Source organism: Lissotriton helveticus, chromosome 1_1 (assembly GCF_964261635.1).
Source record: "Lissotriton helveticus chromosome 1_1, aLisHel1.1, whole genome shotgun sequence".
Lineage (NCBI taxonomy): Eukaryota > Metazoa > Chordata > Amphibia > Caudata > Salamandridae > Lissotriton > Lissotriton helveticus.
In genome coordinates this window covers 865689930-865834108 of record NC_136057.1, presented here as the reverse complement: position 1 = coordinate 865834108, position 144179 = coordinate 865689930, and the positions used below count along the sequence as shown (strand labels likewise).

At 42.4% G+C, this 144179-nt stretch overlaps 1 protein-coding gene and 1 pseudogene across 1 annotated transcript; one reads left to right on the top strand and one right to left on the bottom strand.

The window, feature by feature from the left end:
- Nucleotides 1–49612: 49612 nt before the first annotated feature.
- On the bottom strand, nucleotides 49613–52213 carry LOC144763077 (uncharacterized; annotated as a pseudogene).
- Nucleotides 52214–63495: 11282 nt separating this feature from the next.
- On the top strand, nucleotides 63496–137280 carry LRIG3 (leucine rich repeats and immunoglobulin like domains 3). Its single transcript, XM_078675535.1, has 19 exons — nucleotides 63496–64177; nucleotides 88719–88790; nucleotides 89898–89972; nucleotides 105993–106127; nucleotides 106714–106857; nucleotides 107977–108120; nucleotides 109736–109879; nucleotides 110254–110397; nucleotides 112109–112189; nucleotides 113259–113330; nucleotides 114302–114373; nucleotides 114985–115148; nucleotides 118312–118632; nucleotides 119530–119811; nucleotides 120244–120696; nucleotides 121303–121461; nucleotides 123827–123961; nucleotides 124233–124508; nucleotides 136688–137280. Exons 1-19 carry the CDS (start codon nucleotides 63975–63977, stop codon nucleotides 136924–136926), a joined length of 3315 nt encoding a protein of 1104 aa, XP_078531661.1. The 5' UTR covers nucleotides 63496–63974; the 3' UTR covers nucleotides 136927–137280.
- The last annotated feature ends 6899 nt before the right edge of the window (nucleotides 137281–144179 follow it).

Genomic DNA, 144179 nt, shown 5'->3' with positions numbered 1-144179 from the left:
TGCTGTTAGGCCTTTTTCTTCCAGCACCCTCAGCACCTTGGTTAGTTTAGCGTCGTGGTCTATCCTGTCTCGCCCCATCACCAGGAGATCATCCTGAAAGTACTGGATGCCATCCATGTTCTTAAACAATTGGTGCATCAGTTTTTGAAACACCGCTGCCGCTGATGCCAGTCCGAACGGCATACGACGGAACTGGTAACATCCGAAGGGGGTGATGAAAGACGTCAACCTCCTAATCTCCGGGTGTAACGCGATCTGGTGGTATGCTGAGGTTAAGTCAATGATGGAGTACCACTTTATTCCTCTTGTTTTGGCTAACATCTCTTGGATCCGTGGTAAGGGGAACTTCTCCACTACGATGTTTTTGTTTAGTTCGCGTAGGTCTACGCATAGTCTGACCTTCCCATTGGGTTTCATCACCACCACTAGTGGCGCCAACCATTTGGCGCACGTGATCGGTTCGATTATGCCCTTTTTCTCCAACTCTTGCAGTTCTTCCTGCACCGCCTCTCTCACGGCGAGGGGCACGTTTCTCACCTTGTTGGACACTGGTTCCGCTCCTGCTTTGAGTACAATCTTGTGCGCAAACTTCTCTAATTTCCCTACTGTGCCTCCAAACACCTTGGGGTACTCTCTCTTCCATCTGTCCAGGTCCGGCCATCCTTCTGGTTCAGTGAGTAAGATCTGAACTTTTCCTCCCGGGTCTAGGTTGATGCCCAGGTCGCCCTGGTCCAACCACCCCAGAACCGATGGTCCTTTTTGAGAGACGTACAGTTTGCAGTTGGTACTGCGTCCTCTGAATTCGAACTTCAATGGCCTGAACCCTACCATGGGTATGCGGTCTCCATTGTACGTGACGGGCCTTATGTCCAGCCGCTCTAGCTCTGGGCCCAAGTGTGGTTTAAATGTCTCATTCCACACCGCCCTCTGGACTATTGTGTAGGGCGAACCCGTATCTGCCACTATGCTTATTGGCACTCCACAAATTGTCATGTCCAGCACCGGCTTGGTCGATCTCTTGGTATCCACGCATAGCACTTGGTCATAGATGCACAGTACAGTGTCCTCCTCTTCTTGAATATTCTCCTCTGGATCTTCTTGTCCTTGGTCTACATATCTTACCATACTCCTGGTAGACTTCCTACGGCACACCTTCTCGTAATTCCCTACGATCCCGCAGAACATGCATTTGGCGCGAAACGCCGGACATTTCCTGTCGTATGCCTCGTGTGCCATACTTCCGCATCGGTAACAGGCCTTCTTGCTGCTTCCCATTTGCTTTCCCGGTGGGCCTGAATTTCCCTGCCATATGTTCGGTCCTTTCTGTGCGGTCCCCTTGTTCTTGCTGTCTCTTCGGGGTTCCTCTTCTTCTATTCTGTTCACCGTCGGTCTGGCCAACGTCTCTTTCTTTGCCGCCTCCACACATCGTCGTGCCAATTCCGCTTTCTTGACTATTACCATGACTTCCTTCAACGTGGCATCCCCACTCGCCCATAACTTATCTTGCACGGCCTTACTTGTGGTGTGCATCACTATTTGATCCTTAATGAACTCGTCTTGAAACGTGTCATATCTGCACGTGGATGCCAGCTTCCTCAGTGCCGCCACATATTCTTCTACCGATTCCCCGGCTTCTTGCTTTCTCTGTTGAACATTGTACCTATCAATTGAGACACACACTGCGGGCCTGTAGTGTTCATTTAATTCTTCAATTGCGTGGGCGTAGACGTCATCATCAGTACTCGCTCGTTGTTTGGGTACTAGGTTTTTGAAAACTCTGAGCCCCTCCGGGCCTAGGTTATGTAACAGTATCCGTTTCTTCCTTTTACTTGTGAATTTCTCCTCATTTTCATCCTCTAGTACTTCAATAAAGTTATCAATGTAATCTCTCCAGTCTTCCCACCTCATAAGGGGTTCACCTGGTTTGGGTAGGAATGGTACAGGCGCCGTTGCGGAAGAGCGCCTGTGCGCACATGGTTTCGCGCTTTTCCGGGGTTGGGGTCCCACTTTGGCCTGGTGCGCCGTCTTCCTCCTGCTTCTTAGGCTGCAGCTGGGGACTTTTAGTCTCTACCCCTACACTCTTCCCTGAGGTCGCCAGTGCTCCTGCCCTTGGGGTGTGCTGTGCTGTGGGGTGCCCCATGTAGTCTTACCCCGCTGCGCGCCGTTTTCGTCCTTCTCGAAGCCCTGGGTAGCTCCTATGTGGGGTTGTGGGCTCTGCCGCGCTCTCTGATGTTCCTCCTTCGCTGTGTGGCTGTAGCTCTTTCAGGCACGCCGTGCTGGTCTGGTGGTAGCTCCTGCCTGGGTACGGAGTTCAATGTTTCCTGTGTGTTTCCGTTTTTTTTTTTTCTTTATCCCGACCTCGTCGCCATTGTAAAGAACCCAATGCTTCCCATAACGACAGGACACAGCGTGGAAGTTAAGGAGATGTATTGAATAAATGATATCTGCTCAGAGAGCGCCGAGCCGGTGTGTCCGGGCTCCGGTACTCGCACCTCTCGAATCGTGATGCGCCGTCTTCCTCCTGCTTCTTAGGCTGCAGCTGGGGACTTTTAGTCTCTACCCCTACACTCTTCCCTGAGGTCGCCAGTGCTCCTGCCCTTGGGGTGTGCTGTGCTGTGGGGTGCCCCATGTAGTCTTACCCCGCTGCGCGCCGTTTTCGTCCTTCTCGAAGCCCTGGGTAGCTCCTATGTGGGGTTGTGGGCTCTGCCGCGCTCTCTGATGTTCCTCCTTCGCTGTGTGGCTGTAGCTCTTTCAGGCACGCCGTGCTGGTCTGGTGGTAGCTCCTGCCTGGGTTCGGAGTTCAATGTTTCCTGTGTGTTTCCGTTTATTTTTTTTTCTTTATCCCGACCTCGTCGCCATTGTAAAGAACCCAATGCTTCCCATAACGACAGGACACAGCGTGGAAGTTAAGGAGATGTATTGAATAAATCATATCTGCTTAGAGAGCGCCGAGCCGGTGTGTCCGGGCTCCGGTACTCGCACCTCTCGAATCGTGATGCGCGCGCAACTACAAAATGGCCGGTGGGCGCGTCGCGTTATCACGCGACGTGCGTCAGCTAGAGCGCTGACATTACAAGATTCAACGTTTATTGCTTGAAAGAAGAAGCTGACTGACTGCAAGTGCAGTATATTTTCTTTTTGTACGTAATATTCTCGATTTGGTGGGGAAATTTATGTTGAACCATATGGCATGTCCTTATAGAAAGCAGAGTTGCTTCTCTTTTGCTGCGGTGAATTCTACATAAAGAGTGCTGCTGTCTTGTAACAGAAACATTTTAAAACTAAATAATGGAGCGCGAGCAAAGCGCATGTGTCTCCTCGCCTCGTGTTCTGAGCCAGCAGGCATTTTTAAAATAAATAAATGAGAAAGTGGACCATGTCTTACTTCATACGAGAGGAGCGCACGCGTGCCTCCCCATGACGATCAATGCTGCAGCGGGAGCTTCAGAAGTAAGCAAAGGCACGCCTGGCATGCACTGACCATGTGTTGTTTGAACAACTTTCATCCTTTAGCCTGAAGAAGCAGTATGGAGGATTTGTAATGGAAAGCCTTTGTCATGCATGCTGCAACAATGGAGGAGAAAAAGAGACGAAGGACTTCTCCAAAATATGAATTAGAAGATGGACTACTTAAAGAAATAGGAAAGGCTACTCTTGTTATTTAAAATTTGTATTTTAGCCAATTATTTTAGCTTACTCTATCAGTTAATTTTATTACGATATTGTTTTGGTCTAGTAATTTATTTTGCTGCAAGAATGGCTTAACAAAATATGGCAGCTCCACCAACCTTTTTACCAACACTAGGCGAACCAACAATTCCCTGGAAACAACTGGAAAAACATTTTTTTACATAAATGTAAGCCATAGAAGATGACAAATATGGTCCACTATGAAACAGGCAATTTTGTTACAGCATATTGGGATAAAAGGAAGAAGAATATACGATGATCTCCCTGAAATATCATTAGGAACGGTAGACGGTTAGGCTACAAATGCTTATGAAATGCCACTTGAAATGTTTGAAAGACATTTTACACCTAAGGTTAACATTATCTTTCAAATACATTAATTCTTTTGTCATTTACAAAAAAACTTATGAGGATTTTAATGAGTTCTGTAGCTACGTTAAGAGGCTTAGCAGTTTCCTGTGAGGTTCAAAATTTCTCTAATTTGTGATCAAATGTGAGGTGTACAAATCATAAGAGGGTAAAGGAAAAGTTATTATCAAACGATCCCAATTTGGAGGGGTCCCTTCAAATTGCAAGAAGTATGGAGCATGCTGCTGTTTGGCTTACAGAGATTGACATGAGTAAGGAAAATGTCAAAGGAATACAGAAAGAGGAAATGATATGGGGTAAAAGATTAAATTGAAAAAACTGAGCAAGTATGTGAACTAAAATAGTGACAATACTAGTGATCGTAGAAGTATTGGGTGTTACAAGTGTGGGTGTTCTGGACACATTAGTTCAATAAACACGTGGAGCTAGGAATGTAATTTATAGGAGTTGTGGCAAAAACAAGCAACTAGCTAAAGTTTGCAAATCAAATGAAAAATCTAAAAGTGTAAGTGTAAAAATGGTGGAAGATATATAGTAAGTTATGCTTACAGTCAATTAGGTAGTTGGTACTGAACAGAGAAATTATGACAATAACAGTGAAAAAAGAATAACTAGCAAAGGCAAAGCCAATAGGTTTCGCCTATGCAAAATCTATTGGCTTAGTCAATGTTCTTCACATGTTGCACAAAAGTTCATTTATTACTTTGCTCAAGTAGTGGACAACATAAGATTGTTATTGAAGAAAGGTTGTATGTTTGAGTGGAGAAAGGAATGTGACACTGCATTTAGAAAAGTCAAAAAGATCTTTATTAAACACCAACATTGGGTCATTTTTAAGTGAATCAGAGAACTAATGTCACAACTGATGCTAGCAATATTGGCTTTGGAGCAGTATTAATACAGAAAGTAAATAGGGAAGAGAAAGTAATTGGTTTTACTTTTCCACGGCTTCAATGGGCAGACCAGTCTTATTCTGCCATAGAAAAAGAGGGACTTGAGTGTTGTTGGAGTACTAATCATTTCAAATATTATCTGTGGGTACTATTTTTCTCTCTCAGAACAGCCCATACGCCCGTTTGCATATTTTTAAAAGCAAACTAGGTTTACAGAGCAGTGAAACAAAGAGAACAATACGACTTTTAATTACTGTTATTGATTTTATCTTTATAATGGAATAAGTTAAGAGGAAGATGAATGTTTTGGCTGGTTGTATGTCACGGTTGCCTGTTGAGAATATTTCATATATGCAGGAAGAAGAAAGTCACAAAGTTTATATAGAGGGAGAGTTTGCCCTTAGTCAAGAGGAATGGAAGGAAGCTGTTGAAGGAAATGTGGAGGTGAATGAGAAAGTTAAAAATGCTAAAAAAAATGGTTGGACACAATCAAAGGAATTGAGAGAAGAGGTACAGAAATATGTCATGGTGAAAGATGATCCCGTATCCAGTAAGATATGATTCTAAGGAGTGATCGTATCATTCTGTATAGTCAATTATTGGTGATATTATTAAAGATTGTGCCTGAAGGATACTTAACAAGAATTACAGAACAGGAAGAAATTGTGAGGTATTTTCATACATGCAGAAATAATAGTGACATGACCAATATGATTAGGCAGTGGCCTTTATGATGCGTAGAATTATGCCAAAATACATGAGTAGATGCGTGGGAACACTCACTCTAGTAATTTGCCACAAAAGCAGTCAGGCTTAACTCAGAGGTAATGTGTAAAGTATTTATGAAGCACTTAAACAGTAACAACGTGAAAACACGATACACAAACTAATAGAGGAGAATGTAATAAATTGACACCACAACAAAAAAATCCAATCAATAGAATCAGAGTTATGAATTTTTACAGTTCTTAAGAAAACGTAGCACCAAAAAGATCAAAGTGCCAACCGGAGACATCTAGTACACCAGGGTAAATTTAAAAGGGATGACCGTGATGGTTTTGGATACACGTTGTGGACTGGGCCCGGTCTCCGCTTACCTTTGGGCTTAGAAGAATTTTTGAAGAAAAATGTCAGAGAAGGTAATGTTTAGTGGGGCAACACAGCCACAGCTGAGGTGGAATCGTCGTTGTTGGGCAGCTGCTGGAAAAAGTGGCGATGATGATTTCTACATTTGGACTTTGTCTCTTTTTTGAAAGTAAAAAATCTCCTGCAGGATGAAGCTGCAGGCTGTAGCTAACAAGAGCTCCAGTAGCCCTGATACCCCTTCTGCGAGGAGCCGCTGAACAGAATTTACTGCTGTGGAGAGGAGCGTTGCCGGAGCCAGGGCCGGACTGGGAACCAAACCCGGCCCTGGCAAAGTGCTCGCCCCCCCCCCCCGGAGGGTTGTTGGTGCCGCCGAGCTCTTTGCCACGGCCGGTTTTTGGCCGATTTTGTTACAGGGCCGATTTTGCAGCTATGCTGCAAAAACCGGCCCTGAAATAAAAATGGCCCCCAAGGGCCCCAAACCGGCCCCCCACCCGTGCGGCGCACCGGGGGATTGCCCGGTGCCCGCTACGGCCAGTCCGGCCCTGGTGGGAGCTACCATGTAGTCAGGCCGACCAGCGATACACCTTGGGCAGATCAATAAGCAGGTAGGTCCCAGTCTCCTTTTGGTTCTCACAGCACTTTTTGGCTGAAAATGTTTTAAGTCCTATGTTTTGGATCTAGACTATTTTGGCACGGTTAGCACCATATCTAATGACCCAGCAATGGGTGGGGGCCAGTTGGAAGGTAGGACTCACTTCAAGCAGGGTCCAGGTGCAGAGTTCAAGTTGTTAGAGCTTTTTGTGTTCCTGTAATTCAGAACAGGAAGCCAGCAACTAGCTCTTGGAATAACTCTGGTAGACTGAGCGGCTTCGTGAAACACTGTTATAAACTTCGATCTGCAGACCCAGACACACTGGACTGGCTAAGTTGGGAGGAAATTATAAAATGGGGGAAACCGAAACCCCGAACATCTGGGGACAGTATTTGAAATTCTGTGTGGAAAAATTGAAGCTGGAATCAGCATGGAAACCAGGGACAGATAAGGCAACGCTAAGCAAACTAGCCAACGCGGTAGCAAAAAGAAAATCCTTTCTGGAGGATAAAGAGACACTGGCAAAACGTCGGCACGGCTGGACCATCATGAACTCCTTTACAACCCTAAAACCACTGGCATATCTAGTATCCCACTTTAGCGGTTATCTCAAAAAGGCTACTACCATCCTGGAAACCGTCCCACCAGACGAAACAATGTCGCCTCTGTGGGTATAAAACAGAAACCCTTGTCCACCTTTTCTGTATATGTTCGGCCCTGATAAACCAGAGACGACTCTTATTGAAACCCATCCTCAACGCGCTAAACATTCGTTCTTGCAGACATGCAGTCACATGCTGGCTCGGAGGTTCCTCCATAATCTTGGCATGCCGCGGAGTCAAATTCCTGGAAGAAGCAAGAACATTTTTAGAACAAACTGAACAGGAGGGCAACCCAGGTGGCGGGCCAGCAGGGACTCTCTGATCCTTGGATTTTATACACATTGTCTCCAATAAAAATGGAGGCTGAGAGACAATAACTTCAGCATTTTTAACAAATTTTGCACTGTAATTTTATCATGAGAATTTTTTAACAATTTTAACTAATTATGCAAATAAAATCCTTTGACTTGAACTCTGGTAGACTGGGGTTCTAGCATCAAGACAGTCCTACAGCAGCAGGGCAATCTTCTAATGGCAGGCCTCTCTCAGCAGAGTGGTCCTCTGGAGCACAAAGCAGACCTCAAACAGTAGGACAGTCCTCTGACGTGCAGGGCAGGCCTCCTGAGTGTCCTCCATAGGTCCATTAGTGAACTGAAAAGTGAGTCTGAGGGTCCAGTTTTTATACCTGGTGGTAGTTTTGAAGTGTAAGAAAGTTCTGGTGTTTTCCCCCTAGAGATGGTTATGGAATTCCCTTCCTTCCTGTCCCAGACCTAGGATGTCTGGGGTGACAAAAGGCCATTGTGCAGTCCTTTCTGAGTGGTCCTAAACAGCTCCTTAGAAATGTAAGTGGTGCTGTGCATAGCTTTGTCCCTCCCATTCTGGCAGGATGGCCCATCCTCTCAACATCGATTCTTCCTTTATAGCACTGCCTGAGACAAAACACAAAGGGCAAGTGTCATGCTAATCACAGTCATGTGACATGGGACACAGGCTTCAGACATCATATGAGTAGGACAAGAAAATGCCAATTTTCTAAAAGTGGTATTTTCTGAATTTTGATTGAAAGTATGACTTTACCATTAGAGAGGATTTTAAATTACAGTTATTTAGACACAAAACATGATATTTCTACATGTTCCAAACAAACTTTATCACTTATCATATGTAATAGGTTACCCAATGTTATCCTATGGGAGAGGTAGGCCTCACAGTTGTGAAAATCAAATGTATGAAATGTTTACCATCAGGATACGTAAAACTTAACAGTATATGCCCTCCTTTCTAATTACACTACACCCTACCCTCTGGGCTATTCAGGGACTTCCCTAGGAGTGGTTTATATGTATTAAAAAAGAAGGTTTATGCCTGGGTAAAGGTTTATTTTGCCTGGTCAAAATCCCAGTTTTAAAACTGCACAAACAGACTGCAATGGCAGGCTGTAGACCTGTTTAAGGGGTTACTTAAGTGAATGGCAAAATCAATGCTGCAGGCCCACTCATAGCATGTAATTTTCAGGCCCTGGGTACATGTAGTCCCACTTTACTAGGGACTTACAAGTAAATTAAATCAGACAATTGGGTGTGAGTCACTTGTACCATGTTGTAAGGAGGAAGCACAAGCACTTGAGCACTGGCTAGCAGTGGTAAAGTGGGCATAGTCCTGAAGCCAGCTAAAACAAAGTCAGCAACAGAAGAGGGTTGAAGGCAAAAAGTTCGGGGAGAACCGTGCAAAGGATGCGAGGTCAAACAGAAAGTGTAGGCGTTAATGATTTATCTGAGAATTGTATTTGAAAAGTGGTGTTCCAAACGAGTTGAAAAAGGCGGGGCCGGCATCGGCCATGCCAAAAGTATGGCGGTCGTGCCGGGCCCTGACGACCAGAGAGGCAAGCCTGTCGTGCACGGTGGTGAGCACGACAGGCGCGCCTCGACCGTAATTGGTCCCGGGACCTGGGCGTGACCCGAAAGTGATTGGAATCACTTCCGGGTCACACGATGCCTAACGCCAGGCTGGTTATAACCGACCTGGCATGGAACGTAGTTTAAAAGGTGGGGAGCGCAGGAGTCTGTCTCTTGGCTCCTCGCTTCCCAGCCTGCCGTACCAGCCTCGCTCTGAGGCTGTAATTGGTTTTCTTTTTTCTCTTTCAGATCTGCTCCGTTGCCTTGACGCCAGACTTCGTCGGAGGATTATCGGATCGGCCTTGCGGCAAGGTTACTTTGTTACCCCCTTTTTGTTTCCCCAGAAAAAGCGGGAGGAACCGGCAGGCAAGCAGCGGACCGTTGGAGGCTCAAGCGAGCGCTCCACAGGTGGATCACACAGGTGGCGTGCTTCTCGGTGGGATCAGCTGTCCCCGTAATTGGAAGCGAGAGCAGCGCTTCTGTAAGGTACCCAGGGTAGCTGTGTTTGAAATTAGGGGGCGTTTATTGTGCTGCGGGCTTCAGCGTGTGAGCCGCTGTGTGTCTGTTTAATCAGAGCGTTTCTGTGTGAATATCGCGCTGTGTTTGTTGCAGTAAATGTAAATGTAAATGTAGTATACTTGTAAAGCGCACAGCTGCCCCAGCAACGGGGCGTCCCGGCGCTGTATAACTCTGGGGAACCCGTCCTGGCTTTCCCTGTGGGATGGTCCCTGCTGGGAGTCCCCAAGGTGGAGCCAGGCATCCCCGGAATTGGTGGGGCCGTTGTGGAGATGAGGCAAGCTAATGCCCAGAGTTGCCGAGTGTGATCCCTGATTAGAGTAAGCACCGAAGCGAGAATTATCGAGTCCGCTGACCAAGGTCCACGACTCTGCCGCATCGGGAATCGAACCCTGGTCCCGGGCCGACTTCTGCTCTCGGGTCTGCCGCCTCTAACCAGTGAGCCACACTACTCCACTGTAGCGCGTAAAGATTGGGAGCGCTCACCGCGTGGGATCGGTTTTTGCATCGATTAGCTGTTTTTCGCCCTGTATCCATTTGAATCGCCCGACTAAAGTTTCGGAGCAAAATATTGCGCTGTGTGTGTAACGGTAGCGCGTACAAATTGAGAGCGCTCACCGCGTGCTGGGTTTCTTGTTCCATTGTATTTGCTTCCTTGTTTCCCCATTGAGCAGATTGAAGGGGTCAGCAGCATTTTTAGGCAACTAATTTTCAGCCTGTCTTGCCCGCCAGTGAGCTGGTAGGCCTCATCGGGGGGTCTACGTGATTGTCTTTGGTTTTTCTTAGTTTACATCAAAACAACAGGGACTCCAGGATTAACGTGTTTGCTCAGCCTCATCGGAGGCCTCACTTGATTTGTCTTTAGTCTGTTGCAAGTTAACAAGAAGCTGAGGACTCTGGACGTACGTGAATGCAGGAGGCCCTCAAGGATTGGTGCAGAAGGTTGCAGATGAGGTTTTCTCTCCAGCAAAAAGCTGTGCACACGAGTTAATCAAAGAGAGAAGACCCCACTTTTTCCAGGGAACAGGGTACCAACGACAATCAAAGTCAAAAGGGAATTTCCCTGGACTATCTTTATGCAAAACACTTTAGTGTCCTAAATAACCTTTAATTTGGACACCGACACATCATTCAGAAAGAATTTTAGCCACCAACTAAAATGTAACGTATATATGTTTTCTTTATTAAAAACATTTTTTGGGTTTTTTCCTTTTACCTAGCTTCACCAGGTGCTGTCCTTAACATAAGGAAACCACCAGAGAATTAAATTTCAGAAAAACAAATTTTATCTGAAAGACAGTTAATATACACCTTTCATAATACAGTTAAAAATTTCATAAGACATACATCAATAATGAAAAACCATTGCAGTATAAACAAATATCACAAAATAAATACAAATGACTTAATTAAAAAACAGACTAGAAAAAACCCTTCTTTTCAACGGAACAACAGATGTTGGTCCCAGAGAAACAGATCCAATAGCCTTATTATCATACGTGTGAGCCTTCCACTGTCCAAAATTGGTGTATATATGGAAACCACTTGGCTTTACTTGGATTCTTGCAGATCACAGGATCTTTAGGGGACACAGACAGGCCTGCATGCCAGTGCTTCCGGGAGCCACACAGGTTCGAGTTTACTCACCTGACCCACTGGATTAGCTGGTGGTGGGCTCTGGTTGCGTGGGTGCTTACGGCCGGTTGTGTACCTCCAGAGTGGTACGGTAAGGGCTTGGACTGTGGTCAAGGTCATTGCAGTGCTTGGGTGTGTTTAAGTTAGACTATTATACGGTTGCCTTTTTCTTGTTATAAGAGGGCATTGTATGTACTTGGGGTAATAGCCAGCACATTACCCGTAACTACTGCAGTTTGTTTAAAGTAATGGCCGGGAAAGCAAAGAGGGGTGATTAGCGTTCCCCTATGGAGAGGCTGACGGAAGCAATGATGAAGAAAGTTGATGAGTTAGGGCAGGGTCTCACTGATCTCAGGGAGAGGGTAGATGGGCAGGACGGGACAGGGGAGAGGGCTAGGCGTAGCATTGTGCCCCCCCGGGTGCCATTTCTTCCCCTCCCCAAAAGGGTTAGGGCAAGAAGGGGGGGGGCAGAATGAGCAGGTTATACCAGTGGCCCCTGTCCCTTCAGGGGATGTCCCACCTGTGTTCCCTGTACCAATCCCACCAGTTACACCTGTTGACCCAGTGCCATTTCCCCAGCCCAGGGAGGAACCCGTGCCTGCAGTGGTGGTCCCTGTAGGGGGTGTCCCGCAGGTTATACCAGTGGTCCCTGTGCCGGTCCCCCAGCCCAGGGTGGAGCCTGGGCCTTCAGGGGGGGGCCCTTTAGGGGGTAGCTCCCAACTCCCGGTGGTCCCTCCAGCGGGAGGCAATGTAGTTCCCCAGGATTTAGTGTCCCATTTGGCAGCAATCCTTCCATGGTTGGGGAAGGCTGGAATCCTGTCACCAACAGTGGGGGCTAAAGACATCGGTAATGATGCATTCGCCGAGGCAAGGCGAATAGTTGCTCAGTTTGATGGGGCACCAGCAGAAAAGACGGTTGAGGGGCTGGGTGCACCTTCCTCTGTCGTTCCAGCGGGTGGGGTCAACCCACTGAAAACCAACAAGGGACTACCAGTGAGCAGCCTGCCAAAAGAGAAGCTGACTGAGCCAACTGGGGCCGCTCCAGTAGTTAAGCAGCAGACATTGCCTGTGTTGGATGTGGGGAAGTCCCGCACCGAGCGGGAACACTTGGCGAGACATGTCACACAAGAAGTGAAAGAAAGGATATGGTCTGGGGCTTATATTTGTATGTTTTCCTTGCTTCTTGATAAAAGGGAAAGGGAGGATGCTAGGAAGAACAAAGATTGGATGCTCCCAAGGGAATGGGCAAATGAACTCCGGAAATACAGGGTTGAAGAGAACTTGATTAATTGGATCAGAGGTTTTTCCATATTCATGGCAGTGATGGCTGAGAGTTTCCCCAATATGCAGGCAGAGATGGCATGTTACCAGAGCAAGATCACTCGGGCGCATGACAAATATGGGAGGATGGGATGGGATGGAAGGAATATGACAAGAGTTTTAGGAGAACTAAAGCGTCTGACCCATCACTCTCTTGGGACCGCATTGACACGATTGCATGGTTAGACCAATTTAGCGGGGTGTCCCAGGACAATGCCAAAAACCAGGTCCCTCAGTCCTTTCGGTCACAGTCAACCACAGGCTCATCCAATAGTGCAGGTGGCGGGGGAGGAAGAAAAGGGACATGTTGGGATTTTAATAGATGCACTTGCACTAGACCTCAAGGCACGTGCAAGTTTAAACACGCGTGTTTCATCTGTGCCAACCCACCACACCCCGAGTCCAAATGTATCAGGAAATCAAGGGATAAGGGTAGGAAGAAGCAGGAGTGAGGCAAGTGCACAACTTAAGGCATGATAACCTATTGATGTAACGGCTCTGACACCCTGGCTAAACAAATACCCTTGTCATTCCACCGCTAAAACTTTGATAGACGGTTTTAGGTACGGTTTCAGGATACCGGCACCTGATTATGTGGGGACACCGGAGTGCAAGAATCAACTCTCTGTGAGGGCCAACCCCGGTGTAGCGGCAACAAAAAATTGAAAAAGAATTGCGCCTGGGCAGAATAGCTGGCCCATTTAATTCCATCGCTGTGGAGAATTTTGTCTGCTCCCCTTTGGGTGTGGTCCCCAAGAAGGAGGGTGGTGCATTCAGACTCATACATAATCTATCAGCTCCCAAGGGAAATTCATTGAATGACACGATTAGTGATGAGATTTGCAATGTGAAATATGATTTCTTTGATCAAGCTGTAGAAATGCTCAGGGGGTTGGGCCCTGGAGCCCTGTTGGCCAAATCTGACATAGAGTCCGATTTTCGTTTGTTGCCAGTTCACCCATCTGATTTTCATCTACGTGGCTTTCAGTTTCAAGGGAAGTTCTACATGGACATGTGTATGCCTATGTCCAGCAAGGCATCTGACAATAAAACCCCAAAATCCACACTTTGGCATCACTAACCATACAACTGATTCATTTACATCATAGGTTCAGCATCTCATAGACACTCTTCCCACTTTGGCAAAATGTACTGAAAGGGCACCTCTAAACATAGCATGAAGCACAATGTTATCAGTTGACTGACATCAGAAATGGAATCCCCCATAGCCTGAATAACTCTAGATTAGTAACATCTCCAAAACGTAAGCAACTGGGATTATTTGCATTAATTTGGAATCGTTGCTACAGGTCTCTCATCTGCAGGCGTAAATTCATGGCTTATGGGCTAATTCACTGACTCAGTCCATTGACTCTCTCTCATTTGGCACTTATGAATAAGCTTATCAATTATAGTCCTTGCATTCTAAGGCTTCATCACAAGTTGTCTATTTTGTAGCAACACTCACCCACCTTCTGGGTCTCTTCTGGGTCTTACCAGAGCTGATGTGGCAAATTCACATGCCTCATGGACACTACTTAACAGCTACAAGGTAGAAACCCATGCACCTCCCATAACTTATGAGGCATGCTGGCATTAGAAAAGTGTCCACTGTTCTCTCATCGATATCATGTCAAGTGGAAAATACTCATCTCTGCACCAAAAAATGTGCAGCACATACATATATCTAGCCTTTGCTGGGTCCCTCTAATGGGCAAAATATGCCCTCGTGTACAGAATCACTCTCCATCCAGGTGCATAAATGTAGCCAGGTCTGTCAAATATGGTATGACTTGAAATGAAGAAGGCATGCTCAATCAATCAATCAATCAATTTGCTCATGTGCAATGCCTGCTCAATTTAATTCTCCTCCATTCCCATGCCTAGTGAAGTTCAGAGTCCAGTTTGACAGGGTACCTCAAGCAGGAGTCAGCTTTGGTGTAACAAAACATTTGTCACACTTCATTCACGAAGATTCACATCCATTGCCAGATGACCAATTTGCCATGAACAGAGGGTACCAAACTAGCAGAATCAGACTCCATGCTCACCTTTCCTATAAAAGCTGTACAGAAAGGTAAGTATAGTATTGGCAACCACAGGGTATAACAAATGATGGGCCTGATTTAGATTTTGGCAGACAAGTAGTCCACCAGAAACATGACGGATAGCTTGCTGCCATATTACAAGAAGCATTACCATACAATGCACTTGTAATAAGGCAGACAGGATATCGTTCTCATTTTTGACAAGAGTACTTGTATACCAAGTTCTAAATCTGGCCTTAAGTCTGAAAGTCTGAAAGTCCTAGTGTTCCAAGATGTAATATACAATCAATATTGTTGAGAAAGTGTAAATCAGCGGGTTCCCTCCACAAGTATATTTCCTACCAAAGAAATATTTACAATCAGTTTTAAATATTCTAGAAGATCCATACAAAACATCATAGCACACAGAGGAAGAAGGTACTAGCAAGGAACATATGGGCTGCAATAGAAATCTGTCATACAAGGTGACAGAACAGGGCAAAGACAGGTACTAAAAGGCCATACATCTATCTCTAGTAAGTAGGCAATGGGGTTCAGAAAATAAATAATTATACCAGGGTGCAGGGCAACGGTGCTGCAATCTGGAAATCAAGGGCAGGATTGAGTCATTCACCACATCACTGAATGGAAAAGATTGAGGGGTGAAAAGAGGTAAATCCTAAACTGCAGCCAGCACACACATGTCATAACACAAGACATGCAAACAGATGCCCAACCAACTGGTCAAAGTAGAGGATCTAGTTCAGTGCATAGGAAATCAATGATAATTCCAGGAACAGGAGGTCTAGAGGGTGCCGGAAGAGGAAAGCATTTGAAATGCACCATTCTCAGTGAGTGCTCCAAATTTACATGCTATAGAATGTCATCCTCGCCTGTGTAAAATAATTTTTGACCTCACTTAAAGCTTGGCGGAGATACCCTGTCTGTCAACCATGAAGGTTAGCTCACTCTATTTGGAGCCAGGTGGTTTCTAACTTTTCCCCCAGTTGTTCCCTTACTGGCTTTGTTTGTGGTAGCCTTGCACCAATGGCCTGAGGGGCTTAGGACCGTCATATAACTACCTCAGAACCTGTGATCTATTTAAGGTAGATGGTCTGAGGAATGTTTTACCTTTTGTAGGCCCACTCCAATGAGCCTGGCACTCCCTAACAGCGAAACAAATTAACCTCACCCCCTGGAAGAAAACTATCAGTTTGTCAGGATTATTCGTTTTTTTAATTTACAAAAAAAATCTCTGACTTCGGAAATGTGTTTTGTTAGGCAAAAACGTTTGCTGAATGGCTTTTTGAAACATGATGGCAGCTCACAAACTTTCAGGGCTTTCAGAGTAGCCGCCTTTGTGGTGGCTCCTCTAAAGGCATGAACATCACCGCCAGGCAGATGGAGCTTTCTAAATATGACAAGTAGTAATCTGCCAGGGTGGTGGAGATTCTGACATTCGGCCAACTGGGAGACAGTGGGCCACCAAACACAACCCTAAATGAAAATGTAAGTGTTTCTCAATTCAGCATGGCACAACTGGTTTGTGCATGGATGTCTATGAGCATGCACTGTGTTTGTCCAGGACCTCAGTTGTATCCAAGATAGAATGTTTCATGTCAATTTTCATGGTGGTACATGTAAGCACCTCACTGCAAAACAGTCATCGCACTTTGCAGCAACTCGTTTAGATGTCTACATAATGTTTGGCTGACCATGACCACTACCCAAAGTATCCTTGCACCATAAACCATGAGTTGCTTTGGGGCAGGTGCATTTGGTGGCTCAAATACATAAATTAAAGAGATACTCAGATTCTCATTGGCATGAATACAGCCACCTTAGACAGCAGACAATAAGTAAGCCCACAGGATAATACCGAGACTTGGTGTCAGAAAATAAGCACAGATAATTACTTATAGTTGTTTTACTTTAAGGAGTTCAATAGATGTTATGATTTAGGGAAGTGTAGAGCTGCCTGGCTCATAGATGTCTAGCTGGGTTTCTGGATTAAGAGATACAAATAGTTTAGTTCAGGGGTGTGCTGTGATGATTTTTGCTAACAGTATTTTTAGGGTGAGTTTTTAATATACATAATTTCCTCAGGAGCCAGAGAGTGATTGAGTCTTAGTAGCATTTTAAGACTTTCATGACGGAGGAAGTGCTTGGCATTATCCACAGTAATCAGTAGATTCTGATCAGCAAGAAAAGACTCTTATGATGGAGCAAACGTTTGTCGTTTTATCTACTGTAATCTACCAGACTCTCAGAATGCCTGTGTCAGTACAAGGTCCTCACTGAAATGTATCCTTCTCGTCTCTTCTCTGGTATACATTAACTCCTGTGTGCCACGTGAGTACAGGGACATGTGCCAATTGGGGGCTAGGTAATGGGTCCCTATTCAGCTGTCTCTGGCTAAGTAGATGAGTTCTTCATTTTTGATCCCCTTTGGAATGAAGGCAGATTACGCTTGAACAAGGGACAAAGCTATGGCCAGTTGCATGATGCCAGGGGGTCCTCCAGCTAATGCCAGTGGCATGGCCACTAAGGGTCACATTTGAATGGTCCTAGCCTCACCTTTAGGGGAGCTGGTTATGCAAAATACTGGTGCAGTTTTCAGTTGGCACCCAAGTTGGTTCAGAGGTGTAAGGAACATCTGGAAAGGAGTAAGACCATGAGCTCACAAAAACAATGGAGATGGGTGGTGGTTAGTAATGCCACATGTCTAGCTGTCTCTGAATGATACATTGAAAAATGTAATATGATTGTTAAAGATGTTATGACATTTTATTTATTTATTGAAGTTTTGTATAGCGCTGGCTGGACCCGAGGGTATCAGAGCGCTTCACAGCAAATAGGGAAATGCAACAGGAGAGATAAACATAGAAAACAGGAATCAGGAACAACAGGTAGGAGTTAGAGTCTGTAAAACAACAGCTTGGGCGCAAAATGGGACGGAGATCAAGAGCGAAACAATCGGTTCTCGATCAAGAGAAATATCGGAATTCACCAACAGGCGGAGTTCTCGTTAAACAGAGGAGCGTTCCAGGAAGAGGGCTTTGAGTAGCGATTTGAATTGCGTGAAGGAGGCGGTCATTCTGATGGGGGGGGGGTGGCGTTCCAGATCCTGGGAGCATTCCCCGCAAAGGATTTATTTGAGGTATTGCGTTTCTGTGATTTCAGAGGGATGAGTAGTAGTGTGTTGGAGCTTCTGAGGTTCCTGGATTGACCCGCCCTTTTGAGTTTGGAGGCCAGGTATTCTGGTTTGCCTGTATGTAGGGCTTTATGTGTGAGGCAGGCTGTGCGGAAGTTGGCTCGTTGGTCGATTGGGAGCCATTTCAGTTCTTTGAGTGCCGGAGAGATGTGGTCATATTTCTTTGTTCCTGTGACCATTCTTGCTGCTGCGTTGAGGGTGGAGGAGAGAGGGCCCAAGTGCGACTTGGCTGTTCCGGTCAGTACAGCGATGCCATAGTCAATTCTGGAGAGCACAAGTGCCTGCGTGGCCTGTTTCAGATCTTTAGGGGGGAGGAAGGGTTTAATTTTATAGAGAAGTTTCAGGTTCATGAACGCGCTTTTGGCAGTTTTAGAGATGTGTTTAATCAAGACCAGTTTCGGGTCGAGAGTAATTCCTAGGGATTTTGCGGAGTCCGTTGGCGTTATAGAGACATTGAGGGCATTTAAGGCTTTGAGCCATTCCACTATTTGTGGGTTTTCATCCTTGTTCGAGATTAGGAGTACTTCCGTTTTCTCTTCGTTCAGTTTGAGGTGGTTGGCTGAGAGCCAGTGTTGGACCTCCAGGAGTATAGCATTTAATCTGTGGATGTCTGTGATGGAAGTGGTTTCTAAATAGAGTTGAGTGTCATCCGCGTAGAGGTGGAAGGGGATGTTTGATTTCCTGAGAAGTGAGGTGAGGGATTCCATGTAAATGTTGAAGAGTTGTGGGGAGAGTACTGATCCTTGAGGGACTCCTCTGCTGAGGGGGAGAGGGTCTGATTCGAAGCTGTTGATCTTTATTGACATGTTTGATGGATGTGTTTCTATTGCCCTCCATAATGCAGAGTACGGCCTGAGAACTTAATCTCGAACCAAAATTTTGTTGTCTTTGGCTGGTTCTGTTGGTTGTCCTTGCTCTAAGTTACCTCCATGGATGACGGGTACATTCCTATGAGAAGTACATCAAGTGTAAATGTCATTGCATCCCTCTTTGAATGGAGATTGCACTTGAATCTATACTGGTATCACCGACTGCAGATTTCTCTATTTTGTGCATGTGCAAATTCTCTTGAAAAATTTGCACATGAACACCAGTGTAGATTGAGAAAAACTATTTGTGAAGTGGGTCTTATTTGCTTATTTTATTGTTCAGTGATTTGAGCCAGTCCTACATGGAACAAGCTGGCTAGGCCAGAGTAAAATATGCTTTTTTCATAGAAACCTCAAAAGACTAACAATATTAAACACATCTGACCCAGGGTTTACTGAAAAAACACGAGTTTGTTTTCACAATAAATTCAGCAGAAAGGTTCTTTTTTTTCAAAACAATAGATTATTGTGATTCACTTTTTTGGGATATTTGCAGCCAACATAGAACTGAAATCCCCAGATCCTACTTGGTGCCAGATGCTAAGTTTATTGTACCAGTTCGTGGTGAAATCGGCAAAATGCGACCAATTCCATCCTACTGAAATGTCATGCTTTTAAGAGATTCTTGCAGGTTAAGATATACCGAATTCTCAGTTGGACCAAAGCCCGATGAACACATTTTAAAAGATTTGTCATTAGTGGCTGGTGCAATGCCCTTTACATCCAGGGTGATTGTGATAAGTCCTTTTGAGATACTCTAACTTTGTGCTCCAGGGCCCCCTACTCATGATGCAAAAATGGGTTCTAAAACCCTTTCCTTACGTTTTTAAAAATGGCCAATAAAAATACCAATAACTACTTATATTACAGCCGTTTGCTTTTTTTGCTTTTTATTACTGCTTTTATTATTGTTATACTTCTTGCTGATCGTAACTAAAGCATATTTTTGTAATTATTAATGATAACAAATATATTAAAAATTAATATCACTTAATACTATTATAGCAAGACTAACAATGCAATTTTTATGTTCAAAATAAATGCAATTCACCCACACTCCCAGTCTTTATAACAAAATTATATTATTTCTTCAAAAGAGTATCTATCCTTCCCGGTGTGCACTTGTTGACAAATGTTTTGTACAATCAGAGAGCAATATTAAATAAATCCCGCCTGTGAGAGGATGTTACCCAGTAAAAGAGGACGTGCTCCACGGCTAGGGTTTACAGGTGCACAAACATCTCCCATTGTGGCTTCGAAAGTAAATGAACGGCACAGCTCACACAAAGGGCGCCATTTTCCGGATTGACCGGGTCTTTCGGTCTTCTCTGAGCAACACCAACCCTTCCCCCCTGCTAACGCCTGGACAATGGGTGCACTGGGGCTTGCTGATGGATGTTGAATTGGATGAGGGCAGAGCTCACGCAGATTCAGCCACCTTTTGTTCCGAGTACTAATTCATCGGCTCTCCAGGTTCACTAACCCTTCCCCTCTGTCACCCGCCTCTCACCCACCCCGCCCCCAAATAAAAGAATAAAACTAGATAGAAAGCCGGCCTCTGCAAATACTACTCTGCTCTCACGTAAATCACATGGGGTGTCAAGAGCACACACACAGGGAATCCCTGAGCCTCTGTGCACACATCCCCTCTTTGTAATGCAAGGTGGTTCAATGAGGAGTGGCAAGAAAGGGAAAGTCAGCATGACCCCTCAGCAACTGCAGATGTACCCGGAGCTGAGCATTTTGAGATGTAGATTTCAGAGCAGCGTTTATATCTGACCTGTTAACCATGCCGACCTTTTGCATGGGTGGCCTATCCGAATTAGCAAACCAGTGGACCAGCGGTAGAGACTCCTTGGCACAGAGAAGGAATAGATAGAGGACAGGATGAACGAAGAAAGAGGATTTTAGTGCATAGATTAGGAGGAAGAAACACAATTAACAACTGAGAGGAAGAAAATGGGAATTAAGGGAGGTGAGAGAAAAGATTAGACCTGGTAAGGAACCGTTTCAGGGACATTTCAAGGATTGTGGGGGCCCTGGGCCAAACGCATTTTGGGTGACCCTGTTTGGATCAGGTTTGAATTTATGATCCAATCTGAGCTCTTTCATACCTTCTTTGGCCAGGTCAGTGACAATGCACAGGCTCACTCAACCAATTTCTAAGGACCTGATTCACAAGGGTAAACTTACCCTTTTGTGTAAGTTTATGATTTTTTTCAGTTCACAAAGGAATTTTACAAGTAATATCTTTAAGAATGCGGATTCTCCGAATTCATGGCGGGGACTCCGCAAATAAAAGATAAACAGGCGTCAAGATACTACTCGTAAAATTGCGTTACGAATTGCAAAAAACAATAAGCTTACACAAAAGTGCAAGTTTACCTTTGTGAATCAGGCCCTCAGTGTCTTCACAGATAATGACCTGTGTTTTAAATATTGTAACACAGAAGCAGCTCACTAATATTACTGCAAATATTCTCTGTGACACACTCCCATTTCTCATAAAGAGAAACTTTTTTATGGATGTTGCATGAAACATAAATACATTTCTCTGAAAAATGGCTGTAATAGACTCTCACACATCACCCACATTAAACATATATTAGAAGAAAACGGTATTTAAAACAATCTGTGTAAGAATTATTCAAGATCATCAGGGTTAGGCTCTCTGCAGACCAGAGCTGGCTTTATTACCCCCCGACCCCCTGAAAGGCTAGGGCCCTGGGCCAGAGCCCACTTGGCCCATGCCTTAAAATGTCTCCTAACCATTTGACGGAGAAGATCAGAGAACAGTAGAAATGCATCCTGCTTGAGAAAGGCTGGGATTAGTATTGTTGTTATACATTGATACCAACAAACATGTGACCGAATCCCGGCCTTCCCGTTTACCCAAATTTTGTGATCTTGAACAAAACGCCGTTTCTCAGTTCCCTTACCCACCAATGCTGAGGATAGTTGTGTACAAAATAAAATCACTTGCACTATTTTGTGTGATGCTTGTTGATAGACACTTTTAACACTGGTGACAAATTAAGACTTTGAAGGTAAACAGAATAAAGACATATGTAGGGAGAAACAACGAGGGAGAACATGAATGAAAACTGACGTGGTTTTACATTTATTATTGATTTAACTTTAGTTTTGATAAGGTGGTTGTACTGCCTTTATTCTCCACATTCCAATCATTCCTTTACTTTACAATAAAACAGCTGAAAAGTTGAGTAAAGAGGTGTAACTCCTACTCCTGTATTTCCTACCTTGAGCTCCACCCTCACCATTACTAAGGTGTTTTCACAGAATATCAGAAACAAAAATATTGAGAAACAAAATATTGTGTCAAGAATATAGAGGACAAAAATATTGTGAAGATAAGTTTCGATAGTTAAAGTAGAGGTAAGCAAAGTTTTGCTAAATAAAACTTCACATACAGGCCCATGTGCAAGACAGCGTTTGAGCGCAGAGAAATTATAAACATGCACTTTATGATGTCCTTATATATCAATTTTGCACATTTCTGTTCTTGAATCATTCGGCCCGATTGTGCTCGACCAGGCAATCTTCGGTGTGCAAAACAGGGAATTTGCTAATAGAAATCGCAAATTTTAGTTCACAAATCAATGTTTTTGACTGTTTCTCATTCCAAATTCCATTTACAGCTGGAGAAAATCTGCAATGTTGGTAGATTTAATGTAGTATTAAGTCTAGGGTTAATGATTCTGGGTGGGTGAATTGTGTCCCAAAGGAGACGTATTTGGTGGGTCCTGAGGAGGCAGGGACCCACTCAGAAAGGCATTGTGGTTATTCAAATACCTATATGTGACCCATAGTGTTCATTATTGGATGTCTGTTTTTCTATAGGTGCCATGGTGTCTGTTGGGTGTAGTTGGATTAGACTGCCTGTTTGCAGTGCCACTGGAGTTATGGAGGAACAGTGGTTCCTGTGGACAGTCAAATATAATAAACAATGATAAACAGCACAATGGCAATAATCAAGGGCAAGGAAACGTCAGAGAGAGAAAAGAACATGTATCACGAAATACTTATAAATTCAGGTTGTTTATGTAAATGCATATTCCCATTATTCAAAGTCAAGTGCATGGTGTACCAAGTGAACGTAGAACCTACATATCAAAGTTGTGACATTTTGTGACATAAGGTTTCAGGAGTACAAAAACAACCATAACAGAAATGTGCTATAATTGATCACAGCCTTCTATTACAATTGTAGGGGCTGGCAAATGGTTCGCTTTGGTTTTTCGATGATGTTTCAACCCCACCTTCAATAAGGGGTCTCTTCAGGACCTATCTATGGAGGGACATCTGAAAAAATGGTAACCGAGGAATCAATACAGGGATCATGGAGAAAATCATGCAAAAAGGTCAAAAAACGCTCATTTAGGACAGGTGTCCCTACCTGAGATTTATTTATTTTATTTATTAATTTATGCATTTTATAAAGCGCACAAATACCCGTAGGTGTCTTGGCGCTGAGGACTGACGGCAATCAGGGTATATAGGCAAGTTATTGATTAAAAAGCCATGTCTTTAACTGCTTCCTAAAGGTAAGCAGGGTAGGACTGGCTTTGATTTGGGGGGAAGGATATTCCAAAGTTTGGTAGTGGCGCACAGAAAAGATCTGTCACCCCAGGAAACTTTTTTTGTACGGGAAACAATAAGAAGATTAGCAGAGGAAGAGCGTAGTTGTCTGGGCTGAGTGTAGGGGCGGAGGGATTGCCTAAGAAAGTCGTGACCGATGGAATGAATGGCCTTATAAGCAATGCAAAGCACTTTAAACTTGGATCTACTTCTGACAGGTAGCTAGTGAAGTTGGCGGACAAATTTGGAGATGGTTCGGATTTGGGAGTGCCTGTCAGCAGCCTGGCTGCTGCATTTTGTATTAGTTGTAGTTTGTTGAGATCTCTTTCTTGCGCATTGATAGATAGACAATTGCAATAATCTACTTTGGACATGACCAAAGTACTGATCAATGTTTTGGCGGCTGCAAAAGGGAGGTATGGGAGAAGTTTCTTTATGATCTTGATGATATAAAAAGCTGATGAAACTATTGAGTTGGCATAGTGCATGAATGATAACTTAGTGTCAACAATTACTCCAAGGTTTCTGACTTTTTTGACTGGTGATGGGGGTGGTCCTAATTCTGCTGGCCACCAGAGGGAGGACCAAGAAGGTGTAAGATCACCGAAGATCATTACCCCCTCATGGGTCCTCCCCGTCCCAGTCCTAACAACATGAGGCAGTCCTGCCTCCACCCAGCCAATCACAACGCCAGTATTTCCTTAGTACATAAGCCCCGCCATGCCTGTTTTTATTCTGCTCCGACGGCTGTCGGAACGCTGGTGCTCCCGGTTCCGGTCCCTGGATCCTGTTTCCTTTGGTGGCGGTTCCGTGAGTTTTTCTTGTGTATTTCCTGATTATGTTGTGTTTCTTGTAAATGCTCGGCTCGGCCGCTCCGGTTTCCGGTTGGCCGGGCTCCTGTTCTGGGGTCAGGTATGCTCCCCGCTCATGTGCTGGGCTGGGGCGGGGAGTTTTGGTGGTGTCCTGGCCTCGGGTCGTTCCGGCGCTGCTGCACTATCGCAGCGTCTGGCCCCCGCGGCCATTCTCTTTTGACCTGTGGCTGTGGGTGGAGACGTCAGGGCTGCCCTCTTTTATTTTCATTCTTCAAACTCACCCTTGCGTGATTGGTTGATTGGGGGCAGTATTTATTGGAGGTTGCTGGGCACTTCCTTTTGTTGTGGTGATTTCCTGTTTGGTTGCTTCTGGGTTTTTTCACCATGAGTGAGGGGGCTTCTTCTCCTGTGCCGGCTAAGGCTGTTTCCAAGCAGCATAATGTTCAGGATCTACAGGAGGACGACGTCTTGCAGATTTCTAGAGCTGATTTGCGTGACTTGATTGATTCTGCGGTCCTGTCTGCGCTGCTTGAGCCTGCGGCTAAGCGGGCTAAAGATGAACTGGACAATTCCCCTAAGGGAAAGTACATCCAGGGCACGGTTTTTTCGGACATGCTGGTGCATATTCGAGAGGTGCTTGGGTTTGACCCTAAAACCCTGTCTGAAGATGGGTTTTACGCACAGTATAGTTCCTCTGTGGTGGATGACCTCCCCTTCCATGATGTCCTGAAGAATATCCTCACAAAAGAGTGGCTGGAGGTGGATAAGCAGGGTATTCCGCGATTTCTGGGGAAGCGATATCGCCTGGCGGACTTTGATTCCCAGTTTCCTGCGATTCCTTAGGTTAATTCTCTTTTGTCTTCTATGGCTTCCTCCTCTTCCTCTTTATCTTCGGAGGAGGCTTCCCTGTCTGATCCGGTGGAGCGTAAGGTGGAATCTGCACTCAAGCGTTCTTACGCCGCTTCTCACTTTGGGGTGCGTGCTAGCACTTATGCGTCCTATGCGTCACAGGTCCTGCTCAAGGATTTAGAGAGGCTGTTTGACTGTCTTCAGGATCATGGGGACCCTACTCCTGTGTTGGCTCAAATGAAGGTTTTGGCGCAATTCCTGTCAGATGTCACTTTTGATTCCTTGTGGGCTTTCTCCTCGGCTGCTGGGGTGTCGGTGGCTGGGAGGAGGTCTCTGTGGACAAAGCCATGGTGTCTTGATGCTGCTCAGAAGTCTTTGGTCCATAAACTGCCTTTTGAGGGTCCTCGTCTCTTTGGGGATGCCTTGAATTCGATGGTGCAGCGCTCTGCGGAGGAGAAGAAGTTGTTGAAGCCTTTTCAGCCTGCTCCTAAGAAAAGGTATTTTTTTCCAGAAGCAGGGGTTTCAGGGGGTTTTGTCCTCTCAGCCCTTTCGTGGTCTGGCCCGTGGTCGGGGGGCCGCGTTCCATTATAAATCCCGGCCTCAGCAGCAACAGCAGCAGCAGCTTCCACAGCCTCCCTCTGGTGCTGGACAAAAGTCACTATGCCGCCGTGGGGACTCGTCTCCATTTGTTTCTGGACCGTTGGTCAGCTCTGATCTCCGATCAATGGGTCTTGGATATCATCAGGTGGGGTTACCGGATTCCCTTCCGAGGCCCTCCCCCTCTGGATTGTCTTCTGGTTACCCCGTTGTCAAGAGACCCCGTGCGGCAGTCTGCCATGTTGTCCGGCGTCACCATGTTGTTCCAGAAAGGGGCGGTGGTGCCGGTTCCAGTGGAGGAAGTGGGCCTGGGGTTCTATTCCCGTCTGTTTCTGGTTCCAAAGCCCGATGGTTCCTTCCGCCCCATTTTGAATCTCCGTTCCCTGAACAAGTTGGTGCGGTTGGATCATTTTCGAATGGTCACGTTGCAGTCCGTCATTCCCCTCATCCAGGAGGGAGATTTTTTGGCTTCCCTGGACTTGGAGGACGCCTATTTTCACATTCCGGTCCATCCTGCCAGTCAGCGGTTCCTGAGGTTTGTGGTCCAGGGGATGCATTACCAGTTTCGGGTTCTGCCGTTCGGCCTCTCCACTGCTCCCAGGACTTTTACCAAGGTATTGGCTCCTGCTGTGGGGGTTTTGCAACATCAGGGTTTCTCCGTGTTTCCCTATATTGATGATTGTTTGGTCTCTGCTTCCTCTTTCCCTCAGGCTCTTCTGGTGGTGGAGGCTACGTTGTCCCTGTTCCGGGAGCTGGGGTTCAAGGTGAATTTGGCCAAGTCTCATCTGGATCCTGTTCAGAGACTTCCGTTCATCGGGGGTCTGTTCGACACCTCTCTGGGGGCGGTGTTTCTCCCTCCTGTTTGGATCCTTTCCTTACAGACTCTGCTGCGGGATCTGTTGAGTCGTCCCTCTGCCCCTGCTCGTGTTTGGTTGCGGGTCCAGGGGTTGATGGCTGCGACCACTGCTCTGGTTCCTTGGGCTCGCCTCCATCTCAATCCCTTGGTGACTCATCTGTTGGCTCGGCGGGACCCCTCCCAGGCGGATTACGAGACTCTGATTCCTCTCTCTCCTGCTCTGGTTCAGGACTTGGACTGGTGGCTTTGCACTCCCAACCTGGAGAAGGGGGTGCGGTTTTGTCTTCCTCCTCCCCTTTTGTTGACGACGGATGCCAGTCTCTGGGGTTGGGGGGCCACTTTGGGGTCCTTGGAAGCCAAGGGTCGGTGGTCTCAGGGGGACAGCACCCGTTCCTCGAACTGGCGGGAGTTGGCGGCTGTCTGGGAGGCGGTGCAGTTCTTTCAGGTTCCTCTCCTGGGGGCGAATCTGTTGGTTCGTACCGACAACCAGGTGGCTCGTTGTTACTTGAACCGTCAGGGGGGGACCAGGTGCGCGTCTCTGAACATGTTGGCCTCCATGACTTGTGCTTGGGCGGAATCTCATCTGTTGGCCTTGACGGCGGTGTATATTCCGGGACGGTTGAATTTTCATGCGGACGCTTTGAGCCGCGACCTTCCATCTTCTGTTCTGTACCATCTCTCTCTTCCTCTGTTCCTGTCCCTTTGCCTTCGGTTCGGGACTCCTTGGATCAATCTTTTTGCGTCCCCTCACAACTCTCTCCTTCCCCGGTTTTGTTCGGAGGTGCTGTGTCCTCAGGCTTGGGCGGTGGATGCTCTTTCCATTCCCTGGCCTTCGGTCCCTCTGTATGCATTCCCTCCCATTCCCCTCCTCCTGAGGGTGCTGCAGGAGATTCGGAGGGAGAAGGTTTCGGTCCTGTTGATTGCTCCTTTCTGGCCTCGCCGCATTTTGTTTCCTCTCCTGCTGAAGCTGGCGAAGGGTCGGTTTGTCCGGCTTCCTTTGTGTCCATCTCCTCTTCAGTTTCCTCTCCTGTCTCTGCCTTGTCTTCGTCGTTTGCAGCTGACGGCTTGGCTCTTGAGCGGTTGACTTTGGAGTCTTTGGGTTGTTCATCGGTGGTGGCTCGTGACATCCAGTTGTCTCGCCGCCCTTCGACCCTTAAGTGCTATGGCCGCCATTGGGGTTCTTTTGTTTCTTGGTGTTCTTCTCATGGGGTGGATCCTGTACTGGGGGTTCCTACTTCTGTGTTGGAGTTTCTCCGGGATGGTTTTTTGAAAGGCCTTTCCCCTTCGACGTTGTCTGCTCAGTGGGCGGCGGTTCGTGCTTGTCGGGGTCCTGGGGCCTCCTTGGAGGGTGTTGCTCCTTTGGTTAGTCGGCTTCTTCGGAGCTTTCGGCTTCGTCGGCCGGTTTCTCCTGTTCTCATTCCTTCTTGGGATTTGCCTACTGTTTTGCGTGGTCTGCAGTTGCCCCCTTTTGAGCCTTTGATGGAGGCGGATTTGTTGTGGCTGCCCGCTAAGGTGGCTTTCCTGTTGGCCATTACCTCCGCTCGCAGGTTGGGTGAGTTGGGTGCCTTGCTCGTTTCGTTTCCCTATTTGCAGTTCCTCCCGGATCGGGTCGTTTTGCGGCTTGATCCGGCTTTTCTGCCTAAGGTTTCTTCGAGTTTTCATTTGCAGCAGGAGGTGATTCTTCCTGATTTGCCTGCTGAGGGGGATTCCCTTGTTCCCCCTTCTTTGGATGTTCGCAGGGCTTTCCAGATTTACGTCCAACGTTCTCTGGGGTTCCGGAGTTCTCCTGCCCTGTTTGTCTCCTGTGGGGGTGTGGCTAAAGGGAGGAAGTTTTCCACTTCCACGATCAGTCGGTGGGTCCGTTTGGCAGTCTGTCAATCTTACAAATCTTTGGATTTGCCTCCTCCGTCTCATGTACAGGGTCGGTCGACGCGTTCTGTGTCTGCTTCCTGGGCTGAGGCGGCGGGGGTCTCTATCCAGGAGATTTGTAGGGCGGCCACCTGGCAGTCTCATCACACATTTGTGCGACATTATCGGCTTGATGTTTTACATGCCTCTGCTGACAGTTTTTCTGTTGGCGTATTGAACGCTGTTGTTCATTGATCTTTTATTGATTAAAGTTTTGTACTCTGCATGGATGCCTGGTGTCCTGCGTGTTTTCTTTATTGGTTCTCTGCTTGTGAGTTCCTCACGTTGTTAGGACTGGGACGGGGAGGACCCATGAGGGGGTAATGTCTTATTACTTACCGGTAATCCTCATTACCCCGATTAGGGTCCTCCCCGTCCCAGTCCTCTTCTCTCTCACCCTCCCGCTGTGTTTGTGTCGGAGTCTTGTTGATAACAGGCATGGCGGGAGGTGGGCGGGGCTTATGTACTAAGGAAATACTGGCGTTGTGATTGGCTGGGTGGAGGCAGGACTGCCTCACGTTGTTAGGACTGGGACGGGGAGGGCCCTAATCGGGGTAATGAGGATTACCGGTAAGTAATAAGACATTACTTCCTTCTTGCTAGAGTTCAGTCTGAGTGAGTTGTTTGCCATCCAGGCACTTATGGCCAACATTCCTTTCTGAAAGTTGGCTGCAACCCTAGTCCTGTCATTGTGTATTGCCAACACTAATTGGGTATCGTCCGCATAGGAGGTTAGGCCCAGATTGTAAGATTTAATGACCCTCGCCAAGTCCGACACATAGATATTAAACAGTGTCGGGCTTAACGCGGATCCCTGAGGGACACCGCATGGGAAGGAAAAAGGAGGGGAGGTGAAGCTACCCAGTGTGACTGTGAGTGGTTAGACAGAAATTATGCAAGAAGGGCTCTGGCCATGTGACTGACACCCAAAGCAGTGACACAGTCGATCAAGATGGTGGGATCGACCGTGTCAAATGCTGCCGAACGGTCAAGCAAGACGAGAACCGTTGCTCCTCCTGCATCCAGGATTTTTAAAATTTCATCAGAAGCTTTAATGAGGGCGGTTTCCGTGCCGTGTCCCTTTCTAAACCCAAATTGGGTGTCGTCCAATAAATGGTGCTGCTCTATGAAATATGCCAAATGGGTGTTCATGCCTTTCGCTGCAATTTTTGCTGGTAATGGCAGAGATGCAATAGGTCTGTAACTAGCGGTGTACGTTGGATCAAGATTTTTCTTTTTGATGAGGGGCTTAATGACCGTCTTTTTCCAGCTGGAAGGGTATATACCAGTTTTAAACATAGAGTTAATTATATTGGCCAGGTTGGATCCTATGATAGCAGGGTTACGTTTAAGAGTACCCAGAGGGCATGGATCTTCTGGGGATCCTGAATTTATGGCGGAAAGAAGATGAATAATGAAATCTGGGGTAACTTGATTGAATTCTTTGAAAATTGGGGGGTGAACTGTGTTAGTGAGAGTAGAATCTAAAGGGAAAAAGGAGCCTGTGGGGAGATTAAGAATCACTGTCAGAGTGTCAAGTGTACACCATAAGGAAGTGAGTTAAAAGGAGGGTACTCACATGGGGCCCAGCCGGGCACTGTTTGGAAGGGAATGAAAAATAAAGATAATTTACATTTGAGCCATATTAGGATGCTCAATCTGTGAGGTGTTCTTAGAACCCAGATAATTCCCCCACTTCCTTAGTCTGGTCTACATTTTTCCCCAGGTGCCCGACACAGTATACAATGTTTTGCTGGCTAGTCGGATCTTGGTGAGACTGTGAGTCATGCAGAGTTTTGTCTTGTATACATTTCTTGTTAGTCTCATGACACTATGCTACAGGAGCGCCACGATCTGTCAATTGTGGATTCAGTTTCTTCTATCAGATTTACCTTGCCGGTTTCATTTTAGAACTTCAGTTCCAAAACAAGGGAAAACATTTCTTGCTCTATAACTTGGAATATCACACTGTATAGCTCTTCAGTCTACAGCTGAGTCTTTTGGAAACTTCTGCAGTATTTCTTTTTCTCTCACTTGCTGTCCAGGTGCAACAGGTGGAAAAAAATAACCTCGAACCAACCATGTTCCGAATGCACTATAATACATCATTGTTAGGTTGGGCGGGTGCCCCCATGTCCTGGCAAAGTCTGAAATAGGAGCTCTGTTGGGGGCTATGTTTAGGGTTTGAAGTGGCGTCCTAGCGGGGGTGGTCATTATCACGTAGCACAAAATTAAGTGCAGCAGAAGAGATGATGAGGGATTTGAGACCTACAGCCAATGTCCAGAGATAAAAAAATTCCCCCTTAATGTTAAAGGTTTAAACTCTTGCCCATAAAAAGCACAGTTACAATTGGAACTTCAGCATTTAAAACCTGTCATTGCCTCTCAGCAAGAAACCATTATTCTATATAAAGATTGTGACCTCTCAGAACACTTGCTTAAAAGGAGTTGCTATTCTATTATTATTATTCTATTATTAGGAGTGTGTCCCTGTCTGCATGCACCCCGTTTTCTACACAGTATGTACTGCACAGTCCATGCCGTGCAGAAATGGGCTCTGGCGTTCCCGTTGCGGTACCTTCTTAATAGGCACTGCTGCGGGAACGCCAAAAGACCACCCTGCAGACCACGAGAAAACTCGTAATCTGGAAGGCGGCCGGTGGTGAGGTTTGGTGGTGTGGGAGTAGGGCGGTGGCGTGCCACTCAGTTACCCCACCACCAAACTCATAATTAGGCCCTACATTCTGTTCCCTAACTGGCTGATATTCTGGAGCACCTTAAAATCGTCTCTACAACGCTTCACCTTATAATTTGGGTCCTAGTGGTTAAACCAAGATGACATTAAAGACGCTTAATGAGCAGGAGACTGTTAGACCTGGAAAGACAGTATAGAACACTATTTGAACTAGGCGGCCTGCACAGAACAAGGTCTGCTTTGTCATGGCAGTGGTTAGATAATTACTTCTATATTATGGATGTGAACTGCTCAACAAAGATGTTAATTGTAGTTGTTGTTTAGTATGTCCTAGACTTTCAATGTGGTGGAAGTGGGTGTGCTAATGTAAGTGTTAGTAGGTATGTCGAGCTTTGGCTTCCATAAAAGATTCCAGAGGGTAGGCACCACTAGTGCCCCACCTATATCTGCCCGTACCTTACTCAACTTTTGAGCTCCACTCAAGAACTGCTCTTAGCTGGGAAGCCATGTAATATATACATAATTCTGGTTAGGCTACCTCCCTTTTCTCTGGGCTAGCACACAATTTTATATGAAACCATCAAGGGACCACCTCTTCACATGTATTTCAAAGCATATGTTTAAGGTTGACAAAAACTTTTTCAGGTGTCATTATTGGTAGAGCTTGAAAGAGATGGAGGGCTCTCTGTAAAATATTAGTTTTGATGTTGTTTACCCTGCTGAGCAACAAGATTGGAAGAGTCATCCAGGTCTTCTTTCCATGTGAAGACTAATAAAAATTATGTTAAACCTGTAGGTATTTAATATTGTTTGTGATCCAGGGGAGGTTGTGAATTTTGTTATCTTCTTTATTTCAACTTGTGGGACTGTAAGATGTAATATTTCAGATTTCCATGCACTTATTTTGAAGTATGATACTTTTTCTTACTCCTTAATCAAAGTCTGGATCCTCAGGACAGAGGTTCTGGTGATGTCAGTGCCAAAAACACATCATGTGTGACAAGATTGATTTTATGTGTGTCCAGGAGGAATTGTAACTTCCTTATCTCATTATCCCCTCAGACTCATCTCGTGAATGGCTTAATGCTAAGACCAAATATGAGAGAGAATGTCAACCCCCTGAATGCTCTTCTGGAGGATGTTTATGATATAATGTCAAGAACAAAAATATTATGATACACAAACATAATAAAAAAATATTGAGAACCAAAATATTGTGTTCACATACTTCATATTTATTTTAGAAAGATATGGAGAGAAAAATATTGTAGACCAAAATATCAATAAAAACCGGCCAATATATACATTTTACCATCTATAGCATTATATTCACTTCATCAATTAAAGTTTAAAATATGGATATAATTAGAAATAATACATTATTATACTTAAAAATAGATCATACATTTTTAAAACCTTTTTTTGACCTACTCAAAATGCAGCATCATGCACAGACTGGATATAAGATATGTAGTTACATGATATATTTTTATAGCAATGTAAATCCGGATAGAAGGTTGTGTTGGGGTGGTCCCGAGATCACAGGATAGAAATGGGGTTTGCTCTCATTGGGATGTCATTTTATTGCTTATAGCCTGTTATCAATCCGCAAAAATAGTGGGAGAAAAGTGAAGGAAACTAAAGCATGCCCCTCCCCCGAAGACTCACAACAGTAGGGGTTTCTAGTAGGGCAGACTAAAGTGTTCAGATCAATATCCAAAGTCTTGGTGTCAGACGTGGAATGATATTGTGAAATGACTGGGTAGGGGACACAGGTTGCCAGGGGGGATTAGATATGTGGTGGGGTAGTCGCAGGTTCACACATAAAATGTATTGGGCTTTGGGAGAGTTACATTTAGTACTCCTACTCCAACGTAAGCAGGAGCAAGGAAAGTGCTGGACTCTAATCTAAGAAACAATAGGGAAAGAGTAGGACTTTGGAGCAGTACCATTTACTATTCCCACCCCTAAATAGAACATTGAAATATAGACCACAAAATAAAGATGTAACACATACTGAAAATAATACATTTACTCAATAAATATAAAACATCAATGATTAATACAAAAAGAAAAACTTTACATGACAAATTAAAAAATATAGTTAAAAAAAAATTGAAATATTTTGAATTAAAATGTTTCTCTCCCTATATCCCCAAAACCAAATGCTAACAATTAAAATTAATAAAAATATAGCTAATAAAAAACAATCATTCTTATAATTAAATTACATATTAAATAAACCAAATAATAACACAATTACTAAACATAAAATTACCTAACACATTTTATTAATTAAATATAATGACTAGCATATTAACGATCAATTAAAATTAATAAATAAAGTAATAATTAATGTATTCATTTACCTAATTATCAATGTTAAAAAAATCTGTTACACAAAACCATCATTATACACTTAAAACATTATTTTACATTAATAAAAACTTCCCACTGTTTGCTTAAAACCTAACAACTGACTAGTAGATTAACAATTTGTGATTGCCTTTTTAAAAAATTACATAGAGATAAAAAAATGTACTAAGAATGCTATAAAAAATAACTTATAACACTACAATAACTAAGATTTACCAAACAAATTAAAAAAACTGTATTTTATACTATATTAGATAAAATGATATTATGCACAACTATATTTAAAAAAAAATCCTACAAAAAATATTTTTACATTCAAATATTAAGTCCCACAATATTGTTAATATAACTGTATTGTTGCCATGGTACTTTTGACCCACAATATTTTTGCATAAATAATTTGGTCAGACACCTTCCGAGGTGAGTGCCCTGTAGTATGCAATAGTCCTCAATATAACATTCGGTCCAAACTCCCCTCTTAAATACATTGGTTAGAAAATGCCAATCCATGTGGTCAAAGTCTTTTTATTCATCAAGAATAATCATAAATGCCAGGTCTGTGTTCTTTTTTGTGCCTTTTTGTCCAGGTGGATCACCCCCCTTATGTTATGGGTTTGTCAAAGTTTAATGAAACCTGATTGGTACAGTTGAACCAGATGAGGGAGGATATCCTCCAGTCTAGCAGCTAAGATCTTTGTGTAGATTTTAGTGTCCACAGTTAGCTTAGCAGAGCATGGAACATAGTTTAGGGTCTTTAACCTGTATGTATCAAGGAGATGGTGTTTCAGCCATCACGTGTGTTCCTCTATCTTTGTGCAAAAGTAATGTATATTCTGGTTAGGTTTGGAACTAAAAGTCCCAAGAATGTTTGTAAAACCCTCCAGTGTACCCATCTAGCCCTAGAGTTTTGTTTTTCATTTGTTAATGGATGCCTTGACCTATACTCACTGTTTAAGAGTTAACCTGGGAATTTGATAATTATCTAAGCCTAAGCCACCAATGATAAAAGGTTTGGGGTGTATGAATGAGAATAGAAGTCATAAAATGCTTTCATTTTATCCTCTTTCCTTTGTCACCTTTTCACCAGAGTTTACTAACATTTCTTTAATAAAGACACTCCTCTTTAATACAAAGTTGCCTTGCCAAATTAGATCTCACTTTGCTACCTTGCATATTGAATATGTTTGAAGCATAATAATGTAAATTCAGCTTTGTTTGTGTCGATAACGCTTATCTGTTCTCTGGTTGACGTGACTGTTCTGAAACTGCAGTGTGAAGGTGGGTTTCTATAGTCCCTTTCTGCTTTTTGTGAGTCTTCCTTCAATTGGTTACTCTGAAGTCATCTGACTTTTCAAATTTTAGACATTATTCCAACACAGATGCTCCACAATACCACTGCTTGCAATACAGCTGCATGTCATTATTTTGACAATTGTCAGTAATGTGTTTCCATAGCTTGCTTCCAAGGAAGGATTCAATGTCTTTCACCCTTCTCCTTTGGGTTTGCAATTCCAATTCACCTCAGTTCTTACAGTGGCATGGTCTGAAATTGTCAATGGCTGGAGTTCTGATTGAGTGTTTATAGAGGTAAAAGTGTTGCCTACTGGTATGTAATCAGTTTTCAAGCACGTTCTGTTAACCTGCAAGATGAAAGTATATTCTTACTAGGTCCCTCATTATGTGTTTTAGTTTCGTTGAAAATGCCTCTGAGTGTGGCATCCCTCTGCTCCTTCTATTCTTTTCTGAGCTCCATACAGCATTGAAATCCCCCAGAAGGAAAATGCCTCCTTCACCATATCCTGTTGTGTTGTCTACGAGGTTATTTAGAAGAGTATGGTGGTTGACTTGGAGGACATAGTCTGTGGTTATGGTTAATTTTTCCATTTGATCCAACCTTTAATTATTGGAAATCTATCTGTGTCTGCTCTGGTGCAGATCTGCATAAATGGTATGTTGTATAGCAAAGAAAGGCTACCCCATTGTGTCTATTGTGGTTCAATGAAAAATATTCCTGAGGATAATGCTTACATCGTAACCTTGTCTCTTCTGTTCTCTTTAGATACATTTCCCCAATGGCCATTATAACGAATTTTTCCCCAAAATATATCTCCTTTTTTTAACCCTCTTGTTAGGGTAATTTACTCCCCAAATATTCAGTGGCATTACTTTAACCATCCATTGTAGGTTTCCCACTTATTTGGGCCGTCTATAGCTTGTTCATGTATTGATCATCTACTTTGGTGCAGAAGCAAAAGTATAGTCAGAGAGGTGGTGTCTCATAAGGCATTTGACTTGATCAGTGATGATGGGAGGGGGTACTCCCTCACACGAACACCTCCGATTCCAACTTCAGGTCTGATGGACAACTCCCTCTGGTCCCCAGCATCAGAGTCAGCTTAGGACCTTATTATGACCTCGGTGGTGTGGGAGCAGGCACCCACGCCACTGCCCCCCTCCCACACCACCAAAGCCATTATAAAACTGCACACCAGATTCTGACTGCACTGGCCCACAGCAGTTCCTGTTTAAAGGCTCATAGGAGAGCCGTAACTGGCACCACAATGGGTAGGCAGGTTCCTGCAGGGCATGGACTGGCAAGTAAATGCCCTGCAGGAACTGGTGGTGTATGCAGACAGGGAGGCACATCACGTTCCACTCTGAATTTATTCCCTGGTGCGGATTCAACAGGGGGCCCTGCAGGCTCCCCTTTGTTTCCTCTCCACCACACTTTTTATGGCGGGCTCACCGAGGAGGAGAGGAAACTTGTAATATGCTTGGCAGCCAAGTATATTGCATCCTCAAGACCACCGTGACAGTGCCAGGGATCTCTGATCCCAGGCGGATGTAGTGACGCCTGTGCAGTCTGACTGCCCAAGTCGGAATTGGGAAGTGTGACTGCCGGTGCCCGCACATCCACCATGGCTATGGTGGTCCGATGGACCGCCGCAGTCTTAATAAAGCCCTCAGTCTTGAGTTTCTAGTTGCCCATCTTTTTTTTGTGGCTTGATTCCTTGTCCCACAGTTGTATTGCATTCTGGGAGTTGTTCACACACCCCTATCATACTGGTTCTGTCCTTTATTTCCAGTTCTGTATCATCAGTGGGTTGGTCCTCTAGTTATACTCCTAGTAACTTTGTGGTAACAGATCTATTTGATCTTTGTTTTGAAATTTGAATGAAATACCAAAGGGAACAGCTTGCAGTAGCAGATCTTGTCTTGTATTTAGTCTGCAATGGGGCTTGAAGTAGGATGAGAGTTATTTGAGCAAAATCATGCAGCTTATTTGGTCTCTGTCTCGCATCATCTTGAATACTTTCTCTTTGGTTTGGTAGTTATGAAACTTCACCACAAGGTCAATCAGCCCCCAGCCTCTCCTATGCACCCTTGACCTACCCCGTTACTCTGTGCAACTGATCATCAACTCAGAGAAGTGCTTTTTTGCTGAAGAGCTCTAGATCTGTCCATCCTGCACATTCTTAGGTTCCCAGCACACTAATATTCTTTCTTTAGTTTTGTTTTTCAAGGTTTCCATTTTAGGAGCTACCATGTTTGTTTGCATTTGTAACGTGGTTAGATGCTCTGAGGGTACACTGTTCCTTTACTCCAGTTGCTGGGTTTTGGCTGCTGCTTTCATTATCCTAGTGTCTGCTTAGTCTACATCATTTCTCAATGTCACAATTATTTTCTCTCTAAGGTGTGAGCATTGTTCTGCAAGTCTCTTTGCCAGATAAGTTCTAATCTCTTCTCACAACTCATTTTTGAAAGCTTGCAGAGTAGTTATCAGGTCCACTTTAGTCAATGACATTGTTTCTGGTGTGCTTGGGCTCACTTGAATTTTATTTTCTGACAATTTAGAGGCCTTTTCTTGTTGGCTAGAGGCCTCGTAGAAACCCAAGGATTTTTCTGTGTTTGTTTCTTTGGAGTCATGGGCTATGGTATGTATTGGATATTGTCTAGCTGGTGGCATCTTTCCAGCATGATAGAAACAGTTCTACATTCCCCTAGGTAATGTTGTTGTCTTGGTGAAGCTTGTCCCATCCCTCTCAGTCCAATATAATCGTTACTTGGTAGTTTTTGGGGTGGGTTTCTGCTCCTAGAATACCTATATAGTTGTTTCTCTGCTTATTTAATCATCTCAGAGTTGCTCTCATCCTTACTCTGGCAGATGGAGTTCCTTTCTTTCTTATTAGGACTTTATCTACACCCTCCAGAGCTCAGCACTCTAGTTGCTTACTTCGTTCGCTGGTACACTGCCTCAGGTGGGGGAGAACTCTGAATGATGATTTGCTTCTTTTCAGTTATCCAAAGAGCTATCATGAGCGCACCTCAGACTGGACATGCACCATCTTGTGTTGGGAGATAGGAGCAACTGCTCATGGTTTCATCTGTCATTTCTTTTCTTTGGCGAGTGCATCTTCGTGACTGGAATTCTCAAGTGCTCTTCTTCCTTCTCAAACAGTGCTGTTGTTGCCTCTGCTCCATTGAATTTTGGCTTTTACTGGAGCCTCAACTCAATACGACTATTTTGCTCTGCATCATAGCCACACCACCCCACAATCCTTTTTTATGCGGATATATGCTGTCATTCAAACTTTTTTGGGGTCCCACTAAAAAAACACAAGACATGGCATTTGTTTTCTCCTATTGCTCTTGGCCCAGGGAGGATGGACATTAACTAATGTTCAGGTTTATTACTGGGTGATCATACCTGTGCTTATTCAGGAGATTTCTACACTTTATGGATTTTGATCACTTCTTCCTTCTTCACTTGGCAACCCCAGTCAACACACCAGACATGTAAACTTCAAGATGTAGCAAGAGCTTGTCAATTTAGAATCTTGGAAATACCTGTTTTTACTCCTTTATGGCAAAATCCTACGTTTCCTGATTTTTTGGGGGAAGCCAAAAGTTCACCTTGGTTACATTCTTGACTATTATTTGTGCACCAATTATTATATCTTAGGACATTTAAGTCCTATTCTGATCTCCATATTGAATTGAAAAATACTTGTTTTGAAATTTAAAAATATTTGTTGCTTCAAGTCTGTTTTTTCTTGACAAACTGCACCATTCAAACACATTAATGCCAGTTATCTTTACGAGGCTATATAATTTACAAAGTGCTCCATATTAATTATTCTATCACCTTTCTCTTTTTCTTTTTTCACCTTTTTCCTCCACCTAAATGACTGTATTCCACAGTGGGTTATGAAGTAGTTATATTGGCAATCCAGGACTTATAACAAGCACTCTTTTTAGATTCTTCAGTATGTATGTCTGGTCGTCTATGTTTCAGCCATCTCAAGGTAAAAATGTATGTTACATCAGCAAGATCTGAAGATGAAATCCTCACGTCTTGCCTCACGTTCTGTCCTTTAACCATTTTGACAGTTAGCATTAAGCATTCCTGAAAGCATACATGCATGTCTCTGCACCTTTTTCTAGTCGTATCAGATGTAAAAGGAACATACAAATATACATATACCTCTGTTTTATACATCTAGCATCTTCAGATGCATAACACGTATAAGAATACATGTGTAAGTAGACACATACCTCAATCACAACACCATGCACACCTTAAAACCTCAGAGACTGCACTGCCACAGTTGGAAGATATGTTGGTTATAATCCAATACTGACTATGATCTCCAGAAAGACTTCCTTTTTCTTGCTATATTAATATAATGGGATGTGCGAAGCCCCACCATCAGTAAGCTGGCTGCAATCAAGCTATTTATAACGGCACATTGGCACCAAGTACAGGTGTTTTGCTTTAACTGCACCAGCCATACTCATTAATTTGAACTAGTAGGGGATGGATTTAATAAGCCTGCTGTGGGGTTTCTCTACTCAATATCACCTAATTGTTTACAGAAACAATAGTAGTGATGCCAATTTTTTACATCTTGTACTGAAAAATACTGTAAGAAGTATATACAGTAGGGAAATTCTGGATTCTTCTACAAATTAACTGGCTGTAAAGACAATAATAACCCTGCATCTGTGTGTTGGGATGCATTTATGACCTCAGTGGTGTTGGATAACAGATTGTTCAGAATTGCTAATCATTTTCAGTGGTTCCTCTCCTACCTTTCCACCTCATACCCGATTATCTAAATGTCCACTTCCAGAATCCAAAAGATCAATTTCACCTCGCAGTTCCTCAGTGTACTATAGGGTCTCCTTTCATCTTCAGCCACTGCATGGAGCCTCTGAAGGCTCAACTCACAGATAATGGGATCAATATTTACCAATATTCCTATGATACACAGCTCTAGTTGAAAATCTCTCCTGCTTCAGACATCCAATGCCTCAAACACTGCCTACACATCATCCAGACCCGAATGTCCAATGCTTCCCTAAAGCTCAAACCAACTAAGACTGAATTTCTATTATTTGCCAAGACCAGCAAACAATAAACAGTATAAAGCTGGCTCAATTACATGAATCTTGATGGCTTTGAACCACAACTTTCACTGAGTGCCAAGCCACTTATATTCACCCTGCACAACTTTCTTTCCGATAAGGAACATATTGTCTAAAAAACGAAGGCCTGGTCCCATCTCTCTATTCTAAAGAAGAAAGTGAAACCGGCATCACAACTGCTCTTCATGCCCTTGTAGTCCTGTATTTAGATAGTGGTAACATCCTGCTTCATGGCCTCGCAGACACCACACTGGCACCCCTTAAGAGCATACTATACACTGCAGGGCATCTCATTTAGAGCCTGAAGAAATAGGATCACATCACCCCCATTCTAATAGCACTCTATTGGCTCCGCTTGCTGGCCCACAAAATCTTCAAAACCAGCTGCATCATTTATACACAGCCAACATGACCAGCACCCCCACTTATATTGCAAACAGCAGCATACCCACATCAATGTCACAATCAGACTGCAGAATAAGAAGAGATGAAATAAAAAACAAGGCAGCAGACCTTTACCTTTTATGCACCCAGGATGATTTGAATACCATACCCACACAGGATAGCCTCAATTCTGCTGCACTTTAGAAAAGAGTTGAAAAGACACTTCTTTAAGGAACACCTCATCACAATGCATAAACAGACCATAAACAAGCCACCTCTACTATAACTCTTTGACATTATGCTTGTCTTTGACCCTGTACAAAATTTGGATGCATTTAGGCTAGGTTTGCGTTATAGAAATACCGCATACATATATTATATTTTTGAATTTTATCTTCTATTACTGTAAAACTCTAAATTAAGAGATTCTTCGTGTTTGGGGATTTCCTATGAATTGTATAAATCTGTGTGAAAAGCTTTGGACACGTCTTGAAAGTACAATCCACTATCCAAAGCTCACAGTTGTTCAGTACATGAATAGTTGTAGGCTTGAACTAGATTAGGATTCTACTTTCAAATGTATCTTTAATGTAAAGCATAAACTGCTCTTTGCTACAAATCAGTTTTAGCCAATCTGGAATATTAATCAGCTCTATGTGGAATGGAGGGCCGGTAGGTAATTACCTATTTGTTGTTCACAGCCAATGGTTTTTTTTAAATGTTGTCGATGTGGCATATGGGCTGCATTATGCTCTGTACATAAACAGTGAATTCTTTTAACATCTCTCTTGCAGACTGTCATGATATACAGCCACTGTCCTTAAGTTCCTTGTATTCCTGAGACTCTCTACCTTGGAAACTACTCACATTTTATTTAGTTAATTACATATAGCAATCCCAGGTTTGAACAGCATCCATGACCCAAAGCAGCCTTCATCCACTGACTATACGTAAGGACAAGAGATACCATACCACTACAAGTGTTCTTTCCTTCATTGGGGAACCCTGGTCAGAGGACAATAAACACTGTTTGATATATACACTACACACTTTTTCTGCATAAATAAGAACCCAAAACAAATTTAAAAACCCAACAATGGTCAACATAAACAAGGAGCAAACACAAATAAAGCCCACACACAACACAATGCACCAGTCGAAGAAACAAAGTGGAGTACCTCATACAAATACACCGAATGAACGGAAAACAAAACCTACATGCATGCTGTACTCAAAGTGGGATATTTATCACAGGAGTTGCGTCCCTCCTACACCATGCAGTGTGTTCCAAGCGCGATGCAATTCCAAAATTAGATTTATGAAGCCACGCAAGACCAACTTGTGTGGTCCTGAGAGGCTTGATAAATCTTGAGTAATGCAACATAGCGCAAATCGCCATGTTGCATTACTCTGCCCTGGGAAGGTGTTCCATGGGAGCTGCATGGCTGTTCCTATGCAACACCCATGGTTTTTGATGCATACCAATATTTACCAGAACTAGTAAACCTGAGAATGTGACAAAAAGATACGCCTTCCCTGGGGAAGCGTAACGAGGAGAAATATCTTTAGTTCTCCCCGTTACATCCTCCTTCTATGTGTGCTGCACTCTGTAGCACTCATGGAAAGAGAAATTTGCCTCCCAGCGTTGTTATTGTGCAGGAAGGTGCCCCTTCCCGCACAAAACCATCTTGCATGCAACACAGGCACGCTTGCACCATGGTGCGAGGGTACCTGGGTTGGCGCTAGGCAACCAAAATGGCACAAGTGCAGGGACAAAGACAAGAATACTTTGTATTATTTTAAATAAGGTGCATTCCTACCCTTTCCCTGTCATGTAGCGCAGCAAGGTGACTTGTTGCACTGCATGAGTTTTTGCAAATATGACCCAAAATCCTTAATGTAAAATTGCACAAGGAAGCCTTGTTAAGAACAATCATAATCTGAGACCTTGCTCTGGCATTTGATCTTTTTACCATAATTACTAAACCTTGTGTGGCACAGTAAATCATGATAATCAGGAGATACAGTTAGAGAAACAGGAAGCATCATTTCAGATTCCTCATTTGCCTCATGGCCTACTCAAACTCTCTCCAACACTCGTTCTAGTTCCACTATTTTTGCGGACTTGGTGCAACCATGCATTTAAACTTTCACTTCCAGACACATCTCTAACCTACTCTTTCCTCAGTGCCTCCCCTATCATCTTTCGCCTCGCTCCCTCATGCAGAACATCAGCTTTTTTTAACTTCTACTAGCTCTCAGTAATTTGTTTGAAAAGTTCTCTTCTCACGTATTGATTTTCGAATAGCTCTAACCCACTCAAATGCCAGATTTTCTCATCAGCCTCTTGAGTGCTGAAATAAAGTTTTCTCCCTGTCAATCTTGTGCACCTGAATTACAAAAACCCATTGTACAACCGAAATATCATTTTCTTTCACTACATTTTTGATGTCATCACTTTTGTGTTTCTCCTGCGACAGTTTATCGTGTTTTTTCACCCTGTGTCCACTGGGCTGAACAGACCCTTCCCACCCAACCTGGATTACCTGAATTAAGCGTGCAGGACCTGCCTTCTAGTTAATTTGTCAAAACCACAATTATTATAGTGGGCGCCATCTTCTGAAATCCAGGATGGCTTTACAGGAGTCAATCTATTTTACCTTCAACCACTCAGCTAGTTGGATGGTAATGTGGAGACCCAGATATCAGATCAAGAAGATGACAAACAAAAAGGAGGCCTGCACTTTTAGGGAGAAGAGGTCCATCAAGTGTACTTGTGGGTTAAGGGCATAGGATTCGCCTTTGTTGATTTTGAAGACTGGCAGTAATTCAAATTGGTAAACTACAGGAACTAGTGCTGATAAGGATTTTGAGGGAATCGTTAATGTGCGAATGATCCAATCTCCAAATAGTTACATTTTATGCTCCCATCCAATGAATGGAATGTCCATAATTGTTTGTGTTTGCCAGATTTTCATGGCTAGTGTTTTCATCACTAGGGCAATTAGAAATTGGGAGAGTGGACACTCCTGTCTCATATCCGAAGCAAATTTAATTGGAGCAGTACATTGTCCATTAATCCTTATCACCACAGGAGGAGTGGCATAAGTAGCGATAATTTTGTCCATCATTAGGGAGCCGAGCTGTATGTTACTTATTACTCCCTCGAGAAAAGCGCAGCTCAACAAGTCGAATGCTTTTTCAGCAACTAAAGAGACAAGTAGCTCCAAAATATTGCTTTTATGCACTTTTTCACCCAGGTGAGTGAGGCATTTAATCTTGTCAGTTCCTGTCTATTGTGAATACATTCTACCTGATCAGCATCCATCAACCCAAGGAGGGCAGTCTCCAGTTGCATCACTAATATTATGGTATACAGGTTAACGTCTGTATTTAGGAGGGTGACCAGGCAGTAGGAATCCCAATTCAAGGGGCTTTCTATCTTTCCCGAGTTTGGGAATGAGCGTACTCACTGCTTCACATATCATGGACATATGGTCATTGTTCTTAGAAGAATAACTGAGTCGAGAGAGTATACAGTTTTGCAAAGTATAGAGAAAAAGTTTATAGAATTTAGATGTGAAGCCATCGGGCCTGAAGATTTCCCAGTAGGCATCAGTTTGAGTGCTTGTCAGATTTCTGAGATGTCAATAGCTGCAGCAAAGTGCCCCTTTTTGGCATGGTCACCCCGACTTTTTGCCTGGTATCTGCTGCAATTTTGGCAGAAGTGCACTGGGTTCCTGCTATCCAGGTCCCCAGTGCCAAATCTCTTTCCATAAAACTGCACAATTGTTATCCCACTTGGCAATACATTTATTACCCCTTGTAAGTCCCTAGTAAATTGTACCCATGGAAACTAGGCAAGGAGGTTAAAGAGGGTCTCTAAAGGGCTACATCATGTATTGTGCCATCCTAAGAGCCCCCTCCACTCCAACAGGCAGACTGCCATTGCAGACTGCATGCCACAGTGCAGAGAAAAGTGAAGACATGACATGGCACACATCCTGTGTGCCACGCCTACAGACACTGCATGCAGTATAGGTAAGCCAAACCTACAGCAGGCCTTACATCCCTAAGGCAAGGTGGACTATACTACATGTGTAGCCATATCTGCATGTGCAGGTATGCCCCAGTGATGTCCATGTTGATTCTTAGATATAGCAACTGGACAGGTAAGTCATTTGGAATTCATATTCTGAACGCTGGTGTTCACCTGTTCCCAGCTACATGCTGGCTTCACTGAAACTAGAGATATTTGGTATCAAACATCTTGTATTAATAAACCCACACTGATTCCAGTGATGAGTTTATTAATACAAGTACCTAGAGGGCACCTTAGAGGTGCCCCCTGAAAACCTACTGACTACCTGTGTACTGGTTGACAGGTGCAGATCAGCCTGCCACCCCAGATAGGTTTCTGAACCCCTGCAGGTTAGAGCCTGCACTATCTGACGGAGGAAATAATATCACCTCCTACAAGCAAGATGGCTAAGTAATCAACATATCAAGGCAGGAGGCTTCAAATGCCTCTGTCACCTTTTATATGTGATCCAAGGCTTCCCAAGACAGGGGAAATGCCACCCCTTTGCCCCAACCCCATTTGGCACCAAAACAAGTGGGAAAATTAGTTAGTCATAGAGCGTGTACTCCTCTCATGCTAGTACCACCCCTATGGTGGGCTGCCTGAAGTGAACATGACTTTAAGAATTCCACCATCTTACTTTTTGGCGGAATCATGCTCTCTGGGTCAGGGTATGCCCACTTCACACAGGAAGTGGTCATACAGAGGGTGTAGACACTCTAAAGGTAAGCAGCCCATTGGCTCCTATCCGTTACTCCCCGTATTGCCCCTAAACTGAGTATTTATGTGACACCCCTGACACCAGGAAATTCGATTTGATGGATCAAGAAGAGAGGACAAAGAAGAGCCATGAGAAAAGTGAGAACTGAAGACTGCTGTTGACCCTTGGTGCCAAAGACTGCTTGCCTGCACCAAGTCTCGACAGTCGTAATCAGTGAATCGTCCTGCTGCTGACCAGCTTCCAAGAACCCCGGGAGACTGCCAACCCTTTGCAAATTGCACTCTCCCTTGGAGTAGAGGAGCTGCTTCACTGCAGTCTGCGGGCACTAAAATGCAAAGTCCGGTCGACCGAGTTGCCACTCCCCTGCCAGCCCAATGCAGCAGCCCACCGGGAAGATGACCCTGTTCTTCTAGAGGTCAGATTTGTTCCCCACCAAGTGAGAGGACATCAGGACCAACCATAGCTGCACAGGACCAATACCCAGTGTTCCAGACCCCGCCGTATCCCCCAATCATTCTCTTCTCACCTCTAACTTTTTCTTTTCCACCTCCCTCTCAAACCTTTATTTCTCTAATGCACTCGAATTTTCTTTTTTCTCCCCTTTGTTATCGTCCCTTCTCCTTTCACCCTTCTCTATTGATAGTCTTTTCTCTCTTCCCTTGGGCCAGATTCCCCTCTCTTACATGTGCTTTAATTCTCTTATCCTCACTCTATGCTAACATACTCAGTGACATTGGAGTCACAAGGAAACAGTATGTAGTGGGCCCCACTTGTAGAATAAATTAATTTATTTCACATTTTTTAACTTTGTCATCGAGGTCGGTACGATTTTTTTAGCTTGCAACATTGCTGGCAGCCAAACATGGGCTTCGGGAAATTCCTGAAGTGAAGTTTATGAATTTTCTTTAAATTTATCATCATGCAGAGTTGCATGACTTTTTAAGCGAGTGCCCCCACGGCTAATGTTTTGTGAGATACCAGAGAAAGGGTGACTGTTTTGCACAGGAAATATCTCACTGAGAGATATTTTCTCCTCGAATCAACCTGCTGCCAGCATTTTGTGATACCTTTTTACACAAAGTGCAAACTTGCTTAAACAAGCATTGGCAAAGTCAGTAGGTCTCACCTATACGTGATCTATTGGCTTTGTCAATTTGTTTTGCCATATTGTACAGCAGCACTGTCTTTAGAACAGCATGGCTGAAAATAAAGACAGAAGAAAACAAAGCACTATGCTGGCTGTGTCATACAGCTTTTTTATTTTACATTCAGCCATGTCGCAACTTGGCTAAGAAACATTGGCAAAGCCAATAGGTCTCACAAAGGCGAGACATATTGGTTTTGCCAATGCTTGTTAAGGGGGGCTGCTTGATCCTGAAAGCCACCGAGGTGCAGAATGTGCAGCGAAACAAAGAACATGGATTATTCTTACGGCCTCAGGGAGTAATATAAATAGAAAAATATGAGGTGCCTCATACATAATAGCAGTTCTGTTCATAATTGATGCACAGTCTTTGACTGCACTACAGGATTGTGGGTTCAGCACTATTTCAATCTATTGGATCCATGCTGAAGGGTGCTAACATTGTCCTTGGTATAGGTAGGCATGGGGAATATGACTGCGTTATGGACGGTTTCTGCTTGTGAACTCACTGTTGTAAGAAACACCCTCACATTCTTCAAAGGGATCCTTGTGTTCTTCTAACCCTCCCCTTAGACTGCAAAAATAACACACTGCCTGTATCACGATGGACTGCGTGCCAGATACAGGGTCCCACTTGGGCTCACTGAACCAAAGTAACTTGATCTGGGATGCACCATCGTCGACAAGGATGTGAGGTATCAGAGCGCTTAACATCACATGGCATAGTTTAAAACAACAATGTATATGAAAGGCAATAAGATTGTAAAATTAGTTAGTTATACTTCCACACCTAGTCTATAGGTAGATAATATAACGAAAACGATAAAGGTCTGGTACATGGTTAAACACGAATAAAAAATGTTCTGAGGTAGTAACTGATTGTTTTAGAGGCTTTTCATTAGGACTCTATCTACTCCAGTCCCATGATTTGTCTCGTGCCGAACGCCGGTGTCATCTTACCGTAGGTGATTTTCTATATATTTCCTATGTTGTTATCTAATAATCACCTCAATGATAAGTCTTAGATGGTGAATTGCCTTACCTATGGGAGGAACTTACTCATAAGAAAGATCTTAGTTTCCCTCTTAAATGTTGCAGTGTTTGTAATTTTTCTGATGTTCGCAGGAAGAGAGTTCCAGATTCTGGGGGCCGCACCTGAGAACACCCTCTCAGAGGTTTTTTTCTTCCTGAAGATAGGTGGTCTCAGCAGCAGATAATTGGCACTCCGGGCAGGTCTGTTTCCTCCTGAAATTTCTATTTTCTGGGCGAGATGTCTAGGTGTGTTGTAATGAATCGCTTTATGGGTGATACCTGCCATTTTTAGCTGTATTCTAGTTTCGTAAGGTAGCCAGTTTAAAGCTTTCAGGTGAGGGGAGATATGGTCACATTTCCTTGTTCCTGTAATAAGTCTTGCCGCTGTATTGAGGCATGCTTTTAGGGGTGCTGTGGAAATTTTTGGTAGTCCTGCTAGCGTTGTACACCCATATTCAATCCCCGAGATAACCAGTGATTGCACAGCTAGTTTTAAGTCAGTCTCCGTTAAAAATGATTTCATTTTTCTTAAGTAGTTCAGATGAAAACGGGCGTTTTTTGCAATTACTTTAATGTGGGTTTTCGTATCAAGGTTCTCATCCAGTGTGATTCCGAGTGATTTCGCAAAGTCAACTAGAAGGGGGTAGCAATTTAACGCTGTGATCATTTTGGACCATTCCTTCACTTCTGATTGATTCTTTTGTGGCGTGATAAGTAAGAATTCTGTTTTATTTGCGTTTAGCTTGAGAGAATTGCTAGTTAGCCATTTTAGCGACATTTTGAGGGCCTCATTCATTGTGGTTATGTATTCCAGGGATGCAATCTTGATGTATAGTTGCGTGTCGTCCGCATACATGTGGTAAGATATTTTGGAATTTCGCAGAATTTCTGTAAGAGGTTCGATGTATAAGTTAAACAGTGATGGAGATAAAGTAGATCTTTGGGGTACTCCAATTGTGTTTGGGCACGAAGGAGAAAGTGATTGGTTTACTAGGAATCTCTGAGTTCTATTCTGTAAGAATGATTCGAACCATTTCAGTACAGTGCCAGAAATTCCCATCCTGTCATGAAGTCTGTTCAGTAGTTTTTCGTGGTTAACTGTATCAAATGCTGAGGACAGGTCTAGGAGTATGAGTAGAGTTTCCGTGCTATGACCTGTTCTGAATCCTGATTGACAGTCACCTAACAGTGAGAAGTTGTCGATGTGCCGGCTCAACTGATTCTGTACACATTTCTCTATTAATTTATCAAGAAGAGGGATGTTGGTCACTGGGCGATAGTTATTTGGATCTTCTGGGTCCACTGTGGGTTTTTTGATGATCGGGACTACTTGTCCTGTCTTAAGGCATTCTGGGAGGACCCCCTGGGAAAGTGAGGCGTTATAATTTCTGTACAAATTGGAATCATAATATGGCTGATTTCTTTTAGGCATTTTGATAGTAGTGGGTTGTTATAGTGATTGTTGGGTTTAGTGACCGCTAGCGTTTTAGCAATCTCATTCTGGTCCAATAATTTGAAAGTGTCCCAGTGTGCTTTGTTTTTTGTCGCATTATTCGCTTATTTCGATGCAGATTGTGATGATGGTGTATTGTAGTCAGGGTTATCTGCAGCGATCCTAAGTTCTTTTTCCAGCTTGTTGGCTTTGTTAGTGAAAAAGGTAGAGAATTCTTCGTAACTTAGTTGCGTTTTAGTGACTTCTTGGGTAGATTTTGCCAGCTTGTTTGATTGTTGTTTTATAATCTCAAACATTTTCCGTGGTCTGTTTTTGGCGTTATCCAATTCTGTTCTGATAAATTCCTTTTTAGAGTTGATGATCTTTTTGTTATATTCATTTCTGATTTTTCTGAGGGATTTCAGCTCAGGGGATGATGGGTGATGTCTCCTTTTTCTTTCTGCGTGTCTCAGTTTTCTAAGCCTTAGGCACATCACCTGCCTCTTGCTGTATAGTTTGAACAGGAATGGAACCCCCCGAGGTGAGGTCATCTGCCATCTCAACATTCCTGGAACATTTTAGCATGGGTGCGGGGAAAAGGTCAGCTCGAGTGCAGTTCGACCTGTACGTGGTCAGTGGGACAGAGGTGAAATGGATGCTGTAGTTACAAAGATGGTGGGGCACATGGCAACTTAGCAGATTCAGGTTTCACAGTCCCTCCTTTTGCCATGGGCAACACCTCAGTCAATATCGATCCGCATAAGCTTATCTATAGCTTGTTGATACAGTATTTTACTATCTTTGGTCCATTAAGGTAGTGTTGTAGGTGGTGTACATCCGATAGCACAGATAGAACAGAGTGCGGGCCACAGTAGATGCACAGACAGCAGAAGAACAGGAGAGCTAGCGGAATCAGTAAGATTGTTATCATTTTCCAACCCCAGGAGACGGGCAGTTGCCAGAATCCAGAGCTCCAAGAAGAGGGAGTTTCAGTTTCTTTGATGGATTTCGGAGGCAATTCGGTGAAGCTTGGAGATAGCATCATATACTGACGGTGACGAATCAGGAATATACACACAACAGCTTGCGCCGATGATGCAGCAGGCTCCTCCCCTATCCGCTAAGATTATGTCTAGCACCATACGATTTTGGAGGGCAACCATGCGGGTGGCATCAAGTTCGTCAGAGTAGTTGTTCAGTACTCCTGCAGTCACATTAATTGTTGCTTCAAGGACTCTGGTTATTCTTCTGATTTGGAGGCTGTTGGACATAGGACCCCAGTACAGCAACAGACCTTTCATAGCATCATAGAACTGTTGAACTGTGGTGTCTGTCTGGTCCACATCTGGCAATTGTCTTCTTTGGCGGTGGTTCATTTTGTCTTTGTTGAAAGCAGTTGGTAAGAGGAAAGCAATGTAGCATGTACCACTCCAGTCGGGAGGTAACCACGTGTAAGCTTTGTTTCCACACACAAAATGCAATCCTGTGGGAAGGCGGAGATATGGGGTGAAATTGTCATAAGTCATTGTAGTATTGCATAGACTGACTCCTACAGGTGTTTTGTCCTCTGCCCTGTAGACATAATGTACCAGGCGTGACAGAAATGGCAATTGTTTTAGCTCGAATGGTAACAAAAGTGTAACCCCATGTACCTTGCATAGGGGTGGACATGATGGTACGCATTGGTGCTGAGTCAGAGGCATTACAGATGGTATCGTTGTGGGCATGGAATGTCCAAAGTACGGGCTGGAATGTGGTAAGGTTGCCAGCGTCGCCACGTGAGGGAAAAATGTTTGTCAGGTTGTACATCAGAGTGCAAGTAGAGGCAGACGAGGCAGGGAATACTAGGAACTGTACAGTGTGTTGAGTTGCATGAGGTAGAAGTCCACAAACATAACAGTCAGTTGCACCCGCAACTTGATTAAACTGGTGCAGCATTTGGATGAAAGTATTATTACTGAATTCAAAATGTCTGTTGAAGTGGGAATCAGGCCACAGAACATACGAATGTTCAGGAACTTCAGATGGTTGTGGGGTGTGAGGCAGGACAGTGTGATGGGCTGGAGCTGTTTCTTCAATAATCCAGAACACTAATCTGAACAGAACAGCTAACGTAGTCAGGACAATCAGTACTATTGTCCGGGTACTGTAAACTCTCATTCTAGCTTTCTTCAGCGTGGGGGTAGTACCACGGGTGCATGTGGCATCTGGATTCATACAGTTCCCGTGTTGTTGATTGTTTTCTTCATCGGGGGGAACATTGGCAGACCTGGATGATGGCCCTTGTTGGTAATCATTGTTCAAGGGGGTGTGTAGTCTTTTGTACTCATGAATAGGTCGGATTGTGACATATCCGGGTTTTGGGGATAATAGCCGCCGATAGTTAATGCTTCACTGACCAATATTTGCCCCGGTAACCCACTACTAGGGGTACCCAGGACCCTCAGTCAGGTTTTACTACAGCCCTGCACCAATGGACAACTGAGTCCTAACGGCCCTTGGAGCTGGGCTGGTTCTTCAGCTTAGCCTTGGATCAGAGGTAGTATCTGTCTGTTCCCTCATCACAAAGTTCTAGTTCTGGTTCAAAATCTGAGTCACAGTCTATTGGTCTGTTGTGGGTCAGAACTTCTTTGTGTACTTTCAAGTTGTCTTCAGTTATGGGATCCACTTTTCAGCAGTGGGAGGCAATCACCCAGGATTTCTTTCCCTCTACTCGCAAGGCCGTTCTGGTCCCCAGCAGCACCTGCAAGGAACCTTTCCAGCGGGGCTGTAGAGACTGGGTGCTTGCAAAGTTCTTCACCAGGACAAAGTCTCCGGGTTTGATATCATGGCCAGGGCCCTGAGAGATCTGTCTGTGACAGAGGCCCGGACCTGTTCATGGAGTAAAGACATTGTTTTAGTGACTTCATACAGATAATCAGTCAATACTTCCTGGGGAAGGTCAGTCAGGGATTTCGGAGATGGGGCATTCCAAATATTCATAGGTCTACCAAAAACTGTCTCGTAGGGCGTAAGGTATGACTTAGAATGTGGGACTGATCGTATAGACAGCAGAGCTAGAGGTAGAGCATTTACCCAATTCAATCCTGTCTCAGTTGCTATCTTAGCTAATTTCTCCTTCAGGATTCCATTATAACGTTCCACTAATCCTGCTGCCTGGGGGTGAAATGCAGCGTGGAATTTGTGTTTGTCCCCAGTCCCTCTAAGATATGTTTGACTGTCTGGCTGATAAAATGTGATCCTCGATCACTTTGCATCAATCTACAAAGACCATACCGGGGAAAGAATTCCTTCAGGAGTACTTTAGCTGTAGTAATGGCAGTATTATGCTTGGTGGAGTATGCTTCCACCCATTTACTGAATGCACATACCACCACCAAGACATACTTGTAGTTGTTAACTCTGTTCATTTGGGTATAATCCATCTGAAGTACTTCAAAAGGAGCAGAGGGCAGTGCAAATCCTGCTGTCGGAACCTTTGTTCCCTTTCCCACGTTGTATCTTAAACAGGTCAGACAGTGCTTGACAAATCGCTCAGCCAGGGGTCTCAATTTGGGATGGTCCCCTACTTCCTTGAGCATAGTATACATGGCTTGGGACCCAATGTGTGCAGGTAAGTGTGTCATTGAAAGTAAGGGAATAGCATATGCTGTTGGTAGTTTCCACCTAAGAGTATCCTGAGATCTCCAACATCCCTACTCATCATACCATCTGTTTTCCACTGTTCTTTTTCTTCTATGGCAGTGGATTCTTGTATGTCAATAATCCGTTGTCTGGCATCATGCCATTTCTCAGCTTGTGATTTTAGGACGTACATTGGTGCAGGTATTACTCCTAAGGCTGTGTTCCTGGCTGTGCTGTCGGCCAGAGCATTCCCCTGTCCTACTTCGTCAATAACTTTCTTGTGTGACGCGCATTTGATCACCACTAACTTAGCAAGGAGAGTGATGGCTTCCAAAAGGGTATTAACCAATTCACCATGTTGTATAGGCGTCCCATGAGAAGTGAGAAACCCTCTTTCTTTCCTTAGTAGTGCAAAATTGTGTACTACCCCAAAGGCATACTGACTGTCGGTGTAGAAGTTTACAGTCATGCCTGTACTGAGGATGCAAGCGCGCGTAAGTGCTGTTATCTCTGCCGCTTGGACTGATTTCTGTAATATTCTGGCAGTCTCAACTACTGTGAGTGCTGTTGTGACAGAATAGGATGCAGATGTGGTGCCATTCGGGAGTTTCAGGCAAGAAACATCTACCCACAGGTGGCCTTCTGCATCTGGTAAGGCCGTGTCTTTAAGGTCCACCCTTCCCTTGGTTTCTGCTTCTGTTTGGATTACGCAATCATGATGGGGTGGCTGAGTGAGGGGGTCGGTATCAGGTAGGGGTAAGAGTGTAGCGGGATTCAGAGTGGTACAGCGTTGAATAGTTATGTGCGCATTTCACAGGGTGAGTTCATATCCATACAGTCGGGCACTAGTACGGTGTTGGGTTTGGTTTTATTCAACGGCATGTGGTACCAGAACTGTTAATGGGGACCCTAGAACTATACCCTCTGTCTGGCGCACTGCCACAGCAGCCACTGCTACAGCACGCAGACATGTAGGCAAAGCTCGGGCAACTGGATCCAAAACAGCAGAAAAATAGGCACAGGGTCGTTTGTGTGTACCATGCATTTGACAGAGAAGTGAGAGGGCACAACCTGACCGTTCGTGTAAAAAGAGAAAAAAATGCTTTTTATAATCAGGTGTACCTAAGACTGGGGCTAAACACAGAGCCGTCGCAGGGTCATGAATGCTTCCGCATGCTGTGATGTCCAGGGAATAAGATCAGAAACATCTTTAGTCATCAGGGAAAGAAGTGGCTTGATAATGAGTGAAAAATTCTCGGGACCCACTGTCTACAGAAGGAGGTGAGACCTATTAGTGCTCTCACGTCTCTTTGGGTGGTTGAAGTAGGGAAGTTCAAAATAGTCTGAATCCTGTCTGGTGTAAGGGTGCGTCCCTCCTTAGACAACAGGTGACCTAAGTAAGTCACCTGTTTTCTACAATACTGCAATTTGTCTTTGGATACCTTGTAGCCATGTTCAGCAAGGAACTTGAGGATCAGTAATGATGACTGCCGAGCCAATTGGGTAGTATCTGCTGCTAACAAAATGTCATCTACATATTGAATAAGAGCCACTCCCTCTGGGAGATGGACCTGGTGAAGTTGTTTTTTCAATGCTTGGCTGTTAATGCTCGGTCTTTCTGTATAGCCCTGAGCGGCGTGACAGAATCTAGACGATCTGTTCATTAAGGTGAAGCCAAAAAGAAAACGTGAGTCTTCATGAATGGGGATGGAAAAGAATGCATTTTTTAAATTGATTACTGTAAAGGCTTTATCTGTAGGTAGAATCATGGTGAGGATAGTAGTTATGTCTGAAACTACCGGAAATTGTCGTACTACTATCTTATTAATGGCCCGTAAGTCAATCACAAATCTGTACACCTTTTGGTGTGTAGCCGATTGTTTTAAAACCGGCAAAATGGGGCTGTTGCAGACGTTGGAAGGAACCTGTTCCACCACGCCAGCCTGAATGAGGTCTGTTACAATTTTTTGTAGTGTGAGCTCTCCCTCTTTAGATATTTTATACTGTGGTAATCTAGACAAGTGTGCACCTTCCCTGACAGTGATGTGAACTGGTGGCATCTGGATAGTACCAACATCAGTATAAGAAGTTGCCCATAAGGTGTTTGGGAGGGTAGCTAAATCTTCCTGAATGTCGGGAAGTTGGAATAGCTGTACAGACAGTTGGCACGGGGAAACATTGTCATACAGAATGACTCTAACATTATCCGGGGAACATCTGATAGTGGCACGGTAACGTTTTAACAGATCCAATCCCATGAGATTCTCAGGACAATATGGTGATAGCAAGAATGTTACAGAAGTGTTAGCACCGTTGATAGAGAATGGCGTAGGTTTGGAAAGGGGGTTCACGGAGGGCTTACCATCGAACCCAGTCGATGTAATTAGTTTGCCGGATGGAGGAGCCCTCGGAATCAGTGGGTGGTCAAGGTGCTGCTGGAAGCTCCTTTATCCACAAGGAAACATCCTTTAGCGCCAGCCACCGATGCTATAACATAGGCTCCCTGTTGATCTACAGGTACCTCCACTGATTCCTTCCCCCATCCTTGACCTCCCTAGGCTGACCAATATACTGAGCTCATCTCAGTATCGTCATCGGCATAATCCTGAAGGGTAGCCTGGCGTTCTGAATTATTAGCAAACCTGTTGCCTCTATATTGATATTGGAGTCGGGAGGGGGTGTTGAACTGTTGCGGTTGCGTTTTGCCTGTGGCAATGTTATCAGCTAATATCGGGCAATCCTTCTTCCCATGTCCCGGTTTCTTGCAATAGGCACAAATATCAGTAGACTGGGGACCAGATCGATATGATTGCTGGTTCTGTACTGGAGTGTTTTGTGTTTTCGGGGTGAACCTGGCATTTTGCTGACGGACATTATTTGTGCTGCGAGGGTCATTACAGGTACTGGCTTAGCAACACTTGTTCTTTTAATTTCTTCTTTTTAGTCTCCTTTTCCTTCTTTTTAGTCTCCTTTTCTTCTTTGCGTTTTTATACTAAGCCTCGTAATATTTTGCCATTGTCAATATAGTGGCGGGCATTGCCGCTGGCCAGCTACTTTCACTGGCCATAAGCCTGTTCCCCACTGCTGGTAAGAGCCCTTTAACAAAAGTCTGAATAAGCAGGTGGCGACCAGTTTCAGTCGCGACATCCTGGCCACTGAAATCGGTATATGCCTTTCCTAGTCTAGTAAAATAATCAGAGACTGATTCACCAGTACACTGTTTGCAAGCATTGAGAAGGGTCCAATCTACCTTTCTCTCTGGAGCGAGAGTTTTTAGTTTGGCTAACAGTCTTTTCGGCAGTGCTAATATATCTTCATGTGGTTTTTCACCAGGTTTTCTCTCTTTTTCCATTGTTTCCAGGTCTTCCTATGTACCTTGGAAAGCTGCCTGATCGTTAACATATCTGAGCGGTTTCCAAAGCTCAGCTGGCAATATAAGGCCAAAAAATTGAGTGATGTCAATTAGGGTCAAGGTATAAGTGTTCAGTATCTGCTGGACACTCTCATAGAATCCCATAGGATTCTTTCTGATGTCAGGTATATCTTTTTGTAACTGTAACATCTCAGCCTTTGCCCAAGGAGTATATACAAAGCTAAACATTAATCTGGAACAGGCATTCGGGTCATCTGATTTATTCAGAACTGTCCCAGTACCCCGCGGAGGGACATAGATGGAGGCAGCCTCTTTGACTGGCATATGAACAATACTCTCTGTATGACTATTGTAATGCAGAGTATTTTTTATCATTGCTAGTAATGCATCTCTGTCATTTTCTGTAGATTCACCATTGTACAAGCGCCTATATATTTTCCAGAAATCAAACGGTACTTCCACCCTTTGGTCCTCCTGTTTGGCCATAAGGTGGTAAGCCATTCTATCTAAAAAAAAAATAGCTATTTCTTGTTGAATGTACCTGGCCCTCTGCTGCGGAGTGGATGTCTGAAGGGGAGGCACAGTCTGCAATTAGTTTGTAAGCTATGCGATCTATTTTTTTTTTTCCTCGTCCCTGAGTCTAGGAGAATGTGACATTTTATACTCGCCCGGGTCGGAATCATAACTGCTGTCTGAATCTCTAACCTCCTTAGCATGGGTGCAGGGAAAAGGTCAGCTCGAGTGCAGGTCGACCTGTAAGTGGTCAGTGGGACAGAGGTGAAATGGACGCTGTAGTTACAAAAATGGCAGGGCACAAGGCAACTTAGCAGATTCAGGTTTCACAGAACATAATGACAAAACATGAAATATCATGGACCATTTGGTCCTGTGAGTCAGCAATATTGACTGCAGGTGCTCCTACTCCAGTAAAAAGTTTTGATATTGCTGGGAGGGTATGGGGTTTCGATCTCCGATGGTACCTTGATGCAACTCCCTGTTGGGTAAGCAGTGAGGAATTCGAGTGACGGTCCAGGGACCTGGTTTGAAAAGCAGCCAAAATATACCAACAGGATGGCTGGCTTTTACTAACACGTGGTCATCCACTAGTAACCCCCTGTGTCTGACGTGTCTTTATCTGCTGGCAGGGGCATTTTGGCGGGTAATGTGAGATTGTTTCGCCCACTACCCAGCCAACACAGAGTTGACTCTGGGCTTGCTCGGTGGTCACATGAGGGGTCAGACAGTATTCTCTCAGAAACAAATAGATGGCTCCCTCTGTGTTTTGTGGGGATGCTTCGGCTGTTAGGATTATCATTGATAGGGTCCTCAGGAAATGTCCAGTCTCACCGTAGGCTTGGGGCCATCAAGGAATCTGTGGTATCTGGTTCTTCCTCATGGGCCCAGTGCTGGTGGCTTAGTGGAATGTAGGCACTGGAACCTTACTATGTAAACAAGGGGTTTAGAATGTATGGGGATGAAATACTGACAGTTTGTACAGGACGTGGCTGGGCTGTGGATGGGATCTTCTCCAGAGAATAAACTACAACCTGCACCTCTAACTACTTGAAATCCTGCTTGTTTCTTGCTGCGATTACTACAGAAGCCTTTTATGATGTTTTGTGCAATGGAACCGGAATAAGTCTGACACTTCCTTCCCATTGAAAATAGGCCCATTGACATTGTGTAGCTTTTGGATGAGGCCATGAGTTGCCATTATCTTCTCGAACATCAGTATGACTTCTGTGGTTGCTGTTGATGATACAGTTTCTACCGCCGGATATTTTGAGTAGTTAATTATGAGGATCTGCCCTCACCTGGTGCCATGGGGCACTGGGATATCTTCAGTAACGATGAGAGCTGGCAGCTCTGGGCTACCTGTCATTTGGCACAACTCATAGGCCCTTCTTCTAGTTACTTCAATATGTTCATCTAGTCTTGGGAATCATACCCCGCAGCAGGTTCTTTGTTTTTACCATCCCTTGATGTGAGCTGTGGGCCAATTGCACTACTCACTAAGTCAAACTTCTTCTTGGGATTACTAGGAGTGCACCTTGCTTCAGGCATCCATCCTCTGTGACGGGGAGTTTGTGACGAACACGATACAATGATTTTAGCACTTGCCGGGCTTCTTCCGTTCTCTGGGTCCCAAAGCCATGAGGACTTTCCGAGTCCCTGGATGTGACCACTGCTGCGGTGAGCTGAAGACAGTCACCGATTTTTAAGGCCTCGATAATATCTGACAGGGACAATAATAGTGGCTGATATAGGCCCAGGACTATTTGCACATATTCCTCAGTCTCCTGTGTAGCCTCCTCCTCTTCGCATGTGATTTTTTAAGCACATTTCAACAGGTAGTCCACAGGGTTTTTGTTACTTGCTTATATTCTATTGTGAAATAGTACTCTTGGAGGTACAATATCCATTTTTGTATCCATGGGTGTGGTTTGGAGATCGACCATCGAAACAGTGGAATGAGGGCATATGGTTGGTGGGTACAGTAAAATGGTGTCCAGACAAAGAGGTGGCAAAGTATGAACCCCCAGTAAATAGCTGTAGCCTATTTTCCAATGTGTGAATACCTCTGTTCAGTAAGCCTGAGTGCACAGCTTGCATAATCCATGAGACTCATTACCCACAAGCTTGTCTTTGTAATAGTAATACACCGATTCCTCTGGGGCTGGCGTCTAGGGAGAGTTCTGAGACCTTCTTTAGGTGAAAGTACACCAGTGTGGTGTCCTGGGATAAAGCTTGCTTGGTTTGTTGAAGTGCTTTCTCCTGTTTGAGTCCCCAAATCCATGGTGTGGACGTTTTTGTGAATTGTTGTAGTGGCGCTTGTTGGAAATGGCCTTTTTGCAGGGTTATTCCCAAGTTTTTTTTGCTTCTTCCTCCTATTTTTCCTTACCTTTATTTGTTGACTTTAGGACTCTGGGCACTTTACCACCTCTGATCAGTGCTAAAGTGCCTAAAGTGCTCTCTGAGGAAATTGTAATTATGATTGTCAGCCATGATTGGCATTTTCATTTACTGGTAAGTCCCTTGTGAAGTGCACTGAGTGTGCCAGGGCTTGTAACTCAAATGCTACTAGTGGGATTGCGAGGACCTGGCGTGGCAGTTCGGGCTGGACTGTTCCCATGAGGCACAAGGTCAAGACTGATTTGCATATGGCTGGGTTCAAACTGGTATGGCATGGTGAGCAAAAAAACGATGGATTTAGGCCCAGATTTCTGTACTGAGGTGAGTGTATGACATTGTTCTGCATTCTGTCCATCACCTGTTGTTATTGCACTAGTGGGATTGCAGCACTGTGTGTGCCACTTACATGAGTAGTCCTGTAAATCTGTCTCAGGCCTACAACTTTAATGTCTGCGCACGCTGTTTGGAACTGTCATGTTGACCTGGCAAGTGCACCCACTTGCTTGACCCTGACCTTCCCTTTTCTTACATAAAAAAACACCCCTTAGGCAGGCCCATGGTACCACCATAATCAGGGTGCAGTGCATGGAAAAGGTAGGACATATACTGGTGTGTTTTACATGTCCTAATAGTGAAATGCCGCCCGTTTCATTTTTCACCATTGAAAGGCTATCTGTCCCATAGGCTAACATGGGAATTGCTTTGTAACATCTTACAAGTATAACTTTCCATTGGGACAAGATAGAGAAATAAAGTGTAGGCTCTCTGAATTTAGAATTTACAAACACATATTTTGGTAAAGATGGTTTTCACACAGTGTGTTTAAAAGTGTGATTTTTAGAAAGGAGGCATTTTCTTGTTTAACCATTCTGCGTGCCTCTAATGGTTTGTGTATTGACTGTCAAATTTTTGACTGACAGGAGCTGGGGATGTGCATTCACTGTAGACAGCCACAAGGGGGTGTTGAGGTGTGTCCTCCCTTTCCTGTGTGACTTGTAGCTGGGCTGAATAGACCTTGGCTGCATTTAGAGTAGTGGAAGGAGTTTTCACTAGCACCTGAATCTGCAGTGTCTCCTCCGCACAATGCTGTCTCCATCTTCTGTAGTGAAGCTGGGCAAGAGAGGGCAGAACTGGTTTGGACTGGGCTCAGAGACTTTTTCCACAAAGAAAGCAGAGAGAGAATGGGGAATAAGTAATCGACCTTTAACCCCAGCAAATTAGATCACTTCTGGACACAAAGGAGAAGTGCTGGTGAGATGTAAGGAGGAGTACTGCCCCTTTGCTCTGTTGGTTTTCTGGGTTGGCCTTCAGTTGATGCTTCTGCCAAAGAGAGGACAAAGACTGGAACTTTGCTGCGAACCTGCTTGAAGAAGAATCTCAAAGGGCTTTTGTGTGCTGGCCTCCTATTATGAAGTCTCAGGGACACAAAGACGACACCTGCAACCCACTGACCAGCACCTGCACTCCGCTGTGGACTCCTGTGTTCAAAAGTGTACCAATTCCATTTCTTGGGCTCTGAGAATTGTGTGGTTGGTGCTGCAAATCAAGAAAAACAACTCTGATGCTGTCATCGATGCCACCAGTGACTCCAGGACTTGCACCGAGGCTGGGGCCACTGCTCATAAAGTGCATACTCCACTGCCAGGGTGCACCGCAGCTCTGACGCCTGTAGTTATCAGCCTTTCCAACGCCAGTGCTTGTACCGACGCCTTCACAGCCAGCACCTTCATCCTGTTATCGTTTAGCTGATAACCAATTAGGGTGAATTCATGAACTCTTCGACATCACATTGCCACACCGGAACTGATGATTCTCTGCTGACTCAGCCTATCTTCCTCTGTCCTGGATTCGATGCCTTGCCTCCTCACAGATTCGATTCCTCATCTACCCTTTGGCAACCGGGAACTGACCTCGCCTCTGCACCAACGCCTCATCTCCTTTACGCCGTGCATCTACTGACTTTGTTTCCATGGTACTATTGTTTGGAGGTCCGTGTGACTCCGTGCCCGATGCCGCACACATCACGGTAGGCGGTGTACTTTGGATTTTGGACTGTCACAACATCTTAATAGCCCCAGGTGGAGCTATGGTTTCTAAAAATGCTATTTTTGAAGTAACTGTTCGAAAAGTGATATTTTGATACATATGTTGGATTTTTGTCGTTTTGGTCTTGTTTGGTCCACATAAAAAAAAAACGTGTTTTTCTAAACTTGTCTGGTGTCCATTTGAGGTGTTTTCACTCTGTTTCTGTGTGCTTGGGTACAAATACTGTACACATTGCCTTTGGGATAAGCCTGTCTGCTCGTGCCAAGCTACCAAGGGGGTGAGCAAGGGTTATCTAAAGTGTGTGATCCCCTTACCCTGACTAGAAGCAAGGGTCCCTACTTGGACAAAGGTGCATACCTCTGTCAATTAGATACCCCTATTTCTAAAAGTGCATTCATGGAGGTCAGCCTCTGAATGAATCTTCTCCAGTTAGTAACCATTTCTAGGAAGGTTTTGACTGCTGATGTCGTGCTGTGGTGGATCATATGCCCCTAACCAATGTTGGGTTGTGCATGGCTCCTAGTGCAGAGAACCTGTATCTGAAGAATCTGATGTCTAGTTTCATGAAATCACACATCCCTCTGTGGAGCATTAGACCACTGCCTAGAAGATGGCCCTTAACTGTGTTGGATGTTCTGTCAGAGCGGTAGCATGTTCTAAGATATTGTCACTGAGGTTTAGGACTCAACTTAGGCCAGTCGGCACTTCATGGATGATATCCCGGAAGACTTTGATGGAGCTGACGATGCTGAAGTTGAGGCATTTGTACTACCGGAGCCTTACATGGGTCGGGAAGATAGTGTCATTGCGTGACTCAGGTTAGTGGTATCTGGTGGTACTCAGACCGCAGGTCCTTCTTGGAGAACCAGCCTGGCCCAGTGACTTCATTCATGATCTTGTCCACTCTAGGGCTCAAATGTCGCTATCTCTTTATTGCTAGGTTTGGTATGCACATGTAAATGCAAATTCAGATCACCCTGGTTGTTTTGACTTCTGGGCTATTGCAATGGGGGACGTCCAGGGCATGGGTCTGTTAACCTTTTCAAGGATGTTGGAGTCTTCCAAATGTTTTTGTTCTTGCCCCGCTTTTGTGTTGAGATGGAAAGCAATGTGGTGGTGGCGTAGAACAAGTGGTTGTATTGATTGGTTGATATGGAGGCACACCATTTTCCCTCTGAGACACTTTATGCCTGGAAACAGCCATGCAAACTCTTTTTCCATGTGCTTCTTCCCCTGTTGTGTGAATGCTGATGGCAAAACACACTAGGGAGAGTTCTTCTGCTGTGTGGGCGCTTAACAGCAGGCTGCTTCCTGCTTTCATGATTGATATTTTGGTACAAGTGGACTCTTCTTGGTGGCTGATGTCCGTCATCAAAACTTGTGCCAGGGGAAGAGGTTTTGAGCATCCTAGCATCAAGATGTCTTACAGACAGGGACTTTCCTGGGTCTTGCAGGATCTGTTCTCTCAGTTTCGCGGAGGCACAGCATTGTATGAATTGTGCTCAAATGCCATCCTCTTCATCTGGGAGGGTGCACGTGATGGCCAGCTCACAGAGGTGAGTGTAGCACAAATCCACTGACTTGTCAATGTTTTGGAGGGCCTGTCATATGTGGAAACTCCTGTCTTCAGGGGTGGCAAGCAGCTGAAATGGGCTATGAGGGCTGTTTTCAAGGTGAATGGTGGGTCTGCTGCTGTGATGTTCTTGGGCAGTTTTTACATCAAAATAATTCTCCAGTCTCTACACCCACGTTTTCCATCTGGCTGCTTGTCTGGGTGGTTGCCCAGTGAGATCAAAGGGGTCAATTGCGGATAAGGAGGCCTTGACACAGAGGTGTCTTGCAGATGCACATCAAAATATGATGCTATAGTTACTGAGATATAAGGATCAGCACTGTTCAGTATGAGCATCGTGAAACAAAACAGCACCCTTGCACAGGAACAGTGATGTGCCGCAGGGAGAGCAGCTAAACTTGCAGCTTGTCCATGGTCAGTATTAGAGCACAGTCATGGTCTGTGGTTGTTTATAGCAAGGACTTCAAGTCCTTCTTACCAGCTCTTCCCATACGAGAGGCAGGTTTACTCACTACAATAAAAATACTTTTCTCTTCATTTTTTGTAGGTTTTTTATATAGCACTCCTTTCAAATCGCTATTTCCATGAGTTTAGAATTTCTCCTGCCTCTAATTAATATATTAAGCCAATATGCAACTATTATTCTCAGTCTATGTTTGCTCCAACCTCCATCAACCCTCCTCCACTTCATTTATGGTTGTTGCAACAACAACAAAAATCCCATGGTTTCCTTAGAGAGTATGCAAGGGCTGTGTGCCATCGGATACTAACCCAGAACTCTGAGGTTCCGCAGCACCCTAAGTCTCACCTCCTTGGAAATAAATAGTACTGTTCAACGACATACACCAGGGTTGACTGAACTTTATATATTCGTGAATTTGTATACAGCGTGGACATGGCCCAAAGCTATCAGATCGCTTAAAAATAATACAGATTTCATGTCGAGAGACACAAAGTTACAAACAGTTGTTAGTTACGATCTTTAGAACTATCTTTTTAGTAACTTCGGCTGGCGAATAGTTTCAATAAACAACCGCTCAAGAGGCTCTCAAGACTCGTCTGATTTTGCCCTGAGACTCTGGACAGGGGGTGGGGACTCCATAGACGGAACTGGGTGCATAATCAAGGGGTGCTTAGAAGTGAGTGAAATCCTGTTAAGAAAGCAGTAGGGAGGCCAGCTCTGCGTGTGAGAAAGGGGCGGGCGGCACTCCCCAGGCTGAGGCGACGAAGTTGGAAAGAGGATGGGCCACTGAATAGACTGCACAGGCTGGGGAGCTGAGGAAATCACGGCAGAGAGAGCAGGGGGCGGGTGGAAGGCTAGGGCGGGCCTGAAGGAAAGGGGCGGAGAGAGGGAAAGTTGGAGGAGCGCGGAGGCCCCTGCACATTGTTCTTAGTCCGAAGTTTTCTGACTGCAGGGTTTGGGCCGTATTCTCCAAGAAGTGACTTTTTTTTGCATTACGATTCAATTCGGGCTTTAAGCGGCCCTTGTGCCTGAGCCCCCTTATCGGAATCGGAGATCGGGGCTGCCTAGGGCGTGCTCCGCTCTCACTCGGGCTGAGGAGGGACTCGCAGCCCGGGTCCGTCCCTGGAGTGGAGCCTAGTGCCTGCACAGCTTGGATCGGAGCAGGGACCTTGTCATCAGCCGGGGCCGTGGTCGTCTTGGAGGAGCTCGGAGAATTCTCCCCTTCGGGACCTCTCGGAGGGGCTGCGAGGGTCGGCCCGCTCGGAGCGGAGCTCCCTCTGCCTTGTCCCGTGGGAGGGACCCGTACGTGCAGGAGGCTCGGGAGCACAGGAGCCCCCGGGATCTCACCCGCCGGCAGCGATGTGGCTCTGTCCAGAGGGGCAGCGGCGGCTGCTGGGAGTCCCGTGGCCCGGCCTGCACCTCTGGCTGTTGGCGGTGCTGCTGTGCGGGACACGCGGTCGCGCCTGCCCGGCCTCATGCCGCTGCTTCGGGGACCTGGTGGACTGCAGTCGGAGGAGGTTAGCCCAAGTACCCGACGGACTGCCTGGATGGACCGTGCAGCTGTGAGTATCTTGGGGCTGTCATTGCACTGTCTTTTAGTATTTCGAGAATGACCCGGGACCGCTGTACCCGATGTTGGTGCGTACCTAGGAGTACAACTTTAACTGCATTGATGGGCTAGCGGGCAGCTGTGAGTATGGCGGGACCATTGCGTGAGGTGTTGTCTTATGGGGCGAGGGCTCCTGTCGTCAAGGTCCGGGGATGTTCGTTTTGAGTATCGAAGGTGTGTGGACTGGACAGGTACGTCTTTTCGATGGCAGTTGCATGAAAGAGGCAGGCTTACGGCCTTGTGAGTATCCGAGGTGAGACTGGGGCTGTTGGAAGTATGTGAGAACCAGATGCGAGTCTCGGAGTAGCCTAGGGAGCTGCGAGGCGGCATGGTTTGGGAAAGTCCAGGGGTTCGGACGCGCCCTAGGAAAGGCCTTGTTGGAGTCTTGAGTATGCCTGTGGGTTTATATGTGGTACATGGACGGAAAAGTGAGGGGGTACCACCCACCTGTATCTTATGTATGGGTGGCATAACCCAAGTGTCAGACGTGTGTTGCATACTTCAACTGCCCTCTCGGGTCAGTTGACACACATCTCCGTGTGTTAGCGCCATAACCCCCTTGTCACTTTTGTGTGTGTAGAAGTGACATGGTACTGCGGCTCATACCATTCTATATTATTAGATGGGTATAGTGGAGCTCAAATGGTAGTTTATTTCTGACCTTATTTGACATTATTGTGATTATTTGCACCTTTAATTGCTTGCAGCTACATCTTATTTGGTGGCTTGGTTGGAAGGAACTCTGCAGCTTGCTATTATGGAGTATGTTGTAACCACGAGATGATTGAAATTATGTTTTTTTCCAGAGAGGCGGTTTTAATATCGGGGAAATTGGTCCCCCATAAAAAAGTAAAACTTTTGTGATGGGACTGGCTGGCAGCAGCAGAGCCATCCATGATTGTGTTAGGACTGGGCTGCTGCAACACCCCCAACGCGGTCATATAGTTACAAAGACGTGCGTGCAGACCGAAAAACTCAAACTTGGGCCCATACCTGGCGCAGAGACAGGACAGAATAGTAAAAGCAAAGTTAACGCTAAGAAGGCGTAGCAGACCCCTGCCACGGGGGAGAGTGCGGGTGGGATGATCATACCAAGGCAGTGAGCACATTCCGGAGGCAGAGCGCCAGGCCCACCTGTTCCACTCGCAGCCCATTGCTCAGACAGGATATGACGTGGCCCTTAAGTATGTCCACTGGGTGGGCATAAGTGGATCCTCCACTCCTGATGTGAATCCACCAAGGTGGCCTCGGACTTGCTCCATAACATTGAATTGAGTCCAGTGGGCATGCGTGGGGCAAGCTTTGCACTCAGTTGTGCAGCACAGAAGCCCTGAACCCAGGATAGACTCGGGAAAAGGCAGAGTTGCACAACAGGTGTGCCCTCTATTGTGCTCCCACTTTGTAGCCATCAGAAGTAACCACAGGTATTCTATCTGCAGTGTAAGGTGCACTCTGACACACAGTGTCATTGCTCCTTACACCTTAAAATCATCCCCCAAAACCGTCCACGTTCGGCCTTATGCTTGCACAAGAAAGTTATACAGAGTTAGAATTCTGGCAACAAGCACACATGGAGAGCAATACACAAATTCTTGTTGTGTTTATTGGTGTAGATGCCCACACGGTGAAGTGGAGTGCTTCCGGCTGTGCCCATCGTAGCCCCGCCCCCTGACTGCACCACAGCCCGTGGTGTGCATCATTGTCTTGCGGTGCGAGTTCCTGAAACTGAGTGATTCTGGGGAACGGCCCTTCTATCCCAGTGAGATGGGGCCGGTGTCGGATTGTGTTGGGCGTCGGGGAGATAATCTCCTCTTTTCACCGTCTAAGGGTTCCTATTGTTCCACTAGAGATCCCAATCTGCAAAGCAACGACACCTTTCATGGTTGGCGCAGATATTAACACTTCCCGGCCGGGAAGATCATGACGACGATAACTGCCTCGCCTGGCCCCATACTTCCAAGACTAAACTCCATTCTCAAGGGAGTTTATGCCGGCTTTAAAATTACATCTTTCAAGGCCCTCCTCTCGCTGGCTCCGCAACTGCACATTTGTGGCTTGCAGTGAACTAGCACCGCCAATCTTAAAACAAATTGCATTTAAACCGGCATTGTGCCATGTGATGGGATGTGCCTAGCACCAGCGCGGCCAAATGTGTGTGAGAAATAAATGTAATAAAAAGTGCAGGTCGAGAGAAACCACCCAGAGTGACCGGAAACTCTTGGAATGTTAGGATTTTGTTTTTACAAGTTGTTTTGATCTCGAGAGGGAGTGCAGCTGTTGGTGAGCCGAGCACAACTCCACTTTGCAACTTAATTGCACGTTTCTACTCAAGTTTTATTTATGTTTTACGAGGTTTTTTTTAAGCCATGTTCACCGAGAGCCGAATAGGGCCTCGTATGCAACTGGTTTTGTGAAGAAAGTGGCGTGGGAATCGTGAAAGTGAAAATACAAGATTCCAACTCCGATTTCTTTTCTAGTAAAATAAAATCTATCACATAGCAGATTCTTCCCAGATAAGCACTACTCTTAACGGTGTTTTCTGCCATTTTAATTCACAGCAGTGGTAGAAAGACTTGTAATAACTGGAGAACATAGGAAATGCGAATGCCTAACTTAAAACTATTGAAAGAAACTGTCATTGTTTTCCCATGCTTTCTGTTGTACCTTTCTACCTGCGGCCAAGTACCCATGTACTTCCCCGTTGTTCTCTTTGGTTTAGGCGTAGCAATAAAAACAAACTTGTTAAACTCCAGCGCTTTATACACGACGGGCATCGTTGCAATGATTTTGGACAAGATGAAAAAAACAGCGGCTTGACACTTTTTCTATGTAAAATCCGTTGCTTTCCAAACTCTTGGCTTTTGATATTGTCAATCACCGTCTCATTCACAGCCACTTGGATTGCACGTTTATTTTCCAGTAAGGCGAGTAGTGTGCGTATATTTTTCATTATGCCGAGGCAGGGGGATAGTGCGTGACCTTTCAGCAGTTTCTTCGGCCTGGCACAACATTTCTTGCTCTGACACTGCTACACCATTTAATTCCGCTAGACAATTATATAAAGTTTTAAAACAGATCTGAGGATTCATCTGTGGCTTTTGCGGCGCATTGAGTGAAAAGCTTGCATGGGGCACAGGATAGGTTTTCGATACGGTGTTATTGACTATTTCATTCACCTGTTGCTAATTGTTACTAGACTGCAAACGTCGTTGCATATTTCTTTCCATCAGAGGAGGGTCATGGTTTGCAAGTCGGCTTAGTCAGGAAGGTTTTCAGTTTTCAATTAGAGGTGGCTAATTGCCCCAGCCCCCCGCCGGGCCCCCACGCAGCCTTGTTCACGGAATGGAATGTGCCTCGCTGACTGAGCCGCCACATGTGGAGTGAGAGATCCCGAGTGCGGGGTGGAGGTAGCGGGAGGGCGCCTGCACCCAACCTGGCAAGCCGGGGCCGAATCTTCCCTTCTCCCTCAGCCTAATCCTGCCCAGCCCCCGCCCCCACGTGTCCGGCAGCTGCTTTGTCATTCACTTCACACGTCTATTGTCCCCTCGAGCACCTCCCGGCAGCCAAGGCCTCTTCCTTAAAGGCCTCCGTGAATGGTGTAAACAGGGCATGTGGGTCATTTAGATGATTTGATTAATCAGTGATGGACTTTGATGCATCACGTGACGCTGCCGTCCTGATGGGCTTTGTCAATAGTGCTCATCTGGCACTTGCAGTTGGTTGGCGATTAGGTGTATTTATTGTTGAAAGGAGTACGTATTTCTTAATTGCTGGTTTTTTTGCCCAATGAACACATTTATTCATTCTCTTTATACATTTTTTTGTTGTTTGGAGGTCATGCGGCCCAGTTTGCTAGGGCCCATATGGATTGTAGAACTGAAGCTGCTGAAACGGAATTTTAAAGTGACATGTAAAATAGTTTGAGCTGGAAGTCTTTGTGCCCGTCTGTGTGCTGTGCCTTGACTACATGTGCAACCCGGGGTGCGTGGGGCGCCGTGTGTGTGTGTTGGGGCGTGGATTGTTTCCAGTTGGGAATCGCCGCCTACTGCAGTCCTCCACTAAATGCCTGAACTCGTGTCCACCTGTGTCAATATGCTCATGGCCCGTTGTCAACAAGCCCGGCGTGATGGCTGATTGTACAGCTGCGTCTCTCTTTATCCACGCTGGGTGGGGAGCTGGCCATTCAAACATTCATCTGTGTAGGTGTGAGAAGCGCATGTGGTGATCCGGGCTGAGTAAACATGGGCAGTTTGTTTGTTAAACATCCAAGGAATCCCGCCCTTTCATTGCTACCCAATCCTGACGAATGATTGAACTTCTAAATATTTCCAATTCCCATAATTTAATAAGTTACCAGAAAGTGTAACTGGTCCAACAGAGCACAGCTTCTTTGAAGAGCGCGCTTTTAACCTGACTGGTTCACAGGTCTAATCCCCCATACAGTAAATCCCATACACATCGCAGATACAATACATAGTCTGTGAGTGAGTCTAGTCCTGAACCCCCATCTCGATGAACCAGACTCCAACCATGGAGCCCCATTCTTTTGGACTTGCAAAACACTTATGTATAATGCTGACATCAGCATTTCACAAAACATAGCTACCAAGTGGCATCAGGTCACATAGCACACCCTCAACCAGTCCCAGCTTTTTAGCCCAAATCATATTACATGCTGGATATTATCAGTGCATAAAATGTTAAAAGTGAAACTACAAGTACCAGAATGAAGTGTGTTGGTCAGTTTAAGCCAGGACAGACTGAATGTGTCCTACTTGAAGTGGCCCCACATGCAGCTATGAAAATAGAACAGTGATACACTTTTTGGCAACTTTACCGTTGGCTCACACAGGAGCAAATGATAATTATGGCTCAAAAATTAACATTGAGATGAGCCATTCCTCAGACTATTTATTTGCATTGAATGAAACTGCTCTTAAGAGAACTTGTTATGGGTTGATTTAAGGACAACAGCTAAAAAAAAAATCACCAGCCTACACCTCTTTAACCACAATGGTCAACCACAGTAGAGCAGAGGTAAGAAACTCTTGCCCCACCTTAAAGCAAAAAAAGAAACATGGCACAACTCCATACTTGGAGGAAAGTAATGTAAATTTAATTGCTAAATTCATGATTTTCAACAATCAAAATCAGAGAAAGAGAGCAATCGTACATTGACCCTTCCCTGCAGTGATTGACCAGAATGAAAACACTATTCCAGTACCTTACCTTTAGTTTCAAACCTAATTGGATTGCCTTGCAGTGCTACTTGTCATATATTATAGAGTAATGTTCCAGAGAGCTGTCAAGAACACAGTTGGCCTATCACTGAGAGTGCAAGATATACCCTTTGCTTCCGTTATTATCCTTTTCTATAGGTTGACATATGTTGCAGACTTTTTCCATACGACTACCCCCTTTTTCCAATGTTGGTAATCAGAGGCAGGATCATTCTTACACTTTAACGTACCTTCTGAATGCCTGTACCAATTATTCTTCTGCTAGCGAGCTCTCGTCCCTTGTACCCTTTATTTGACTAGGAATCAAATTCCCCATCAACTGCTTTACTGCTATATCCAGAGTAGTCTAAACTTGTACTAAAGCTGTTAATATAAACCAGTTTGTTTCACTAACTCCTATCTACCCTTTTAAGATGCACCACCAAAAATAGTATGTGCTATTCAAAATTATAGGTGGGTGCACTGCTCAAAGTAATATTGGGCAATAACACTACCAGCAATTCTTGGATCCTCAACTTGAAGCGAGTCCTGGACATCTGGTGTCAGATTTGGCCTCACCAAGGAGACATTCAGTAGGCACTGAATTTCCCTCTTTTCTGCTGCGGCCGACTTCTCCTTGGTGTGAGACTAGTTTTCTTGGTCCATCTGTGATCTTGTTGAATTGGTCAACCTTTGTCTGTACTTTCAAAACATGGACCTCAAGAACCCCTTTCGGTTGGATTAATCGTAGGCACTCTCATCCTACCTCACATAGGCTTCTCAGCATATTTACACCTCTTTTGTCCCGAGTGGCACTGAATTCTCTACAGAAGCTGGTGTAGGTGCTTATATCATGTTAACTGGTTTATCCTATTCAAAGTCTTTGGGGTTGACCGTCCTTTTCACTGGATTAATGTAGCCCCCACACTCAAAGCTTCTTCCTTGTTTTACCTTTTTCATTGCTTTCCTTTTAAGTGGAGCAAACCAATGGAAAGTGCAGAAAGCACATGTAGCGAAAGATTTCTCTTGCAAATGCATTTGCACACAACCACTTGAATGCATCTTCAGGTTGGGAGTTGACTGGGGACTAAAGCATTCCCTGTAATCAAAGATTAACAAAATTATACAGTCCGAAATGAGCTTTTCTTTTTTGAGTCTTTGGGACAGGATCAATATATATTTCATGGAATATAGTCCTCTGGGAATCAGAAAAAATAATTCTATTTACTATTGTTTCCTGAAGATGTTTCGGTTTGTCTACACATTGGTATAACAATAATTGTCTCTGAAAATCTGATGCGTTTTCAATTATTATGTCATTACTTGTAGGTGTAGTTTATTAACAGGTTTTTCTGGCACAATATCCAGCCTTTCGCTTGAAAAGGTAAAGAAAGGGGTCATGGCCTAACTTTGACTGTGCCAATCGACAACTTAATGCAACTCACAATGACTGTCAAGTAGTCACTATTGGTCATGTAGCACCTACATGGACCAACAGGGACTAGCATAGACATTGGCAGCTCCCTCTGTGGAGCCCAGTTTGTCCTGCGCCCTAACACAACCCAAACAAGGCACCTACAGAACTCCCATAGATCGTGAACTTGGTGAAACAGTTTTTTACAGCCATGCCAAAACATACTGTTTAAAAACACATTCTTGTAAGGAACACACTTGGGCCAAATAATTGCCAACACATCATTAAGAATTAGACACTTGTGATAAAAAAACACCCACAATAAACAGTGCAATATATGGATTTATGAACACCAACAACACCAGAGACCTTCCACAATCCCAAACGCCATTGCACTATACAGGAGTAACCACCTGCATCAGTGGGGGGCAGTCCTGCCTCACTGTAACCATGTTCTCATACCAGGGCCCCACCCCCCAAACACCAAGCTATCTGGGGGGCTGCAATGAGGTGAGCAGGAGCTGCAGCCCCATGCCCACCTTGGTGATCTGTGCACCCTAGCCCCCAAGCTGGTGTGTACATCCTTTGGTTGGCTCAGGACTGCTGGACCATACCCGTGGTGCTGTTCTGGGGAGTCAGCTTTGGAGAACCCCTCTGTTGACTAGGGGTGAATTTAGGATTCAAGATCCCGTCACCTAAACATAGGGATGGGTGTGTGGGAACATTTTTGTCATTCCAGCCGCCGCAATGTTCTGCTCCCGGAAAAAGTTAGGGGCCCTTGTGAATGGACACCTATATACCCTTGGCCCTTACGGAGGCAATGGGTGGAAGTGATGCCCGTCCAGCGCGACTCTGCATTCACCCCCCCCCACACATTTTGTAAGGTGAGGGGATGGGAAGTAGTCATCGGCTGGCACATCGCCGGATTGAGGCAGACCCGAGCCACGTCGGTCCCTAGTCCTAAATGCTGTGCCACTCTACAGGGGGGTGCTCTGTCCAAATTTGCTGAGATGAATGGAGTACACTGATGGCCACTTCTCCAAGCTAATAACCACTTCTCCAAGCTAATAACCTAAAGTAGCGTATCATTGAAGTGACCATATTTTCATTTAGCAAAGTAAGTTGAACAGTGTTGGAACCCAACCGCCTCCTCTTGTAACTTGAAGGTGCTAGTCATGCCTTTTGCTTGATTAATTGGGTATCCCCATCACAAACCTCTGCTCACTCCAGTAGGACTTAGCCCTCATTATGAGGAGCCCTCCTGCATAGCATTTATTTTATCACAGTATTCTCTATAGTAACTCATTAAAGTACAGTGTTGTCATGGAATGAAGAATAGCTGTGAAGTTATGGTAAACATGAAAATGTATTGAGAGTTCCAAACAGTGGCAACTGCTACTCCTGGCTTGCCCTCTGCTACTCCTGGCACTGCCTTTGCTACCCTGAGCAAAAAGATTCAGTGGGCCATTCAAGGATCTCCAACAGCCATGGTTACATCCATATTTTTGCACTTATTCCCAGTCAGCTGGCCCTACGGGAGCTAATGAAAGCTTTTAGAGGCACTATATTTTATTGGACGGGGCCATCCTATTAATGTCATCAATGGTCAATGGGTGAGTGATATCAGCTTAGCTACCACCCAACATTTTGTTGAATCAATCCCCATGATTGTAAGGTGTGACTGGTTCTTTTTATTTCTTATTATCCAAGGTTAGTGGTGTTAAGAGCTGTTATTTTTTGGCCTGGTTGAGGCAGCTGTAGGTACGCACTGTGTCCTTGGCAGCGAAGGTAGAAGCAAGAATGTATCAGCTTGGTACAGTGGATTGTAATGTCAGTTGAAAATAAAGACAACAATCCTGGATTGTGCTTTTATCACTCGCCCTCTTTACAGCAAGAGTGTAAAGAACTGATCCTTATCAAATGTTTCATAACAAGGATGTGATTGTTTAAAGAGGTGTGTGTTGCCACAGGCTGCTGCACACTCAATTTCAATTCATAAACTTTATTCTGTTTACAATAAAAACCATAAAAGTTGCACAACAATAATACAGTTAAAACAATCCGTGCTTGATCAACAAAAAAGCACCAGAATTGCAAAAAAAAGGATAATAAATAATTATAAAAAAAATTCAGAGGAAGGCATACATTATTGATCCAAATAGTTCCAGTAATTAACACAAGCTTTTAAGAAACCCAATATAAAAGGTAAACAGTCTTCCTTCAAAAATTGCAAATATATCAGTGCCGGGCGAACCTGGTTAAAATTCAATCTTTTTAAAATTGGAACCAGGAAATGTTTTCGAGGTAAAGCATAAAAATTACATAAAAACATAAAATGTAGCATATCCTGCGGAAACTGATTGTCGCAGCAGCAGGATGCTGTCACCAAACCTCTAAAAGAACATTTAGGTCTGGCAAGTAGGAGGTCAGAGGTTCAACCGAAACCTGGTTAGCAAAAATGTATCGTGCGTAGACCGAGACCCCATAAGGTATTGCTCTGTCCTAGGTGTTGTTTTTAACATAATGTGTGTAGGCACACTGGATTTCTCAACCTCCTTGGCTTCCCTTTCCATATTCCTCTCTAGTAGGAAGGCTACCTTAATTGCTTCCATGTCCTTCTTTACAATACAGTCGGGATTAGAGAATAGTTCCCCCCGCCCCAACCTTTCCAGATTTCTATTCACATAATCCAGCCACGGGATACGTGCTGAGTTATCAAGAGCCAAACAATCTCTTAAAATTAATTGAGTAAGGGGGATATCTATATTCAACCAGTATTTTATCCAACAGTTAAGTGGTCGCTGAGATGTTAGGTCTTTAAATATGGAACCCCTAATTCCTCGTGGGCCACCATGTTAGAGGTACCCCAAGGAACACATAACAGGCGCTTCAAAAAGTCGTTTTCCGAAGTTTGAAGGGACTGTCCTGCAATATAGCCCTATAATTTACTGCTATACGAGGCTATTGACAAACTTTTAGCTTTATACAGTTGCAGCATGGCCCCTGTGGGCTTCTTCCCTATTTTAGATGAAAAATTGAAAATTCCCGAGTTTGCCCTCACCATGTTCCCTTTTGTTTTCTGCAATAATAGGCCCCAGTTCATCTTATCATCAAAGAGGACCCCTAAATAGGAGAACACGTTGGTACATGGAATCTTAGAGTCTACCACTTGAAATTGATAATTCTTCTAAAGCCTCTGCCCCACCTGCATAACATATGATTTGGAGTTGTTCATCAGCAAATCTCTATCTAGCATGAAGCTTGGAAAAGCAGATAAAAGTGTTTGTAGCCCGTTTGCAGTCCTAGATATATGAACGGCGTCGTCCGCATAGAGCAGGACGGGAATCCCACGCCGTCCTACTCTAGGGTAATCTGCACCAATAGCCCGTAAAACATTATCCAAGTCATTAATATAAAGATTAAAAAGAAACGGAGCAAGTATACAACCTTGCCGGACTCCCTTTTTGATGTTAAAATCCCTCGTGACCCGCAGACCCTGGAAAACCTAACATTGGCTTTGGTGGACTTGTGCATGTCCTCCGTGAAGTTAACAGTACTGTTATCCATCCCCATGGCCCTCATGGACTGCCACAGCCTCCCCCTGTTAACACAGTCGAAGGCCAATGACAGATCCATGAAGGCCAAGTTGATGGTCCCAGAACTTGCGACGGTATACTTGCTCAATATCAAGAGCAGATTAAGACATTGAGCTATAGTAGACCGACCCCTCACAAAACCGTATTGAACCTCCAACAGGATCATCTGTTCCTCAGCCCACAGTGTCAGTCTCTGCAGTAGGACACGCCCCACCTTTACCCCAGAGTCAATTAAGGAGATGGGTATATAGCATAATGTGCTGTTTCTGTCCCCTTTTTTAAAGACCGGGATTATTGTAGATGTTGCCCAAGACTCAGGACAGCCGTACTGTGCTGCCGCATTAAATACCTGTTCTAATATCCGGGCCCAAAATGAAGGATCTGATTTAAAAAGATGTGGGGGGATCCCATCCGGGTGCTTTACCCACCGTTAATCCCATTATTCCTTCCAGGATTTCACCTGCTGCACACTCGTTCTAAAGAGTGCCAAGTTGTGTAGTAATAATGCAGTGCTATTCATATTTCAACTCATGCTACTTGAGTCGTAACTTTTGTAGGTGTTGGTGTGGGGCACCACCTTTATACTTTAGACTACAATACTGAAGCTTTAGCAATGTTTTGAAATGTCTTTAGTGTAACTAAAAGCGCGATTAAATGAAACAATGGCAGCCAACTTTTCTTACACAAATCCATTGGATTCCTGTGATAGCTACCCATATTATGTTGTGATAACGCTTAGTATTGTTTAATTAGATACAGTACCCTCGTAGGAACTGTCCTTTGATAAACTGTCTATTTGTCTAGCCACAAAGGATGAATTATTAATTGGTATTTAAAAAAAAATATATATATATATATATATATATATAAATAAGTGTATTGTTTATAGATCTAATCTCACTCTCAAGAAATAAAATAATAATAGAAACTTTAAAAAAGAAACCCAACTTAAAATTAGTAAGAGAACTACAAAAGAGACTGGCATATACTTTGGTGTTCCCCGTAATAAAGCCACTCTGAATGCATTAAAATGCTAGATGTGTTGCTTGTTGAATATATTCCTGACCCCACATGTGAAAAATGGATCTTCACTGATAAAATTTCTTCTTTTTTTTTAGGTAGTTGTAGGACATGTCTTTGCTCTTTACAGTGATGGTGACAATTTTAAATGAAAATACAATTACTATTGTTATTGATGTGGATGTACTCTTCAAAGTGTGACACTTTCTATCTCTTTATCAATCTGCATTGTTCCATCTACTAAGATATTCCAAAAGTGGATCGAAAAGTTCATATTACATCTTTTACCGTTCACCATCTGATAAATCTTTTAACTGCTAGAAATGCCAGGAAAAGAGTTGCTTTGGGTTTTAACAGCTGTTTTGCTATATTTTCCAGACAAAAGTTTGAGCAAAGTTGTCTGAATTATGAGTCACGTTGGAACCAAATCCCAAAAGGGCTAGTGCTTATTTTCTTTAAAAAAAAAAAAAACCCTGTTTTCTGCTGAATGTGCAGCTGCAAAGGAACCCTCGGGGTTTATTGAGAATTTGTTGCTAGTTTTCCATTATACAATTCAAGGTTCTATACGTTCTAAGGACAGCATTCACAACGTTCAGTAGTTGTACTCTGAAACTAAATAGTTTTTTGTCTTAGATTTGTGTTTAGTCTGTGCCTTTCAGTTTCCCTCCCAGACATAACTTTTTTTTCCGAAATATCGGCTGGACGTATTAATATTCCTAGCCTTTTTCCCCACAAGGAAACTATTTTTCTTAGTCTCCCTGAGCATGAGTTTCCAGAAATGGCTGTAGTGTAGGAGAAACGGCTTTGTGTCTCTGAAGTAAAGCCCACATAATGAAGGACTTGTTTATCCTCCATTGGAAATGTGCCCTGGATTTTTTTTAAGTTCTGTTCAGTCATAATATTAAGGAGTAGTCTAATCAAAGAGCGTTCAATTGAGTAATTTGGTGGACCATGCAGGAACCACACACGGAATGGTTACATTTTATGCACATTCACTTCACAAAACTTTACAGCATTTTTTTAGGTTGACCACAAAATATCAGTTAAACATGATCAGCCTTGATGGTAATGAGAACAGGCTAAAGAACACATAACTCACAAATATTACTGATCATGGTTTAGTGAAGTTAGTGGAAAGCATGACTAATGGAAACACATTAAACCCTTCTTTACTTTTTTGAGTTGCAGTAAAGGAACAGAATCAAATTGTGACACCTCTCCATCCCAGAAAGGATTTTTGCTGAATGGATAGGTGGAAGACTGTGTTTTGTAGGTACGTCATTTAGATGGCAGCAGAGTGGCTTCCATGTTAATTTGGAATGGCCGAGAAAGAACGGTGTGAAAGTCATTAAAATATTGAAAAACACGAAAATGGAAGGTCCTGGGACATTTACAAATAATTTGAAGATTTTTATTTTTACGACCTGGGAGATCATGACATTTCAAAGTTTGGGGCCCAATACTAAGAAACAGCTGTCTTCTTGGTCATGAGTTTGAATATATGAACATTAGGCATTTCGTGATTACCAGACTCCAAAAATGAACCTTGGATGTATTTTCTTCACTCTTCTTTGATATTCTCAGCAGACGTTCATGTTTACTTGAAAGGGTGTTGCGTCTATCCTGCAAGCATGTCACATGCATTCATGACAAAGCTAGTACGATATTTCTTCCTATGCGCTGAAGTAAGTGCAAAGTATGTACTTGCAAGAGGCCAAAGAGTTATCAGTGCTAGTCCTATGTATTTTTTGTTTCGCTGGTCTTATCTACAACTTAGTATGACATTACCTATAGGGACATATGTTCGAAACCAAGAAAGGAATAATGTGACCCAGCAGTATAAGTTTGCAAACACCTCTTAAGTGTGTGCCAACCGTTGATCCTTGGAAGGATTGCTGTCCTCCCGAGTAACACAGTTTCCATCCTTATATGCAGAAGAAGAACTGGTCCAAGAAAAATGGATGAGCACCACAATTTCTCCAATGATGGGGATTGGTCACCAGTTAGTGACCCCTTTTTGGGGAAATTAACTTTTAACCAGTTGTAATTCATCCTTGTGTCTGTGGCCTGTAAATAGGTGACTCGTGTGGGTATAGCTGTATTTGCTTGTTAGTCTTCACTTTGAATGATATAATGATTGGATATAAACCCATACCTGGAATTTATTGTGGCACGAGGTTGAGTGTAGTCACTAAACTGGACCAGAAACAGAGAGGTGCCATGAGCATCCCAACTAGAAATGACCTCTTCCTGATACTGAGATCAACTTTTTGTGTTTTTCCTATTTAGAATGAAACCTTTGCATTGTTGTCAGGATTATAGCATTTTTTTCACAATGAGCGCACTGTAAGTAACATTAAGAATGTTCGCTCATGTATATCCAAAAAGTCCATCAGATAGGCACTTATATTTTGGGGAACATTTTCAGACTTGGTCGATCACAGTCTGTGTCATTAGAGGCATGAACTCAGTCTATGCAATCTTGGATATATTATAGTGCCAGTGATTACAGCACGTGTTTCAAGAGCATATTTGCAGGGTCATCTATTTTGTAATATGGCAACCTAAAATACACATCACACATGTATCTGGCAATTCAACCATGTATTGCTGGTCAATGAAGATGGTTGTCCTCCGGATGGTAAATGCCTCATTAAAAAAAAAAAAAAAACTGAAGTGTTACTGGGAAACCGCCACTGTTCATGTTTTGTCAGTGTTTCAGAGACGAAAAACAGTACTGATGTTCTGGCATAATATTCAAACATTGTTGTACCAGAGTTCTGGAGCATCCTTAACATAAAGCCTCCCTATGTTATCCTTTTTAGATGCCACCAGGTTAAAATTCTTTTTCATTCCCACGATGTGGATTTGCTCACTGAAGCTGAACATCCATTTTCAGTATTAGTCGGTGTTCATTTGTTGAAGAGTTAAAAAATATAGCCAGTTAGCCTGTGCATTCCATGAAAGCAAAAACGAAGAACAATAACTTATGTTCTTGAAAGCATAGTTTGCTATTAAGCTCCTGAGAAGAATGTGACACATTCCAAAAACTAGTCTTCACATATCCAAGCAGTAGCCCGACATCTTTTTTCCTGAAAAGGCTCATTGTTTGTTAGAAATAGCTATAATTTCAGGTTTCACTTATGCCCCCTCGCTATCATAAGAGCACCCTAATTAGTAACACATTTGCCTAACGAATTGTATAGAAAAAAATTATCTAGAAGTCAGTTTTTTTAGTTGGGGAGTTTCTTACTTCAGACTCAAGTGTAAGTTGCTCCTCATTTTCCAGGAATAAGACACATGGTTAGGAACAAGTCTTTGGCGATTGGGCGATTTGGCTTTAGGTGCTTTTATACAATACAGTTTGGTATATAGATATGTCCGTCTTCCCATATGCTTCTGTTAATCCAGTTCTATTGCTAAATGAGGATTGTTTATCTGACAAAATATGGTACCTCTGTGCTTTGAACAGCTTGTGATCTGTTTCTTGCAGAGTGGTTATTTATTTCCATTATTGTGTTACCACACGGAGAACAAGTCTTTCTTCCTGTATAATAATACAATTAGTACAAATTAAGTACTATGAAAATAAACTTTTATCGACATACAAGGTGTAAAATTTTGCATTCAGTATGGATTAAAAAAGGCGCAGACAAATACTCCACCATACACAAACGTTCCAATGAAATACGAGAAATGGGTAAAACTCAAATAGAAAGCTAGAATATAATGTTTGTGACAGGGCCCTAATAAGTGCAATTTAGATTTAAATATATACAATTTAAATAATCTGCTCTGATCTTTGATAATCTGTGATCACATCTAGCGCTTAGTAGATCATGCTTAGTAAATCCCTGCATTGGTTCAAGGTTCCTGGGGTGGAGACCCAATTACTGCAGGTGGAGATACTCTTACAATTTACTGCCAGAGTAATTGACCTGGAGAAGATTGTTTTGGAATCTTAATCGGAAAGAAGTAATCTGAAAAAACAGAAACATTTCTTGACCTTTTAAACAGCTGGAGCCTTCATAATTAGACATACCAGGCTTTGTTAGTTATGTTCTCTGTCCTGTCTGGTCGGTATTGGTTTTAGTTAAACTCTGGGACTTGTGTTTTAGTATTGTCTAGCTTTTGGACGGAGACTCAATAATTTCTGGTCCCAACAAAACATCTGTAAAGTCTCTAAGCATAGAAATTGTTTAGCCAGAGTCTTTCCTGTGCCAAACACAGATGCTAAAATGCCTTATTTATTAAAAAAAAAAAAGCTGCTTGGAGGCAGACTATTGTGGCGCTAGTCTGTATATAAAAGGAGATGCACATGGAAAAGTCATAGATAGCTCCAGTGTTTAAAAGCAAATAATTTGTTTGAAGCCTAATGTAGGCTGTTATGCTCACAGTTGCCTTGATGGACTCCAGATGGATGCAATACTTGAGCTATGAGTGAAAGTGTCTGGCTCCACTGTGGCGATCAAGCACAGCAGTGGTTGTAATTGAAGGATTTTTATAGTTTAAAGCTCTGCCAGATTTTTGTACATGTTACAACTCCAGCGGTACACATCCACTCATGTCTCTTGCTGTCTGGTGGGCGTTCAGGCCAACGTGTTTCAAATAAAAGCAGTCCCGTTTATTTTAAAGCTGTAAAGGAAATAATTGAACCTCTTTCTTCAAAGATTGTCAAGGCCTCTGGATTCATGCCTAAAGCTTGGCGAGCAATCACATATTAAAAGATCAGTGTTTAAGATGTTGTGCACTTAATTGTACTCTTCCTGACCGTGTCCCCATTATTTTCTTTTTTGATTATGGATTTACCAACTTGCTACTGTACATTTTCGTAAAGTTGTCTTTTAGGGTGGTTGTGCTTGAAAAATTTGTGAACATTATTTACTTCACATTACAGTGACACGGTAATTATTTAGTTTAGGCAAAATACTTTCTTTAATTGTGCATTATGCTGCCAGTTTCAAGACAGACTGTCTTTTGTCTAATGCCCTTATTACGAGTTTGGTGGGCCAATGGACCTCCAAAACCATGGTGGTGGTCCGCAGACCACCAGATTGGTGGTCTGCCTGTCGTGTTGGGACTGTGGTGGTTGGACCGCTGCTACAGCCACGGATCCATGAGCCCTAGTGGTGGCGCAGTGTTCTGAGGCCCATAATATGCTGGTGGTGCTGCTGCGGTACCGCCAAGCATATTAGGAGTTTCCTAACTGCGCACATTTCATGGCGGTACAACCATCATGAAAAATGTGGAGGTGAGAAAAGAGGTCCCCTATTGCCTCTGCGCCATGGGATGCATGCAGGGGAGCACATGTTTTGCCCACCTGTGTGCATGCACCCCAGCTCCTGCAGGGCATGGACGGGATAGTGCATGCCCTGCAGGAACTGCTTTTGACGCTCCCATTGCGGTGACTTTTTCAAAGGCACTGCAGTGGGACCGCCAAAAAACCGCCCGCCAGAGTAAAATTAAGCCGTACTCTGGCAGGCAGTCTTCAATGGCTTTGGCGGTCTCAGAGCAGGTGGCAGCCACTCTCCGAGACTGCCAAAGTGATAATAAGGCCCTTAGACTTTTTGAGGTAATTGAATGCTAATAGTAAGTATGTTTAGCGTGAGAAATGGTGCAACATAGGCTTGGTAGGTACTGCCTGATGTGCCCAAGTTGCTGCCACAATTCTCATAGGTGCTGATTACATTGTAAATTGAGAATTCAAAAGACCAAACAAGAATGTGAGCAAAGAAAGGGATTTCCATCATAAGTAGCTTTTAGAGTAGAGCTGTCATAAATTCAGAACATAGCCCGAGTATGCTTTCTTCAGTACACCTCTTTACAGTATCAGTTGAACTCAAATACTCAAAAAACAACACATACGATCCACCTCTGTAAACCCCATTCTCTCATTCACCCCACTAGATGTTAGACTTAGCCATTAGGCAGTGACCAGCCCAAACTTGAGTAAGGACGTGGTCTATATATTGGCCATCATACAAGACCTATTGTCCTATCTCATAATGGAGGTCTGCACATACCTGCAGAAATAGGACAGTCTCTCTACTGGTTCTGTAGACTGCAGTGACTCCTAATGAAACACTGCACAACTGCAATGAATGCAAGGAGGATAAAAGTAATCTAATTAGAGGAACATACATGTCTCAGAGGTAGAAAACCTTTATGAATTCTCTGCTCTTGGCAGTCCTTACCATTCATCAGTCCACCATTTATTATGCAGTTGCAACCCCACCATCCGAGCTTCAATACTTAAAACAAATTATCTTTGCCCTTCTGAGCCACTACTTCTCATTTAGAAATTAGGGAATTTATTGGAGCTCTTCTCTTTTCATGTAATCCTTAAACCCCTACTGCGCCTCACTCTCTTCTTCAAGACAAAGGACAAGGCTCACTGAAACATACAATTGCACATCCACAACAACTCAAGGAGACTGTTCACTTTGAAAAGTGTAATAGACGAGTGTTAACGATCACCCACTTAAAGATGCCAGTCAGTGGATATGTTCATTCCTTAGTATTTATTGGGTTTTGGTCATGACGCCGGCAGCAGTGTCATATCATCATCGGAGCTCCAAAGGAAGCCTTTTCTGCAACTGTACTTACCCTCGTCCATGAACTGCCTCACTGTTAAGGAAAGGGGTGTTTAGATGCCAGCTCTTGGAGTCAACATGGGCAATATAGGACCGGTTAGACTTTTTTGTTGTAAGCATAATCTGTTACAAATATTAATGTTGAGGCAGAATGAGGTGTAAAGGAATATTTCACAAAATGCTTTTATGCTTTATTAATCACATAAACACATGCTGGTTTTCTTAATTCTCTAATCTTACTGCAGAAATAATAGTAACCCCCCTCCCTTTTAAAGAGAATCTCTTAACTGTATACATTTGCGTATTGTTGCGATTCAGCTCTATTTACACTATGTTCAAAGAAAGAATTCTATGTAGGGATTGCAGTAAATGTTTTCACCACAACAGATGTATGGAGGTGGTGAACTCCACGAGCTTTGCAAGATTCTTAGGCAAATTCTTCGGATGTAATGGACCATGAGAGGAAGGTGCATATGTGTTCTGGAATCCCATACTCAACACATTTCTTGTATTTCTTTTGTCAGCCTTGTAAAAGGTTCACCAGACAGCTACACATTTGTGCACAGTACAACAACGGAAAACTCTTATAATAGTCAACATATTCTTTATGTAAGATGACCAAAACACAAGAAGAATTTTGGAAAATATAATCCTTTACATTATTATCTTAAACAATCTTATCATAGAAAAATACACCTAATATCGATGTACTTTGGCTCCCTTGGGGATCATGGAAAGCATATAGTATATTAGCTTATTGCTGTCAAAATGGTGGCTTTCAGAAATGATGAGATCTGTTCAAATTGAGTATTATGCGGACTCGGGGTCCCAGAAACGTCTGTGTGTACCTATGCCATATCCTAAGAAAGTGTGTTCATGAACAGGAAGGAAAGCAAGCATGTTAGTGTGTGCTTTCACCTTTCCTTTCCTCTCATATAAGTCACAAAGTGTTGTGTTCCCTTTATTTCCCTGATACATTTAAAATCGAAGGGTGGTTGAAGTAATTTAATGCCCATTATGGAAGCAGAAGGTGGAGAAATTGCTAACCAAACGAAACCGAAAAGAACTTATAAGACTGCTAATAACTCATTTCCTTATACCTTCCTCTATTCCTCTATGATCTCTTTATTTTTAGGACTATTCACTGTTATGGTAATATTGTCCTCTCCCTGTCTTTTTATTAGTTTTTTACCAGCAATTTCATTTATATATTTTTGAAGCATGTCTTTCCTTCACTGCTGCACCAAAGGTTCTTATGTGCACAGTGTGTGTCAATAAAACTTAAACGGTTAATCATACCTGGTGGTTTTCTGCCTAGATGATAGAAGGAGAACCTGGTACAAGTGTGTGTTCAGATGGCGTTTACGGGTATCCTGGTCCACTGTACATTGCAAGAAGTAGACTGTAGAAACCAAGCAAGTGGTTTGGTATTGTAGGGAGGCAGATGTGTTTTCCTTGGAATGTTCGGACTTACTTTCATATTAAATTATTCATATTTTTGCAGCTGAAAAATGTACAACATAATTAAAGCAATGAACAAAAACTCAGCTTTGACAACATCATTTCACAAGATGATAAAATATCTATTCTTTTACGTGTATTTGTAAAAAATGTGTAATACTTTTGCTACAGTGGTAGCTTGTGCCATACAACTATCTGCCCATCCTCTTAAACATGTAACTCAACCAGTCAAAGTAAGCTTACATGTAATTTCACATCAGTAAGCAGTTTTGGACAGATGCAGTATACCATGTTACATGTAGTTGGAATTTGTAATGTTTGGAAAATCATCGTTTATCCACTTAAATGGAAACCGGTTACTAACTGAACTGTGGTTGTTTATATATTTATTGTTTAACATGGTATATAGCCATCCTTTTAATTTATTACTGCAGCTTGGTGTAGAGTAAGCCTGAACTAATGAATGTCCTGAGACGGTAAAAGCACAGAGCGCATTGGCTGTCTTTGCGGAGACACTGTGACTAAGAGTCAACAAAGAGTCCGCTAAAATTGTCCACCTTATCTGTCAACATGCAGCCCCTTCACTTCTATTCCTCAATTCTGCATTAATCTGATAGTGGGAAGGATGCGTATTTCAGCATCCTCATCAGACAGCTATCATGATATCAAATAGGATGAGCAGGTGAGGGAGCCCTCCGAGGCTCTTGGTTACATGGCGTTTTTGCTTATACATCCCCCTTTTAGTTTAATAGCAATTCTTTTTTTTGCTATGCTGTCTTAGATCATATAACTGACAAGGATACTAAGGTTTTCCAAAACTAAAACAATGGCAAAGTCAAATCAAGAACAACATTGTTAAAATGCAGCTATATTTAGGAGGAAGGGCGCTTTCTGTTCACCATACATTTTCCTTTACATTTATTAATGCCTGTTCACCTACTTTTTGTTTACGGAGGCACATTGTTCTTCTCTTTATATCCTTGGTTTTCAATCCTGCAAAGGTAACATCACAAGATAAAGTTAATAAGGGCAGCCCATATATTTAAAAGTTATGTGAAGTATCAGAGGGTTATGGAATTCCTGAATGTTGGGTTACAAAGGACTGAGGATTAATTATCTGGTGAATCATTATCATATGGGCATAATTCCAAAGGGTGTTGAATGAAAGTTGTACTGGTTTAATACCTATGAATCATTCGTAGAAATGGTTTAATTAATGTCACGATACCATTCTTCTTAGAAACGGCCTCTATTAATAAAGTAATCTCCAAATTCATTCTGGAGTACATCAATTAATAGGTATTGCATTGAGTAATTGGGTTAGAGAAGAAATCTCAGTTAATTTGGGATGGCCTCAAAGTTCGTTCAGCTAGATGTTCTTGGCTTCTCCCACTGATATATTAAAGATTTTGGGAGCCATTTCGTGGATACAGATGTAGAGCATTCCTTTGGCCAGGACGCAATACATGAGCACCTGAGTATTTTTTATTAGTTTGGATGGAGTTTAAAGAATCCTGCATGTATATATGATGCAATCCTCTCTTGAATTTTTGCTACTCTTATCAGGGAAGATCACATGCATTATCTTGCCTGTTTTTTAATTTGTGACTTAGCAGGTTTCTGTATTTTTAGAGGATTTAAATAATTTTGTGTCCTTATAACGTGTACATTCTAACCCCCTAGGCTATACCTTACACTAAATGAGTGAACAAGCATTTGCAATGCAATAGAAATCGCATTTACGCGAGTACTATTGCATTGCAGATGGGAGGGATGGCGTAGGGCAGAAGGACGAGAAGGTATGGACAGCAGGAGTGCGGGGGTGCCAGAAGGCATGGAAAGAAAATAGTGGTCACAATCTAAATAACACATACCATGCAACACTCGAAGTACAGGGGCCAGTAGCCATGGACGGATACAAATGACGTAATGGCCGTCATAAGGAGAGACTAACAGCCTATAAACCAATCAGAAGGCAGCATTTAGATAGGACAAAGACACAAGCCAATGAAAAAGATGGGCGGATGAGTGGGTGGAGCTTCCACTCCATACTCTATTACTGCATGCCTCGCAGAGCGTGCAGCGCATGCGCGCTGCAGCTATAGGCTCGACCTAACGAGGATTATATGTAGCATACTCAAATCAATGCACACAGATAATCTCAACTTTCTGAATTTCACTCAAACTCATATTCCTTAGCATCCATAAAAAAAATAGGGACTAACATACATATTTTGTAGGTGGTAATGCTCTTATCCCCTTAATTCATATGCCCCTGATTCAACTTTTAGAACGACTAGGTTTTGCAAAATTATATATTTGAAATGAAGGATCTTACTTACTTTCTCCAAGAGAGAACCTCTGGATGATAGGTATCCATAATTGAAAACTAATAACAATGTGGCTTGTTCACAGTGGCATTTTGGATACCAAATTTAGTACTTCTGTAATTCTTTTTGGGTACTCTTGCACGTCTTTTTTGAATTGGCTCTAAACATCTTGAATGGAAATATGGTGAGCATATTAATATACAATTCGTACAAATAGATATGTGTGTTCCCTCTTAGCACTTTCCTTAATACAGAATTTGATGTTTTAGGCCACTTCGCAAAGGTGTGTAAGATCACATGGAAGAGTACTCCTGTAGCACTACTTTGTATACTCCTAAATGCGTTTGTATATTGGCCCCAATAATTTACATTTCTGCTGAGAGACATTTGACTAGTGCAGCCACCTTTACAGTGCTGTTGCCCTACGTGTTGGACGTAGGGAGAAAACCATGGTCTACGTCAGTTTTAGTGAAGTGTTTCTTGAAGTACAATGGTTATAAGTGATAAGTTAGATGGACCATTTAAAAGGTGAGTTTGTGCTGGTAACATCAATATGGTGACATCACATTGCATGCTGCTCTTGAAGGAGTAGTGCAAAAACAATAAGATATTTAGGAACGCAGTCCAATTGGATAAGCTGCATTCCTCCTCAGAATGTGAGTTCATGTGGCAATAGTTTAGCAAAGGGTTCGTTGCATTGCCCTTTTTCTCTGTGATAATCCCAACTTGGCAGATAAGACCATTATCTTTTGCTATGTTGTTCTCTGCACAAGTCAATCTTTGGCTCCTTGTCTTTCTTTGTGTGAGCTGGAGTTTCACTATCCTTCCAGTTCACGGGGCAACAACTGCACTCCGAAACACCAGTGGTGATTCAGGTTTATTTTGTGCATGCATTTATTTTATTTATAATTATTATTATCCACAGATCACACCTGTTCGAGCTGTTGGCCAAGGCAGAACTCACATTTTGGCATCTCAAAGTAGTTAATTGAGCCCGGCTCCATGTCACCAGAATTAATGAGGGAATGAAGAGTATCGGCCATTGTGTATCATCCAAAGAATGTGAACCATCGTGAAGCGCTCTAGTGTGGCTCATACACATGCTTACACCGGGTATTAAACATCCTATGACTCATTAGCTGTGCGGATAAATAATGGCTGATTGGTGTGTGCACCCACGCTCAACAAGAGCCATCTAGGTCATCTGCAGGTCAGGTGATATTAGGCTCAAGGACAAGGAGCAGCTTGCATTTTGACCCCATCCATAGCTCGTCATATCATATGTAACTGGATGGCTTCTTTCTTAGGCAGCAACCGTGGCATGACTAAAACTGGAAACACTGAAAGATATATAGTTTAAATACCAAACCCTACTTCTTTATGTTGGAGTTTTGCATTCTCTTGATATATTCAATTTTTTCAAAAAGTCTGTTTATCTTAAAAGAATAAGGAATCAATTAGCATAATATTCCAATCCAGAGGATATTTGAATTACTATTTAAAAACACAAATTAAACGAGGATGATCTAAGTGTATTTGAATTTGGGTTGCCACAGAGGCCTCTAACCACTGGTGCTCTATTTGTTGAAGGAGCTTCCTCGAGATACAGAATTGTATAGGACCCAGATACCCCCAGTTTGGACCATGCCCGAATACAATTCAAACAAGGCACCAACAGGAATTACAGAGACCGTGAAATGGTGGAACATTTTTATTACAGTCATGTCAAAACCTACGTATGTGGAAAACGCATTCATGTAGAAAACACACTTAGGTCAGAGAACTTGTGAAACTTCATGAAGAATTAGGCACTTGTGATAAAGTAAGCATCCCACAATAAACTGCAGTATATTAACACAAACCATACCATAGACCTTATGCAGTCCCAAACTCCATTTCACCACACAGGTGTAACCACTTGCATCAGTGAAGGGTGGCCCAGCTTAGTACCCAGGTCCTTATATTAGGGCACTGCTCCCTAAACATCAAGTTGCCTGAGGGGCAGCGATAAGGTGGCTGGGACCTGCAGCCCCATGCCCATCACCAGTGATCTTTGTGCCCTAGCCCGCAAGCTTGTGTGTACATTCTCTGGTTGGCTTAGGACTGCTGGACCCTACACGTGGTGCTGTTCTGGGGGGTCTGCTTTGGAGGACCATCTGTTGTCATGGGATGGATTTAGGATTTGTGATACACCCGTCGACAACATGATTCTCTGCTCTAGAAAAAGCAAAGGCCAGAAGCAGGGTCACCTATATATCTCTGGCCATCGTGGTGGGTGGAAGTGACGCATATTTAGCACGACTTTGCACTTCCCATCGCCCCCAATCTCATGGGGGGAGGTGTCGGGAAGTCTTCACAGGCCGGCTCATCATTTGATCGAGGCAGGGCCACGGTGATCCAGGGTCCTAAATGCTGCTCCCCCTTGATGGGGGAGGGGCGCTTTGTCAAGATTCCTCTGCCTGAACTCATCCCATAATCATCATCTAAGCGTTATTTTAGTTTTGCAAACCTATTAATGTTTGAAGAGTGGGAAACAGCAAATGAAGTTACATGATCATGTTGGTGTTGCATGCACGCACTAAAAGAAACACTGTTGTAATAATGAAACGGTCAGCGCACATGCTTTGGGCAGTATATGTTTCATCATCTCCATCACATAAAAATGTCTTAATATTCTGAAGGCATGGGCTATTGTTAATATGTCTGTTGTTAGTTTTTGAGGGACTGATGACATGGTCTGGTAATTTTGCTTGGTGGGAGACAGCTGGTAGAGAAATGAGCGTCGCCTGTATTATCTAATACTATAATTAAATAAACGGAAGCAACTTATGCAAATATTCTTATTTGTTCTCTTTTCCTAGGGACCTGAGCCACAACAGATTGTCTTCGATCAAAGCCAGTTCACTAAGCCACCTCCATAATCTACGAGAAGTGTGAGTATTTCTTCTCTTTTTAACTTTCAGAAAGAGTAGGGGTGGGGCCACCCTAATGAGAGAGCCGACAGCAGCATAATGTGATGGATCCTTTGACACCCTACATTTGTGAACCCAAAGATCACGTGTTCATCTATTAACACAATTGATCTGGCCATCAGCATTTTAGAGGAATGAAACTGTCACTGTACAACCAGTTTAATGTACAATAAGGGTTGCACTTAATGGTTAGTGTGACTGAAAGTTGCACATTAGTGATCATTTTCGGTCTCTGATCCTTATGTCCTAAAACTCAATCTCCAGCTATCTCAGCTTGTGTGCCTCTAGCAAGACATCTGATTCCCTACACATCCGTTCCTTGATCTGATAAAAAGGAGAGCACCTGGAAATTGACTAATTGCTAAAATTCACTTCCATACAGGCATATATGTAGTCCACTACTTGCTGAGAGCTAATAACAGTATTGGTTCTTTTGTGGTAACCAACAGTCAAAGAAATTGGACTAGGAAGGTAAACTTCACTTCTGTCTGTAAATCGACAAAAGAGGTGAATGAACTATGACCAATATAACACTATCTGTCTTGCTGGTCTCGGCAATAGATGAGCAAGATAAGAATCGTGACCTCATACAGTATGCCTGAACATGAGTAATATATGACAGAAATACGGGTCACATGCACAGAAATTGACGACCCATTTAAGCTCTGGTGCCTGGACCAACCCTCTAATCTCTGCAAAGGTGTCATCTTGTCACACAGTTCTGAATGTTATCCGCCCTCAAATATGGAAACATTTTTCGAAGTAGGATAATAAAGACCCACTTTATAGCAGTGATAAATCTTGTATAACACTGAGCCAGAAAAAAAAACCAGACTCCCCTACTGATTACCTTAACTTGGTCTGTGCGAGACAGCCACCCCCTTCCCCCATGAATGACCTTCCGTAAGCCCTCTGGGCTAATTTATGAGCACTATGGGGCACTGTCTTCAAGTTTATGATCTGTGTTTTGTGAATCTGGCATTATTAGTTTTTATGATGTGGATCATTATGTTTTTGGCAGTGTGCTTGTGGACAGGTGGTGATATTTTTATGTATTGTCAATAATAGGAAATTGAACAACAATGAACTTGAAGTCATTCCAGATCTGGGATCTCTATCTGCAAACATCACCCTTCTGTCACTGTAAGTAGCTGACTGATTCCAATTGAACAAGTTGGGAGTATTTAATTTACATGTTCATTTAAACATCCTCCTATAAACATAATTATAGGATACAATAAAGATATTTGCTTTTGGGTGCATGATTAAGTATGATAATGCCTTATTTATATTACATTTGTTCTGTAATAGCTTAACCTTGCTGGGGCCAGAAAGAAAGTTTATTTATTTAACTAACATAGCCAGTTGAGCACGTTTTGCGGCTCTGTGTTTTCAAGGGGTTTGTCCATAACCTCTGGATCATAACTTTCAAAATGGTATTAATGTATCTATGGACTAACTTTTGATAGGAGCCATTGCCACGACGGAGTTGTCATCATTTTCACAATTATTTTCATCTGTGAACTGACAATTGTTAACGTGGCTTCGTTGTGACTTAAAAATCAATTTATCAAAAAATCATGAAATCCTTCTTAACAACGGTTTGAGGTATTGAAAGCACATTACAAGGAAGCACTTGTGCCTAGGGACATTATAGTTGTGGTTCCTGGTAGCCAATATTCCATTGTCATTACATGTAGTAGCTGCTGTCACGGTAGGTGGTGGGTGGCATTTCTTTGAAGCAGCTTGGCAATCATTAACATATCGGTAACGTGGCATAATCCTTTGATGTTACTATGTTTATTTGCACCAGTGTGAGACTCTCACCCACGCCCTTTAAGAAAGCAGAGCAGTAGACCCGCCTGCACATATTAAAGCTATATGCCTGTGCCCACGGATATTCAGGCCTGATATATCACTGTTACTGCACTGGGCTCATTCTCTGTGGCTAACGTATGTCGTAATCGTTGGCCAAGGCATATAAATACAGCCTTTCCATTTTTTTTTCCACCTGGTCCATTTAAAGCTATTACAGCAACAACAGCAATATTTGTTTGAAATATATAGCCATACTGTGGTTCAACGTTCATTTATATTTTTCTTACAAATTTGCATGCAATAACCATAGTTCTCCAATATAATGAAGTTGCAGTGCCGAATAAGATTGCTTGCATAGTTATTGCCTAGTATGATAGTGGTTACATTAACACAACTCTATCGATTGTTTGCTTCATCACACTTTATTGCAGAAAAATGTGCAGGGAAGCATGAATGGGACAACAAAAGTGTCTAGCCTCATCGTAGCTCAAAGTTTGCAGTTCTGGGGTGCGGTCTACGGCCATCTCAAGGTAGTGAAAGGGGCAGTGGAAAGAGGAAAAGGCATTACTCCAGGGAGACATCTCAAGGTAGTGAAAGGGGCAGTGGAAAGTGGAAAGGGCATTAGTCCAGGGAGACATCTCAAGGTAGTGAAAGGGGCAGTGGAAAGAGGAAAGGGCATTAGTCCAGGGAGACATCTCAAGGAAGTGAAAGGGGCAGTGGAAAGAGGAAAAGGCATTACTCCAGGGAGACATCTCAAGTTAGTGAAAGGGGCAGTGGAAAGTGGAAAGGGCATTAGTCCAGGGAGACATCTCAAGGTAGTGAAAGGGGCAGTGGAAAGAGGAAAGGGCATTAGTCCAGGGAGACATCTCAAGGAAGTGAAAGGGGCAGTGGAAAGAGGAAAAGGCATTACTCCAGGGAGACATCTCAAGTTAGTGAAAGGGGCAGTGGAAAGAGGAAAGGGCATTAGTCCAGGGAGACATCTCAAAGTAGTGAAAGGGGCAGTGGAAAGAGGAAAAGGCATTACTCCAGGGAGACATCTCAAGGTAGTGAAAGGGGCAGTGGAAAGAGGAAAGGGCATTAGTCCAGGGAGACATCTCAAAGTAGTGAAAGGGGCAGTGGAAAGAGGAAAAGGCATTACTCCAGGGAGACATCTCAATGTAGTGAAAGGGGCAGTGGAAAGAGGAAAGGGCATTAGTCCAGGGAGACATCTCAAGGAAGTGAAAGGGGGAGTGGAAAGAGGAAAGGGCTTAATCCAGGGAGAAAGAAAACTGATTTCCAAAGAAGAAGACATGGAATTGTTAAATCTTTTTTGTTAATAGAATACCATGTATGAAAGGAAGGCACTGCTGGTTAATTTTCTGATGTGACTTGTGCAAGGAGGTTTATTCCTTGTGCCATTTAAATGCTGTCCGCAGGGGAAGTCAATAATGTTTGCCTGTTACTGAGGACCAGTACTTTCTAAAAAGCCTGGAAAGTTAACTATGAAAAAGATGTAGAGGAAACAGTATAGATCTCTTTTCGGGCATCATAAAGACTGCATATTCGAATAAACAAGGTGACAGACCCTAGGGTTACAAACATTAACTGTAGGAAACTTCTGGCAAACGCTCCACAAGTTATTTTGAAAACACGAGCAGGACTAAGTTCTCAGCCATTGCTGCTCAGCCGGTCGAACAACTGTATCATTATGATATTCATGTGTGTTGGCACTCGGCACTGCAGAGAAGTATGCCAGGCCGGTTTTAATACATTCTGGTTTGGCACAGATTTCCCAGACTTCATAATGCACTGGGAGATTTTGTGCCACCCTAGTACACAGGCCTTCTTTATTAAGCAGTTAGCAAGCTATTCATTTAGTGTGACATTTTCTACTGAAATATGTTTCTGTTTGGATTTTTTCTTGTATCCCATGCATTCTAACCAGTCTTTGCATAGTGTTTACAAAAATGCATCCCATTACTTCAAAATCTTATTATCCAGAAAAAAAATATTTCTGGAAAGCTGTATATTTGGAACAGATAGAAATGGATTTGTTACACCTTGCTGTTAGACATTTTTTCCTGAAAGGTATGTGTTTATTTGCCTCTATGAGCACCATACTAATAAATGTAATTTCTAAAGAGCTATTTGACAGTTTCTTCTTGTTACATTTTTAGATGATAACTCCCTTAAAAGAAAGCAAAGCTTTCCCTTACTGGCAGAGATGACTACTTCCTGGTTAAATATACTGCCTGGTAATATTGTAACTTCCTGTGCAACTTAAGTGTGGAAAACAGTGGCTGGCAGCCTGACAAACTAGATTTTCTCCCTGGAAGAAGGAGTAAGGGGACATGGATAGTCGACCCAGTGTCCTGTCTTGTTATGATTTTGTTTAGAAATGGTGAGGCCAAATAAATAGTAACGGTCTCTGCACTCTTTAAAGGAGTCATTTTAGACCGGACATTTCCTTTCTTGAAACGCACATTTGCTCTCTTGGGGTTATAGTTCTGTTCTTCCAAAAGAGTTCATGGTGTGTAAACTGATTGAATGATTGCAGGCTCCCATCTGTGGTCTGACTTGAGGAAAAAACGGTGGTTCTATTCTATTCTAATCACATTTAAATAGTGCATGGTTACCTGTAGGCCTCCTAGCTCAATTTACAAGAATGCACTCTGAAACAGCAATGGTTTTATTGCCTGAAGGAAGGGAAGCTCTTTTTCAACAACTCGAAGAGGAAGTGGAAGGGTGTTCCATAATTTGGATGCATTGAAGGAAAAAGATCGCCCTCCTGACTTTTGCTCTGTAAATGAGAGGGATCTTGGCTAAAAAGGCATTAGAGGAACACAGCTACCTATCTCCCAGGTGTAAGGAAAGAAAGCAGTGACCGAGAGATCGCTGGTCCTTTGTCAAACAGTGCCTTGTGTGCAGTGCAGAGGGATTTCAATGTAATCCTCTATGTTATCGGCAACCAATGAAGAAGGTGCAGGGCTTGACCCACAGATTGATGTCTTGGTATATCATACAGTAGATGTGATGCGGAATTCTGTACCAACTGTACATTTTTGGTTGTGGCTTTGGGCGCACACAGTTACAGGGAATTGCCATAGTCCAGCAAGAAAGGATGACGTCCTGGACCGCAATTCTCTTTTCCATGGGGGAAGAAGGGGCAAACTTGTACTCCACATCCTTAGTATCCCAGAGCAACCCGCAGCTAGTTTGACAGCATGGGTATCAAATTTAAGAGTTATCGAGCCACATCCTTAGGGTTTTTATGCCAAGTTTAGGGTTTGGGGGATATAGTCTGCTTTTGTGACCAGTAAAGTCTAAAGAAACTATGCAAGACTGAGACTGGAGAATCATAATTCTTGATTGCCTCTATATGGAAGCAGTTGTAAAAAGACCTAATCGCCTTGGTAAAATGATATAAAAAAAATTAAAGACTCAGAAGCCACTCATCAGTAAGCACCTTATTCCATTTGACCGCCCAGGCCACAAATAATTGGGTTTGTCCCACACCCCATGATAAAGATGGTCCCACCAATGAAGCTTAATGTAAGGACTATTACAAGTAGGGAATACACCAAGGATACTTTATCGCAACTCAAGTCATAGTTTTACAACCGCTATTTGCTTTGCCACTTCCAATTTGGAAGTTGTTTTTATAAGTTAATCTGATTCACCAAACGCTTTTTAGCAGAGGTCTGTTAACCAGGTCTAGGAAGTTGATCGCATGAATTACAATCATGATCCGATCTAGTTTTCGTCTATTTCAATACAGTTTGTCAGTGATTAATCTTAATGGGTATTTTTTGTGTCAAAAGAACCAAGAAATATATGCATTCCGAAGGTGGGGCAAGGGTTGTCCTCTCAACAAATGCCACATTTTGTAGTGGAGACATAAAGTAGTTCATTTGTGAAGCTTACCGGGAATCGAATTTAAGGATTTTTCAGCACCCTCGGATACATTTTTCAGTAAGGAGGAACTGTAGAAAAGAAAAGATAAAAACCAGCTTTCTTGGGGCCAATGTGACCACCATTGATCTAATTGACTGCCTCAGGTGGTCTTCAAGTCTTTTGCTTCCCAGGCAGAGAGGGTATTGCTAGGACAGCACAATTCATACATATCCTTAAAACCACATGATGGTTTGGCCTAGTAATTTAGGGACTGCAAAACTGATGGCAGTGTCTAGGTTGCAGGAGTGCAGTGCTTTTGCATGTAGCAGATGTGCACTGCCCAGAGTGAAAAGCATTAGCGAAGCCAAGATGTTTGACCTTGTAATGTTTTTTTGTTTTTTTTTACATTTTTGCAAAGTTGTTTATTAGACATACACACAATAGGCATACAAAATCTAAAAGTAATCAAAAGTAAAAATGCCACCTTCCACAGAGGTGCAACTTACAATTTTTTTTTCCCTATGAGTATGGGGTGGGTCTTGTACGAGAGAGCGAGACACACACCTCATTGCCTAATAGGGCCCTAGAAAGGCTGAGCCAGTGAAGATGGAGCTTGCTTAAAATTGCAGTGGCCAAAGAAGCCTCTCGCCAGCCACCCTTCCAAAATACAAAAAAACAAAGGCTTCTATAGTCGCTTCAGGGGGATTGCAAAATGCGGAGTGGGGTTTAACACCTCCCCCCTCACCTCCCCTCTCCCGAGCCTCCAACACACGAGCTGAAAACCTCCTACTCGGTGTAGGGATTTCCACCAGATGACCCTGTGAAGAGAGCCAATATCATATAATACACTCTGGCACTATGTGAGTTGGCACTTCTGCTTCTAAAGTTAATGTTCATATGCTTTTCATGAATAAGCAAAATAATGGTCGACCACAAAAACAAATATAAGCACATGAAAGCAGAGACTGGCTCACCAGCTTTGCAGTGAAGTGGGCTGTTTTTTAGGCGAAATCACACATTTGAAAAAGTGAAATGCTGCCACTAACAGTGAAAAGAGCCCGTGGCTGAAGTCGGAAGACCCTTTGCCCATGCTGTATTCTGAGTTGGGTAGAAGGAAAAGGTGAATGACACATGAACAGACCAATAAATGAAGAGGACTGAAGTCCTGTATATCTGTTTTTTAATCATGATTTGTTTTTTAAAACATGATCCCGGACCATCGTAAATGGATTTGTGCTGCACTGCATATTTTTGAGTATATTGTCGACGTGTGACATATAACTGTTTTTTTATTTTTCTGTCCTCATTAGCCACGTAGTCGTTCCAGGGGCGCTCCAACCACGAGACCCAATCTCCTCTGTAGCGCCAAGAGACCGATAAATGATCACCTAGTACACAAGAGGGCAGACAAGGTATCTCAGGGAAAGAAGAGCCCTGCACGAGCTATCTCCGTTCGAGCCATTTGTAGGCAGATAGTCCGACAGCAGTACGGCTTGGGGTGCCTCCCATTGGACAAGGAGATTTAGGCCTAATCATCGGACCCAGCAAAAAAAAAACCCCGGGTTGACTAACTGGTCCGTCTCCACTCAATCAAGAAATCCCAGAATCTCACAGAACGGGGGCTGCATATTCTAGCTAGATCTACCTTCGATGTTACGTATAATGAAGACAGCCATTCTGCATGTGTCGGGGGGTTCGTACTGACCCAGTTCCTACAAATTTCTCTTCTGGCTAGTAGAATAGCATAGTATAGAAATTCTCGTTCTAATCCCTTGATGTTCTCGTCTAGGCCAAAGATGATTAAAGACCATGACAGGGGGATAGGGATTCTGAGAATTGATTCGAGTGATGTCTTGATTTCTTGCCAATAGGTAGCAATATTCGGACACTCCCAAAACATATGTAGGTCTGAGGCTGCTGGGAGAGAGCATTTACTACAACATTTCCCGGGTTGGAATTTCGAGAGTTTCTTGGGGGAGTAATACGCCCGGTGAAGTGTAAAGAAATGATTGCGCCGCAACCATGCTGGCTTTATGATTTTTTAGAGGAGGGTGAAAGATTCTACCCATGTGTCCTCTACCTGGAGATCTCCCTCTCCTCCCCACAGTTTTACCGGAAGGTTGAGCTCGCCCTCTCCATCCTCTATGATATTCCAATAGTAAAGTGCGACTTCCTTCCTTCCCGCGGGTTTCTCCACTAAGTTGTTTTCTAGGGAGCTGTATTGACCCAGTATCGTTTTTTTCTTTGTTTGAGTTCGAAGCCAGCTGGCCAGTTGTATGTACACTATCCAGGAGAGTGATGTTGTTACCCTGGCTTTGAGTGATTCCCATTCCGTAAGGGATCCTTCTACCACTAGTTCCCCCCACCGTGTTATGCCAGCATCCAGTAGGACCGTTTTCAGCGTTTTAGAGTGTTGTGGTGAGAGCCCGGGTAGTTCCCAAATCGGTGCGTGGTTGGAGAGATACCCTATCCCAGCTTTAGACTTAATTTGAGTCCATTCTTTTATGGGGCCCAGTAGTGACTTTAGCCTGACTTTTTTAAAGAATTTCTGGTGGCCAAACTTGAATAAGAAGCCATTCAACGGAAGGTCGGAACCCGATGGCATTGCCTTAAACATGTTGCCATTTGCGTTGTCCAGAGGGATCTTAAGTAGCATCCTGGAGTGAGTCAGATGGCAATAGCATTCCAGGTCTGGCAAGGCAAGCCCCCCCCTTTTCTCTTCTTCTTCTTAGTTTCTTCCACGCCAGTCTGCTTGACTTGTAACCCCAGATAAATGAGTTGATGTTTTGTTGGCATTTTGCAAGTTGTTTGGTTTCAAAGGTTAGTGGGATGGTGTTGAAGATGAATGTATATTTGGGGAGAATACTCATTTTAACCAGGCTAGTTCTCCCAAAGATGGTAAGTGGGAGAAAGGACCAGGATTTCATCAAGATTTTAGCCTCACGGGAAATCCGGTCTAGGTTGTTTTGAGCCAGAAGATTCAAGTCTTTGGTGATTGTTATACCCAAGTATCTCATTGAGGATTTTACCTGGAGTTGGAGATTTGTGATATTCCAGGTCATTATTTCTGTCTTCCCGGCATTTATTTCGTATCCAGAAAATTTCCCAAATTCCTCCGCCTTCTTTATAACCGTTGGGAATGCCAGGGCCGGGTCCGTTGTGTAGATGAGGATATCATCAGCATATAACCCGACTTTCTTCTCCCACCCGGAAAAAGAGAAGTGCGGTGTGACATATAACTGTTATGAATCTTCCTCATCTGGGGAGGAACCGTCAACACATCTGTACTTGCAGTGTATTTGGCCAGGCCTTTTTTGTGGTCCTACATAGGAAGTATTTCAGCCTCAGAGCAGTTTAATCTCCAGTTGCTGGAGTTGTAGGAGTCTCACATCTGGGGTTTTATCTGAGCTGCACCTTCTTTGTTATGTTTCTGCTCCCCTTGCCTCCCTCTTTGTATGACCCTAAAACAACCCTGATTCAAGCAATCCTTCAATAAAGAATGCAATTAGAATTGAATTAACTGGGGCACAAAGAACTGGCGATTTATGCAACACCGAACTGTCATCAGCAGGGAAAGCAAGCTCAAAACTCCCAAAATACTGCACTAGTTCAGATCTGTATCAGATTATGCGCTTTTTCATTTTTAACCTCAATTCTTTCTTATGATAGGTTTCAAGACGAGCATTTGTAGATCACAGGGGCACTTACATCTCTCAACCTGCCTTTTTGTTTTAAACATACAACTCTTTTCCTATCCAAACAAGTGGAACTATGCTGAAACAAAAAAGTGACACAAAATGTCCCAGAATGCAAGCGTCAATGACGACAAAGCCAGGGCTGTATGGCTCTGCCCCACAGGAAGCAGCCGACATTGGCAGCTCTGTATTTAGGCATGCAATTTTAAGAAATGGCCACGGCCAGAGGTGACCGAACGCACACACAAGCGTGCACACATACATGCGCATACAATCTCTTCCATATGTCTCTGTAGCATAAACAAAATCTTGCATATTCGACATGCTCTGCACGACATTACATTACCACCAATACCCATGCCTTCTGATGCATTATATCTCCTTCGCATGTTCTTATGTAGTCGTACCAAATGATCACACCCCGGAGCATTTGAGGTACTGTGTAATATAGAATGGGTCCGATTGCAACAACCGTTTAATAGCAGAGATTTCCCTTATAACTTTTCACTAGTGTCGCCTAGTTTTGTGCCTTTGACGCTCCCCCGCCCTCCATCCCCAGTCTTTACCCCTACATATCCCATTACTCTCTCTGCCCCCTCCCGGTAAAAGTTATTTTCCACGGGCCTCCATACTGAACAATTTAAATACAAATTGCATTCTACCTCTCAGGAAAGGTGCCAGCCTCCAGGGCTGAAACAATATGGCGCATTCTTGGGAAACTGCTCAATTAATTACAATGATCACCGCTCAATTGCTTGCAGCTGGTGATTTATTGGGGGTTTGTTTTTTCTCTGGGCCCCGGGTCAGCCGAGTCAGCTGGAGCAGCCGCTCTGTCTGCGCTGCTCCCTTTGAATAACAGCTCGGTGACATCTGATCCTGGCGCGGGCCTTCTGCGGAGGGGAGCCAGGAGAAAAAGCAAAGAAAAAACAGATGGGTACATTTTCAAGGGAAAAACGACTGGATGGTTAAGAGAGAGCTGTGCTCCAGTTACAAATGCAGTGGCAACATTTTCTTACAGGCTAAAGGAATTTATTTTGCATGTTTTGTTTGCCTCGTGAATATGACGGTTTGTGTTAACTCCATAGTTGAGATTAGGAATGAGAGGAAAGTTAGCTTTGGGCCACGAGATGTCATACACGAGGCCTGCACCGAGAACCCTCCTTGTTTGGACTTGGATAAACTTCTCCCTCCAGTAAACCCCACCTTCTCCTCACAGTTCGAGTAGAAACCAAAGCTTATTTCTTGCAGGGACCCACATTGCAGTGTTTGCCTTCACTGTGTGCAGGATCTCCCAGCATACTCTGGGCCCCATGGAGAACACACATTTTTACCCAATTACTCTTAAGTAAACATAGACCTGGTGAGCTAGAGCGAATAGAGCATCTGTTTGAAGTGTGGCTGGGTGGGTTCAGGCCATGTGGGAAGTGGTTAAATTGAAGCAAATTGGAGACTACCACCCACGTTCTTCTGTGATACCTCACACCGCTGTTTCAATGCGCTGTGTCACATACATGTAGGAAGCCGTGCCAGGCCCCATTTGATGTGCTCTGGCTTTCAGTGAATTTTCAGCATCATCCATAAAGATCTTGCAATTAGTACTGTAATGAAAAATGGCAGCATATTGAAGCCACAGTTTATAGCTTATCTTTGCAACCTTTGTGGTTCACTAAAACGTTCTGTTTCTGCGTAATTTTTAAATTGGGCCTTTAACACAGCAAGCCCCTAAGAACATCTGTTGGTTGCCATGCCATGGGGAAGGTTACTTTGTATTAATTTTATGTCCTGAGCACGATCGCTTTAAAGCTGTTTTACAAAGATGTTTGATTTGGTCGGCTTGCAGAGTCCTGAACTGATGCCTTGCGTGAGTGAGTGGATGATGAGTTTCCTAGGGTGAATTTTCTGAACAAAAGGTGTCAGAGCGCAGGTTAATTTTAGATTGTAAAGGACAGTTTCTGTTGATGGTATAATGCACTGCTGTTGTCTTGATGACTGCTGGTGATCTGCTTCAGAACAATGTGAATTTGGACCAGCCTCCTCAACCCTTAGCAGTTTGGACTAAGATGCTGTGAATTTTTTGCAGTTAGCAGATCAGTGTCTTCAGAAGACTTACGTCTAGTACATTTCATGTCGTTTAGATTTATTCTGGCCATTGCATGGACTAAAGTGTTAAAATCAGGTTCATTCAAAACATTAAGCAGCACCTTCTAATTCTTTGATAGTAGAAAAGGGCAGAGATTAGGAATGATGTCCATTTTCTTTACTTGTTTGATGAGCATGTAGACTTGCGAACATTAAGTGCCAGTGTACATAAATTCATGTTTCACTTTGTTGTCAAAATGTGTTTCTGGTGTTGAGGAGCAATGATTAAACCATAGCTGGTGTATTATTGATCGCCATTTAAATGGCAGCAATTAAAAGTGCTCAGATTCCATATCCTGTGGTGGTTCTGTGCAGCTGCAGGGCCTGAGGCTGATTCATGAGGAGGAGTTATGAGTTTTGTAGTTGGTTGTAGCATTTTTCCTACCCTTTGAGAGGCCGGAGGCAAATGAGTGGTTGACTTTTGTGAGAGAACAGGTTTTTCTGGTTTTAACATTTCTGAAACAATCTCTTCCATTTTAACTTTACAGCTCTTGTAAAATCAGTGTTTTATCGAAGTAGAGTAGTTTGATAAAAATACTCAATTGTAAAGCTTGGCAGCATGTGTTTTAAGAGTTTCCTCTCATAGTTGGGTAATTGTTATCAACATGTTTTTAATAACCCCCCATATGTGGGTTGTGAACAATTAACTTTTCTTCACTGTATTGTTTATTGAGAAACAAAAGATCACCCTTTAAAGTCTTCTGCTTTTTAGGCTGCTAGGGGAATGATGCAGATATGTTTTGAAGCAAGCGAATATTAAATGTCATACAATATCCTTGAAAAAGTCTATAGTAAATGCTGTTGGCCATACAACTGGCTAATCATGATTTTGGTCACAAGGGATCCTAACTGGACACAAGGGGACAAACCACTTAAAAAAGAATGTTATCAAATGTATGCTATGTGTATGGACATTTATTTCATAGCAGGGCCAATGGTTGTTAGGCATTGCATTTTGTGGGGCCCTAAAGCAAAGTGAATCTCTCAATTCCAATATTTTCTCAACCAAATAGGGCTTTTTCTGAATGGCTGTTGTGCAGCTGTGTCTGGGTAGAAGTCTGGAATATTACTTTATTATTTAAATTATATGGTATCATATTTTCAGCATTTGTATACTCACTTGTGCCACTGATTGGTCCTCATATCAGTCTGAGCTTTTGGGACAATGTGTTTATTGATCTGACTCGAGTCACTTTTACAGTGCATCTTTGTGTCCGTTGTTACTTTTAACCTTGCTGCTTTTATGGATTTAGTCCTATGTGCATGAGGATGAACTTTAGTGTGTCTAATGCGTCTTTATGAATCTGCAAGTATTATTTCTGTGAGTAGTGGGGTTGTGGAGTTAGGGGCATAGTGTTGCCATCTATGTGGCTTTAGTTCTGAGTTTGGGTGGAACAGCTATTGTGAGTTGAACATGTGTTCCCTGTTTTAGGCACTTGGCGGGCTGTTTTAAAGAATGTTGAAATGCATTTTCTTATTATGATTAATGAACCGTGCCTGTATACTGCTCTGGAACAATTGGATGTATGAGAGGAAGGAGTTGCTGCTTCTAATGTTTTGTTGCTCTGCTTGAACTGAGTATCGATCTGTAGATTTTGTGTACGTTTTAAAACTGTGGTATGAGGATTTCCCCAATTATGGAGTGTTGTTGGAGTGCCACTCTTTACCTTCTAAACAGTGTCAGGTGCTGTGTTGATTTAGAGATTGAAGTTGATGAAACAAGTGTTTTGCTACTTAAGATGGGTTCTGAGGTGCATGGTGGGTGTTGTATGTCATGTTGTTTCTGGTGAGATAACGAATTATGTTAAGGTACTCTGGAAAGCAAGTAATTGCCAGCTGACTGGTGTCTGGTCGTTTCTTAACTGTATTGAGACTATGTTGGCAGTTTAGGATGTTCCTTGTGGTGATAATCTTTCGACTTGTTGAACTATGGCACTGTCATGTATTTGGCATTATTTGATTGTATGGTCAAGTGGTGGTGTAGAGCAAAGTCACTGCATCTATTTTGCCATGGTGGCCATGTAGACCCTACAGTGCTTTTGTAGTGCACTGATGTATAGGAATTGGTGAACATGATATGTTGAATTGTAGGGTTTGGGCATTTAGGGACATCTACGGTTTCACAGGTTAGTGCGGTATAATAAATACCTTGCTGTACGGTTGCGCGTTAAATTGTATTCGAATTTAACTATTAAAGCATTATACTTCAGTTTCTTAGCACCTCACTGGTCAAGTCGAGGACAGGTGGATGCAGTCTTGAGTACTGGTGCTTAGCTGCTTTTGCTGCTCAGGAGTGAATTGTGGCCTGTGCACGTCTCGCATCTTGGATGGCCTTCTGAATGTAGCCAAGAGTTGTGGGTTCTTTTGTTGATGGAAGGAAGACAAAAGTGGCCTGTGAACTGCTTCAAGAGACCACTTTTCATGCAGCACTCTATAAGATATATATAGCTCTGGTAGCATTGGGTCATGGTGTAAAATCTTTCAGAATGCATCCTTTTGCTACGTATGAATACTCAATGGTACATGAGGTTCCACTCTTCATTGAACATACATGAATGTGTATGTACATATTCAGGCATATTTGGCCTCAAGCAACATTGGAAGGTCTACTAGTGCTTAAAATGTGGCATTTCGTGATGTTTCTCTTCATATAATGTAGTGTCTCCCTAAAATGTGTCACATTGTACAAAGTTCTCACTTTTGAAAGTAATATATGGGCACCATTCATTTTTCATTAGGAGAAAGTGGGATTTTGGACGGCAGCTTGCTAGTAGTAAGAGTTTTTCTTTCTTTACTGAGGAGCACCCATACAAAGCCGCCCTGTGCGTGTGCTGGCTTTAATGGAGCACTTTCACACTGTAATTTAGGAGGTGTGCAAGGCAGGAAATTGCTGCTTTCTACCGCAGCACACTTTTACTGCAAGGGAAATTTTATTCGTCACTCCCGTAATTGGCAGTTTAAAACCTTGCTTGTAATGACTTCATAAGCAAACCAATGCAGGCAGTGATGCACACTGGCTGACTTATCTATTGCCTGTGCAAGAGTTTCCAGGCATGTTTTACATCTACAAATAGTGAATTTATCCCATTTGTCGAAATTATTTCCATCTATAAGTATTCAAAATATAGTCCTCAAGAATTAAACTTTAGTGGCATCTATTGAACACATTAATAATTATTTTCTTGCTTTTAAACATTCTTAATCATTTAGTTACACACTTTTAAAGAACATTTTGACACATCTGCAAAGACTTTAAATTCGACTACATTTGCCCTGCCCTAACCCACCTCCATTGTTTTGCCATCAAAACAGTGCCTCCGAAGTCACTCTGCATATTGAGTATATCACGAGTGCAAACTCCAGAGGGCGCTCCGCTCTCTACACAAACATATGAGCACTTAGATCTCTTCCAGACCAGCAGCTTCCCATCTGCCAATCTTCTGCATCGGCTCACCCAAGAAGGCATGGGCTGAGTGTGGGCTTTGGCATTTTGTTATGTGGGTCTCTGAGTGCTTTGACCATTCCCATCTGGGGCATCTGAGGCAATGCCTCACCTTGCATTATGTTAAGATTTGACTCTATAGTTACAGCTAAGCCCATCTCTTTGTATAGCTCTCCCTTGCAAACCAGAAACCACCTTATTGATCTACTGTGTGCTTAATAAGCGTACTAAAACGTAAATTGCTATTCTACTTTCAGCCTAAATCAGTTTTAATGCTTTGTTTCCCAGGAATCTAATGGCAGGTGATGGTAAGGGTAGATATTTAAGTCTGAAAGTAGTTTCCTGAAGAAAAGAAATCCAGAGTAATACTGTGGGAGCTCTGGCTTCTTCATTTTGTAGAGGTGAATGAGGGTGCGTTAAAACTCTCTAGTGCATGCATTTCTTGTACAGTTGTCTCCCAGTAAACTGCTGCTCGGGAGAGTGGTAAGGCATGAGAGGCAGCAGGACGTGTGATCTGTTTATTTTCATAAAGATTCCTTTTTTGCACGGGATAAAGTAAAGTAAAGTCCACATTTGTAAAGCGCACAATCACCCGTAAGGGTCTCTAGGCGCTGGGGGGCCGTCGGGAAGATTAAGCAAGCTATTGCCCAGAGTCACATGGTGCTGGGCTAACCTGCCGCCGGAGCCGGGGATCGAACCGTGGTCCCCAGATTCCAGCGTCAGTCGCCCTGGCCGTGGCGCCACACCTCTTCCACAAGATGACGCGTCTTCCTTTTACATACCATGTTTTTGTGGTATATGCTTTAAAAGCTGCAGAAAGCCATGGGTGACATTTGGAGTTGAATACTTGATGAAGAGGGTACCTCTATGTTACCTACACTAGCCAAATTTGCTGATTTGAATATTTAAGCATCGTGGTTGGATCCCATATCAGCTCATGAAGCAGTGAAGTTGTCTAGTGCATAGACATTTTCAAAGTATCCCTGTGAATGCACAATCCAGCTGGAATAGGCCTTATTTTGATCCAGATATCAAATCAAATATAACTTTATTCGATTGTTAAAAAGCATTCATAAAAGTGTACATAAAAACATTTGATTAAAAGAGAGCTATTCAATTCATTGTAGATCCTTAATGGGGTACAAAAAAAAACAGTTTACAGAATTCATGATGTCAATAAATATTAAAGTGCATTATAGATTAATACATTTTCTACTCCGCAACACATTTTTCAAATATAAGGTGATTGTTGCAACACATACATGATTATCCAGCTGTAATAAGCTAAGCATCGCCACACGACATTGTCGATAGCCCAATTCTTTTAGCAGAGGCAGTAATTTAGAACGTCTGATTAAATCATAAAATTTACAAAAAAGAACAACATGTAAGGTGCTCTGAGATGATACATTATCACAAGGACAAGGGGGTAATTCATGGATTCAGTTATTTACAGTTGGGAAGCTAACAAGTCTGTGGAAAATTCCAGACATCCAGATATCATTAATGTGCATAATGTCTCTTCTTCTTGCCTTTTTTAATACTCTGTAAGCTTATTAACGAAATCTCAGCGATGAGCCCCTACAGGAAGCCATGTCTGCGATGCTTACACATCTTTGAGAGTCTGCTGGCTTTAGGTTTCAAATTCCTTTTTAATTTGCTGCTGCCCATAAATGACATAGTTGTTGTGACCTTTCACTTTTAATGACCAACACTAACTTCAAGGGGGTACCATTACATACCGCTTTCAGTTCCACTGGCTGTATATTATGACTCAGTTAAAGGCATCAATATTTTGCATGCCACCAGCTTCTGTACAGGCGGCAATCCCTTTTTTGCTGCTTGTAGTGGGGAGTATATTAAGAACTGAGTGACGCAAGCAATCTGTCTGTACAACTGCACTAGTTTCTTACTGTGTTGTCAGCTGGTATTGCTATAAGCACAGTATACTTAGATGCAATAATGCTTTATGGAAACCCAAGTGCATGATCAGGGGTTGTTGTCCACATCATAAGCTGTTGGGAATATTTGAGTGTAGTTATTTGTGCATGTTTAACACATTGGGCATCATTTAACGAGCGGTTCAACTGAGGCTATGTGAACACTGTGGAAAGGAGTTTGAATAACATGTTATTTAAGTAATTAGCGCTGCATGGTGAAACAGCAGTCTTTTTGATTGGAACTTTCTTCCCACAGGAGCAGTAATGCGATTAAGGAGATTTTGTCTGAACAGCTGAAGCCATTTTCTGCCTTGGAAACTTTGGACCTTAGTGGCAATAACATTACAGAGCTAAAAACGGTCTCATTTCCTCCTCTGCAGCTCAAGTACCTGTAAGTCGAATATTTGGTCTTATTCAAGCATAAGCATGCATATTCCATATGGCACGCAAAAGCTTTGTCTTTCTTGTTGGCCCACTAAGGGCTGTCCTACGGAGCTCTCATATTGTGGTGCCCTGGAAAATTCCACAAAGTACACATCTGTTTAAATAATCCATCATTTTAAATCGGATCCACTGCAATTATCATAAGCAAGCCATACGCGATCCTCATAAAGTGAATTTAATGGGTAATTCAAACGAATGAAAGCCAAAATGAGAACAATCACTATCATGCAAATGTATTTTGAAAGGTCATAATTATCACAAGTCCTGCGTCATAAGTTAGAAAATACATCAGTGCTACCTGGACTTGAAATATTGCAATGAGAAGCCTTAATAGAAAAGGTGTGAGAAAAGAACGGGACTTGAGTCTTAGATTTCATTCACCATGCCCATTCACATAAAAATAACAAGACGACCTAACAAATCAGATGTACATCCCATTGTCAACCACAATGTTTACTAACTTTCCTGAACTTCTCGTATGATACATATAGTAATTGCACTGTGTTGTGGTGAACAATTCTTGTTTTTAACAGGTACATAAATAGTAATCGAATAACATCCATGGAGGCTGGTTCCTTTGACAACTTGTCCAGTACTCTGCAGGTCCTGAAGCTGAACAGGAATAGGATTTCATCCATCCCTTCAAAGATGTTTAAACTCGCCCACCTGCAGCACCTGTAAGTACATTTAGCATCAGGTTTCTTATTCTTGTAGATCTTTTGACTGAACCAAAGACATTATATTTCCCAGCTTCCCATTCTGCTTGTATGTGGAGCAGTATGAACCAGGTTACTCTCGTTCTCTCTCTATATCTATTTTATAGGACCTCTGTTATATAATCTGTCTGTCACATTTATCTATCTCTATCTATTCACTTGATTGGCTGCCGTTTCATGATAAAGTTGAGGCATTTTGGGGCCTGGGTTTTGACAGCACACTTATCACACAGACCTATTGCTAATAATTTACATAGAGTGGTCTTTCGGTCTGCCCCTTTAAACCATTAGCATTGTTAAACCAACTATTGGCTTGTGACTTTGTCAATCATATCTTGATGCACCACTGTTTTGGTTTATCCTGCCACCTCCACTCAAGTGCCTGGCACTTCTCTGCATGATGATCTCCTTTACAAGTACAGCTCTGTGTCTCTGCTCCTGCAGATTTCTACTGTGTGTCTCTCTGTAACATGCTAATTTCTAATGGCATGGCACATTAATGCCCGACCTAATTTTCTGTGCCAGTGCTTGTTAACACAGTGTTGCACTCTAGGTTGATACTTTAGAGGTGTTTGCTCCCTACCTTGTTGCCCCATTTTTAAAGATGTTTTAACAATAACAAAACTATGCTTATTAGATTAGTTATATCCTATTGATGACAACTTATTTTCTAAACATGTGCCCTTTGCTAAAATCTCAGATTCGGAAAATTAAACCTTGTTTCAGTTGGGAAACTATTTTATTGGCGGCGTGCATTACCGCAGACTGATTGATGGCCGCATATCTGCATAGCAGCATGCTGGCTGGTATTCAGGTCACTCATTAATGGATGTTTTTGTTGTGTTTGTGGGAGGAGGGCCACCCGATGCTTTTCCACTGTGTTTTTGGCCTCCCAGGGCTGTCCTTCGACCTTTTGTCAGCAGACTTCAACTTGTTTAAACCCTTTGCATTGCTACACATTTGTTTCTGGTTTTTGCATGTCAGTGCAGATGGCAGTGTTTTTTTTGTTTTCTTGTTCTTGCTCGCATAAAACGTTTCTGTAAACATACTCCTAACTTAATTTAAAACATTTTCACCCAGGGAGCTGAATCGGAACAAGTTGAAAAAAATAGACGGACTCACCTTTCAAGGACTCTGTGCCTTAAAGTCTCTGAAGATGCAGCGGAACGGGATAGCAAAACTCATGGATGGAGCCTTTTGGGGGCTGAGCAACATGGAAATTCTGTAAGTTGAACATCACGTGTGTTAAATAGTTGCTTCCCCATTTAACTCTTTCCGCTTCCACAGTTTAATTTGCTTTGCTTTTTCCGTCTCACAAAATTGTTCGAAGTCATCCTTATGGGTATGTTTCTAAATTGATCATGTCCTGCACAATCTTTCTGTCCTGTTGCTTCATGTCCAATAAACACTGTGATGGTTTCCCAAACTCCACAAAAGCTCCTTAATTCCCCCCAAAGTGATGTGCGGCACTGCTGTGCCTTATTATTGGAGATTTGACAAAATTAACTTGTTTTCTTAAAATGTATGTGATAAAAAGGATAGCTTTTATCCATATGATAATTTAAGTTGATGTTGAATAGGAGGGATTTCACTAAATTTGCAGCGGAATGCTTTCAAATTGATGCAGAATCCCTACCCATGTTAGCTTTGTGCGTTTCGCAGATGTGTTTCTGCATTTTTCTGACTGAGTTTTATATACATACAGTCTGTGTGTATTTGGGGGTGCCCATCACAGGTCTAAAAGAGCTGCATCTTTTGCATATTTTCTCTTAAGCCCTATAAAACATATTTACTCACACTGAATTTACACTTACTGTGTAAATGAAGCTCATTTACACAGTAAGTGGTTTACCTGAAACTCTGGCATTGATCCACTGATCCATGACCTACTTTGGACGCCCCTGGATGTATATTGCAGGTATGACTGCATAATGTAGAAATAATTAAGATTCCATACGGAATGGACATGTCTGCTACGTTTATGAATGTGCTGTTTTTCTTTATCTCTATCAATCTTGGCAATTCATAAAAGGCGGCAGAAGCACAAGATTTGATCTCCTGCAGCTAGCACACGTCTTCATAAGTTGCAGGTTCATCTTGAACCACAAACAAAGTGGCTTGGTAGAGCTGCAATTACAACTTCTTTACGTAGAAGGACGGGCAGGTCTGAGAGAAAGGCTGTCTTGTGGGGTCTTAAATTCCATGCATTTTTACCCTCAAGACACTGTTTAACTCTAGCATATGTCGCATGTCAGTGCACATCATTTATCGTGTATAAGTTCAGTTTATTTTTCGTTATCAGATGTCAGTCTCTCAATCAGTATGGCCAGAAGAGCTAGCCATAGCTAATAAATTGTTATTTCTCTGAAGAGTACATTGTGAAGAGTGAAAATAGAGTTTTTATCGTTGGCATACTGTGTGCTATAATCCTCGGGAAGGGTGCACTAACGAAGTGACAATTGGTGTGATTGTTACACTCTGTGTTAACTAAAATGTGGCTGTATTTGCTAAATGGAACAATTTGGAAGTTGTGTAATGAGATTTACTTCCTCCTTAGGGTCTTTTCTCTGTCCTCTGCTATGCCCTCCTTTGATGGTCGGGCAGCATTTAGGCAGGAATATTCCAACTAACAGATCATTCAGTGGATTGATTGGCAGAAAGAAGAGATATTTCATCCCTGTCCTACACACAATGACATTTGACCCCAATCATAAGTAGTATACAACCACTCGCAGTACTGATGCCCTCAGATGTTTGCTGATCTGCATAGTGTATAATGCACAGTTGGTGCATTCGAGTAGTGTGTGATCCTGTGTTTTCTTTTCATCCTCACCTGCAGGCAGCTGGACTACAACAACCTGACTGAGGTTACCAAGGGCTGGCTTTATGGGCTGCTTATGCTGCAGCAGCTCCATCTCAGCCAAAATGCCATCAGCAAGATCAGCCCGGACGCCTGGGAGTTTTGCCAGAAACTCAGTGATCTGTAAGTTGCCTTTATTCTGCCCCTCCTCTGTTAACATGGGTCTTGCCAAAACATGATTTTCATACTGGTGGATCTGTTAATGCTTTACCCCAAAGTTTCCAGGGTGACAACTTGGCAGCACCAGTATAAATTTCAAGATAGGGCACGTTGAACTGTGAAAATCCACCATTGCTGTTTTTATTTAGAGCAGTGTCTCCAATAAAAGTCTTAGGTACACCCGAGTCCATCAGATCAAATACAACATATCGTGTTTTATGCAAAAGTAATACTTGTATTTCAAGTTTTGTTTGCTGGCAGCGTGAGGAATGGAATTTACATTGCTGCTTTTATCTCTAAGTGAAACATATATTTTTCCTTTATTTTACAATTTGTAGGGATTTAACCTTCAACCAGTTAACAAGGTTGGACGAGTCCAGCTTCGTGGGCCTCAGTTTACTGAGCGAACTCTATATAGGGAATAACAAAGTGAGCTACATTGCCGATTGTGCCTTTCGAGGACTCTCCAGCTTGAACACGCTGTAAGTTTAATATTTTTGTTTGACTGTTTAATGTATAATGGATTCTGCGCACCTTCTTTCGTTGTACTGTCTTTTAGGACATATTCTTTTTCCCTCTCCCTCTCCCTCTCCCTCTCCCTCTCCCTCTCCCTCTCCCTCTCCCTCTCCCTCTCCCTCTCCCTCTCCCCCCTCCCCCCCTCCACCCACACACACACACACCAATACACCCATGATTGTAAGGTATATACAACACCTATCTCTTCATCTGTTTTTGGCGCACCAACAAATGAGACAACCCCCTGACCATAAGGGAGTTAAGGCAAAAGTTTTCATGATCTCTGACTTCAACAGACCCCGTCAGTCAAGGGTTAATTTGCAAAGGAATGAGTGCTGGTGCCCAAAACTCTGCTCAGATGCCTGCAGCTGGCGCTATCAAATATTGGCGCACTTAATACCAAAGGCTGCATTGTCTTAGACCCATATCATGTCTCCTAAATCCACTGGCAGACCCTCTTTGCCTTTATATGTCACTCATGCTTATCTCTCCTTTCTCCCCTTGAGACGATTTTCCGTCTTTCTCTACCTCGATCTGTCTGCTTTGTTCATTTTTCCCACTGATACTCTCAGTAAATGTGAGGCAGAAAAATAATTGGCGGTGACTAAAAATAACCACCAGCTCAAATTAAGCACTGCCTTCAGTACTGTAAAAATACACGTCCTGGAGACCGTCTGCTACTATGGACACAAATTGCAACACATGAAAAACTTAATTTCGAGAAATATATGTTTCTTTATATTTTATTTAATGGAATGTTCAGTACCTTTCCTACTTAGTAAATAGCTCCTATTCTTTAAGAGTTCGCACTATGGTAGAAGTTTAAAAGCCATTTTTATTTTTTATAAATTGTATGGTTTTGTTGTGGCATTTTTATGTTTGCCTTTCACAGAATTTTCACCTTTTAATTTTTTTCATATATACAGCTTGTGTTGTGAAACAGTTATCACATGCTATAAAATGTTTTCCATAGATCGCTCTGTTTTGGAGGGGGGGGTGTTGTTTAGAACCTTGATGAGTCTTCTTAAAGGCCAAAAAAGAAAACAAAAATTCAATTTCTGGGTAACATTCTAAAATAGAAAGCACAAGTCTACTTTGTCCTCCAAGAACAATAAAGCTTCAAGCCACATTGTTCTTCACATCAGTGAGATCTTTCATGGGTGTAAAATCAAAGCAAAGCTATTGATGCACAGCAAGCTTAATTAAAAGGCAGGTGTATTGAAGTTGCCTGTTGATTATCTGTGCCTCGGGCCAGTGGCCTTTAAATCTGGTCACCACTTTAGCCCACTGACAGATTGAAACACAAGACCTTCATTTGTATGTCTACTTCCCGTGCATAATTACTATCTGCCCTATGGCTCCTGATTGAGGCATGAGTGGTATGCCAGTGACGGCACAAATAGTTGTCAATGTCATCAACTTTTATGAGCTCCTCGGGGTCGATATAGGAGTATGTACCTTTGCAAAATAACTGATTGGCTACATGAAACTTTATAGGTAATAGTCTTCAAGATTTAAGCGCATTTTTGCATTTAACAGGTAGGAACATATATGTTTGAATTGTGGTTTTCAGTTCGCCTTCCACCAAAAATAAAAAAAATAGTAATATTAGTTTGATTTAGTGTTGTTTTTTCAGTTTGCTTCATTTGCAATGCTAACCATTTTCTTAACAAATAGGGACCTCAAAAGCAATGAAATCTCATGGACTATTGAAGATATGAATGGGGCTTTTTGTGGGCTTGAACGACTGAAGCGGCTGTAAGTACATGCATATATTATGTTTTAGTACGTTCCTACTTAATTGCTTGTGTATAGGATAAATGATAATTGGCATGACCAGCTGACATTTGCAATCGCTAAATTTCGATTTTTTCTTTTTTAGATAATGGAGACTTTGAGTAGTGTTTAATAGTGTTTGTAGGGCTACCTGGCGTTGTTTTTACATGTGTTAAATATGTCAATGGTCAAAATTATGTGAACTCTCTAAAAACATGCAGTTCATAAAAATGTATTCTGATTGGATTTTCAGCCTCCTGCCCCCAATTCATCAAAGTGTCATTCTGACCCTAATTGCAGACATAAACTGATTGACAGTGTATGAGGGCCACACAAGTTTTAAAGGGGTCACACTTTTTAAAATAAATAGTAAACGTCTAGCAATGTATGTTTTAGATTAGCAATAGGTGTTCAGCCCATGATTGATATCTGCTAAATTTATGGTCCGTTTTGAAATTATGGAGGCTAGATTCACTGTTCATCATTTAATGTCTTGAACCTTCTAGTCATACGTCAAACCCTACCTTCAGTCACCAAATTTAGGTTTTCAGTTCTTAACTTGATTGGCATTACTGTCTATATAAAGCACCAGCACTAATTATTTGACATATTTGCGTATTTTCTGGAAAGAAGTAAGAAATATGCAGTACTGGCAAAGGCAATATCATTTTGAGAACTTATAATCTAACTTTTAATTGAACCCTTTGATTCTTTACATGATTATAGTAATCGAGGGTCCAAAGGAGATGTGCAATGGTACAAAATGTTGTTGAAAAAGTAACCAAACGTACGAGGGAAGCCTTTTGAAACACAGGGTATAGTTTGTTTCTGTTAGAAATATAGCCTTTTAAATAATTGATATTCGTGAAATGGCATTTTTAAAAAGTCTAGATTTACGTTTATATTGATTTACCTCGTTGTGGGTTCCATTAGAAATATGGTTTGAAGATAAAGTACATATGTTTGGCTAACTTTTGTTAAAGGTATTTTTCTGGTGACATGAAAAGAAACCTAGTGTAAGTGCTTATATTATGTGTTTTTTTATTCTTAGATTGCTTCAAGGAAACAGAATCCGCTCTATCACAAAGAAGGCATTTTCGGGGTTGGATGCTTTGGAACACCTGTAAGTAAATTATGTGATTGAGCTGTTTAGAAAGGGAGAGGCATCTTGATGTTTTTGTGTTTGATGTGTTATAAATAAATGTTCTTGCTAAAATATTGTACCGGTGTAAAAGTTATTTAGCCTTTTTCTGACTACTATTAACAGCGCAAAATCTAGCTCCGCAAAATAGCCTGCTCGTACACAATAAGTAAAGCAACGTTGCCCGACAGTCTGAAGTGAGGGCTTAGTAGAAATTCGACTGCTTAGTCTCTGACAACAGAATTGTTCCAACATTTAAACTACTTGCTGAAATTCCAATCTTTGGTAAAGCTTGTCCTCAGCTTTCAAAATCATTAATATAAATAATCTTCATAGTTTTCAATTACTCATTAATTATAATGTGAGCAAGCATTAAGTTAAGACTGTATTGCTATCACAGACATCTCAAGTGATATCCAGTGACGAGCTAAAATAACTGATTTTACAGTCCCAAACCATAATGGTATGTAGCATAAAATGACAGTAGTAAGCAGTGGGCAATATCGTGCACAAAAACATTAACAACAAATACAGCAGGCAGGCTAATTGAGGGCCAGAGGGAAACTTATTGGGATTGTATTTAGCTGATATACATTCCCTAGGGGCACTATTTACTGAAGAGAAAACGACTTTCTAAACTCCTTAACCTCTATTCAAAGCTTGAGGGCACAAACAATGAAAGCAACAAAGATGGGCAAAAACGCTCCTTAGCAAATCCCATTTAGAGTAAACATTTGGCTGACTATGACAACTGCAAAAAGAGAAAGTAATCAGTGGGGCTCATTAAAATTGAGTTACTCTTAGTGTCTCCAAAAATCTTAAATATCTTTCCCTCCTTTAGAGTTACTCGTGGATTGCAGAAGAAGCAAAGCCTGTTATGCCCTTGCCTTGTAATGGGTGATTCATCGTCAGATGAGGGCTCTTTCTGACTAAAACTCTTGTTCCTTTCTCAGGGATCTGAATAACAATGCAATAATGTCCGTGCAAGGAAATGCGTTTTCACAGTTGAAGAAACTTCAAGAATTGTAAGTTTTTTTTTTCTTCTTGTTCTAAACTATGTTTAATTGAAATAGAGACGAATAAGGCATTTTCTGAACTTATTAGTCCTGAATTAATGCAAATGTCACATTTGATTTTTCTTTAAATTGAGTTGGGTGCGCAAGTTAGCTTAAATTAGATGTGTTTGTAGGATGTATAGTGCAGCCTTTGGCATTTATACAATGACTAGCTGGAAAAGTACATTAAGAGAATATCCAGAAATGCAAGTTCCATTGTACCAATGCCTGTTGTCACTAGCTGTATTTGGTCTCAAGTCACCTAGATGTTTAATGTCCACTTCTAAAATGTGTGATCCTCATTCATTGGTGACCCCTTCATTTTGCAGGACTATGAATGCTGAAATATAAAAAACTAATTTGCATCAGAAATAGCTCTGTAGTAATTACAATGTTAACTTATTTAAAAGTTCAAGAAAGCTTGCCTAGAATTATTATTCTATGAGGACAGTTCATTTTGTGGAGAAAAGCAGAGGAGGGCTGCACAAGAGTTTGCACAAGTTATAGGCACTTGTTGCATAGTGCTACGTATGTTAATATGTTGTGCACAGTACACAGTTTAAATCTCTTCTATTTGCCAGGCACTTGAATACGTCTAGCCTGTTATGTGATTGCCAGCTGAAATGGCTACCGCAATGGGTGACAGAGAACAACTTTCAGACATTTGTGAACACCAGCTGTGCCCACCCCCAGTTGTTAAAAGGGAGAAGTATCTTTGCTGTTAGCCCAGATGATTTTGTATGTGGTAAGTACTGCACCCTTCCTTCCATACTAGGTATAATTGTATGCTGATAACATTCTGTGCACTGTTGTTTCAATTAAATTATGTACATTTTAAACCTAATTCTGTTACCAGTTTGAAACATTTACTCAAAATTAATACCAACATTTGCGAGTTTCCTAATAATAGTGTAACTTGAACGGATTGAAGTAGTCCAGATATGAACTCTTGGTAACAGTTCTTACTTTAAAAGTGTATTCGTTTAACTTGACATTTTTTTAAAACCAATGTACCCCATGGCTTTCTATTTAGAAAACAAATGCTTTCCATAGAAATCGAATTGTTCAGATTTTGACGTTGGACAGTAGTACATAATTTTAACACCACATTGCAATTGCACACTTTTCTTAAGAAGAATGTTTTGACCTGTTTTGGGGTAACCATACACGCTTAGCAGTGTTAAAATGAATACCTCCATGTAGCTAACCTTTTTAGTGGCTTTTATCATCAGAAGACTTAGTTTGTGGGTTTATACTAGCTAGAGCTTTGGTGTAATTAAGCCCTTTGATGTCTGATGTTAATCTCTATGGGTAGTTAAGTCGACACACTTGTTAAGTCACTTTCTCAGTTGCCTAAACAAGCTTGGCTAATTTGAAAACCTTCATTTTTAGGTACATTATTAGAAAGCATATGATTAAACTGTAGTCCAGAGATTGGTGAATGCAGCCAGATTGTCCTAATTTTTACATAATGCTACACATTTCGGAAATTAATGCAGAGATAAATATATAAAAATCCACATATCTAGTTTATGCCCTATACTAAACTACTCCTTGTACTACAGTAACTAGAACGCATTTTGCCCTATAGTCGAGGAGACTGTGCTTATAAGATAGTGCTTAAGATGCCATAGAATAGAACACACAGGCTTGATGTCATTGAGAATGGAGTGGGTGTGAAAGACTCCTGTTGCATCCACAGGCTTAATTGAAATATCCAGATGCCATGCCAGAAATGCACAATAAAAATAATTGTAACTAATTATGTTGTACCTTTAAAAGTTGTTTGAGTGTGTGTGTAAAGGAGACTGTGCTTATAAGATAGTGCTTAAGATGCCATAGAATAGAACACACAGGCTTGATGTCATTGAGAATGGAGTGGGTGTGAAAGACTCCTGTCACATCCACAGGCTTAATTGAAATATTCAGATGGCATGCCAGAAATGCACAATAAAAATAATTGTAACTAATTATGTTGTACCTTTAAAAGTTGTTTGAGTGTGTGTGTAAAGGAGAGAGAGTGAGTAAATGAGAGAGCAGGTAGGGGAGAGAGCTCTTGAACATAACAAATAAATTGAATGATGTAGACTATGCCCTACTTTATGAGTACTGCTCGAAGTCGTTATTTAATTCAACCTGTTGGAAACAGTATTAACAATTGACTTAATAGGACAGACTCGATAAATGTTGCAATTGTCCAAGAGCCAGAGTTTGGAAGATTTCTAAATACTTCTGTGAGACCAAGTTTTAAAAACACGAGAGCTCAGTGTTTTCAGAGACTCGTTTTATACATCATTCCCAGGACCGTTTCACTCTTTTGAGTGAGCTTAACATTCGTAGAACAGAGGTACAGATACAACTGTGAAAAATACCCAACCATATAAGCTATTGGCTACGCAGCTCAGTGACCTTTTTAAAACGTGTGTATTGTGACTGAGAACTGCAGTGGGCTGGCTGAACTAAGAAAATCATCCTACTGCACAGCCAGACTACAAAGAACATCACCAATATCTTTGTAACTGTATCAGACTTCTGACCTGAGACCTCTCAACAAATGTTGAACAGATCTGTTATAACATCTGGTAATTTCTGAAGTAAAGAGACTTCAAAAGATAATAGGATAGTCACACTTAACTTAGTAACTGGTGCCATGAGAACAACAGAAGCATTTTTCTGTAGTGAGTTAAAACGAATTGGGAATTCTTCAGAGTGCCACTATTCTCCCAAAATCTTCATTGTTGTGGAAATAACCTGTAAGCGTAGTTCATGTGAAGAAAAATCAGGACTTGTTGATTGGTTGGTTTCCTTTAAGATGGTGGGTGCCCTGACTGGTTGCTTCATGCATTATTATTAGTTAATGGTGCACCATCTGTTTAATACAAAATAATTAAAAACATAGTAGCCAATTCACAGAGCTCTTTTGAATTTAGTCGGAAATCTACCGATATAGGCCTTCCTGTGTTTGGAGCTCTTACTATTTTATTTTTAACAGAACTCATAAAACTCTACAGCATGCTTCTGTATGTTCACTGGATTTGTAGATTTCCTACATTGGCCTCCGCCTCCTTTTATTTAGTGGATTGTTCACTGTGAAGACAGGCTGCTAAACTAAGCAAGGGGAAATGCATTTCACACATTTTTGTTGTTTTTCTTTTTCGGAGGGGAAATATAGTTCCCAATGGAGAAGCCCTCTGCCACATAGGCAAGGCATCTAGTGGTGTCCCTGGACCAATCCCATCTTAGGAAGAATTATTGCAGTGTTTTGGGGGGCTACTCTACAAGTATTTACTAGGTAGAAATAGGCATTTAAAATGTTTGTGAACACTAAGTCCAACAATATTTCCTAATTTCCACCTCTTATTTACAGTGGTGGACTGTCTGACAGCTGTCCAAAATTCTAAAGTTCACTTTTGGATTTTACAAAGTAGGAAATGGAATTAAAATGATGCCTTTTTTTGGACATCCAATTTACTAAGTGTGATTAAAAAAATGTGTTAATTTGCCCATAGACGTTTTGTTAATAGAGCATTAGAAATACTGGTTTGGAGATATTTAAGGAAGATTTTCTTCAGGTTCCTTCGGTGGTTTTCCTCTTTTTTTCAGTTTTGACAATACATTTGGTCCTATTGTATAAAAGATGCTAGGGAAATCCAGACAAATTGATAGCCTATCATTGATAATGCTTTTGAGCTGATTGCTAATAGCATCACTTTTTGGTGGTCCATTGCCTGGATAGCAGAGAAACCCTCATACATGTTTTTCCCCATTCCAGCTAGCCACACCTCACAATCATTCAGCACTGCATCCTCTAAAACGTTACTGACCTGGCAGAGTTTGTTCTCCACCTGCTTGTTTGTGCTGGACTGAATTACTTTTCACCAACAAAAGGCTATTTTCATCTTTTTCAGATGATTTCCCTAAACCTCAGATCACTGTCCAGCCGGAAACCCAATCAGCAATCAGAGGGTCCAATGTAAGTTTCATCTGCTCAGCAGCCAGTAGCAGCGACTCCCCGATGACATTTGCATGGAAGAAGGACAACGAGCTACTGCAAGATGCAGAAATGGAGAACTATGCCCACCTTCGCGCACAAGGTGGAGAAGTGATGGAATACACCACCATCCTGCGTCTGCGCCATGTTGAGTTCAGCAGCGAAGGAAAATACCAGTGTGTCATTTCAAATCACTTTGGCTCATCATACTCCATCAAATCCAAGCTCACAGTAAACAGTATGTATTATAGAAGAAAACTATTTTATTTTTTATTTTAATGTCATGCTTTGTTTAAGTAGTAAAGACATGTTCCTTTCGTTTCTTTAGTGCAGAGTGAAGATTGTAGACTTATCTTATTTTATCTTGTTGCTTGCTTTCACTTAACACAGAGTAAAACTCTCTTCATTCAAATTCTCGGTACGCAAAGTATTTCTTCAAAACTAAGCATATTGCCATGTTGCATCTGCTTTCATAGACCCAGGTGTACATTTCTGTCAATTGAAAGCAGCAATGCAACCCAACCATAAAATAGTAATAAGCCTGAATAGCTTGGTCCTAGTTTAAGAGACACTTTGAAGTCTACATGTACCTCCTTGCTAAGCTTTATGTAGCATTCCTGGTGAAAGATAATTTTGAGTGTGTCTAGTGTCCTCTTCACAAGCACTATGTGTCACATAACACTTTACCACCATCTTTTCCGAGAGCACACATCTGACTGTAGAAGAATATGCAGTGTAAGTAACACTGACTGGATAATCCTATTCAAAGATGAGCTATTTAGGCCCACCTAAGAATAAATGCTTGCTATGGATGTGGCAGAAGAAGTCAGAGATTTTAGCCATCATTTTTGTTAAAAGGATTTTTTACCATTAGTATTTGCTTGTGGGCTGATTCTGGGGTGAAGTCTCTTGACAACGGACTGCAAGCAGATAAAGACTGGTACTTATATGATCATTGTGGAACAGTTTACTTTTGTCACATTCTTCAACAGAGAATAGATTAATGGAATGAAAGATGTTGTGGCATAAAACGATATATATAGAATCACAAAACAACGGTATTTAGTTGGGCTACTGCAATACTAATAACCCACTTGGGAGTTTGCTTATTAATCTATTCTTTTCATTTTTGCAGTGCTTCCATCATTCACAAAGATGCCAATGGATCTGACCATTCGAGCGGGAGCAATGGCTCGACTGGAATGTGCTGCAGTTGGACATCCGCCACCCCAGATAGCCTGGCAGAAAAATGGAGGCACAGACTTCCCTGCTGCTCGTGAGAGGCGCATGCATGTGATGCCGGAAGATGATGTATTCTTCATTGTGGATGTGAAAATAGAGGACATTGGCATCTATAGCTGCACTGCCCAAAATAGTGCCGGAACAATTTCAGCAAATGCAACGCTTACTGTCCTAGGTAAGAGAAGCATGGACAGGGAGATAGTGGGGTATGTATTTGAGAAATAAGTTGTTTGGGTGACATAGAACTAGGTATGAAGGTGATAGTATTAATATGCTAAGCATAACACTTCTCTTGCCAATTTGAAAGGCTTTCTTAACTAAAAATAAATAAGTAGGCTGGATGATGCCGTTTCTTGATCTTATGTACTTACCAAGGGCATATTTTCAACTGTTTTTCCTGGTCTTGCTAACTCTGAACACCTGGAATGAATCTCTTTAAGTGACACAAGCCATATGTTAAGAGGTGGCTGATCTAGGGCCTTACATTTGTTCAGAAAATGTGTGCACTGATTAATCAGACGCTTAACATTGCGAACAGTAAATATAATTTATAGCTTCTTTATAGTAAGCAATGATAAGAATTCCATTTTGTTTGTTTCTTCCTCAGAAACACCATCCTTTCTGCGACCCCTTGTGGACCGTACTGTGACAAAAGGAGAAACTGCAGTTTTGCAATGCATTGCGGGTGGGAGCCCTACACCGAAGCTGAACTGGACGAAGGATGACAGCCCATTGGTTGTGACTGAAAGGCACTTCTTTGCAGCTGCCAATCAACTACTTATAATTGTAGACACAGATATTGAGGATGCTGGGAAATATACTTGCGAAATGTCGAATACCCTGGGAACAGAGAGAGGCAACATTCGTGTGAATGTAATACCTAGTCCAACTTGTGACTCTCCTCCCAATGCTTCTCCATCACTGGAAGACGACGGCTGGGCCACAGTTGGCATTGTGATTATAGCAGTGGTTTGCTGTGTGGTGGGCACTTCGCTTGTGTGGGTGGTCATCATATACCACACAAGAAGGAGAAATGAAGACTGCAGCGTCACAAACACAGGTGTGTAAACTGAAACATGGTCTTAACTATACCCGCTAAAAAGATTATAATGACTTGTGTTCATTTTAGGATTGCGTGTAAAATTTTGAGTCTGCTCCAGTTACTGTACTAAAAATATTCTTCTCAAAACCAGCCTAGCCCAGAAGACCCCCCACTTTGTTGCTTAGGCTGAAGATTTTTGTAATGCTACTTCAGCATTGTAAAGGCACAGCAGAGCCCAAGAAATACCGCCAGTGCAAACACAATTTCATTCTGGCCAGTATGTAAATGATATATTTATGAATGGAGCAACACCATGCTAATACATATGCTTAACACTGCTACCACTGACCTGCCACATGGCACTTTAAATGTTCAGTTACTTTTCATATGATTTATTATTGTCGAAAAATAGCCAACTTTTTTATTTGGTTTGCTTGCATTGTGGTTCCAGATAATATAATAAACATCCACTGAAAATGCTGACTTAAAAATAAAACAATGTTTAACGGACCCTCCTGTTTATAAGATTCCTGATTAGAATTAAGAAACAACCAACTTTGTAAGCCCTGTGTAAACGTTCTAAGACAATTAATAGCATTTCTTTGGGTCTGTGTGTCATTGCAGATGAAACCAATCTTCCTGCAGATATTCCCAGCTACTTGTCTTCTCAAGGGACCTTGGCAGACCGCCAGGATGGGTACAGCTCCTCTGAAAATGAAAGCCATCATCAGTTCATCACTTCAGCCATTGGTGGATATGTCTTACAACCTAGAGACAGTAATGGTAGGTTGATAAGCGATCTGTAGGTTGGAGTGCTTTTATTCTATAAATTAGTTAAAAAACAGCTTTTCTGAATGGTTAGAGCTTTTGCTATAGTCACTGATGAAGACTTTCCTGTTTTAAATATCCTACCCCACTTCAGCGCACTCATGAGAAGTACTGTTTTTTGGGTGAACCAAGCGCAGAGATACTCCTTCGGGAGTCGAGTCTAGCGCTATATAAGCCTCTAAAATAAATAAATAAATTTGTGCCTTCAGTTTAAAGCTCTCAGCTGTACACCCGGTGAAGTAGTGGTAGGTGCCTTGAATGGTCGTAGTTAAATCATGTTGTATGTATATATGTAATATGTCCATGTCCATGGGCCAATAAGGCCTTTAATCGGCGAGCCAGCTTGGTATATGAGGAAGGAAACTGATCTGTTCTACTATAGCTATAGTTGTCAAGTGTTAGAGGTGAAAATCAAGAGATTTCAAATAAACAAACAAGGGTTTAACTTGGACGCATTTCCCTGTTCAGCTGAGAGCTGATTCACTCAGGTAATTTGTGAAAGAAGTTGATCACAGCTAGGGACAGTTGCTCAGTCGTTGCTGCACTGAAGGTAAGTCATAGTCTGATTAACAGTCGTAAAAGCAGTGAGGGCTTTAACCAGAAGAAAAGGCTTATTACCTTTCAATCCAAATTTGCCTTCACGTCCCGTTGCCAAACCCTGGTAATCTAAATAAGGTGTGTGTTTATGGGAAACTCCATATACTAGGCTGTCTTTAAAGAAGGAAAGCCTGCCATGGATGGATGTCCAGGGAACTTAAGGGTACTGCAACAGAAAGGATTGAATTTGCCTCAATCACTTTGCAAGGGTCTTTAAAAAGCTGGTTCCTTTTAGCTATCCCATTGCAAAATGAGCTTTCAGAAGGCACACTTGTGTGTAGGGCTAATCTACAAAGTATTTTCTATCAGCCGCGGCCGCTGCAGGTAAGAGTGGTGGTGCCGGCTGGGGGGGATTTCGAGAGACGACCACGAGGGAAAATAATTATTTCTCTCTAAATCCACCCTGAGCCGGCCCCACTGCTCTTACCTGCAGCGGCCGCGGCTGTTTTCTATGCACCTCCTGGACTTGCATCTGGGCGTTTTGCCAGGATTGGGTATGCCTGATTCATAAACACGTAGAGAGAGGCCGAAGTGTGTGAAGTACATTTGCATAAGTTACTACTCATCTGTTCATTATTTATACACAAATGGGAGGGCAATTCGAAAGGCATTTAGAGTACATAAAGCTGTAAATTGTCCCCAACATATATTCATATATTCATATTCATATATATATTCATATACTCATATATTCATATACAGATTATTCATATACAGTTAGTACAAATTTAAAGAACTGTGTCCCCATTGCACTTTTACTAATAGGGAAGTGCGCATTTTGGGGCAATTCATAAAGGCATGTAAGAGTAAATGTAAGGCTACTAATGTAATACTACTTTCCTTACTCATAAATACTTTTGTGAATTGGCCCATGTCATTTAGTTTAACCTGTTTAACAATCGTAGGAGTTCTCAGGGAAATTCTATTCAAATGTAGTAAGCTTAGGATCACTTGCACCTTAGTGGGTATTCATGAATAGGTCCAAATGCATTTCCCAAACTTTTCAGCATTTCCCAAACTTTTCAGCACTTTTATCCCTGAAAGATCCAAGTTAAGATTGAAGTGCTCAAAGTGTGACAAAGAACACCAATTGTTGTGGGTTTTCACAAAGCTGGATGTAGGAAGACAAGAAATATTTAGCAAATATTTTGTAAAAAAAACACCGTAAAAATCTCACTTCGTATGCGAAGATCTGTCATGAAATCTTTAAAGGCTGAATGAGCAAATTGCAATAAGGGTGAACAAGAGCAAATTTTGCAGAACACGAGCCATGGAGCATAATATTGTATTTAGTGACGATTGTTAACAGTACAAAGAAAATTCTTTAACTATTGTCTGTCCCCTCCCTCAGAGGTTAGCATCAAAGCTCATCTCATATGTTTGTATAACATTTTTTGGAAGATATTCCAAGCTCGCGTGTGAAATTCTAGGTCATGTGCAAATAATGTTTTGCATTTCATATTTTTATTTATTTTACATCATTAGGCAAGATTGAGCCTTCATTTTTGTTTTTATATTGGCATTATTTCTTGTAGGATAATCACAAAAATATTTCCGCCCAATGGCTTTGTTCACTAACAATAGTTTTAAAATTTTGTGTTTTGCTTGTAATAAAATATGAAAGCTGTATTTTAAAATTATACAAGAAAGCACACCTATGATCAATTTTATGATAATTGAAATTTGTGACACCTGATGATACTAGGTGTTTGTTGTTTTCCAGGTATTTGCCATTTAGACAATGGCAGTGATACAGATTTAGATGCTGTGACGGACCCGCTCATTTGCCATTACCTGGGACCAGCCGGGAATGTGTATGCAAGAGGAAACATGTACAGCACAGAAGCATATCATACTGGTTAGTTGACAAAACTTTTTGGCCCAAGGCATTTACACTTAGTAGTAGCAGAAGTATGTCTGGAAACATGCAACTGGCATAGCTTTCCAGCGATTCCCCTGTAAAGGTTTGTGAATTTCATTGTAAAGTTAAAGTACCATCTAGCTGGAGTGCACATCTCCTCTTGTACCTACACTTTTTAAATTAGCAGTTCCATTGTGTTTCTTGTTGCTCCTCTTGTGAACTGGTTTACACAATGACTTACTTTAGTTTCCTTTCATTTGCATTAAAGGCTACAACCCTGACCAGAGAGCAGTATGCTTTGATACCTATGAATCGGAATATTTAAAGAACGTTGAATGCTGTCCTTATACACTGCCGGTAGAAGATCCCTTTGACCATAATGGCAATGCTGGAATGCAGTCTTCAAGCAGCAAATTGTTGAACTCCGTGTACATACAGCAAGACGGCACCGGGGTCAAAATCGTGAGCCTAAACACAGACCTCCTAGATCTCAACAAAAGCCAGGAACAGCCTGCTGCTGCAGTGTCAGGCAGCACATTTTTAGGTACGTGTGCATTTCTCACCCTCATTTTCTCACAAACATTGAAGGTCCTACGTACGTTTAATCTATAAATTAGAATATTGTTTGACCATGAAATGATCTCCGTGTAAGAAATCTCAATGATTTACTTCCATGTTCTCAATTTCTTGTGCTTTTATCTGTGAATAAGTATATTTTATTTATGGAAATTATGAAGCAAGTAAAGAAATACTCCTAGGAAAATCTTGGTGAATATTGCAGCCTTTAAAAATATGACTTAAGAAGAGATTGAAAATATGACTTAAGAAGAGACAATTGACAAGGTCACAAGCTCATTATTTTTGATAGTCACTATTCAGTGAACACTACTGGAAGCAAGGCTAATGCTGTTCGCATCACTGATGTTCATTACATAGTTGAATTGGAGGAATTTAACAAATGTAGAGGAAATATGGACAACACCTGAAGAGTTTACGCTATTCCATGCTAACTGTCTCTAGACCTATACATCACCCTTTGTAAAAAGGAATAATACAAATGGTTTCAAAAAGAGGTTAAGATAGTAAACGATATTATGGTAGGTGTAACTTCTTCACTGACAGATGAAAGGTATCCTTTATGCATTCATTGAAAAGTTGTATATAGGAATATCTGTGAAACACCCACTTCATCCACAGAACATATGGTATTAAGAATTGGTTCTAAGTAGTCTCCAAGTATAAACTGCTAATCTTCCTGTGAGATGTAAAACGCTCCTGAATGCATGATCACTTGTTAAATTCACATGGTCTACACAGACCCCGTAAACTCCAATTTAATATTGCAACCATATAAAATTGATTATAGGGTTTGTTACCATGAATGTTCACTGAGGGGGTAGGGAAGACCTTGAATCCCATAGGCTCTGCCATTAGACATAGCTAGGTTTTTAAAGACGAACCTTTTTATTAGAGACTCTCATTTACGGTAGTCTTAAGCAGAGCACATCTGTAAACAGAACAACAATGCTGCAGGAACACTGAAGCAGCACAGGTTTAATAGCTGTACTCACAAAAATGTAGATATTCGGAAAGCCTTTTCCTGTCTTCTGTGTCTCTCTTACTTGTGCTCATCTTTATGCCAACTTATGGCTCATGCATTATGTGACTGAATTATAGAAATGCAGTCAGAAAATCAGGAGAGCATGGACTTATGAGTCTTCACTGATGTTCATTTGATGAGGGCTCAGAGCTGGGAATGTGTGTTATATATTCTTATTGGGCTCCTCATAAATGCACCCTTCCACCCATCTTCCTGAAGGCTATCGTAGAACACCTATTTCCCTATTCCACATGCAGCCCAATGTATCTCTATAAACTCCTTCTACTCTCTTCAGCTTCTATGTCTGGCCTCCAAATCTCTAAAACTGTCCCATTGCACAGGGCTCTTTTAGCTTTGTAGCATGGTTCTTGCTAGATAATGCACTTGTAATACGTACATTTTTGTTATTGGCGTGTAGTTTCTGGCTCTTAGTTATAAACGAAGGCATGACCATGATGGGTGGTAGTATTGTATTTTGTAATGCTTAAGTGGTTTTAGGAATACTAGTGACTATGCCTTCCATGGTATGTCGTAGAATTCAGAGTTGTTGTGGGAATGACAGATTCCAAGAGGGACAGTTTATGCTAATCTGACTGGAGTCAGTTCTGTACTTCATTGCAAAGAAATAAACTTCTCTTAAACCCCATTTGTGTAGTCTCAAAACTGGTGACAAAGATGGGATGGTCACAAGAGGAGCCCAGAGGTACTGACCCCACAGAGTTACCCAAGTGGTGAATAAAGGTGCAACAAGCATGGGCAGATAATTAGTTGAACTGTGAAGGAGTGCATATTTTATGTGGAAAAGCAACCGCAGGATATTCTGATGCAGCGGTATGGAGGTATAGACTTTTGGGATATTTGTCCTTGATTTAAATCTGTGAACTGAGGTGATCGCACTTGTGCGCGCAGTGACCTCAGCAATTAAGCCGCATAGCATTCAAACAGCTGAGTTCGCTCGCTCACAGGTTATATAAACTGCAGTATTGCGCCGTGTGTGGAATTCCCAGGAGGAAACAGACGCTTGGTGCTGCTGTGTGCACGGTGTACCAAGGGCAACACTGCTGCTGGGTGCATCCTCGCTGTAAGGCGCTGCTGAAGAAAAAAATAAGAAACACTGCCACCAGGTGCATAATTTTGAGATGTTCTGATTTTAGATTTAATCCTAGTGGATTTAAACAATTGGGGTTCAGCTTTGAGTATGTTGCAAAAGCGTTGGGTGAGCGTGGAAGACCGTTTTCCCTGGGGACTTATGGAGCTGCCTCTGCTTGTGGTCGTACATAGGAGAGCCTGCTGCTGCCTGAGATGGTCTGAAAGGTGCAGGACGCATCTTTAGATAGGGAAATCTCTAAAGGATTATGCAACAGTATAAGCGGTTAAAAAGTGTGGCACGACAGCGATTAAGCGATTCATATGAGTAATAAAGCGCAGAATAACTTAGCTGGGTAAGTGTGCTGAGGGTATCTCTGTTCCTGCTTTATGGGATTCTGAAGGAGGGGTGCCCGAGGGATCAGGAACAGCGAGGAGGGATTAGTATAGTTGCAAACAAGGAATGAGGACCAAGGTTCTGGAACTAAAGGAATGTCCATGGTCATAGAAAGAGGTCACTGTGAAAGCAACTTTAGCATACAAGCAAGCAAGGAAGAAGGGTCAAGGAAATGGAACCAGAGAAGTAGTCCAGTTTCGCAGAAAGAGGACACTGTGGCAGCAATTTTTTTCACCAATTTTTTTTATTTTCTTAAGAACATGTGCTAATGAAAGGGTATAACCTTTTTTCTTGTAGAGTCAGAAGCATGGTAGAAGGGGACCTTTGACAATGGTGCCAGCTATATTTGTGTGTTTTTTTTATAAGGACAAGTATTCTTAAAATTGTAGCATTGCTTATTCTTGAAGTTTTAATTTCTTGTTCTCCAACATGACAGTGCATTCAGCAACTGCCCCTCCCATATTATTGTAGGATACAGGATCTCCTAGATTGGCGTGGGAGTATTGGAAGGAGGCATTTGATACATATTTAGAGAAAATAGTTGGGGATGTTTTTGTAATAAGAGAAAGTTAGCTATGTTAAAACGCAGTCCTGGGGTGAGGGAAAAAAGGTCTTAAAACTTTACCTATACTGCAAGATGAGGTGAATGAGATTGGTGATAGATCAGATGCAGAGTAAGGTCCCAAAGATGTATATACGATGGCCATGAGGTTATTAAAGGGACACGTGTGGAAGAAGTTGAGCATAGTAGTGGAATGACACCAGTTTATTTTTATGTGCTCAACAACCAGGGGAAACTATTGAGCAGTATTTGGCGGTGTTAATGATGTTGTCTGTTTCTTGTAACTCCATGGGTTTCCAAGAAGAAATAATTATGGACCAGATGATAAACAGGACAAGTAATCTCGAAATTCAAGAGAAACTATTGCAGAATAATTAGGGACCAGATGATAAACAGGACAAGTAATCTCGAAATTCAAGAGAAACTATTGCAGAAGAAGGACAACATTGGAGAAAGCCATAGCCATTGTGTCCCACATTGAAAATGCATCCTACTATGTAAAGCAGTTAAATGAGAATACTGACAAGAACAAGTTAGAGCAAGGTAGTGTGAATGCAGTGCAGAAGGGTGGGTTTAGCAAGGACAGGCAAAAGGGGGGGGAAATAAACAAGGAACTCCAAAGGGAATAGCAAGGGAGCAATGTTACAGATGTTGAAGCATATGCCATTTGGATGAGTCGCGTGCATGTCTGGCTGTGAATACGTGATTTTACCGATGCAGGAAAATGAGCCATTTCTCCAGAGTATGTAACATGGGAAGTAAGGATCTTGAAAAAGCAATGTGAATTTAGTAAGGAAACGTCTGGAGGAAAGCAATGATGACTCTCACAGCAAGGACGTCAAAGTTTTATTATAGAGTCGAGGGATGTGAATACGTAAAGGACGATGGGTTCTATCCTCCTTAGTGTGAGATAGGAGAAAATGGTGTGGGGGTATCCATGTGAGCTGATTCTTGTTCTCCTTATACTTTGGTGGACAAATCCATTTGGAAGAGTATGGACAAAACTACTAAGTTGATTCTCAGCAATGTGGAAAAACATGGATATTGGTGGGTCAAGTTACCTGTGTTAGAATATTTTAAGGCAGATTTAGTATACAAGAAAAGAAATGTACTTGTAAAGGTGTATGTTGTCGAGAGAGGTAAAACTTGTTGGGATGAAGAGCAGCTGGTGGTGTGAATTGTTTCAGATCACAATAGTCCAGATCAGATGCTGCTATTGTTGCAGTGGAAGCTCTTTGTTTTACAGATTCTGCGCCAATAGAGAGCTCGACTAACTTAGTCACTTCACTCATATTCTATACCTCACCCACAGAGGCATTTGTCTTCTTAATTGGACCTTTTTCATCACAGTGAGGGGTGAGAAATCATGGTGTCAAACTGTTGGCCACCCAATGAGGAACAATAGTTGGTGGCCAATTCACAAGTTAGAGAACAGGTTCAAATTCACTACTCTCAGTACACAGCTATAGAAATAGATTATTGCAATTGGAAGACCCAACCTTCTGAAGAAGTTCAATCTAACAGGAATTATACAAACCAGAAGCTCTGCTGTGGCAATACATAATAAGCAAAAGAACATAATGTTCTGAAAATAATATATGACTCTCCCTATCATGCTTTTATAAATCAATATCTTGTAAGAAAACTTTTTGCAGAAAGAATATTAAGACACAATAAAAGACTGTCACTTTTAGATAACTTAGCTATTGTTTTAAAGATCCAAAATTAGTGCATGTGAGTAACATTCTAAGCAGCTCAGTTATGAGTCTTACTGCACATAGTATACAACCACACATTTAATCAAAGTACATTTATTTCTAAATTAAAGAATCCATAAAGAGGATGGTTAGGGTTAGGATTTGCTACCACCAACAGGTGGTTCAAGAGTTCTCTTAACATGAGCAAAGGGATCAAGTTAAATTCCACCAAGGAAAAGTGCATGTGCAAGGGGAAAGGGGCAATAATTCAGTAAGTTGCGTATTTGTTTCACACCAGACAGCTCCAGATCATCCAGTAGGTAAGTTATTCAGCTAAGGGAGAAAGGCAAGGGCACGGAAAAATAATCAGGCAGGCAGGAGTCCATTCAGTCTCCCAAGAAGAAGCAAGTCCCTTCCTTGGAAAGTCACTTTTTATACTCCAGATTGTCCATTTGTGGCATCAGTTGTCATAATAAAATTGTCTGACTGCCATGTGACCATTCTTCCATTCACCAGGTACAAAATTGATATTCCAACATATTTTCCCATGTTGCTCATGAGAAACTACTTTCCTTTTTGTCCTCAGAGGGTAGTTAACAAAGACCTTATTTACTGTATTACTCTTCATGGATTAAGTCAAGATGTTGAGTTCCCACCAAAGCACACACAATGAAGTACTAGAAATAGTGTCCTATTGATTAAAGAATGTTGCATAAGCAGAACAGATAAAGCAACATTTGAGGAAACGTAACAAAGGTCCATTACACGAGGCTATGCATTTTAAAGTTATCATTTCTTATTTAGTAACATAAACTCACAATTAAGTGCAAGCATAACTAAATAAATTAAACATATTGTTCAACTCTGATTTGGCCTACTACGAAAAATTTTTAAGTACCTGCGTGCAAACTATTCCTAAATACCATTAAAATAAAATATTTTTAAGAAATAGAAGATCCTAATAATGTCAAGCACTTATACTAAAAGTTTCATTTGTATAACACATTGCTTAAATATTTTTCATTTTGTTATGGTGCAATACAGTGATGGCGCTAAAGATGCTAAGTTTCATCATACATTTTTCATAATGACCTTATTAAAATAATAGATAATCAGTTAATAGACATGTTAAATTCATTATTTTATTAATCCTACTATTTCTACATATCCAAGAAGACTTTTACGGTGCTGGTACTACAACTTTTCTCAGTTTCAGTGTTGTTTTTCTACACATGTGCAAAGTGCACATTAGAGTTTCGTTGTCATTATCAGGTTTTTGTAATGTAAAGAATAACCCGCTTTTACGCTGTACCGCTATCCACACAACCTGTTGAGAAAAATGGAAGATCGAACATCGTGAACCATGGAAGATTGAACATCGTGGGGTCATAAACGAAAAGTATGTGCAAAACTGTGAACTGTGTGTAGGCAGCGACAAAACTCACAAGGCTTTGGGAATATCCATTGCTGTGGTGAACTTTCCTGAGAGGCCTTGGAAAAGGGTAGTGAAAAGTATTTGTGGACCTTTTCAGTGCTTGGGACTTGAGAGCAGGTTTGCTTTAGTCCTAGAAGATTATTTCTCAAATGGCCAGGGGTGGCATTTGCCAAGGACATCAATACTAATAATATCGCAGCAGTTTGTAAGAAAAAGTTCTGGAGAGAGGGAAGTCGAGAAGTAGTGGTATCAAACATCGTGCCATATTTCAACAGGGATGAATTTGAAGCATTTCTCGAATGGGGAGGAATTAAACTTCACAAAAACAAGGTATATAGGGCAAGATGTACTAACGTTTTTTGCGGGCACAAATGGGTTTTAGACCCCGTTGCTACCGCAAAAAACGTGTGGCCCATGTACTAATCCTATTTTGCGAGTCGGAAATCAATTTACGAATAGGAAAATAGGATTAGCAACTCGCTATTAGGAAGGGGTGTTCCAAGGGTGTCCCTTCCATTCCTAATAGTGACTCCTGAAGCTATGTATGACTGTTTTGCGACCGCAATTGCGGTACAAAACAGTCGCAACCACTTGCAAACGGGAAGAGGTCCCCAGGGGATCCCTTCCCCTTTGTGAGTGGCTCTCAAAATATTTTTTACGGGCAGGCAATGGTCACAGTGGCCATTACCTGCCCTGAAAAAACTGAAAAGTTTCATTTTTATTTTTTAAATGCATCCTGTTTTCCTTTAACCCCGTTCCGTACTCATGACGAGCTCCGTTCGTCATGACCGTTGCTCCGCACCCACACGGGGATAATACCCCTGCTGTGCAGGGCGTTTCATTGGAACGGGCGTGGTTGTGACAAGCTCAGCTCGTCATGAGCACAGCGCCACTGTGCTGCGTGACGAGTCAAGCTCGTCATGAGCACCGCGGCACTGCGCGTGCCCCCCCCCCATACCCCAGCACAGCAGGGGAATTAGCCCCGCGGGGGAGAGGTTGAGAAAAATGGGCTGCATTAAAAAAAAAAATAATAACTTCTTTATTTAAAAGCAGTCCCAGACAAAGTGGTCTGCTGACCCCAGCAGGCCACCATCCCAGGGAGTGCCAGCCATTCCTGATGGGGTCGCAAATTGCGACAGCCTCATTAATATGCATGAGGCATGCAATGTGCAACCCCATTGGGAATCACAAACAGTGTCTCAGACACTGTTGTGCATCCCAATGTGCGGTCGCAAAACAGTCGCATTTTACCACTCTTCACAGAAGGGTGGTAAACCACTTGCAAATGGGAAGGGGTCCCGGGAAGCGGTCCCCTAGGGGACCCCTTCCCCTTTGTGAGTGGCTCTCAAAATATTTTTTGAGGCCAGGCAATGGTCCCAGTGGCCATTGCCTGCCCTTAAAAAATGAAACTGTAAAGTTTCATTTTTATTTTTTAAATGCATCCTGTTTTCCTTTAAGGAAAAAAAACTGCTTTATTTAAAAGCAGTCCCAGACAAGGTGGTCTGCTGACCCCAGCAGGCCGCCATCCCAGGGAGTGATGGGGTCGCAAATTGCAACAGCCTCATTAATATGCATGAGGCATGTAATTTGCAACCCCATTGGGAACCTCAAACAGTGTCTCAGACACTGTTGTCCATCCCAATGTGCGAGTCGCAAATTGCAAGTCGCTAATGCAACACAATTTGCGACTTGCAAATTAGTGGGTCATCCATTTGGCCCATAATCCGTGTGAAAAAGGGTCAGACAAGAGATATGATCTGGTTTTGGGTGAGTGCATTCAAGTCGTTTTGAAAGAGGGTTTATGGTAATGGGTTTATGGTAAAAGAAGTAAGAAGCATGTAATGGAGTTACAGAACAACTCCATATTTCGTCACGAAAGAGACTTTTTTTTATTTGTTGAAAGGAAGAGTGGCGTGCATGGTGGGTGTGCCAGTGGGGATTAATAGAGCGGTGGGACAATTTCAAGAGGAATATTTTCATAAACATAACACAAGTTTGAAAGGTAAAGAGTTTAAAAATGGAGAATGGGGTCAAGTTCAAATTTGAACTGAAGTCAGGAACGGTGACTCGAAATGCTCTAATCCAAAAAGGGTGCTGGGTGTGCATCGAAATGCTGAGCGTGTGGAAAAGGGCAAGTGGTGGAACGTGCAAAAAATAACTAGGTGCCCAAGATCGAAACTGAAATGTGGAACAAGGGCTAAGACAAGGAGAGACTCTTCATTTGCTCCAGGGTTACACTGAGGAGATATGATGAAAATGTCTGGAAGTAACATGTGATGCATTTGTTGTAAAGGAAGTATTCAGGCCACACTATTTTTATCTTAATTTATGTAAAGAGCAATTGGTAATGGTTAAGTGGTTTTAGGCCGTGCATTCCATTATATGTAACAGAATTCAGAGTTTTCTTGGGATCGATAGATTCCAAAAATGACCGTTTATGCAGGTCTGCCTCTGGTCAGTCATAAACTTCTCTTAAACCCCATTTGTGTGGACTCAAAAGGTAGATAAGGTGTTTGCCTTCCTCAGTGTTTGAATGTTGTATGTGTCACAGAGAGTCTAACTCAATATTAAAGGTAGGCAACAATGGAAAGATACACTTCACATCTCCCTTTTACGCAAATAGCCAGACAATAACGCTACAGAATGCTATATTGTCCTATAACTTTTCAGAGACAAAATGCAAGCAGGAATATGCAGTGCTGAAGTCCAGACATCTTTCCACCCTCTCCACTAGCACAGTTTATTCTTGTGACTGTTTTTCAGTAAGACATGGTAGGTACATTGTATCTGAACCTACTGTGTCTCAAAGCTCTGTATTAGCTGTTTGTTTATATGAGCAGGTGCTGATGGGCCGTTGCGCTGTTAGAAGTTCCTTTTAGTAATGTATCCTGTGCCAAACAAAGAGAAGGAAAGACACGGCTGAGATTAGTGGAATTTGTGCACAGCAGGAAATTATGGGCTTTCTGAAGGATCCTGTTTTATCTTTTGGCTTTCTGAAGGCATTCTGTTTTATCTGCTAGACCTCTTACTTTGTCTAGCAGGAAGTAATGCAGTCAGAAAAGTGTGAAAATCTCAACTGTCAAGTTTAGACAATTACATTTTGCTTTAAATATATCCGTGTTATGTCCCATGTTCTTATTCTTTTAGTTTAACAGGTTTTCTGGCAGTCAGTGGAGAATCGTGAAAATAGAGGAGTTTCAGCTTTATTAATAGGTCGAAGCGAAAAAGTAAAATAAGTTAAATCAATCACATCGTAGAAACTAGAGGTCCCATTACTTACACTGCCTGGATGGTTGTAATCTGCATTGCTGTTCGGTTTAATTTCATGGTACATATTGTAACAGTGCATCATTCACTTTGGTGACAGACATTTTGCTGCACATGTCACAGATATTCCTCACAGATAACATAGGCCTCTTCCAAGTTTAAGTTATGAGAGCATGTACAAATAAATACTTATTTCGAGGATTCTTCTTTTCAGAATTAAACATACCTTCCTTTTAAATAATCAGCACATTAAGGTGGCGTCCAATTAAGATAAAAGCTCAGTTCTCTCTAACTAGTTATATATCTCTAGCAATCACTAACAGCTCTTGCTGTGTTTGCTGCGAGAAATCCATTGTGACTTCATTCACTGGATGACCAATTTACATTGTTCACAGAGTATAGCAGCTGTTTATATAAATCATCCCTTGTTCTGTTGACTGATGTTTTAATCTCTTCCTTCCATATCCAAACCTCAATTCTCGTAGTTTTATGACCAATGTGATCTAAGGGATGTATAGCAGAGAGTACTTTATACATTATAATGCATATTTAAATGTTCATTCTTCCCACTAACCGCTTAAATCCTTGGTGTCTTGCTCTTTCATATGTAAGAAATTATAGGGTTGCAGTCACGAAGAATAAAAGCTGAATCTGTAGATCAAAATTAAATGCCCCATAAAGCAGATTATAGTATGTTGTTGCAAAAGATATTAGAATCAGTTTATTGTATGTCAAATAGATAATTACTATAGCTTAGAACTTGTAAAAACAGGAAGAGAGCTTATATTTTCATATAATGACCTACAGCATGAAAAAATATATATGTTGACAGAAATATCTTTACACTGATCACTGTTCATTTTAGAAAAACAGATCAAACTAATGAAAGTCAGTTTTCGTTATATAAACTGCAGTTGTAATTATGCTCTGTGATATATCTTTCACCTTGACGGCCAGCTCTGGCTGCAGGCATTATGATGTCTCAACGTAACTGTTGTTATTACACCTGAGCGACTTGCATCATTTTCCTATTACAAATGTATTAGAAAAGTCACATTTCTACAGAAATAATGGCATTAGAAACAGTATTTTATACAGGGATTTCAGGCTTTCATGTGTTATATGAAGAACAGCGTACTCAAAGCTGTATAATTCATGGGCAGATTCTGTGCTACAGTCCTTCACACAAGGCCTGAACTACCAAGTGATCTATTCTCAAAGTGTTTGCCTGTTACTTTTTTCTGTGAAATTCAAACATAACAATATGAAATGATTTTGACACCATTGCTGGGATCCTGAAGTTAACAGAAATAATGCAATGTGTCTTGTTTTTGCAAAGAGCAGCTGTTTGCTTATGTATGTTTTCTTTGGTTATTCTTTAAGTAACTGGAAGATGGTCGACTTTAATTATTTTAGATTGTTTACAGCCTTTTTGGATGGCATTATATTACCAAGGATTTCCTGATGCGAGTGAGGGTAGAATTTTAGGAGCAATACATTTGGTGTCTTCTCCGTAGCCCATGGTCCGCTCATGGATTGAATAAATCATAGTAGTAACATTGTGACACAACAAATGCAGAACTGTATTATATCATCATGAAATTGGAATGTGGTCAGGAAAATCTTGACTCATTAATGGTAATTAGATTATTTATGTATAATTTAACTATTAATATTATAATAGTATTTTTTATTGTTGCTCGGGAGCATGTGTTCCCCAAAGAATGATAATTTCACAAAGCATTCAATCCAATCTAGCACAATCCCAAGAGCTTAAGCACTGTTTTGCGTAAAATGTTCAAAACACAAAAAAAAATCTGTTAAAGGAAGACAGTGATTAATTTGTAAATAAATAAGTGACGGTGCCTAAAGGTCTGGTCTGTAGTCTGAGGCTGTGCAATTAAATTCCAGTCCACATCTTAATTCCACTACCAGACAGACCCTCCCCCTTTATCTCATTTTTGCCTGTTCCTGTTTTCGTCCTTTGTGAAGGCTTTTCCGTCTTTCTCTTACTTCTTCATTCTTCTTTGTTTTTTCCTTCTCAATATTGGCAAATGTATGATGAAGAAAGATAAGTGTCAGTGGACTTCACTGGCAACCACCGGCTCAAATTAAGCACTGCAGGAAGATAATGATTATTGCCGTCCTAGATAATTCCTCAGTCACAAACGAGTTATCAAAAATAACAAACCACTGCACTTTCCTTTATAAAAAAAAAAGATATTTTCTTTTGGGCTTCACCTAGAAGGGCTTGTGGGCTGCTAATGTCACTTTTGAACAATAATTCCGTTTTGAGGAACTGTTAATCACCAAAAACATATAGTATATACATTATAAGATACTGGACCAGCTCCCCATGTGTACTGTACTCCCTTTGTCACTCAAACTTTGTGACTCTTTCCTACTCCTCATGTAGGCAAACATTTACTGAGCCAGGTCTAGATATTCCCTACATTTGGAAGACTTTTTCAGCTGTTTGATAGTACATCCTGCATTACCACTGCTGTTTCATTTTCGTCCATTGTATGAAAACCTAGTTGATGTCCAGTAAGAATATTTCTGCATTGTAAACGGCGGCAATGCACATTGCTGTTTTTGAAATAACGCTCTGTATGAACAATCACTGAATTTAACAGTCCTCCATGTGTAATTCATATTTCTATATTTTATTTTCTTCAGGAACGTTTGGCAAGCCACTGTGGAGACCTCAAGTGGATTCCTTTTCTGCCGTAAACCACCCATCGATGCCTAAATCCATTGTCGCCTGTGAACTCCCTCATGCCTCATCGGATTTGCAGTGTGAAGAGCAGGAACTTAACAGGACACTTTCAAATGAAGAGAACAATGCCTGCTCTCCTGCACAAACATTTGAAAGTTATAGGACTCCTGCATTTCAAACTTATGTTTTTGACACATAGCATCGTCCGGACTTGCAAGATATTTATGGAGCCAAAGAAATATTTTGACATTCTACCTCAAAACGTGACCCTCACGTAAAACGAAGAAGAAACCATATGTTTCCAGGACAGCTTTGAAATGGGAAAGAATGTATTGTACACAGACTTGTGCAGGGAGATCCAGAAAAGGAAAGTTTGACAGATTTTTTTCTGTAGGTACTTTTCAAAATAGAAATATATAATTTCTAAATATTTTATGCCCTGGTTTTATACAGATGGTATCTCTTGTAATTTAAAGATGTAAATAATACTTTTTTATTTTGTGTATTTTTATAATGTCAGATTTTTTATTAAAAATGTATTACAACATTTTAAGTTCTGTAAAGAGTCTTGGCTGTTTTGAATCACAGCGCTGTGCTGCTTTGTTGTAAGTCCCCTGTGGCCGCATTTTCCGTACCACGAACTGTGAACACTTGATGAATGTCAAATGGAAACCAACAAAGTTATTATGTAGAAATCACTTTAGTGCTTCTATAATATTCTGGCCTGGAACTAATGCGTTTGTACTGATCACAAAAGTATAAAGGATCAAGCACACTTAACCATCACGCTCTGTAGTCTAAATAGGTAGAGCCACAGGAGTTGTGTGGCATGGGATAACCAAATTATCATGCACGGTTGATTAACTTATGTGGCTTGAAAAGATAAATGATTCGGTATAATTCGCCACAATTACTACGTTATTTTGTTATTTGTACGCGTTAACATTGTATGGGCAAAGGGTTCACCTTACTAAGATCAGTACAACAACTAGGAGAAATTGCAATCATCAAATGTAAGATGGCCTGTTTCAGAGCAAAACCAGGCCTACCACTGCTCAACAACACAGCCGTTACTAGTAACTTTTAATACGTTTGAGCTAGAAACACAATTTTTTGTTAAAATCTGCCAATTATGGCGAGGCTGGTTTATTATGTGACAATTGCGGCTAATACATAGCAAAATGCCACGGCTACAGAATCTCACAATTCCCATGGCAGATGGGATACAGTGTTGATTTACTAGGGATTTCCTATCAGTTACGCATGAAAGTGGTTAAATATCCATTCTCTGTCCATATGCACATGTACAGGTTTAATCCTCTTTTACAACCTTATCTGTTGTTGAAAAACGGTGATCATTGATGTTTCTTAACAAGTTTGGCCCTATAGCCTCTTGGACTCCCAAGATTGATTTACCGTCACTATCATACTTTCTCATGCTTAAAAGCATTTCTCAATGATTTCGTAAGCCTCCTAATACATAGCATTTACACAAAATCATGCCACAGGCAGAGGTGGGACTCCAGTCCTTTCAGCTCTGTATCTTATTGATAATGACTTTGCAGGTGACAGTAAACAGAAAGACACCTCTGTTTTATTTAGAAAGAGGTTGAGCCCAAATACTATAACAATATTATCTTGGCACTAAACAAACTGTGTGATTCCCATCTAACACTCCATTTTAGTCGGTCGATGAGCAATATTTATTATTTATTATTATGCGTATTAAACGTGATGCCATCGAGTGTGAGACGTTTTCTCTTGACGTTGGGCAGCCAGTGATTACAGGGCAGTGCCAGTGGAGATGCTTTTCACCCTTTATGTCAAGGCACCATTTGATTTCAATTAGATAAATAAGTTAATACCTATGTACAACTGACTTTCCAAAGTTAGCAAGTTTGAGTAGTCAAGACTTACTCCAAAACCTGATAGTAGGTTTGAGACTCAAATATAGCTTGACATAGTAATTGCCCATACATTCAATGCACAGTCAAAACAATAACTTTTAAAAATAATACATTTTTATTTGCATATATAAAGGTTACTTAAAATGATGATTAACAAAAAAAGATAAAAGGTCCTAATCGAGTGTGGGACTCGGTTGTTAACCCAAAGAGTGTATTGTATGTACTTTTCTAGGCCTATAATTTGAAATACACCTGTGTCTATGGGACTGTTTTATTCTATGGGTTGGTGAACTGCAAGTCCCCTGCTATCTAAAGAAATCCTTAGAATCCAGTTCTTTCTTACTTGCAGGATTTCTAAATGACTTAACATGGCTGACAGAATATACAGAGCGCCATAACTGTAGGCATAGTTCAAATGACACTATTTAACTAGAACTCATCTTTAAAACAACAGTACCTTCTGTTGCCCATTCTGTCTCCACAGCTGGTCCTTATCACCACTGCCTGCCCACAAAATCCCCCCTTAATATTCCTCCACCCCACTATAACAGTCCTTTCTGCTTCATATGGCTTATTGGTGACTTTGATATCATGACCTTCGGGCATTTCCACACTCCGGAGAGGAGCTGGACACCTCTCTTGTTCACTTTCTTCCTCACCAATCTGCCTCCAAAAATCTTGAAAGACCTTTGTAGACATGTTTGTTTTTCTTTGCCTTCATGCTTATTGTTAGAGCAGGTCACATTGCCCCCACAGTGGGCTTCCCTTACTTTCCCCACACCTTACACAATCCTTTACTGCTGCCTGCAGCACTCATTTGCCACTGGGATATGCAATGCTAGCCTCAATGGCTTGGAACCACTCCACCCTCAAACGAGTTTAACCTCTCTAAAATGTATTTGTGCCCTTTTGCCACCAATCCTGACCCCAGAACTGATTTGTGCCCTCATTCTTGACAGAAGCCAATACCATCCTCCTTCCTACCCTTTCTGCTTTCACAAGCAGCTGCTGCTGTGGCCCTAATTAGCAACTCGGATAATGTGGCCCTAAGAAACATCTCCTGACCATCTTCATCCACAGAAATGTTTGAATGTTTTTTCACTGTCACTGTAGCTCTTTTACCAAAGCCCAGAGCCGGACTCCATTCTGCTTGTACTCACTCAGTTTTCTCTTCTTTACCCTTGTGATATTCAGAATATTCTTTATTTGACCAACCAGGTTATATACTTTAAACACCAGATCTCAGCTTGGTTTGTCAGGGCATCCTCACCTGGGTATGAGACAAAAAGGAAAATGAAAAACAGGGTGACAACCACTGGCTGGCTCTTTTATGCATTGGCAGGGATCCAGCGTCTTCCCAGCTTACCTAGCATTACTGCATGTAAGAGCCTTCCAGAATGTCTACTCATTTCTCAAACAGAGATCATTAGGCAAGGTGCACCGCAGCAGATGCTTTTCCTAAGGACATGGGTTTTGGACATCCCTGCCTGGCTGCTTGGTCACACTTGGAGGTTTGCATACCTTGAAGGCACCCTAGTCACAAATGTGGCAACCACAGACGTACACCAAGGAACATGGCAACCTAATGCAAGGACATTAACACAACAGATTTGAATGCAACTGTACACTGTACACTATGTACAGCAGCACACCTTAGCCTATATAGCAGTGATAATCCTTTTCATCGCTCCAAACATAACATTACTCCAAATTGATTTACATTATCGTACCACAATCTAATCATCTGAGGATGAGTAATTCAAGGTATGCCCAGCACTATTAGATGTTAGGAGCTTAGCGAGTACATCTATAAAAAACAAATCACACCTCAAACCCCACACCATCACAAATCAGCACCCACCTCCGTACCTGAAGTCCAATGAGTAGCTAGCTAAGTCTATAACAACACAAGTTAACACAACAAATCATATCTTCCAATAGGCATACACACCACATCACTCAACTCCCAGAATGTTGTGTACTTCAACAAACTTCATATTACCATATCTAAAAGATGGTACATCACGGTATTCTACTGTTTTCACAACCCTAAGCACAATATATACCACAATAAAATCCAACATGCTATGTAACACCATGCTAGACGACTAAACAAAATAGCATATGATGACCCATCCTATCATACCTCCTTAAGTTACATAATTCTTTTTTTAAATGTTTTTTAATTGGATTTTTAAGCAACAAAAAAATTCACATAAAGGAAAATAAAATAAAACATCACATTACAAATCATCACATTTGTTTGGTTACATAGGGGGCCGTGATTGTGCATGCCTATTAGAATTGAGCCTACTCGTTACATCCATACAGCTACTAAGGCAGCATTAAAAATGCACAACCAAAATGGTCAAAATACCCAACCAGGATGTCACATAGTCATTACACCATTCTACGGTACAATATCCTTTATCAGCCAAATGGGTAGCATAAACAGTATGTCAACAGATACATTACTCTACCTAGTTCCCTCATCATGTCCCAGATAGATAGCTGCTAATCTTGATCCACAGTTTCGTCTTGTTGCATTGCTCGGTTTGGACATACATATCCCAGAAACTCTTGGGTCGATTACCCGGGGCAACAGTTCATTGTAGACTTCTGATAGAGTATTACAATATATGTCATATATTTTTCCCGCTCAGCCACCGTTGGAACGGGGCCCCTCATCCAGCGCATTGCCAGCCTACATTTCGCCAAAAGCTGACCCATAGCCACCAATTTACAAACACTCTTACGAAGCGCTTTTGTATAGCCCAAAAGCTCCATTAGAGGGGACAGGGGAGAGAGTTAACCCCACATCCTCAGTTAGCACCTTGAAAATGCTCCTCCAATAGCCCTCCACCAAGGGGCATTGCCAAGCAAGATCATAAAATCCAGCTCCCTGCATATCACAACTTTCGCAGCATTCAGTGTCTTGCAATCCGTAGCTACAGAGTCGCAGTGGTGTGTGATGCACCCTGTGTAAAAATTAAAAATCGGCCAACCAATGGCAGCCATTCAGTGAGACTCTACGTGTAGTCTTGCAGCAGTACGATCATATAACATCCGTGATTGGGATCCCAAGATCTGTCTGTCATGCCTGCCGGGCTTTTGTGTATGATGTTATCCTTGTAAGTTGTGCAGAGGCGTACAGGCGGGAGACTAATTTCACAGGTGATTGTGAGTGCACCAGAATAGTTAGGTCCGGTGACAGCTCGTCACCAAGAACTGCGCGCATCGCATGATGACCCTGAAAAAGTAGAAACGTGTTCGTGCCGAGGCCTCCGCCCTGCCAGCGGTCACCTCCTCCTATGTTCGCATTCCGCCGTCTTTAAATAAATCACCCATTTCATGCACATTAAGACTATTCAGCGAGCGAAGAGCCCCACGCTCAGAGATAAGGGTAAACCACTGACACCACTCCACTCTCAAGTAGAGCTGAGCCCCATCATGCATGCGAAGCAGTACGTGCCAGGCATGCACTACGGAATTGACTGAGCCTAATACTCCGCAGCGCCGGATGGGCGTGTTAGTCAACAACCGTGGCAAATGGTCCGGGGCAGCAGCCACCTTTTCAATCTGGAGGTGTGGTTGATCATACAGACAATGTATCCAGCTGTAGGCATGCAAGCTTGCGCCGCCCTGTAAGTCCAGGGCAAAGTGAGGTTGTCAAATGGAACTCGCGGGGTCTTGCCCACCCTAGCCAGCCTGTTCAGTAAAATTTGTAATTCTCTTTACACATGGCGGGGCACCACCATGGGTATATTGGCGAAGAGACAGCGAGGGAGCAGAACCATCTTCATCAGAGAGACCCTCCCTACCAGAGAAAGGGGAAGCCTAATCCATCTGCTTATATCCTCACCCAATTTAGCAATAGCGAAGCCGTAGCTTGCTTTGATCACCTGGTCTGCGTCCGAATGAACTTGGATACCCAGATGACAAACCGGGTCAGAGGACCACTGGAGGGGGGAATCAAGAGCAATTGGCACAGTAGACGGAGTTAATGGAAAAATTATGGATTTATCCCAATTGATCTTTAGGCCGGAAAGCCCGCCAAAATGTAGCACCTCACAGATTACCGGGGAAAGGTGGACCTCTGGATCCTGTACATACACAAGCAGGTCATCCGCATAAGCCGAAACAATTAAGTTGTATTTGGGAAAGCGGAGGCCTCTGTGTCCATGAAATTCACGCAGTGCCCTCAGTAGGGGTTCAGCGGCCACCGCATACAACAGGGACAAGGGGCACCCCTGTTTAGTGCCCCGCGGTATATGAACTGGGGAGGATACCGTGTCACCTGTGTGGACCGACGCCATTGGCAATTTGTACAGCATCAAAATTAGTTGTAGAAACACCTCGCCCACTCTCATGCGGCACAGTACGGCAAGCATAAACTTCCATTTGATAGAATCTAAAAAGACCGCGGCCGTCTTAACCTCCTGATTGAATGACTTATTATTTATTAGGCGCACTATTGCCGAGGCGTCTTGACGCTGAGATTGTGCAGTGTTAACAGTCCAGCAATATCCGAGCGACCGCCTTGTGTAGTGACTGAAGTTTGGCGAACTGCCTTGTGCCCGCTCCCAAGTACAAAGCATTACAATCATCAACTCGACAGAACTAAGGCTCTTTCTACCATTTTCATTGGTGAGAAAGGAATACAAGGAAGAATTTTAGGTAGGACCTTCATCATAAAAAGCAAGCTGATGTGACTTGGTTAATTTGTGGGGCAGGCGTTAAGTCTTTGTCGATCAGGAATCCTAAGTTCTTGGCCTTGGGCACAGGGACAGGGCATGTGCCGGCTTCAGGAGGCCACCATAGTTGGCTCCATACTGAGAGTTTCTGACCAAACTCAACCACTGAAGTTTTTTCTGTGTTGAGCTTCAGAAAATTAGTATACATCCAAGCCATCAGTGCAGCAAGGCAGTTGCAAAATCGTTCAGCTGTTATGTCCACGCTTTGTGTGAGTGACAGCACAATCTGGGTGTCATCCGCGTACGACACTAGCGTCAGATCATGTTCTTTTATTAGTCTAGCTAGTGGTGTGACATACAGATTAAATGTTGTTGGGACAAGGCTGATCCTTGAGGAACTCCACATGGGAGGGAGAGCTTTCCTGACCGAAGACCCTCTAAGTGAATCAGTTGAACCCTAGAGCCCAGAAAGGAGGTAAGTAGAGTTAGAGCTGTATCCTTAATGCCCACTGCGTTTAACCGCCGTAACACTACCGCATGGTTTATGGTGTCAAATGCGGTTAGATCCAGCAGGATGAGAACAGCCCTGCCCCTTCCATCCATCACCTTGTGGATCTCTTCCGTTGCCATAATCGATGTAGACTTGGTTGAGTGCCGGGATCTGAAGCTATACTTGGTGGAGTCAAGGATGTTGTTGGAGTCCAAATACACCATCAGTTCCAGGTTCATGGCTTTCTCCAGAATTTTAGAGAGCAACAGGAGGCAAGATAAAGGGCGATATTTTTATAACTACACTGTGTTGTACGTTTCCACTTAAACTATACAGTAAGATTAAGTACTGGTAAAATAAG

Coding starts and splice junctions, on each gene's coding strand:
- LRIG3 (XM_078675535.1), top strand. CDS start 63,975: ATGTGGCTCTGTCCAGAGGGGCAGCGGCGGCTGCTGGGAGTCCCGTGG. Junction 106,858..107,976: donor CTCGCCCACCTGCAGCACCT/GTAAGTACATTT, acceptor ATTTTCACCCAG/GGAGCTGAATCGGAACAAGT. Junction 108,121..109,735: donor CTGAGCAACATGGAAATTCT/GTAAGTTGAACA, acceptor CCTCACCTGCAG/GCAGCTGGACTACAACAACC.